Source organism: Nicotiana tabacum, chromosome 7 (genome assembly GCF_000715075.1).
Source record: "Nicotiana tabacum cultivar K326 chromosome 7, ASM71507v2, whole genome shotgun sequence".
Classification (NCBI taxonomy): domain Eukaryota; kingdom Viridiplantae; phylum Streptophyta; class Magnoliopsida; order Solanales; family Solanaceae; genus Nicotiana; species Nicotiana tabacum.
The window spans coordinates 107,383,439-107,527,617 of NC_134086.1; the positions used below are offsets into that span (position 1 = coordinate 107,383,439).

Sequence of the window (144,179 nt, forward strand, 5' to 3'; positions counted from 1 at the left end):
TTGCTCGTGCATTCAAATCACTAAAATAACATCAACAAATAGGAATTTAGCATCAAAATCTTGAAATTTTCTTAAGAACTTCAAGTTTCTAATTTTCTCAAAAATGATTCGATTCACGTTGTTTCAAGTCCGTTTTTTACCAAATTTCACACACTTATCTTAAATCACATATAAGACCTGTACCGGGCGCCAGAACCAAAATACGAGCCCGATACCATTGAGTTCTAATCACAATTCATTTCCAAATCTCATAAATAATTTCAGAAAATAATTTTCTTTAAAAATTCACTTCTCGGGCTTGGGACCTTGGAATTCGATTTCAGGCATACGCCCAAGTCCCACTTTTCCTATAGACCCTACGAGACTGTCAAATCACGGGTCCGGGTCCGTTTACCCAAAATATTGACCGAAGTCAACTTAACTCATTTTATAATCAAAAATTACCATTTTTCACAAATTTTCACATATTAGCCTTTCGGCTACGCATCCGGACTGCGCACGCAAATTGTGGTGATGCCGAAGGAGGTTTTTAAGGCCTCGGAGTACAAAATTCCCTTTTAAAACAAGTGATGACTTTTGGGGTCATCACATTGATCTTAGGATCTTATTTCCCTCGGAAGAGCTATAAATAGTAAGGTTAACAACCATTGTAGGGACTCGAAGCATTCTGCACGAAAAAGCTATACTTTACTATTTTACTCTCATACTTCACTATTTAGACCTCAAATTAACAATGTCATCATTGATTTATCTTTATTTTCACTTATGCTCTCAAAAAGGCTAAGTTCAAAACCAGGCTTGCTATCTTCTTTAATAATCGTTAAACCTTAGTTTTAGTCTTATTTCTTTATCACTGTTGGATCAAATTGATTCATTTGTCTATCAACCACGTTACAAATTTAAATATACCATTTACAGGTAAATATTGAGTAGGTGTGAGAGGTTGGCTATAGTGGGGCCAAGAAAAGATATATGTAGGCTTAAGAAGTATTAAGATTAGGTGATTAGGCATGACGTGACACATCTCCAGCTTACCGTGGACATGATCCTTGATAGGAAGGTGTAGAGATCGAGAATTCTGGTTGTACGTGAGTAAGTAGTTGAGCGTTTTTCTTTTTCATGCATGTATTGCTTTTTCATGCCTGTAGTACTTGTATTATTCTCGTATTCCCTATTCTTAGACTTTTATTACTGCCTGTTATTTCTTTTGTTTCGGTTATCTTATTTTTTCTAGTTGTTGTTATTGCTTACTTTTTATGACTTCTCAGTAATATTATTGTATTTATGCTTTTTTTGAGCCAAGAGTCTATCAAAAACAACTTTTCAGCCTCTACAAGGATGAGTAAGATTTGCATATACACTACATCCCCAGTCCCCACTTGTATAATTACGTACACAGAGTATGTTGCTATTGTTATTGTAAAGTTGTCCCTTTTGATTTTATTTATGTCTCAAAGTAGGCAAGTAGGACCCATGATCCACTTGTCAAATAATAAAGGAGTCTCGTATAAATAATACTGATTGGTTATGTTTCACATAAAATAAAAGTACAATTTTGAGATTGGCATTTTTGTAATTCCCGGTTTGACCATTCATTAAAATCCTAGTAATTTTAATATGGATAATTTTGTAATTTCCAAATTCCTTTTTTTTTAAAAAAAATATCTCTATCCCGTTTTTGGTGTTTCATATATTTAGCTGTACACAATTAGGGTAAACTTTTGAATTTTATTGAAATTCAATAAAAGTGAGCTCAATATGGAAATGAAAGAAATTTCTTTGCAAAGTTTGAACAATTTTGGAATAAAAGTTGGTACCGCAACCAATGTAATATTACTAAAAATTATTGAAACATGTGAGAAGCAGCTTCTTCTTTTTGGAAAGTGAACAGAACTTTTGGACATTCAAAATATGAAAAGCAGGAGTTCATACTCTTGGCTTGGAGTTTCGAATCTATCTATCTATATCTATATTATTATAAAGACACGAATAATTTATATTAAATATTGAACGACCAAAATATCCTCAAAATGTTGATAAACTTTTATAACCTTAACTATTTATATTACTTGAGGATACAATTGTAAATCACCTAGAAATTCTTTTCCCATTTAAACTACAATTGACAAGCTTACAAAGTAGATTTTAGGTCAAACTAACTTGAAATTTATTTGAATAAGTGCTTCAACGTGGATATTGAACATAATTATGGAAAAATAAGAAAAATTGAACATAAATTGGGAATTCATTATTGTGACCACTTGAGAATATTCTGCTCACGAATATCCAAATGTTGTTGCTACCCTTTTTTTTAAATTATTATTAAATTTTATACATAGTGAGTAACAATTTAGAATAACTATTCAACTGAAATTTATAACTTTCGGTGTGCACTTCGTAAGATTTTAAACCACTTTATCTCTTCACTTGAATTTTCTTTTATGTCAAGGGAATTTAACAACTTATACACAATTTTTTTTAAAAATAGTTTCGCTCTATTTGTAAATATAATTTTCAAGCGGAGGAGATTTACTTGAGTCTCCATTCTTTAACCTTGCTCTGTCACTAAAGATATTTGTGCGTCGCGAGAACATATTTAACAACTTATACATAATTTTAAAAAAAAATAGATTTGCTCTATTTGTAAATATAATTTTCAAAAGGAGGAGATTTACTTGAATCCCCATTCTTTAACCTTACTCCGCCACTAAAGATATTCGTGTGTCGCAAGAACATAGAGACTAATCTATATCTATATTATTATAAAAGTACGAATAATTTATGTTAAATGTTGAACGACTAAAATATCTCTGAAATATTGATCGACTTTTATGCCCTTAAATATTTGTATAATTTAAAAATCTAATGGTAAATTACCTAATGATAGAATTGTTTTTCGATTTAAACTATACATATACCTGACCTTACAATGTTGATCCTACTTGAATTAAAAGTATTGTTCCTAATTACAATTCTTTTATAACAATACACGTAATAAAATAAAGATACGTACTAAAAGAAGATTTTAGTACTATCTTATAGAAATCATCTATAACATTTTAAATAAAGTTAAAATTCTTACTATTCTTTAAAACCTTAATTTGTATTTAGTACATATAAAGCTACAACTAAATTAAGCTAGTATCTTTTTACCTAAATATTAGGAGTTACTATATAATTCAAACAAAATGAGTTAATTTTAAAATATTAAATAATAAGAAAATAATTAATTGATAATTTATTAAAATATAAAATCTAATTTTAAAGTGATAAAATAATAGGGAAAGTTTAGATGAATATTTTATTTTACATGATAATAAAGTGATGAGATTGTGCTCTTTAATTTATTTATTTTTACTTCAGTATGAGTAATTAATTCTTTTACAAATTTCTCAAAAAGAAAACGATTGATGTTAGTCTAGATTAGGTTTCCAAAAATAAGTTCGTCCAGGTCTCCTATATATCGAAGTTTAACAATTTTTTTCTTTGATTGGTTTATTTTCATTAGATGCTCATGTGCCATAACTTGGTGTAAAATATGTATATTTCTCCTAAAAATTATGTAAAATATGTATACTATATATAATACACATATATACAGAAAAAGATTATCTGCTATTATTTTTTGTAACAGTTAAAAATATATATTTCTCTAAATTCTTGACTAATCATGGAGTTGATTTATCAAAACACGTGTATGGTTAATATTTTATTGCTTTGAATGTGATAAAGTAGTAATAATTTTACTCGGGTTATATCCAACATAATTTAAATTTAACATAATTTTTTAAATAACTGAGACAATCCTCACAAATATGTCAAAGTACAATAGTGTTCAAAGATAGGACAAATATATGTTTTACTTTTGAGATGGAGAAGCCAAAGTTATAGAAGGAAACATACAGAAGGAAACATATACCAAAAATGTCCTCTATAAAGAAGTATTAGATATGATACTACTACACTGAATATTTATACACTATAAATAGAATATCATTTAACTTAACTAAATTGATCATCTTTGTAGGTTAAGGCGATATAATTTTGAATTCAAGTATTCTATTAATGTAATAACATTAATTTTTAGCATTTAAATTATCGTTGTATTTTTATCACGTTAATTACTTTACAATAATCATATCATCTTGTAAATAATTTCTTTCTAAATTTAGTTAGTTGTTCTTTCACATAAAACTTCTGACAAAATATTTACGTGCAACGCACGTACATAGCAACTAGTATACTATATTAAAAGCACGAAGGCCCTTAGCGAAATGTCGTTCGCCTTTTTTACCCTTTAAAATAGTTTTTCGCATTGGATAAAATCGTAATTAAATTATTATCCTAATTATTAGGAATTTGAAATCCACTAAAATTTTGATTATTAAATTCTTTCCTTATTTGAAGTCATAATTATTTTCAAGTCTTTGCCTTTTTTATTTTGTTAGAAATGATTTAATCATTATTAGACTTCAACTTAAATAAAATAAACTCTAGCTTTGTCCAAATCCAAATTAAACGAAAATTTTACATCTTTTTAGTCCGATTCTACCAAATTTATTGGCTATCCTGGTAAGCAAAAACGTAACACATTAGGAGTCTTAGAAAAGTTTTTATTTTCAAGTTTTTCGTTTTCTTTATTTTGTTATAAGCAATTTAATCATTATTGGACTCAAACTCAAGTAACAGGTAAACTTTGCACTCCTTTTAGTTCTTCCGAATTTTAAACAATTATATTTTCTAAATTTTTGTTTCTAATCACATTGGACAAAATTGTAATTTAATATTTTTAATATTTAAAACTTTTAAAATTAACTAAAGTTTGGTTAATAAATTTTTCGTTATTTAAATTGTGTTGAAAGTCCTAATACTATATTTAGAAATTCAAAATCGAGTATAATAAACATGGTTGTATAAATTTCGCATTCATATATGATTCAGAATGGTATATGCAAAATTTAGTCATGCAATTTTGAACTTGTATTTGATATTTAACGTTTTGATAATGAACTAAGACAAAATATCGGTAATATATCAATTTTCAATTTAAAACAAGGAGTTAACTCTTTAATTTCAATAATATTTTTTTTTGAGAACTTGTGTTTTTCCCAATATCTAGGAGATCAAAATCTAAATTTTGTAACATTAAATTCTTCCTTTTTGGACTATATATAAAAAGTTGTTATAAAATAAAAACTATAAAGTAAAGACAAGTATAGAGAGAAACTGATATATTATTCGAATTCAAACTGATGTACATAATGAACTGAAATTTCTTCTATTTATAGAAGAAAGGAAGTTGTTGTGTAAGCTGCTACTGCAAGCTGTTGTGTAAGCTGCTACTATACCAGATATGGATAATATTCTACTACAAGCTGCTGTGTAAGCTGCTGTGTAAGTTGCTACTGCAAGTTGTTGTGTAAGCTGCTGTGTAAGCTGCTACTATACCAAATATGGATAATCTTCTACTGAGAGCAATATTTATCCATAATGGAGTACTGAATGGATAAGCTTATTATACCCGGTATGGATAATCTTCTACCTAGGATAATGTTTATCCATAACCGGGTTCCGAAGTGATAAGCTTCTTCAGGAAGCTTATTTCCAATAAAGTACTTAAATAGATAAACATATTTACGGTGGAGTCCCATATGGATAAGCTTCTTCAGGAAGCTTATTTACAACGGAGTACTAAATAAACATCCATAATATAATATATTTATAACGCTCCCCCTTGGATGTTCATTAAAAGATAATGTGCCTCATTAAAACCTTACTAGGAAAAACCACGTGGGAAAAAATCCTAGTGAAGGAAAAAGAGTACACATATTTAGTAATACGCATTGCTGGCTGCCTCATTAAAAACCTTATAAGGAAAACCCTGTGGGAAAAACCTTAGTAAGGGAAAAAGAGTACAACGCGCATTTTACTCCCCCTGAAGAAAACCTTATTTCAAATATTTGAGTCTCCGCATTCCAATCTTGTATACCATATTCTCAAAAATTGATGTTGGTAAAGACAATCTGTTGGATTGTCACTTGAACTAATTTGATGCACATCAATGTCACAATTTTCCTGAAGATCATGTATGTCGAATAATTCTGGTGAAATGTTCTTCGTTCTATCTCCTTTTATAAATCCTCCTTTTAATAGTGTTATGCATGAAACATTGTCTCCGTATAATATTGTGGGTCTTTTATCACATTCCAACCCACATGTTTCTCGAATGAATCACTGATCTCAATCATATGCACTCCCTACTTGCCGGTTTGAAATCGAGCTTTATGGGTATCGGATAAATAACCTGCATCTGCATTACCAATATGATCTGCACCACTTTTGTTAGCATTAGCAACATAAATAAGTGCACCATCTATACCGAGATAGAGTATTTCAGGACCAAGGAGCTCATCATCCTCTTCTAGAGGTTGGAACGGATCCTTATTCACTTCAAGTGATTGAATATTCATTGGTGTACTTAATGGGTACACTTTGTCCATGTAAAAGTATTTTTAAGACCCTCTTGGAGCTCTTCCGGAGTTCTAATAAGATTTATGTCACCAACATAAACTGCAAGTGTAACAAATTTTGAAGATATTTTCTTTATAAAAATACATGGACAAATAACATAATTTATGTAACTTTCTTTCAGCAAATATTTACTGAGGCGATTATATCACACACGCACAGATTGCTTTAAACCGTACAAAGATCTTTATAATTTGATCGAGTACATTTCTCAAGACTTTGAATTATATGCTTCGGGCATTTTCAATCCTTCAAGGATCTTCATATAGATTTAGCCAAATAAGTCATATAGGTTAAGACTTGTATCTAAATGGTATGACATCTTCAAGTGTTTGGACTGCTGGTCCGATTCTTACAATCTTTTATAATATTGTGCACTATATTGTATCAAATATATCGTCGACGATCATTTTGTGTCAGTTCCGAAGCGACATAACTTGTGGAGATCTCATCACTTTCTTTATTTCCAGGTACCTGAACTTTTTCGGGAGTTTCATAAAATGTTATGTCGTGGGCTCTTCTAGAGCATATTTCCTCCTCATTATGATCATTTTGATCATTAGCTCCTACTATTTTTCAAGGATTGTTACCTTTGGAACCGATTGGTCTACCACGCTTCATGCGTACAGTAAACTCTATCCTTCAGGGACTTTAATTTTAATAGGAGCATTTGCAGCTGAAATATGATATTTAATTTTGGATCAGCAAATGCTTCTGGCATTCGACTTGAATTATCTTCTAAGTGAGGATCATGATAATTCGATTCATATAGCATATTTTTCAACTGTTTATTCCATCCCCCAAATGTTAGAAAAACTAACATATATCCCCAATCATCTTTGGGAAACATATCTTTGTGTATTATGGTAGAGAAATTAATCATATACCACGCAACAAAAGATAGTAAAAATATTTGATTTCTGATCCTAAACCAATTGTGAAGGGAGGACTTATCATATATTGTTGATCTGATGCATACAAGTGCTGCTATATACAATTTAGAAAATCTTAGACCAACACATGAAGCTTTGTTCTCATAAGCAATGGTTTAGCCATTAATAGGAGGTATTCAATGTTAAACTAGCTTGGATATAAACCAGCATTATCAAGATGAATTGTCTTGATTTCATAATCTGAAAATTATGCTCTTAATTGAGAAAAGCAATTCCAAATGCCAAACTGCAGGTTGACAATAATTACACATGTAACCATCTCATATATGCACCTATAAGTGGTTTACATGATAGGTGAACGTGCCCATATTCACCTTTTATATATTTCAGAATCAGAGGTCTTAGTCCCAACTTTAGCTGGTATAATCAATTCATTATGAGAGCAAGCAACACATGAGAATTCCTGAAGAATCTTCTAGTTCTTTAGTATATGCTTATCTGAATTCTCAAATAGCTCATTTAAAAATGACAAACGAAAACTTCAAGTTTATCATGTCATGTGCTATCTCTTAGTAAACTTCTGGTTTACTATGGAATAAACTTTTGTTTTAGTAAACTTCTGGTTTACTGTGATACATGATATAGTATAAATTAAAGAATAAGGCGGGTAACTTCTCACATACATATTATTTTACCCCATATGATTGTGGACACATGAAGATTATCAATCTTCCAATCATTTGTAGTCTCAATATGATAGCCATTTGTATTAGTAAACTTCAGGTTTACTACAACATATGTTTTGACCATAATCATATAATACGAATGACATATTTGTATATAAGCTCTTCGAGAGCCTTCATTTATTATCCACAATCTAATATTTATCTGGCACTACTGGTGTAACACATGCTTTTGAGTGCAACGCATGCTTTTGAAACCTAAGGCCTCCGAGTTAGAGAGTGCTTTGGCCGTTTCGGTCGGGCACCTGCATAAGGGTTAGTGTGAAATATAAAATGAAAAGGGAGATGGTTATACCTTAGTGTGGGATGTGCCAGCGATGTTTCGAGGTCCGATATGTCTCAGTAACTTGTGATGGGGATGTGGTACGGTCCTTTGTTTTGTTTAATTGGGCTTAACTGAAGATGTAATTTGATTACCCTTTGGCTCCTTTGCAGGTGGAGGTATTGGTGTCGGTGCCATATCGTGTACCGCGAACATTTCTCTCGCCGCATATTATTCCCCATAGACGGTTTAATCCTATCCTTTTGTCGGAAATTTCAATCATTTGGTGGAGGGTGGATGGTACTGCTCTCATGCAGTGTATCCACGGTCATCCGAACAAGGCATCGTACCTCATGTCTCCTTCGATGGCATGGAATTTGACTTTTGGGTTGTGCCGGCCACGTTGACTGGGAGGGTGATTTCTCCTTCCATTGTTTCACTTACCATGTTGAATCCGTTGTGGACTCGAGTGGTGGGCACGATTTGGTCAAGCAGTCTGAGCTGCTCTATTACCCTCAACCTGATAATATTGGCCGAGCTACCTGGATCCACGAGTACATGTTTTATTTGAAATGTATTTATGAGGAAAGAGATTACCAGTGTGTCATTGTGAGGTTGAGACAAGGTCTCAGTGTCATCTTTGCTGAATGTAAGAGCATCCTCGGGTATATACCCCCGGGTTTGCCTTTATCTGGTAATAGATATTTTTGTCCTTCTCATCACGGGTTCCTGTGGGGCATCGATGCCTCCCAAGATCATGTGGATGACATGTTTTGGCTCATTCGTTTCGTTTTTCTTGGCCACCTCTCTTTCCCCAAACTGATTTTTGGCTCGGTCGCTAAGGAATTCCTAGAGATGACCTTTGTTAAGTAGCCGGTCTACCTCTTCTCGGAGCTAGTGGCAATCCTCAGTCCTGTGGCCGTGCGTGTTGTGGAATTCACACACTAAATTATGATTCCTTTGTGAAGGATCTGATTGTACAGGCCTAGGCCACTTGGCATCTCTAATTTTACTGATGGCGAACACGATGTCTGATACATCGACATTAAAGTTGTATTCTGATAAGCGAGGTGCCTTCGTTGGCCCTGTGTTTCTATTGAATCCGGCTATATAGATGAGTCCTCGAGGATTCTGTCCTCGGTCTATCCTCCGATCGTTGCGATGAGGGTTGCTCTTTGGGGCGTTCCTTCTGTCTTCGATGTACGGCCGATATCTTTCTTTGTTTGGCTTTGGCTCCTTCGCCAGAAGCCTGCTTGGGTATACTGAGCCCGAGGGGCCCCCTAGCTGGTCGTCTTCGACCCTGATCTTCAACTGGTATCGGTTATGGACGTCCGACCAGGTCACAACGGGATACTCGACCAAATTCTGTTTCAATTGCTTTGAAGCCACCGAGCTTCGTTCATTCAGAACTTGAGTGAAGGCCTACACTGCCCAGTCGTCGGAGACCGGTGGTAGTTCCATTCGTTCCATTTGAAAGCGAGATACAAATTCTCGTAGCATCTCGTTCTCCCTTTGCTTAATTTTGAAGACGTCGGATTTCCTCGTTGTAACTTTGATGGCACCGGCATATGCCTTTATAAAGGAGTTTGCCAGCATTGTAAATGAGTCTATGGAGTTAGGAGCTAGGTTGTGATACCACATCATGGCCCCCTTCGAGAGTGTTTCCCCGAATTTCTTTAGTAAGACGGACTCAATTTCGTCGTCCTTTATGTCGTTGCCCTTCACTGCGCAAGTGTAAGCAGTAACATGCTCATTGGGGTCTGAGGTCCTGTTGTATTTTGGGAGGTCTGGCATTCTGAACTTCTTTGGAATGGGTTTCGGAGCCGCTTCCTATAGGAACGACCTTTGTATGAACTTCTTCGAATCCATACCTTTCAGGATTGGGGGTGCACCTAAAATTTGGTCGACCCTGGAGTTGTAGGTCTCGGCCTTCTTGTCGTTGGCTTCTATCATCTTCTCGCCCGATTCGATCCTCTTCATAAGGTCCTCGAGTATCTTTACAATGGCGGGGTCGGCTACCGACCCATTGTTGCTCGACCTCTCCGGTACCTGCTCGGCTGGGGGAGCTGTCCCCGGGGCAACCCGCGCTGGGAGTTTTTTGGTGACTTTGTAGCTGAGCAATCGCTAGATGTTGTGCCTGCAATATTTCAAAAATAACATGAAGCCTAACCTTCCGTTCTTCCCTGGTTGAGGTTTTCTTGTGGATCCCCTTGGTGCACGCTCCTGTCAGTGTGAGAGCTTATGTCGATGTGTTGGGCGTCGCGTGAGACCGCGTCCACGGGGATTGGTTCTGGTGCATTCCCAGGGTTTCGTGGTGGCACACCAACACCTGGAGCAGCCACACCATTTTCTCCGTGGTCCTCAATATTGTTGTTTTCACCTCCATTTACTGAGTTAGACATTTCGACCTGAAATCGAAGATCTTGGACAAGAGAAAGCGTGAAAGATAACTTGCGTTATGTAGTGAAACCAGCAAGCAAATAATAACTATTATTTTTAGCCCACGGTGGGCGCTAAACTATTTACCGTGAAAATGGTAATAACAATTAAATTTGATTATGGGACTCTAAAAATACGTGATCTATTTTTATGCTAGTTATTAAGAAGTTGATGCTATGTATGTGAGACTTAGAAACGAAATAAGAGTGAAGGATAAGGTGATAACCAAACCGATAGGTTAATTATCGGGACCTCGAGTTTGTCGATTCGAGGGCCTCGAGGTCGATTCTGGAGCTCGGCTGGGAGCTATCGAAGGTGGTCGAAGTATGGCTAACAGTTATAATAAAATCAACGAAGGCTTTTTATGGCCATAAGCAATAAATGAAGAACAATGATGAAGATAATAAACGGAATTAACAATATCAAGAGAATATGTTAAAGAGCAGAGAGAATGTTCTTGTTTATTTAGTATAGAGAAATTGAAGCAACAGTGGTTTACAAAATGACAAGTATCCCCCTTATATAGGAGGGGAATTCCAACATCGTACAAAATACATTAATGACAAAGAAGCGGAGATGGGACAGCTAGATGACACCCTGATTCAGGGTTAGGGCAGTCCACTAGGCTCTGTCAGTCCTAGCCGTGTACCTTGGGAACTCCCCATTTCTACCATAGCCGTGGTCAACATTGTCCCAAGGTCGAGCGTCGACGAACCTCGAAGGAGGAAACTCGACCATAGCCTTGTAGTCTCGAGGCTTCGAGATGATCTTCTGAGGTGCCTCGATGACGAGGAATTGGACCCTCCGATTTCACCGTATACATATAGTATTTGCCTAAATTATATATTTTCTAACAAATACTTTTTGCTACCTAACAAATACCAGAAAATAAGTAAGAAAACTACATATATTTTCTAAAAATATTTTTGCTACATAACCAAGAAAAATATTTTCGTTCACAGCAAACAAACCCTTAGGTAGGTATCGAATGAGAAGAACAAATATATATTAGGTTCATCCAAGTTTTACAATTTTACTAAATCAATCATATTCATAGCTACAAGAAAAGAAACGTTAAGCGTATATATGAAAACTGACATTTACTCTAGTGAACGACTGAACATACTGGCTAGTATGACACAAATTAATTACCCTTTTAATATAATAATCCAATGTTTTTCAGAAGAATAAGAAATTTAACAAGAGACTATAATTGAACCACAATGTCGCAAGACCAAAATAAAATGGTTTCCAGAAATTCTGTTATACGTTTTCAATGAAACAATCATTTTGAGATTTTATAAGTCTGACAAAATTTATGCTACGGAAGAATTTGTCTCTCATTACGATATACTTATAAAAAAACCTTATAACCATCTTACTTTTGGATTCGAATAAACCGACAGTTGGATAAAAAAAAAAGTTTAATTTCTAAAGGAAATTATTGGACATGTATAAATTCAAGCGAGGAATGTTGTTAATCAGAAATATAGGGTGTATTTGGTATGACGAAAAATGTTTTTCGTGGAAAATATTTTCTGGAATAACAAATAGTAATCTTATTTATTTTGCGATATTTTATCTTTCTACAGGTTATTTGATCTTATTGAGTTTGATTGGGAGCTAGACCAGCAATGTAACTATGGTTTCTGTCCTAATGAAATGTCAACAATGCACATGTACATGCATTTTGTAAAGTACATAAATAATAGAGAAATCTCTCATCTTTTGTATTCAAGAAGTAATAAGTATATATACAAGTATATAGAGCCCTAACTATGGAAAGAATCAAAAAGAAAATCCTATAAATTTGCTGTGAATTCCTATAATTATGCTAGCAGTATATATTATATAAGAGTATGTCAACATTCAGATTATGTCTACATTCATTATCTAACACTCCCCCTCAAGTTGGAGCATAGATATTGATCATGCGCAACTTGTTACAAAGGCAATCAACTTGAATTCCATTCAACGTCTTTGTAAACAAATCAGCTGGTTGCTCTCCTATCTTCATGCGGTCAGTGGAGATCAAGCTCTCTTGAATCTTCTCACGAATAAAATGACAATCAATCTCAATATGCTTAGTTCTTTCATGATACATCGGATTTGACGCAATATGGAGGGCACTTTGATTGTCACACTAGAGTTTTGCTGGTATCGGATGCTCAAATCCAATTTCAGTCAAAAGATGATGTATCCACATAATCTCACATGTAGACTGTGACATAACTCTATACACGGATTCTGCACTGGATTGAGATACAACATTTTGTTTCTTACTCCTTCATGATACCAGGTTTCCTCCAACAAAGACACAATAATCTGTAGTAGATCTTCTATCAATTTTTGATCCAGCTCAGTCACCATCTGCAAAACAGTCAATACGTATGATTGTGATTTCTATATAATATGCCAAGTCCAGGAGCTCCTTTCAAATAACACAAAATCTATTCCAAAGCAGCCTAATGTTTGACTGTTGTGCAGATATGAACTGGCTAACAATGCTTACTGCAAAAGCAATATTTGGACGCGTCACAGTGAGTTAGTTTAATTTCCCAACTAATATCCTGTATCTCTCTGGATCAGAAAAAGGATCACCATCATCTTTCATAAGATGCACATTAGGAACCATTAGAGTATTGCAAGGTTTAGTTGCCAACTTTCTAGATTCTACAAGCAAGTCAAGAATGTACTTTGTTTGAGACAAAAGAATTCTCTTTTTGCTTCTATTTACTTCTACTCCCAAAAAGTATTTCAACTGGCCCAAGTCCTTTCTATGAAACCTAGTATGCAAAAAAGACTTGAGGGAAGAAATCCCTACATAGTCACTTCCTGTGATAACAATACCATCAACATATACAACAAGGAGAATAGTGCTAGCTACTGATTTCCGATAGAAGACTAAGCGATTGCACTTACTCATTTTCAGCCCAAACTCCTGAACTACCTCACTAAACTTTCCAAACCAAGCTCATGGAATCTGCTTTAAGCCATACATGGACTTCTTCAAATGATAGACTTTCCCATACTCCTCCTGAGCAACAAAATCGGGTGGTTGCTCCATATACACTTCCCCTTGAAGATCACCATGAAGGAACGCATTCTTGATATCCAACTGATGTAAAGGTCAATTCTTGAACGCAGCTAGAGAAATAAATAAGCGTACAGAAGTGAGTTTGGAAACTGGGGAGAAGGTGACAGAATAATCCACCCCATAAGTCTGAACATACCCATTCGCCACAAGTCTGGCCTTAAATCCTGCCGCAGAACCATCTGGATTAACTTTTACTACAAAGACCTACTTGCATCCCACTGGTTTCTTTCCTTTAGTAAATCTACCAAATCCCATATATGGTTCTCCTCTAAAGCATGTATTTCCTCAAGAATTATATCAGACCATCCGGGATGATTCAAAGCCTCCTTCACTATATTAGGTACTGAGATGGAGTCTAGAGAAGCAATCATAGATCTAAATGAAGAGGAAAAGTGGTCATAGGAAACAAAGGTAGCAACAGAATATGTCGATTTGCAAGTACGTGTACCTTTGCGAAGAGCAATAGAAAGGTCAAGGTTATCTAGAAGATCGGGCAAAGAAGGATAAGATGATAAAAGAACTGGTGCGGGACATGTATCATTTGTCTCTCGCTTCCGCGAATAAACTTGAACAATTGGAGATCTTGCTAATACAGTTGGAGTAGGTACTGTGTCACACTCCCTTTTTTCTCCCTCCTTGCGGAGAGAGGTCCGAGTTTTGACATTCCATATGGGGTGTGATAACTCATTTCCTTTTGGGAATTGGGTATTTGAAGAGTCGCCACCTAACGAGTTATGGTGCGTTAGGGCACCTAGAGTAATTAACTCATGTAACTAGTTTGCATTATCAGAGATTAGGGTAAGGGCTCGAAATAACCTCAAGGAGAAGGTGTTAGGCACCCCTCTTGGTCCACAACTGTGGGTCCCGACCGAACTTATATTCACAAATTAGTCCATTACAAATAAGCAGTTGAATCAAATAGGTTGCAAGTAAAGCACGTTGGGTAACTCAAATAAGATAAAGACTTTGAACAAGTTGTATAATAAAATGAAGTTTAAAAGGAATTTGGAGAAGAGGGGTCTAAGGTTGGTTAGCCGATAGGATCACCCCACACAATGTCCGGTAAACACTCCTCGATGAGGGGCTACACGTGACATTAGTGCGTAGTCATCATATCCCATATCTACCCTTTCCACCCCCTTAGTGGTCATGCAAAGCGAGTGTACGGTCAATGATCTCTATTGTGTGTTGTTACCCGTCCCTTCTTAATGGTCATGGAGGGATTTAGGACCTCTACCTATAGGTAGTTCTAGACAGACCCTTATGGTTTTAAAGGTGAAAATTCTAAGGCGACAGGAAAAATAACTAGGACTTTAACACATAAGATAAAAGGGAGCAAATAGAGGCTCAAAGTTTCCTCCTCAAACAAGGCACATAAATAGCATGACTCAAACACAATTAAGGGCTTTTTATTAAACAGTATCCTAAGGCAGGATATCTAGGTGAATATACAAAAAAACAAGCAACTTATTTTTAGACTCAGGAGTAATGACCCTAGCAGTTGCCTATAGGGCTGCTTATCGGGCGAATTGGGCGGTTATTTACTCTTAACGGTTTGGCTTATCAGTTATAGGCTTTTAAATGTATTAATTCGCTAGCCACCCGATAAGATATCGGGCGGATTTATATCGGTTTAGCTCTTATCAGGCGGTTATCGGGGCGGTTTATCGGCCTAATTCAATCTATATTGCGTGTATTAATTATTTGCTGACAGCCTAGCATACAAATTCATAGTAGACCTTAGAAATATTGACTCTTGTTTATCATGGTGTTTTCTGGTTTCTTGAGTCCATCAGTATTGACTTTAATCTACGTTGGTCGATGATTTTCATTTATTATGAACATTAAATTAATCAGAGAGGAAAAGAATGATTTTTGCAGTGCAAAATTCCCAAACAAAAGGACAAGCAAGAAAATGGAGTTTTCATTTGTATTACTGTATAGTTATGCCACATCCTTGGAAGTTACGAACTAGGAAAATTCAAGAATTCAACTCTTCAGTCACACGGTATTAAAGAATGTAGTATACGTATTTAGGAATTAGGCATTAGAGATAGAGTACTGGAAGTGGAAGAGTTTTTGATATTTAATATATATGGATAAAAACAAATAATATATACATATATATATATATATATATATATATATATATATATATATATATATATATATATATATATATATATATATATATATTCTTAACGGGTTAACGGATATCCATTAACAAAATTGAATAATCTGGCCCCAAACCGATAAGTCGTTAATAAAAAAAATTCAATTTGTTCCTCGTCCGTTAAACCGTTAAACCGATACCAATAAGCCATTAAACTTCGGTTTCGGTTCGGTTTTTGGTTTCGGTTCGGTTTTGAACACCCCTAGTTGCCTATTGGTTTTTTAAAGCCTGTTAGGATCAGAAAACATTAAGTCACAGAAACAGTTTCAGAATTGCAAGTTTAAAAAAATGCCCTACAGGTTTGCCTATGTGGAACACTGATAACTGCGTCTTATAGTGAAACAAGGCGAGTTTTAAGACGGAATTTAATACCTATAGGCATGCTGTCTAGTGATAAAATGAGACAGTTTTGAAAGAACTCGTTTCAGGAAATATACCACTTAATTAAACCAGTTCAGAAGTAGACTAAACGTAGACTAAGTTGATTTATTTAGACTAGTTTAGATTAACAGGCAGAATTTCTAGTATGATTCCCTATAGGTATGATATCTAGCTTTAATATCGATTTTAAGGACTGGCAGGCATGATGACACATGGAAACATACATAAATACTAGTCATAACAGAATCTGGGTCAAATTTCATCCTATAGGAATGATATCTACTTGTTAGGTTGATTTCATCCTGGGCAGTGCTTACACCTAGACTTGGTAACCAAAATTGAATAAGTTCAGTATGGAAAGGCCAGCCTCAGTATGACACAATTCAGAGGGTTCTTAAAAGGATCCCAGGAAAGTACACATACCGGAGGGGGCAGAACTTATTGACTTAGGAGTAAAGTGAAAGTGCTTGACAAAAGTTGAGAGGTTTTAATGGAAAAAACTATATTAAAAGGAAGTTTGTTTGAAAATAATTTAGTAAAACTACAGAGACAGTTTGAAAAGAGATTGGAGTAGTGAAAAAAAGTCCAAACACAACACCTTTAAAACAGGTTCATACACAGCCAAGAACCAAAGCAAGTTCAGTAGTCACAAAGAGGGGTCAGGGGATTTGGGGATACATAGAACACTTGATTGTAAACACATAAAAGGTCTTAGGAATTGGTACAGACATGATCAGATACAACTAACCAGGCATAACCATAGAACCAGCAATCCTTAAGGGGGTTCAGTATAGACAACATGATTTAAGAATTAATCCCAGATTCATACAAGTTAGGAATGCAAACTACATAGAGGGGATTCATACCAGAAACCAGATAGTGAAAATAGACTACATAAAAGGGGGAACATGCTCATACTGATCCTAAGGAGGGGTTCATAATATGCTAATTATGCAAGTATATTAACTGCATATTTCACAACAAAATCATAAATAGAAGCAAACTAGAAACATGATGAAATGAAGCAATAAAAGAACCATATTGTTGTTAGAACTTGAATTGAAACTACAACATACCAGTAAAGAAGAAAGTAAGCAAAGTGAAAGAGCAGGAGAACACAATGGTTAGCCTTGGCTTGTAGCCGGCTAACTTAGAATAGTAGCAAGTAGCACAAAAAGGGAGCACAAAGTTTTAAGTATGTGAGAGAGAGAGTTTTGAACCAAGAGTGTTCGTGTGTTTGTGCTGATAAGAGAGTGTGTATATATAGTTTGACAGCAGGCAGCAAAATAAGGTATGAATCAAAGTCAAGTAGTAATTATCGGGACTCAGAATCAATCAGTCATGAAATCAAGGTAAGTACTCCCTTTAATTAAGGGAATTAACTCAAACGGTAACAACAAGTGATAAATAAGGAAAGAAATCAGTGTATGACTAATAAAGAAAGACTCAAATTCAGTAAGTATAGGGTAGACAATTAGGGTTAAGTTTAGAAAACTCCCATTAAGGAAATAGTTCAGTAAGAATAAAGTTCCACAACAAACAAGGTAGGTGAATCAGTTAATTTGAACAGACGAGGTAGAAATTTAGGGTTTAAAGGAAGATCTTTCAATCAAACCATAAAATAAGGAATCCAGAATCAATCAAGAGGAAGTCGTGATTCAATACTCAGCATATAAATAGAGTAAGAGCAACCAGGCATAACAAACATACATGTTAAACAGTATCGATAGAAAGAGGTAGGTCTTGAACAATCAAGATGAACATAATTACATAGAGGTGGTATAAGTTAGGCTAAAAACTCAGTAAGAACATATTCAAGGCAAGGTAACCACAGAAACTTAAATAAGAATCGAGTGGTCATGCTAACACACAGAATCAAACAAAGAAAATCTAGAAAAAATTAAGGTTGTTAACATAGGCGAGTTGAAAAAGCAATAAAATCATAGAATCAGTCGAAATATGCAAGAAATAGAAGTTTAAACATAAATAATTAGTTTAAACAAAGTTTTAGAAGAAGTTCCGAAAACCCTAACTTTAGAAGAAGGTGAAAAAAACTTACAATCGACGATTCTTGTAGAAGAGATTCAAGAACAGTGTAAAACATCAAAGGACAGACTCAAATTGTTTAAAAAAATCGTACAAATCTAGGAAATGTAAGAAAAAGTTAGGGTTTCAAAAGAAACCCAAGTAGAGATGATATAACCTGTTTGGAAACCCAAAGATCGTAACAAATATAGTGTGATTTTGCTCGAAATCACACCAGAGTAGCCAAGAACAGCCAAATAGCAAACCCTAGATACAGGTAGGCGTGACCCAGGGCCCTTGAAGGCCTCAGAGAAGGTGAGCATGGCAATAGAGGAGCCATTGAAGGCTTGGGAGTTGAAGGGAGATCACCGGAGAAGGGAATCAGCGGTTGAGGGGAGCTAGGGTTAGGTTGAGTGGTTGAGAGATGAGAGAATACAGAGGCGGCGGAATTTGGAAATGAGATAGGGTTAGGGGGTCGTTAGAATTAAAAAAGGAAAGGATTAATACGGGTCGTTGATTTGGGAGATCAACGGCCAGGATTTAATTGGTGCTGGGTCGGGTAGGCGGGTTCAGGGTTTGGGTCGGGTAGGCGGGTTCAGGGTTTGGGTCGGGTAGTTTAATATGAAGTTGGGCTAGGGTTGGGTTCTATTTAGGCTACAATTGAAATGTAAATCTGGCTATATTTTAAATAGCCAATTTTCCCTATATCATTTATAATAAATAATAAATAATTTCTGAAAAATACTTTTATGTACCAAAATGATTTAAAATAGATATTTAACATTTTAAAAATATAGGAGATCAATTTTACACATATAAATGTAATTATACACTAATGGAGCTAATATTGCAATTATATGCAATTTGGCTTTAAAAATACAAAATACAATTATAAAAATGCATAAAAAATATTTTAATCATAATTTGGCATAAATATAAAAATTAAATGACTAAATTATCACAACAATAATTTGGGGGATAATTATTGGGGATTTTATGAATAAAAGGGAAGGAAATAAATTAGTTTAAATCCTTAAAATTATGGGAAAATTATAAAAACCTTGTGAATGCTCATATGTGCATATATATGCTATTTTAAAAGTATTTATGATTATATAAAAAATATAGGGAAAAATTGGGTATCAACAGCTGCCCCTCTTTACCTGGGAAGGATGAAAGAGTTTTCGGGTAAAGAAATGATGGCCAATTTTGACTGGATGGGATGTTTTGAAAGACAAAGGCCGGACTTCAGTCTTTGAGTTGCCTATATATCCCTGATCTTACAGGAATCATGCCATGTGTAGTTCTGGATTCATCTGCGGGTTATGCCGATGAAATTACTGCAAGAATGGACACGCGATGCGAAAGCGGCTACGATGAGCGGTTAAAGCTCGGGATGGTTGGAGGGAACTAGAGCAAGATTTATCCTACTAGGATAGCGGTTGCTTGCTGGTTACCTGCAGATAAAAGATGCTACAAACATGCACTTGCGAAAAATTTAAACATGATGCAAATTTCCTTTGGACCATGAATGTTGTCCTTGGACGGTTAAAGATGACGTCCTTAGACCATGACATCCTGAGCCATGAATTATTTAGCGAGGGATTCACAAGCCATGAAATGATGTTCTCGGGCCATGACAATGGTGCCTCCGAACCATGACGCCTTTGAATAATGATATGCAAGTTTGAGGGATCCTCAAGCCATGACATAGTGTCTTCCGGCTATGAGGATGATGCCTTTAGACTATGATACCTTCGGATAGATTGGTGATACTTTAGCCCATGATGTGCAATAGTCATGATGTCATCAAGACAATGATTAGTCTTGCGAAATGGAGGGCAGAGCTTAGCCCGATTGAAAAGCAAATAGATAGTGCTAGAAATAGAGCAATCTTTGTGCAAAATGGCATAGTGCTTAGTCCCATGCAAGTGTGGAGGCAGGGATTAGACTTATACAAGTATGGAGGCAAGGATTAACCTCATGCAAGTATGGAGGCAAGGATTAGCCTCATGCAGTCATGGAGTCAAGGATTAGACTCATGCAAGTAGAGAGGCATGGATTAGCCTCATGAAAATGTGGAGGCAATGATTAGCCTCATGCAAATATGCAGTCAAGGATTAGACTCATGCAAATAGGGAGTCAAGGATTATACTCATGTAAGTGGGGAGGCAAGAATTAGCCTTATGCAAATAGGGAGTCAAGGATTAGACTCATGCAGGTATGGAGGCAAGGATTAGCCTCGTGCAGGTAGGGAGTCAAGGATTAGACTCATGCAAGTGGGGAGGAAAAGATTAGCCTCACGCAAATATGGAGTCAAGGATTAGACTCATGCAAATGGGGAGTCAAGGATCAGACTCATGCAAGTAGGGAGGAAAGGATTAGCCTCATGCAAATAGGGAGGCAGAGATTAGCCTCATGCAAGTAGGGAGGCAAGGATTAGCCCCATGCCAATGCGGGAGTCAGGGATTAGACTCATGCAAATAGGGAGGCAAGGATTGGCCTCATGCAAGTGGGGAGTCAAGGATTAGACCCATGCAAATAGGGAGGCAGGGATTAGCCTCATGTAAATGTGGGAGTCAGGGATTAGACTCATGCAAATGTAGAGTGAGGGATTAGAGTCATGTAGGTATGGAGTCAAGGATTAGACTCATGCAAATAGGGAGGCAATGATTAGCCTCATGAAAGTAGGGAGGCAAGGATTAGCCTCATGCAAATGTGGGAGTCAGGGATTAGACTCATGCAAATAGGGAGGCAAGGATTAGCCTCATGCCAATACGGGAGTCAGGGATTAGACTCATGCAAATAGGGAGACAAGGATTAGCCTCATGCAAGTGGGGAGTCAAAGATTAGACTCATGCAAATAGGGAGGCATGGATTAGGCTCATGCAAATGTGGGAGTCAGGGATTATACTCATGTAAATGTGGAGTCAGGGATTAGACTCATGCAGGTATGGAGTCAAGTATTAGACTCATGCAAATACGGAGGCAAGGATTAGCCTCATGCAAATGCGCAAGCCAGAGATTAGACTCATGCAAGGAGTGAATAGCAGGTAAGAGTGTGTACTTCTTAGTTAGAGATGTATTCAAAGTCTGATGGCCTGATAGATATTGAATTATCTTTGTGTATACATGTTTCACGAGTGTTATCGTTACGTCAAATGTGCCTGTGTTCAAAGAAAAATTGTGAGTTTTATGGGGGGGGGTTGGTTCTTGCTTTGTCTACTGGCCTTGCTCTGCTCCATTCTGAAAGCCTTTCGAGTTCCCTTGGGTGACACCTGACTGTTATAGAAGTAGAGTTTTTCGAAAATATGCAATTATAAAAAAATATATAGCTATTTTAGAAATGTATTGATGAATTAAGTAATTTTGATGAACTAGTAATTGTGACACATCTCAAAGATATTGCAGTTATCTTATGGAATTTTGAGGGTACTCCTCAAAATTCTGCCCCAATTTGGTAGACAATTCTTCGGCTGTTTGCGGATAATAGGCCTTGCTGAATCTTCTTCGGAATTTTTAGAATCCTTCTCAAAATTCTGCCCCAGTTTCTTAACTGGTTACTGACCATCTGACATATGTTGGCGTTGGCTAGACTTGCTCCGCAATTTTGAGGGTCCTCCTCCAAATTCTGCCCCAGTTTCTGCTCTTGGGGACATGAAAATTTTATTATGATATGACTGAACCCATAAGTCTGCCTACGTATCCCCTCTTAAATGGGAATCAGGTCAAGCGTAGTTCAATTATATCAAATGATGAAATGTAAAGTATCTAAGCATAGTATCCCTTGACTGCGTCTGAATTGATCGATTTTGTCCATACTTCTTCGTCCATTTCTACAAGTATGAGTGCTCCTCCTGTTAGGACTCTGTGAACCATGTATGGACCTTGTCAGTTGGGAGAGAATTTCCCTTTGGCTTCATCTTGATGTGGGAAGGTTTTCTTCAATACCAGTTGCCCTGGTGTGAACTGTCTTGGTTTGACCCTTTTGTTGAAAGCTTTGGACATTCTGTTCTGATAAAGTTAGCCGCGACACACTGCGTTCATTCTCTTTCCATCTATAAGTGCCAATTGTTCATAGCAACTCCTTATTTACTATGCATCACTGAGTTCAACTTCCTGTATGACTCTTAAAGAAGGAATTTCCACCTCGACTGGGATGACAGCCTTGGTACCATAGACCAACATGTAGGGATTTGCCCCGGTTGACGTGCGAACCGTAGTGCGGTATCCTAACAGAGCAAAGGGTAACTTCTCATGCCATTGCTTGTGGGTTTCTACCATTTTCCTTAATATCTTTTTAATATTTTTGTTGGCGGCTTCTACGGCTCATTCATCTAAGGCTTGTAGGCTGTGGAATTCTTGTGCTTGATTTTGAAAGTTTCACATATAGTTGTAATCAGATCACTATTAAGATTGGCAGTGTTGTCAGTAATAATGGACTCGGGAATTCCGAATCGGCAGACAATACGAACCTTGACAAAATCTGTGACGACTTTCTTGGTTACAGCTTTATAAGATGTAGCTTCTACCCATTTTGTGAAGTAATCAATGGCGACTAGAATAAACCTGTGTCCGTTTGAAGTAGTGGGATCAATTGGACCAATAACATCCATTCCCCAAGCGGCGAATGGCCAAGGTGAGCTTGTTGTATTGAGCTCGTTTGGCGGCACTTTTATCATATCGGCATGCACTTGACATTGAAAGCATTTGCAAACATACTGAATGCAATCCGTCTCCATGGTCATACAAAAGTAACCTGCCTTGAGTATCTTCTTAGCCAAGACGAAACCATTCATGTGTGGACCACAGGTCCCAACATGCACATCCTCAAGTAGCTTAGAAGCTTCCTCTGTGTCAACACATCTTAGTAGGCCTAAATCGGGAGTTCTTCTGTACAAGTTTCCCCCACTGTGGAAGAAGTGATTTGACAATCTCCGGAGCGTGCATTTCTGAGTGTGATTTGCATGCTCTGGGTATTGTCCTTTTGATAAGTATTTTTTGATGTCATGGAACCAAGGCTTTCCATCTTCTTCTTCCTCGACATGAGCATAATATGCCGGCTGATTGTGGATCCTTACCAGAATGGGATCAATATAGTTCTTATCTGGATGTTGTATTATGGATGACAAAGTGGCCAATGCGTTGGCAAACTCGTTCTGAATTCTGGGCACATGTCGGAATTCTATCTTTATGAACTTCTTTCTTAATTCCTGCACATGGTGCATATATTGCAATATCTTGGAATTCTTGGTGGCCCATTATCCTTGTACTTGGTGCACAAGCAAATCTGAATCACCAGCAACTCCTGAATGTTCATGTCAATTGCCATATTGAGCCCTAATATGTAGGCTTCATACTCTGCTATGTTGTTGGTGCAGGGAAATCTGAGTTTAGCAGATACCGGATAATGCTGACCTATTTCTAATACCAAAATTTCTCAAATGCCTACTCCTTTGAAATTTGCGGCTGCTTCAAAGAACATCCTTCAACCGTCATATTCTTTGGTAATGTCTCCTCATACGAATGATACTTCTTCATCAGAAAAATATGTTTTCAAGGGTTCGTATTCTCCTCCCACCGGATTTTCAGCAAGGTGATCTGCTAATGCTTGTCCCTTGACCGCCTTCTGAGTTACATAGATGATATCGAACTCACTTAGTAGTATTTGCCACTTAGCCAACTTCCTAGTAGGCATGGGTTTCTGGAATATGTACTTCAGAGGATCCAGATAGATATGAGATATGTAGTGTAGGCACAGAAGTAATGCCTCAATTTCTGGGTTGTCCAGGTCAAAGCATAATAAGTGCATTCAAGCAGAGAATAATGTGCTTCATAAGGCGTAAAATTCTTACTCAAGTAATATATGGCTTGCTCCTTCCTTCCTATCTCGTCATGTTGTCCCAAAACACATTCAAAGGCTCCATCCAATACGGATAGATAAAGTAGCAAAGGTCGTCCTGGTTCTGGCGGGACCAGGACTGGTGGTGTGGACATGTATTCTTTGATCTTGTCAAAAGCCTTTTGATAATCCTCTGTCCAGCTTGTTTCAGCATCTTTCCTCAGCATCTTGAAGATGGGTTCACATATGACTGTGGACTGTGCTATGAAGCGACTGATATAGTTGAGACGTCCTAGGAAGCTCATCACATCCTTTTTGCTCCTAGGTGGTTGTAACTCCTGAATAGCTTTGACTTTAGATGGATCGATCTCGATCCCTCGACGACTGACAATGAATCCCAATAACTTTCCTGCGGGAACCCCGAATGCACACTTTGCGAGGTTTAGTTTCAAGTTGTACCTCCTTATCCTGTCAAAGAACTTTCTTAAGTCCGCTACGTGATCTGTGGCCCTTTTGGATTTGATAATGACATCATCCACATACACATCTATTTCCTTATGTATCATATCGTGAAAGATGGTTGTCACGGCCCTTATATAAGTGGCCCCAGCATTCTTTAGACTGAATGGTATCATCTTGTACAGTACACACCCTACGGTGTGATGAAAGCTATCTTTTCTGAATCTTCTTCATCTATCCAAATCTGGTGGTAACCCGCGAAGTAATATAAAAAGGATTGGAGTTCATGCTTGGAGCAATTATCGATCAGAATGTGTATATTTGGTAGTGGGAAGTCGTCCTTGGGACTTGCTCTATTTAAATCCCGATAGTCAACACATACTCTGACCTTCCCGTCCTTCTTCGGAACTGGCACAATGTTGGCTAACCAGGTTGGATATTCAACCACCCTGAGAACTTTGGCTTTGATTTGCTTGGTAACTTCCTCCTTGATTTTCAAACTCATGTCTGGTTTGACTTTTCTGAGTTTCTGCTTGACTGGCGAACACATGGGATTGGTAGGCAACTTGTGAGCCACTATGGAAGTGCTCAAACCGGTCATGTCATCATATGACCATGCGAAGATGTCCTCATATTCTTTTAGGAAACGAATGTACTCTTCCTTTTCTGTTGGTGACAAGTGAATGCTGATGCGGGTCTCCTTGACGGTCTCGGCGTCTCCCAATTTACTGCTTCTGTTTCGTCCAGGTTGAACTTAGGCTTATTCTCAAAATTTTCAACCTCCCTAACAATTTCCTCAGGTATCTCATCTTCTTCCTCTAATTCACTATTCTCATGTTGCGTTGCCTCATTACATGTCACAGTCACTGGTTTATCAAGAAAGTAATAATAGTGATGTGGAAAGAAAAAGTGTAAAGATAGTAGTGAATAATAAAGAGCAAATGCATTTGATTAAAACTTGAGAAATTGTTCAGACAAAGCAGGGCTCGATGAATCGAGCATTTGTTTTGAAACAAGTAAAGATTAAAATGAAACTACAGGAAATTTTAAATGCCTAAACAGCTATAGAAGTAAATCCTGCCAAGCTACCTAGGGACTCGGCGGGCTCGGGATGGTGTGTCGGTCCAGTTCCTGAGAATAGCTCCCCTCTCCCTTTGTCAGGTTCATATTCGGACCATGCTAATATGCTTTCTATTTTGTTACTCCACCACTTATCCTTCTCGACAGCATTGACCCGTTCAATGTGATGATATGTTTCCGTTCCTAGCCTTTTTCTATGTCCAATGGCTGGGATGGTTTGACTAGAGTAGATGGGGTTACTCCCATCTCCGTGGATAATCACCTCCTAACGGTTCCATTCAAATTTCACCATAACTGATCCGACTAGGTTTGACCATGATATATGTACAATTTTAACCAGAGTAAGGTTTCTATGGGGTTTTATACTGGTACCCTCAAGTGGAAAACTCGAGGGGGAAGGCACAGAACCGTCGACTGCACCGCTGATCGACTGGTTTTACCGCAAATAAGACTTTCCGAATTTAAGGGTAGTAAATAGGAAGAGCGCAACCACTCATTAAAGCGTTGCTATAGGATTTGATACGCACGAGTGGAATATGATGCGGAGCATGATTTATGCAGTAATTAATAACATGTAGTCAAGTATTTTTATGTAGGAAAAATAAATACAACATTTAAATAAATGAAAGGCAGTTACAGGAAAAAGAAAAAAAAAAGACAAGTCAGTTTCAGAGATAAAAAACCATAAGTGCTTAATAAATGGACAGTTAAATTCAAATAAGGGAGAAGGGTACGGGATAAAACATGCTTGGACTATTTTGTAAAAGATAAGTTCGTTATGGTAAGAGCCTAAAAGATATCCCCAGCAGAGTCGTCATGCTGTCGCGCCCCCTTTTTTCTCCCTCCTGCGGAGAGAGGTCCGGGTTTCGACATTCCATGTAGGGTGTGATAACTTATTTCCTTTTGGGGCATGAGTATTTGAAGAGTCGTCACCTAACTAGTTAAGGTGCGTTAGGGCACCTAGAGTAATTAACTCATGCAACTAGTTTGCATTACCAGAGATTAGGGTAAGGGCTCGAAATAACCTCGAGGGGAAGGTGTTAGGCACCCCTCTTGGTCCACAACTGTGGGTCCCGACCGAACTTATATTCTCAAATTAGTCCATTACAAATAAGCAGTTGAATCAAATAGGTTGCAAGTAAAGCACGTTGGGTAACTCAAATAAGATAAAGACTTTGAACAAGTTGTATAATAAAATGAAGTTTAAAAGGAATTTGGAGAAGAGGGGTCTAAGGTTGGTTAGCCGATAGGATCACCCCACACAATGTCCGGTAAACACTCCTCGATGAGGGGCTACACGTGACATTAGCGCGTAGTCATCATATCCCATATCTACCCTTCTCATCCCCATAGTGGTCATGCAAAGCGAGTGTATGGTTAGGGATCTCTATTACGTTCTGTTACCCGTCCCTTCTTAATGGTCCTGGAGGGATTTAGGACCTCTACCTATAGGTGGTTCTAGATATACCCCTATGGTTTTAAAGGTAAAAATTCTAAGGCGACAGGCAAAACAACTAGAACTTTAACACATTTGATAAAAGGGAGCAAATAGAGGCTTAAAGTTTCCTCCTCAAACAAGGCACATAAACATTACGACTCAAGCACAATTAAGGTTTTTTTATTAAACAGTATCCTAAGGCAGGATATCTAGGTGAATATGCAGAAAACAAGCAACTTATTTTTAGACTCAGGAGTAATGACCCTAGAAATTGCCTATTGGTTTTTTAAAGCTTGTTAGGATCAGAAAACATTAAGTCACAGAAACAGTTTCAGAATTGCAATTTTTTTTTAAAAAATGCCCTACAGGTTTGCCTACGCGGAACACTGATAACTATGTCTTATAGTGAAACAAGGCGAGTTTTAAGATGGACTTTTAATACATATATGCATGTTGTCTAGTGATAAAATGAGGCAGTTTTGAAAGAACTTGTTTCAGGAAATATACCACTTAATTAAACCAGTTCAGAAATAGACTAAACGTAGACTAAGTTGATTTATTTAGTCTAGTTTAGATTAACATGCATAATTCCTAGTATGATTCCCTATAGGCATGATATCTAGCTTTAATACTGATTTTAAGGACTGGCAGGCATGATGACACATGGAAAAATACATAAATACTGGTCATAACAGAATCTGGGCCAAATTACATCCTATAGGCATGATATCTACTTGTTAGGCTGATTTTAAGACTTGTAAACATGATTTTATTACGGAATTATTTGAAACCTATAGGCATGATTTATAACGTGGTAAGATAAACATGACAAGATGTAAAGTCCTATAAGCATGATTTCTACCCGTATTACCCCATAAATATGTAGCTACACATCCCTTTCACTAATTACCCCAATATTTGTTTACAAGTTATTACAGGCCACATGAATGAATTACATAAGTAAATAAAAAGTAATAAGTTATTCTATAGGGAGCCTACAGTTAGGCCCAAATTTTCAATAGCCTCAAATGCCTCAATTCCATAGACAAAATCATAGTCTAGGGGCATCAAAGTTCCCTAAGGATCTCAAGGATCCCGGGCAGTGCTTACATCTAGACTTGGTAACCAAAATTGAATAAGTGCAGTGTGGAAAGGCCAGCCTCAGTATGCCAGAGTTCAGAAGGTTCTCAAGAGGATCCCAAGGCAGTACACATACTGGAGGGGGCAAAACTTATTGACTTAGGAGTAGAGTGAAAGTGCTTGACACAAGTTGAAAGATTTTAATGGAAAAAACTGTATTGAAAGGAAGTTTGTTTGAAAATAATTTAGTAAAACAACAAAGACAGTTTGAAAAGAGATTGGAGTAATGAACAAAAGTCCAAACACAACACCTTTAAAACAGGTTCATACACAGCCAGGAACCAAAGCAAGTTCAGTAGTCACAAACATGGGTCAGGGGATTTGGGGATACATAAAACACTTGATTGTAAACACATAAAAGGTCTTAGGAATTGGTACAAACATGCTCAGATACAACTAACTAGGCATAGCCACAGAACTAGCAATCCTTAAGGGAGTTCAGTATAGACAACATGATTTAAGAATTAATCCCAGATTCATACAGGTTAGGAGTGCAAACTACATAGAAGGGATTCATACCAGAAACCAGATAGTGCAAACAGACTAGATAAAAGGGGGAACATGCTCATACTGATCCTAAGGAGGGGGTTCATAATATGCTAATTATGTAAGTATATTAACTGCAAGTTTCACAACAAAACCATAAATAGAAGCAAACTAGAAACAGGATGAACTGAAGCAATAAAAGAACCATATTATTGTTGGAACTTGAATTGAAACTAGAACATACCAGTAAAGAAGAAAGTAAACAAAGTGAAAGAGCAGGAGAACACAATGGTTAGCCTTGGCTTGCAGCCGGCTAACTTAGAACAGTAGCAAGTAGCACAAAAAGGAAGCAGAAAGTTTTAAGTGAGAGAGAGAGCGAGTTTTGGACCAAGAGTGTTCATGTGTTTGTGTTGATAAGAGAGTGTATATAAATAGTTTGACAGCAGGCAGCAAAATAAGGTATGAATCAAAGTCAAGTAGTAATTATAGGGACTCGGAATCAATCAGTCATGAAATCAAGGTAAGTACTCCCTTTAATTAAGGGAATTAACTCAAACGGTAACAACAAGTGATAAATAAGGAAAGAAATCAGTGTATGACTAATAAAGAAAGATTCAAATTCAGTAAGTATAGGGTAGACAATTAGGGTTAAGTTTGGAAAACTCCCATTAAGGAAATAGTTCAGTAAGAATAAAGTTCCACAACAAACAAGGTAGGTGAATCAGTTAATTTGAACAGACGAGGTAGAAATTTAGGGTTTAAAGGAAGATCTTTCAATCAAACCATAAAATAAGGAATCCAGAATCAATCAAGAGGAAGTCATGATTCAGTACTCAGCATATAAATAGAGTAAGAGCAACCAGACATAGCAAACATGTAGATTAAACAATATCGATAGAAAGAGACAGGTCTTGAACAATCAAGATGAACATAATCACATAGAGGTGGTACAAGTTAGGCTAAGAACTCGGTAAAAACATATTCAAGGCAAGGTAACCACATAAACTTAAACAAACATCAAGTAGTCATGCTAACACACAAAATCAAACAAAGAAAATATGGAAAAAATGAGGGCTTTTAACATAGGCGAGTTGAAAAAGCAGTAAAATCATAGAATTAGTCGAAATATGCAAGAAATAGAAGTTTAAACATAAAGAATCAATTTAAACAAAGTTTTAGAAGAAGTTCTGAAAACCTTAACTTTAGAAGAAGGTGAAACAACTTGAAATCGACGATTCTTGTATAATAGATTCAAGAACAGTGTAAAACATCAAAGGACAGACTCAAATTGTTTAAAAAATTGTACAAATCTAGGATATGTAAGCAAAAATTAGGGTTTCAAAAGAAACCCAAGTAGAGATGAAAGAACCTGTTTGGAAACCCAAAGATCGTAACAAATATAATGTGATTTTGCTCGAAATCATACCAAAGTAGCCAAGAACATCCAAATAGCAAACCCTAGATACAAGTCGGCCTGGCCCAGGGCCCTTGAAGGCCTCAGAGAAGGTGAGCATGGCAATAGAGGAGCCATTGGAGGCTTGGGAGTTGAAGGGAGATCACCGGAGAATCACCGGAGAAGGGAATCAGCGGTTGAGGGGAGCTAGGGTTAGGTTGAGTGGTTGAGAGATGAGAGAATACAGAGGCGGCGGAATTTGGAAATGAGATAGGGTTAGGGGGTCGTTAGAATTAAAAAGGAAAGGATTAATATGGGCCGTTGATCTGGGAGATCAACGGCCAGGATTTAATCGGTGTTGGGTCGGGTAGGAGGGTTCAGGGTTTGGGTCGGGTAGTTTAATATGAAATTGGGCTGGGGTTGGGCTCAATTTAGGCTACAATTGAAATGTAAATCTGGCTATATTTTAAATAGCCAATTTTCCCTATATCATTTATAATAAATAATAAATAATTTCTGAAAATTAATTTTATGTACCAAAATGATTTAAAATAGATATTTAATATTTTAAAAATATAGGATATCAATTTTACGCATATAAATATAATTATACACTAATGGGGCTAATATTACAATTATATGCAATTTAGCTTTAAAAATACAAAATGCAATTATAAAAATGCATAAAAAATATTTTAATCATATTTTGGCATAAATATAGAAATTAAATGACTAAATTATCACAACAATAATTTTGGGGATAATTATTGGGGATTTTATGAATAAAAGGGAAGGAAATAAATCAGTTTAAATCCTTAAAATTATGGGAAAAATTATAAAAACCTTGTGAATGCTTATATGTTCATATATATGCTATTTTGAAAGTATTTATACATATATAAAAAATATAGGAAAAAATTGGGTATCAACATACTGAAGGTACAATAGTCGATTGGTGCTCAATAGAAGAACTGGTAGATCGAAGAGTATCATCTAATTGTTCTGTCAAAGTATGGGTAACCTGATATACTAGCCACTCATCTTCCTCCTCGTGGCTTGTAGAAATGAGAGGTGCATAGAAGAATGGTGTAGTTTCTGAAAATACCACATCAGTTGACACTAAATATTTATGCAACTCAGTAGAATAATATTGACACCCCTTCTAAAGGCGAGAATAGCGCAGGAAAACACACTTCACAACCTTGGGATCTGACTTGATAAGAGATGGTCGAACATCTCGAACATAACATGTACTTCCAAACACCTTAGGTTCCACATGAAATAATGACTTGTTCGGAAAAAGAACACTATAAGGCACATTACCACCGAGCACACTAGATGGTATGCGATTAATCAGAAAATAAGCCGTAGAAATCGCATCAGCCCAGAACTGTTTAAGAACCTTCATTTGGAATAAAAGTGCTCGATTTGACTCAAGTAGATGCCTATTCTTCCTCTCAGCAACTCCATATTGAGAGGGTGTATCAATATATGAAAACTGATGTAATATACCATGTTGTCTCATGTAGAACTGAAATAACTCTGACATGTATTCTTTAGCATTATCACTCCTTAGAGTACGTACTGAAGAATTGAATTGAGTTTTGACTTCAACACAAAAGGCAGAAAAGTGAATAAACACTTTAGAGTGGATCTTCATAAAGTAAATCCTAGTCATTCGAGAAAAATCATCTACAAAAGTGACAAAATACTTATGTCCAATTTTAGAAACAACCGGGCATGGTCCACATCAAAATAGACTAACTCAAAAGTTGACTCAGCTTGCTTATTAACCCTTGGACTTAACGAGATGCGATGGTGTTTTGCAAATTGACATGACTCACAATCCAATGAAGAAATATTCTGAAACTAAGGAAAGAGCTTCTTTAACAAAGGTAAAGAGGGATGTCCCAGTCGACAATGTGCTCCAAAAAGAGACACGATACTAGAGCATGCAATAGACCGTGGCTCCCATTCATCAAAAATGTAGAGACCACTAGATATATATTCTTTACCAATAATCTGCATCGTCTTAAGATCTATAAACAAATAATGATCAGGAAAGAACAAGACACAACAATTAAGGTCTCTGGTAATTTTATTAACAGAAATCAAATTAAAGGCCAAGTTTGGTAGACTTAAAATAGATGACAAGGTAATAAAGGAAGTTAGTTTAACAGTCTCAGATCCAACATTACTACAAGTTGATCTATTAGCTACAGTAACCGGAGAGGGTGCTTTATGTGATCGAAAGGTAGAAAAAATATTTGGATTACCTGTCATGTGATTAATGGCACCTGAATCAATCACCCATTTATTTGAAGAGGTGATTAGACATGTTTTATTTGACCCATCGAAAGTAGTAACTGAAGAAGATTCCTTAATTGATTTCTGATATTGAAGGAATTTAAGAAACTCGTTCGACACCAAAATTTTTGGACTAGGAGTTGTATCATTATTTCCTCCTTGCTTATTGTTTATATCCATTATTTTTCCAATTGACAAATCTCAAAATCAAAGAATCAAAAGAGTTCTGCCTCAACTTCTTAAAGTAAAGCCGACCAAAGAGAGGCCAAGTTGATGGCAACTTAATTTGTTATGAGAAAATTAATATCAGAATCAAATAGACAAATTTGAAAGGTTCCAAGAGATAAAAATCCAGCAACATTTGACCAAGCTAACCAAAGGAATAAATTAAAGGAATTCTTCACCACCAAATAAAATAATAATGAGTGCTTATGAACCCCACAAAACCACCAAACTCACGAGGGAGAGATATGACAGTATCTTCAGCAAGAAAATAGGGACAACTGTGGTTCGTTAATAATAATCACTGAAAAAGAATAAAAGGCAGATACCAACCAAAAAGACTTCAAGTCAACAGAGAAACAACAAGATAAAAAGATAAATTGCCAAAGAAAACCTCAATCAAATCAGAGAAGCAGTCACGAAGCAAAAGAGTGGTCTGACCGAGAAAACCACCAACAGTTTCGGCAGAATCGATGTTGGAGACGAAAGCTGGATCTCTAACTGTCCTTCCATGCTCCCGTACGTGCCACTGGAGTAATCCTGCCGGAAAGTTATCGCCAACGCATGAGATTCATGCACTTGGAATCTGGCCACCAGATTCTGGGTTTCTACAGATCGAAGGGAGGGAATTTTCCTAGGTAAGCCGTGATAGTTACTTTGTAACTTGGCAGAGAACCGGCGGGGCAACAACTGAATTCCGACGAGGCAACGAACAAATTCCGACCAAGCTACAAGCTTGGCTCTGATACCATGTAAAGTACAGAGACAATAGAGAAATCTCTCATCTTTTGTATTCAAGAAGTAACAAGTATATATACAAGTACATAGAACCCTAACTATGGAAAGAATCAAAAAAGAAATCTTATAAATCTGTCATGAATCCCTATAATTATGCTATCTATATATATTACATAAGATTATATCTATATTCAGATTATGTCTACATTCATTTTTTTTTTAGCAATATTTGAAAAATGTAACGAGGAGTAATACGAGAATATGTCTTATTTTGTTCTTTTTAGTTACAGTGAAAAGATCGAGAATTCTTCAGATTTGGTCATCCCATTGTTTGGCATTATTATTTAATCTTTCCCAAGTTTTCGTCTTATTCTTTGACAATGATTTCTGGTCGTTCACGAAATGATGAATGTGGTACAATACTTGGGTGTTTGTAGTGCTCTAAATTGAAAATATGTTCTCCAGGTGCACCAACTCATGGTAAAGGACGGACATCTAACTTATATTTAGAGAACTTTTCTGAGTCCCTACCTTTATAAGTTGACTCATGATTTAAAATAGGTGGGAATTAAAGTTCCTAAAACAGAAGGAAAAAAAAAAGACAGATTATTCATACGATTTCGATGTTATTTTTTGCGGTGAATTTTACAAGAATCGACTTAATTACTAATACAGTTTATATAGAACCTAATAATGACATCAACAATTACTCATTTCTAGTTAAAAATCAAGACGACAAACCCATTTCTTAGAAATTTTCATTTTTGTTCACATGAAAAATCTAAAAGAATATATATAATAACATGTTACAAGCGCGGAAAAGTTACCTTTCATGCAATTAGCACTGATGACATAGGATTAGTTCAAAAATAAAATTTAAATGGAACAAAAAATAAACATACCCGATGCCGATGTAAAAGCTTCACTTACCAAGAAATTACTCATATGCGACAATATTCCTCCATAATCCTCTCAGGGAGTTGGAGATTGATATACAACTGCTAATCAATTAAACATGGTAGTAATATAATTAGTCAAAATAAAATACAAATGCTTAGCCGTCCAAAAATTCTAGGTACTCCACTAAGCATGCTCCTGATATTAAACTGTTGTTAGATTTCAAAAAAGGAGAAAAACCAATTAGTCATTATCACAAATACATTAAATTAATCTGTTAACCACAATAATCAATCCTTCTGTCATCACTAAGTTCAGTTTAACAAGAAATAAAATATTGAAATAATTGTGGTTTAAGCAAAGCAGTAAACGGAAGCAGAAAGCAAGGCCCAGTTATTACCGACACGTGGTTCCGCATGTTATACCACCCGTAGGGCTCTACTGACACGTGTCCGTTTGTCCTTACGTGGACCAATCGGGTCGGGGAAACGGATCGTATCACGACCCTCTCTCTCAACCACGAATTCTGATACCCACTCTCTAAGCTAGGCGACCTCAAATTTGATCCGCGTTGCCACGTGGGCATTCCACGCCTGACACTTGTTTTTATCAAATACAAAAAATATTAAAATATTCCTGAAAATTTTCAAAGCAAACAAGCTGCTCTGTGTCTTTCTCTCTCTACCTCTCTATCCCCTTCTCTCTCTATCCAGAACCTCCGAGATTTGTGTTTGCGAGCATCAAATTAGGGTTCTACTGCCGTCCTTGTGCCGTTAAGTACTGATTTCCGGCGAAGTTCGTGTCTTTCCGACGACTTACCTGTTTTAAGGTGAGTTTTCCGGCAGGATCTGTGTAAAGTGGTATTTGCTCGGTTAATTTCTGCTGTTTTTTATCGGCTTCTTACTGCATGAACCTCAACAATAAGAGTTTTCAGCTTTTGAACTGATTGAAGATTTTTCTCAACAAAAAAAAAAAAAGAAAAGAAAAAAAAAAGAAAAATTAGAAACTACTAATTTACTATTCAAAAGTCGTAATTTTCAGAAAATTTTACTGCTTTTAATTACTTGATTTAGAGCCTTAAAATTTTGTAGCTTTGAGAGATATCTTGCTGTTTTAGAAGTAGGAGCAGGAAAATGATTTTGCTGAATTGTTTCTAATGTTTTTTTTTTTTTTTTCATTTTTTGATTTGGCTGATTGGTGAACGGAGATAAAAGAAGGATTTGGGATTTGAATATGACATCCGACCAGTGTGTTGCATGTGGCTTGAGTGCTGGTTGAAACAAATCAAAGGAATGTCAGATTTGCAGTTATACGAGGTAAGAATTTCTGTATTCCTCGATGGGTGTAGCTGAGTTTAAATTGCTATTATTATTATTTGATGCCGTTTTAACTTTGTTCGTTGTTCATTGTTCTTCTTACTGGCTAGCGAGTGACTACGTTGAATTTGCGTTAGTTTGGTGTGCCCCCAAGATTAGATTCATTTCAATCTGTATAGGTTTACTTTGATGACAAGTGATTGGGGAAATGGAGAAGTTGGATACTTTGAACACATTGAATGTGATTAAGATGTTAAATAGTTGCCTTTCTTTACCATTTAATTCTGTTTTACGTAATTTTATTAGAGGAAAATTGACATTAGGATCAACTGCTGTTCATGAAATTCAATTTGTCCTTGGCACCCTCAGAAAGAGGTATACTGTAAATCGTACTGAAAGTGCAGCATTATCTTGTTCATTGTCCTCCATTTGCTATTCTTTACATAAGAAGAGGATGGCAATCACTACAGTGAATAGCATCAAAGACGCCACTAGGAAACGGAAGCCTCCGAGTTCCGAAGAAATTTTGTCAAACAATGTAGTCCTCCTTTTTCCTTAGCTGATATGTTCCCTGTATCAATTTTCTTTCATGCTTCGGAAGTAGCTTAGATTCCCTTTCCTCAATGAGAAGTAATAAGTGGACAGTTAACAGAGAGTTCGGTGATCTCTTTTCATTTGCTTAAGCAATGTGGGCAAAGTCACGCCGTATCTCTTCTTTTTTTAAAAAAAAAGGAGGTTACCCCGTACTTGTACCAATAGGAGGATGCATGTACCTGGTGGAATAGTCGAGGTGCTCATAAACTGGCTTGGACACCACCATTTTATTAAAGTTTCTGTTATCTTAGTAAGCTGCCTTTGCTTCTTTTGTAACATTATTTTTTCGCTGGTGAATCTTAGCTAGTCATTTCATCCTTTGGTGATCTCAACCTATATCCTTGTAAGAGACCAAGAGCATTCTACCATTATCTGTGCTTTGTCATTTCCTCATACTACAAAATTTAAATTCTAGTTTTGATTTGCTCATTTTATGGAAGTATACTCTGCCGTTCTTACAGCTAAAATTCTGTAACTGGTGTTACAGCTTGAAGATATATCTTGGGATGAGTTCTGCCACAGCGATGATCATATAGTGCCACATCCAAGTAGTGCACACACCGATGAACCACTCTCCCAGAATGATAGCCGTAAGAAACCTCGCCATGAAGTAATTAGTTTAACAAGTAACATAGGCGATCAATCTACTGGTAAATATGCTAATCAGCAAAACGAGCAAATACTTCCTCTATTGAGTAATAAAAACACCAAAATGCTGGAAAAGGACCTCTGGGCCGATGCACCTGATGGTGCCAAAGTCGAAGATGTTTCACCAGCTGAAAATACCAGGACATCCAGTCGTTGCATCGAGAGTAATAATGTAAACTCAATTGAGAGCAAGTCCTGTCCTAATGGTCGCCCTCTGGATAACAAGAATGCTGCTGTGGGGGGAAACACATATAGCTATCCAGTTGGTCCCATTCCTCAGGCTGATGATGATCTCAGCTTTTTGGACAATAGTTGCGAGGGTAAAGACTCTAATGATCTCTTATACTATAGCTGGCCTGAGATAGAGAATTTTGATGATGTTGACAGGATGTTCAGGTAATTGCTTTCTTCATTTCAGTCAAATGGACTTTATTCATCCTTTTATCCTTTTTAGGGGGTTAGATGTGAACAAAATTAAAAAAAAAACCATTTCTACCTATGACATCTATGTCAGCTTTTGATGTGAATGTAGAAAAAATGAATAGTCTGTTTAAAAATACTAACAATGCTAATTTATTTCAGGAGTTGTGATTCAACATTTGGATTTGGACCTGGTAGTGAAGATGACCTAGGTTGGCTTTCATCATCAGATGTCATTGATGGATCTGGAGATGGATTGACGTCAGCTTTTAAGTTTCCATGTCCAGCATCCACTGCACTTGGAAGTACATTTGCAAGTCATGAAACTTCAAAGCTAAAGGAAACAAACATTTCAACTAATACTTCTGTCACTAAAAATCAATCACTTGGCTATAATGGCAGTTCATGGGCCCCCGAGAAAAATGAATTGGTAAATCTGAGTCATTTGTCTTTTGTAAATGAATCAAGTAATTCAGAGTGCGAGTTAGTACCTGACAAGAAGGTATATTACTCAGTTTCTGTGAATATCATTCTTTTTATCTTTAAAATCATATTTTGCATCAGCTTACCTATAAGGTGGTTGTTTTGAAGAAGGCTGGGGTACAGGGTGGTGGAGTACAGGTCGAGATTGCATGTAATAACCAACCAAGAATCAGCAACGATGTAGTGGTGAGTAAAGAATAGATGGTAGTTCCAATTTAGTGCATTCTTCCTCTTTGAATTTTAGTGTTGGTTGAAGGAACAGTTCCAGAGTTTCTGGATGATCATGTCTTTGATACCATCAGCTTCTTATTAAATGCATTGATCCTGATGTGAACAATTATTCCTTCTATTTTTAAATTCCTTGTGGTGTCTTCTTTCCAGAATAGCATGCAAAAGAAACACTCCAAGCATCAAAATCGATCTGAGGGTAAAAGAAAATGTGGTTATCAAGAAAACGGCGACACATTCAATTACACTGATAGCCTTCCAGAAGAGAAGAAACATCCTTCTGGGCCCCCAAGGACTCAAGTGAATTTCACATCTGCAGGTGTCCCGCAGCAAAAGCAAGCTCAAGTGCCCGATTTTGGCTATTTGGGGGGTAGCTTTTCTTACATGCATTCAGATTACGGTCATTCAGATGGGAGTACTCTCCATCCAACTCTACCAATTACAAAGTACGAAAATAACGGTCTCATGTCTCCTTCTCCCAAGGACTCCTATGCATCAAATCAGGTACAGTCCATGGAGGGTTCTCCTGATCCTTCTTTTCAGGTGGCTGCTATGACAATAAATGAAAATGTGAAGAAGTTATTCCACCAATCTGGAGTTAAGGTTGAAACTAACCATGATCTTGAAAGGGTTGGCATGGGGATTCCAGCAGAACTAGGATCCTCAGTTGTACAGGAGTGCTCTTCTATAAGTTCTGGGTTGGATGAAATTTCAGAAGAAGCAGCTAATTTTCATCAGCTTCAACGTGTCATGGAACAGGTAGTCAGTCCCACTATGAAATTTACTGTGTTATAATCTTCTTCTTCTTTGATGATGAATTTATTAAGAGTTTAAGCTGCAAAAGAGTTAAATCAACTTTGCATGTCTGACATGCTCTCATATGCTTGTTCAAAGTAGACTGGTGTTGTGCAAAACTGCAAATCAGTCTTGGTGCTAATCACAGTTATTTTCTTGATCTGGTGTCATATATATAAAAACATTTCATATTCCTATACTTCGTATATCCTAAAGTATTTCATCTTACAATAGTTGAAGAGGGATGTAGTATATCAAAGATCTCCTGCTACACTCTTGTAGCTTCACACATACATCACAGGACTGTTCCGATTTTTTAGAAAGGTGTGATATAGCAGTTGCACACTCGTTGTTTTGTGCATGATTCAGGATGGTCTTTTTAGTGCATGTCGCTGTTGCAAGAGGTAGGCAAGTGATTGGTATATTTAGGCTGTTTCATACTTCATCACCAAGCTGTAATCATATTTTGGTTCCTTTTAGGCTGATTATGCAGAAATCATCCAAATGTATGACTTATATTTCAGTATTGTGTGGTAACTATTCATATGTTAGTCCAGTGTACTTTGGCTAGGATGGGCTTGTTAGCAGATGTGTCAAAAGTGGGTCTTCAAAGTTAGACCTATAGTTGAAATTGACTTCTTAGTATTTGCATTGTAAAATTGATGACGTTCAACTTTCTTGGTTTAGTTGGACATACAGACAAAGCTATGTATAAGGGATAGCTTGTACCGGTTGGCTCGGAGTGCTGAACAAAGGCATAGACATGCTAATCTCAATAATGGCTCTGGAGATGATGGAGGTGCCAGCGGATCATTGATTAGCGAGGGAACAAACAAGTATGGATCCTTTCTCAGCATCTACATTTATATGCATTAGTTGCTGAATAGCGTGTTGTCTTGGCTCTCTCATATTACTTCTCCTGTATTGTCTTTTTTCTTTTGTGTGTTAATTAATCATCTGGTATTAGTTTATATAGTTGATTGGTTGTTTAAGTTCGACATCATTGTTGAGCTTGGTTTTTCTTAGTTCAACGATGGCATTGTTAAACTATATATGTTGCCTCTTTTTTTTTGGATTAATTAATCATCTGGTATTAGTTTATATAGTTGATTGGTTGTTTAATTTTGACATCATTGTTGAGCTTGGCTTTGCTTAGTTCAACGATGGCATGTTCGGCGAGTTGTTGAATAATAACCTAACTTTAAGTTGTAGCATCCTAATTTAAATCTAGTACTTCTGTGCAGATGTTTGTCGATTGAGTCATATTTTGCTACAAAAGAGCTTGTCTATACAAGTTTATTCGTTGAGATTAGCCATTGGCCAGGTAAAATTAATTGTATGGAGTGGAATTATACTAGTACTACCCGTCTTATAAAAAAAATTGTACTAGTTCTACACGTAGACGATCAATAATGAAAATCAAAGAAAAAGTCACTAAACAACTAAAACGGTAATTTTGGATGAATCCCTTGTGGTTTCCATACGCTGCAGCTCCTGTTGGTGATAGGCAGATAGTCTCCTCCAATATCTTCTTGCTCTCTTCCTAAAACGAGCCGAAGCAGGTTTTTCCGTGCTAGAGATAATCGCTTGAGTAGACAGACAGGGTCGATCTCAGAAGATGTGGATGAATCAATACTTCATAAACTGTACAGGAAGAAAGTGATACTGGAACAGAAAGTTGATGTTTCTGAACAGACAGACAGGGTCGATACTGGAACGGCATTCTTCTTTGAATGCTCAAATTTGGTGCTAAGAATAAGATCTTTAAACTATTAGTGTTCTTGACTTCTACCTAAAAATCCTGAAATTTGGATTTAGTTCACATATTTAACAGCAGAAGCGAGGATTTAGCTCAGTAAGAGTGGTATATTCAACATATCAACTGTACAATATAAATGTGGTAGATAAAGTTATGTATCACTTGATTGTTATCATTCCCTATATGAACTGTAGAACATAAATACATACATAAACTTACCTAAAGGATTGATCAATGGCATACAAAATACATAATAAAGTGAAGATAATATTTGATGAGTTTTATGCATGACATGTGTCTCAATTGACAGGATGGTACTGCAGGAGTGTATGTATTCTGCCAAAATACGTTGGTTGTTTTTCTTATTATAAGTCATCGATTTATTAAATGTCAAAAAGTACTGTTGGTTAAGAAAGAGGGATACTATGTCAAGTCAGAAATGATACTTTAAAAAGCAAATCGGGCAGGGGTGCTGGGTTCCTGTGTGAAGCTGGTGAACAACACATGTAACAGATTCTCTCTCTTTTTTGACATCACTTTTTGGTCAGTAACATCGAAGGGGTTGTATTTCAGGTCCACAGGATATATGGACATCGAAACAGACACGAACCCTATAGATCGATCTATTGCACATTTGCTGTTCCACAGGCCTTCAGATTCATCTGTAACCCCTGCCCGTGACTCCTTGACTTTGAAGTCGCCTTCCTTGGTAGGTTTCTCTTACTTCCAATATTCATATTTAACTGTCTGCAAGATGAAATCTTATCCTCAAAAGAATCAATGGCAGATTCATAGGTCATTGTCTAGCTCGCCAGTGATGGGTGAGAACTTGATTTCTCATGGAGAAATTGCACCTCAAACAGATAGAACTGATCATTGACCATAACTATTTAAGAAGCAAATGCTGGTGTCTGCTCTCAATCCTTTTGGGAGGTCACGTACAGTATCAAGATCTCTTACAAGGAACCTTTATGTTTTAAGTGTTTTAAGGGGGACCCCGGTTTCTGGTCCATGTTAGACCATATCGTTGTATGAGCTTTCAAAATCAGGTTATTTTTGTTTCCTTCTATCCCATCTGTAGTGACTGTAACCCTTCTACACTTGGAAGGCATACAAAAACAACCATTCTTGTGTATACGTAGAGTGGACCAACTGACTCTTTTTGTTGTCTGTATGTAAGTAGATAATACCTGGAAAGTTTCCATAAAGTCATAAACTGATATTTGCAAGTCCAGAAGGTGCTCCGACCTGTCGTTTATCTTTGGTTTTATGGTTCTTTTCCCTTCTTTTTTTTCCCCTTTAAACCTAATTCAAAATTTAATTCACCACGGTATTGCTCTCTATGCTATATAATTCTCAATACAAGATAGATCATCTTCAGATGCTTATAAAGATATAGAATTACGTTACATTTTCTCATATATTGGCACAAATGAGTAGTTGTAGAACAGTACTTCAAAAGAGAGGTGAGTGGTGACAGATACTTCATTACTTATTCTGAACAGCAGCTGCTCCTACATTTTTGTTAACAAAAGTTGATTGGTGAGATGTAGTTGTATGGGATGAGGGCTTGGCTGGAGAATGAGGCCAAACAAAAGCACCCATAGCAAATTTTCGCTTGTTAGCCAAGTCGCCATCAGCAGGTAAACCATATTCAGCAAGAAGCCTGTCTATCATCCACTCGGGCATGTGCTGATAGTCCTCTTTGGTGTACTTTGGATAGTGCAGAGGCATCTGGAAGTTGCTACTGCAATTCTTTTTCTTACTATCCATCACGTTCTATCTCGCCCGTTAATGTATATGCTACCCTTGGCTGATTTCAACTAAATGTGAAAGTAATGTTATATAAGCATGTTGAATATCACAGGAATGGAGTGATGTACCTTCTCACGCCATCCATTAATTGGAACCTCGTGTGCTTTCAATCTTGAAATATCATGTATGTGGGCATGTGTGTGTCTCTGCGGGAGAGAGAATTAAAGGTAGCTAAAAGTGTATGAAGCCATGAACTGACTTCTCAATGTTCATGTATATGGGCTTTTACAATTCTTTCTACTAGGGGTGTACATAGTTTGGGTTGGTTCGGATTTTACAATTACCAAACCAAACCAATTGTGCCGGGTTATTAAATCTAAAGATCAAACTAAACCAATAAAACTCGGATTTTTCTCGGGTTTTCTGGTTATTTGGATTTTTTCGGATTTTTTTCCGGTAAAATCTTCGTAGAACAAAACATATAACTTGTGTTCAAAATATTTCTTTAATCATAGTAAGATATAACTATATAAAGTATTTTAAAAAAAATAATACAAAATATGAGATGTGCCATAGCATTATCCTAAAATATTCAACAATAAAGACAATAAAATTATGTAATATAAATATTGCTAATTAAAAAGTTATAATAAAAATAAACATAATCTAAAAGTATTAAGTCATGCTAAAATAAGTAGACTAATAGGGGAGTATTAATTACATGACTAAACGCTAAAGAAAAAATAAAAATAGGTTATGCATTTTTATCTAAATTATTGCAAAATAAAACATAGATATTCAATACATTCCCGTTCGTAGTATTGAATTGAATGTCTTTTGTTAGCATTAGTACTGATTTGATTTTGATTTGGGCTTTTGTTAGCATTATTCAATGGATTAGTTACCTCCTATAGCAAAGGTTGATACCTTATTTATTTTAAATAAATACCAATTTAAAAAATCATATTCCATAGCTACCTTTTGATTTTTTATAGCCAAATATATATTTATGATTAGGTGTGTTCACGGTTCGGTTTGGCCGGTTTTTGATTAAAACCAAAACCAAACCAATTTAATCTGTTTTTAAAATTTTAAAACCAAAACCAAACCAAATTACATACAAACCATCGGTTTGGTTGTTGTTGGTTTGGTTCGGTTTGGTTCTATTTTTCGGTTCCTAGTAAGCTAATGATAAGTCGATAATAGTAAAACAACACTAGACAACAATCTGAAAATAATTTGCTAAATTTATGCTTTTTTATATATATTTATTTCGGAACTGAAAGTTTATTTACCTGTTTATACGAAAAAAATGAACAAAAAACAAACTAAAAGTTTACTTTCTCAAGCTTTAGCTACTATAGTCTTGCAATTTGAGTTTGCTTTCTTTACTCTTGTCGTAGATTTTTTTTTTCTAACTCTTTTATTAGGAAAAAGTATGTGTGTAGGTTAGAGAATTAGATTCTCTTAAGGAAAAGAAAATTGGCCGATTCCTATTCTTTTGGGCTTAGACATTTTTTTAAGATATAAGTAGGATAAATCAAAATTCAAAATAATAATTAAAATGCGTAAAGTATTTAAAATTATTTACGAAAAGATATTATATCATATATCAATAATTATTCATATTTTTATATAATTAATCGGTTCGGTTCGATTTTTCGGTTTTTTATAATAGAACCAAAACCAAATCAAATTTTATCGATTTTTAAAATTTAAAACCAAAACCAATCCAAATCAAGAAAAATATCGGTTTATTTAATCAGTTTGGTTCGATTTTCGGTTTGGATCGGTTCTCTGTCAAACCGTGAACAACCCTATTTATGATCACCTCCTAGCCTTAAGCCATAAAATAAACTTTGTATTACTTTTCTCTTTCATATCCCCTCAAATTTCTCCTAACCCTACCCCATATCTATTCTCCCCCCTCTCTCTACTTCCCATGTCTTTTCCTCCGCTGGACCTTTCTACTGTGAAATAATATTTTGTCAGCTTTCTGCAATTTTATTCGGCTCACCTGCATTTTTGTCTTGATTATATTCTCTGTCTCCAGCTTAATATTGTCCGTTACAACTTTGGGTTAAGATATTTGGCCAAAGGAGAATCTAGTGATTTGCACAATGTTAAGATTGTCATCTCTTTAACATACTTGAAGAATCATTTAGAATGTTGCTTTGATAAGCTTTTCAAACTTTATGTTAAAGAATGCAAAGGTTTTGGAGAAGTCTCCGTTATTTCGCCGGTAATTACGTGCTAATCGTCGGCAACCGAAGGCAACGGTGACGGCGAGCGAGGACTGGATACTGATGCTGCTTTAACGAGACGACATTAGGGTTGTTCTTGAACAAAGACGACGTTGGGGGTTGAGCAACTTGAATTTTCTGTTAATATATTTCAATGTATCTCGCTGTATTTCATTGTATTCATTGTCTTTTTTTAATTGTATTTCAATGTATCTTGCTGTATTTTATGTATTTCATTGTATTCACTGTCTTTTTTTCATTGTATTTCAATGTATCCCGTTGTATCCTATGTATTTTATTGTATTCACTATCTCGCTATATGCCATGAATGTATTCATATGTTTTTTTTTAATTAATATAATTTATGTATTCAGATGTATTATACAAGTTTTCTGAAGATTGTTATGTTTTTGGGGTATTTTTCGGTTAAGAATCTTTTTTATAACTGAAAATACAAAATTTGTGTGTTATAATTGAGTTTGTTGAGTTATATTAGGAGTTTATTATATTAGTTGATTCACTTTCCTTTTTAAAAATAGTGTAATCCCCTATTTCACGCCGTGAATACAGTCGAATACAGTAATCTGTCCAGCTGTAATCCCATGTTTGACTCCATGAATACAGTCGAATACACTCGAATATAACAACTGGTTAGTTGGACTTCCCTGATTCACACCTATTTTTGCTACTGTATTCATGAATACAATAGCTTAAATACATCAAATACATCTTATAACCACACAAAAGGTATCTATAATCCGTAATATAGCAAATGATATCTATAGATGACTAATTACTACTAAAAGATAGTGTTTTATGAAAATTTCTCTATTATTTATTAATATTAATGGTTATAAAACATATTGGAACATTCAAAAGTTCTAAGTCCAACCTTGAAATAATACCTTAAAAGATAGAATTATAAAATTTTTTAAGAAATATTTGTAAATTACATCACAATAAGTATATTTATATATTAAATATATCTAAAATTTCTATATATTTAGTGTCGTGTTGGTTTGGTTTCGGTTTGACTTTCTTTAGTTAACCAAACCAAATCAATTATGGTCGGATTTTTTTTTTCCAATACCAAACCAAATCACACCAAACCATAGTCGGGTTTTTTTCCTCGGTTTGACTCGGATTATCGGGTTGATGCGATTTGTCGGTTTCCTTTATACACCTCTGCTTTCTACAATATGTCATCACAATCAACAAATTGAAATCTTTCAAAAATTTCCATGTATAGACAGACACTTATTACAAGCATCTTATTCTAAGTAAGAGCAAGGAAATTTAAGCAAATAGTATAATATAGTGTGGTTAGACAACTGAAATTGGACTATTTATTACACTTAGAGGCTAAAGGGAAAAAGTTTCAATCTGATGAAGAGGTTATCGCTATTGTTTCACTTCTTTTAGGATTTTCTTTGTTGGAATGAGTTACGAACACAGAACAATAAGTGCACACTAGACAACGGACATTAAGTAGGACTGGAACTCTAAATTTGATATAATTTGTTTGTAATACTACACTGGTACTCAATACTCTCCTTGTTATCATTCCAAATTCTATCTAAAAGTTTATAAGTTTTCATTTCCCTTATTTTAGTTGCTAGAATTACAATCTGATTGAATTACTAAAAGGAATTATATCTCTATTTGCACCAAACTAACAAATACAATCAAGGCATGCCGACTAATAATATCAGCAGGTTACAATCTTATTTTTATAACTAAAGATCTACAAATGATATATCTTGCATTAGAAAAAATGCCAAAAGATACTCAAAAGATCTATTTATACTTTTTGAAGATATGCATATCATTCTTTTTTTATTTGAAGATGTACACATGATATATCTTATATTGGACAATTACCAATAATATATAAACGAAATTTATTCGTATTTTTTAATTGTGTGCCTTAGAGTTTATATATTTGTGCGTTTAGTTAAGAATTTTTTAATAATGTATTAGATTTCTTTAGCATTTAATTCGTGAAATATTTATATCTTTTGAGATTTTGAATTTAAATATTTTATTAATCTTTTATATATAATATTATAAAAGAAAAATAATTAATTAGCATGAAATAATTAGCTTTTGGATAATTTTTATCTATAAAAGCCAAAATATATTTAAATGCCAAATATTGTTATATGTATATAACAACCATTCACTATAAAAGTAGAAAAATTTCAGAACAAATGATGTTGTTATAGAGAGGTTTGACTATAGTAATATTTTTTACAGTTAATTTGAGTATAAAGATCGACACGCTTTAATTATGCATAATTAAGATAAACTAGTGTTGTTATTGTTAGACATAAGCATTGTGGATACGATTTTTTTTCGAGTTAGTACTATTGTTTTTTTTTCCTCCGTCAATTAGTACTATTGTATTGTATTTAGGGGTTGGCAATTTGAGCCCAAATTCATGCAATTCGCCCAGAGATTAATGATTGAGCTTGAAATATTTTAGCTCATGGGTCTATTTGGGCTGAGCCCAAGTTAATCTATTATTTTTTATAGCCATTCTGATCCATTAAGTAGTCCAAATGCAACCCATGAAGCTCACCCAAAACAAAGAGATCTCAACCCAACTGATGGCTTGTCTTAAAATTTACTTAGTTGTCCCGTCATTAGTTTCTGTAATGTAAATATGAATAATTTTGTCACTAAGTTGTGGTGAAATTTACTTATTTAAAAATAACATAGTTTTTTTTAACTTACAAATTTTAAATACTAATTTGTTATTTAAGAAAATATATTTTGATTTTTTTTTTGAAAGGATGGAGTACTTCTTAAGCGGGGAGTACGATTTTTTGTTCTACATGGTAAAGAACAAATAATAACTACATAAATAGATATAAAAATTTAAAATTAAATATTAAATATATAACAATTCATCGCCAATGCATGGAATGAATAATTATGAGGAAACTAGGAAAGTAGGGAATATACATAGGTTTATAAAAGGTTAAAGGCTTTATTTTGGTTTTAATATGTAAAAACAGTAAAAATTGCACGGGGCGCCCTATTTGGTCGCCCTCATTTAACATATACCCATTTTTTAAAATTTTTTTTAACTTATACCCACTTTTTTAAAATAACTTCAGCCATCTTTCTCATCCTCTTTCTCCTCATTCGTTTTCTTCTTCTATTTCTTCTTTCTTCTGTTGGTGCTGCTGTGAAACTTCAGTTCATGGGATGATTGCCATAAATATATTTATCAGATTATTTAAAAATAAATTATAAATAATTACGTAAGTTAGTAAACAATAATTTATGAATATTTCCACGTACGTAAGCTAGTAGACAATGATAATTCTGTTCTTTTCACGTTTATTGTTTCTAAAATTTTTGATTTAGATACTGTTGGCAATCTGATTATTTATCTCGTATGTTAGGAAGCTTTTTCAAAAACTTCAGCTTATATAATGCCGAAGTTTTTACAAATGAACTAAATAACTTCAGCATTTATGCTGAAGTTTTTGAAAAAACTAATGAATGTAGGACAAAAAAATTTCAGCTTTTAATGCTGAAGTTTTTATAAAAGAACTAAATAACTTGAGTATCTTCTACTGAAGTTTTTAAAAAAGTTTATCTAGGACAAAAAAACTTCAGCTTTTTTAGTGTTGAAGTTTTTATAAAATGAACTAAATAACTTCAGCATCTTCTGCTAAAGTTTTTGAAGAAGCTTAATGACGAAACTAATGAATCTAGGACAACAAAACTTCGGCAAATAGAGAACAAAACTTCAGCTACTATACATAAGTTCAATAACTGCAAACAAAAACTTCGACACACTTGGTTAAGCACACTTGCTACTTCAGGCCCGTATACTAGAATACAGAAATTTTGCGTGATTGTCTTTGTTACTTCAGCCTCGTATGCTGAAGTTACGCGAAAAAATGGGCACGCTTGCAATTTTTTTTGCAAAGTGGGCACAAGTTAAAACAGGACCCAAAAAACGAGTATAGATGCAAATGCCCCGTAAAAATATGTGTCAAGTTGGGTGGGTTGGGCTATGACCCATTGTTTAACTCATTTTGACCCAACCCATCTTAGCTTAACTACACTTAGTTAAACAATGATCCATTTATTGGCTCAACTCATCTTTATCCGTCCAAATTCAACCCAATCCGCCCATTTGACACCCCTAAATTTGTATTATTACGTTTTGGCCGATCCAACCGGCGCGACAAGTCAAAGAAGTAACATACCAATGTGGATGCATTGACCAGCTGACCATTGCCTCTATTATCAAATCATTTGCTGAATCCAAAGAATCTTCTCGTCTAGTACAGTATATTATAAAAATCCTCCGCCCAAGTAAAGCCCCAGGCCCAATCTTAAACCCAAGGCAACGTTTTTGCTCTCCGGCACCGGCTGCCTACAAACTGATCTGAACCGGAGATAGCTTCGGAGCTTTCAAAGTTCCGTGCTCTCAATTGTTGTAAAAGTTCGGTTATGAATTAAGGTAGGCGGTAGAAATGGAAAGAGTGTTCAGTAAGCTTCGCAATTTGGACGCTTACCCTAAAATCAATGAGGATTTCTATAACCGTACGCTTTCCGGCGGTATTATTACCCTCACCGCCTCTTTAATTATGCTTGTTCTCTTCGTCAACGAGCTCGGTACGATTCCAACATTCTCATCTCAAATGTCCTTTTTTTTAATTGATTCATTTATTAGAATGAAAATAGAACAGACTTGACGTGAAGGATTTGTTTAGTGGTACCAATTAGTTTGGGATCGAGGCGTAGTTAATTGATTGGTTCTCTATTTCCATTTTGTTTCCAATGGCTTTAGAAACTTCCAGAACTAAAATTTTGTAATGTGATTTGTACATTTATATGATTTATGCTGTGCGTCATTAGTTTCTTTAGGGAAGTGTTATGCGTTGCTTCAGAGGCGGCTCAAGATTTAAACTTGTCCTGTTTAACCCCTAAGGTTCTTAACGCTGAACCCACTGCGCTTTCAGAGTTTCATATATATTTTTTTTTTTTAAAATTCTGTGGATTTCGCATACATATCTATGCTCTATGTTAAAAATACTGGATCTAAGAACCAAGGCTACTGTGTATAAGCAAGGGAAATGATTGTCCATTATTACACCTATCCCATCTCTCCTAAACTGGTTAAAAAGGATTAGTGGAATACTGGAATGTAAATAGAGGATACTATATGAATGACTGCGGCTAGCTGTGAGATTGTAGTTTTGATAAGGAGCTGTGAGATTGTAGTCATGGAATGGTATTACATTGTTATTGAGTTTTTAGTGGGAAGTAAGAGAAAGAATCTCTTTATCGAGTAGGATTGAAGTACATGAATCACTTTTAATTTGTGGTGAGGTTTAATGGGATTGACGAATTATATTCTCTCTGAGAAATAGGTAACAAGTTTATGATGATATTGAGGATATTTTTCTCGAAAGCTCTCTCGTAAATGTGCTGCAACATCCAAGTTATTGTGTTGGCGTTGCAGTGCAAAGTGGATGGAAAAAAATATGTAAATCACTTTTTTATACGCTGCAGATTTACTAACAGCTTTAGGCAGTGGTGTGTTCTCTATAGACATTCATTGGGTACTCCCAAGATGGTGTTAGTAAATTTAACAAGCTGGAGGTAAGGAGGATTTGAGCTAGATGAAAACACCATGGAAAGCTGGCCTGTTATGCTGTTCCTGAACAATTTGGAATGAGCGAAATAGGAGGATGGTTCAATGTGAAGACTGAAGAGTTCTAGAGATGTAAAGAGTTCATTTATATTGTTGGTGTAAAGAAAGACTTCCTTTTTGTGTAGAAGGCTTGGTAAGAGGTCAAGAGTAGCCTACATAAAGGTTAGAAAGATCCAGAGTAACCTGCATGTGGGGGTGGAGTGGAAATTAGCAGTCACCTATTATTTTTGCATTGTCCACTTGCTAGGCAACTGGGAACTTCTTTTTGAGCATGTTTGGGGCCAATTGGTTGATGCCACCATCAGTGAATGATCTTTCTTTTCTTCTTCTAGATGGTTTGTAACTTCAGTAAGAAAGATCTGAGAAAGATTTGGAGAACTCTTCCAGCATGTATATGTTGGATTTACCCGAAGGAAAGGAATCAGAGATGTTTTGAAGGCAAAGTTAAAGTTGTACGTATATTGTAATATAGGTCTTTATGTTTAGTGTTATCTGGTGCTAATTAGAAGATGCTTCTGAGTGAAATAACATGATAGACTTCATTAGCTCATGACAACATTGATATTTTGTACAAGAGGACCCCATTTTTTGTAATTCTCAACGCCGGCTTAGTGCTATGTGGTCTATGTAAATAATTTTTTTGCTTGCTTGGGAAAAGAAAGAGGGGCCTACTTATGTGAGTGTACATTTATGATGACGTGCATATGTTTTGCACCATTTTGGTGATTCAGTACGACCGAATTTGACTTGTCAAACTTTGTTTTTGGTCCAAAAAAGATGCAACTATCATCTCGAAATATGTTGACAATTGGCTGAAGTACTTTCAAGTTTTAAGAGATGAAGATGCTTGGAAGTTTCCACAAAGAGAAATGTTTAATCTCAAGGATTTAGGGATTATAGTTTCAAGGTTCTGGGGATTACCATTTACCACCACTCAGCTTTAAAGCTTAATAATTTTTTGATAGTTAGCTTTAAACTTAAGATTCAATGGTCAGCTGATGTCCTAGGTACATGGATAGCAGTTTCTGACAACTCTTAAACATAGATGTTCTTTTTTTTTTTCCCTTTTTCTTGGACCTTTCACTTTTGTGGACGAACTACTACTTTTCTGCTAAACATGCTACTAGGCATGATAAGATGCTCAGAGAATCTTTTTTGATAAATACAGAGTTTTATAGAACTTGCAAAGGTTTTATTGTCCCTATTTGAAGAAGTATTTCATTTGCATCTACTATTACTTCATGTGTGTGAGTGCGTTTGATTTTATTCATAATTTTTTCTTAGTTTAATCTTGTTTGAATTTTTTTTTGGTTCTTCAAAAATGTGAGTTTCTCTTTAAAAACTTTCCATGGTTTATAGTTGTTCCAGAATTTTTTAAACTTGAAGATCTTTTTTTTAGTTATATCTTATATGACTCTGAAATGAAAAAGCATATATCACAGCGAAGCATATATCACAGCGTAGCTACTCCGTGGGTTACAACAAAGCTCGAACACTCCCCTGTTCACATAACAACCAGAATTTTTTCTTGATTAAAAAAATGGCAACCAGAATTTCTTATTCATTGATCTTTCTCCACTTCTTGATTTGCAGGATTGTATATCCACAGTTATACTGAAACACAGCTCATTGTAGATACTTCAAGGGGAGGAAAATTACATATACATGTAAAGTTCACTGCCTTCTTAAGATGCCAATTAGAACTTCATAATATATGATCTCTGAGAGCATTTTTTTCCTTTCATGTTTCAAGATTTTATGCTTTCTATGAGAATATTGATTTTATCTTCGGCAGATATAATAGCTGAAAGTGCCTTTTCAAGCCAGTATGCTTCAGAAAAATCTGCCTGCGAAACTTAAGTTTTCTGTGGCTGTAGATGTAGACTTAATATATCTTTTGTTCTTCAAGCAGTTTGATATCACTTTTCCAGCTGTTCCATGTTCGCTGCTCAGTCTTGATGCCAGGGATATTAGTGGAGAAGAACATTTTGACATAGTATGTGATCCACATAATCTTACATTCTTTTATTGTTTCTTCTTTTGCTTCTACTATAATTATTATGTCACGTTTCTTCTTCTAAAAAACTCATGTTATTTGTTTCACTTCAAAAAACTTGCAGCGACATGATATATTCAAAAAGAGGATCGACTCCCATGGAGCTGTTATTGAAGTCAGACAAGATGGAATTGGTGCTCCTAAGGTTTGTTGGTGATTGATACTATATGTTTTGCAGTATTCCGCTACTTATTTATCTACTTATTTGAACATGAAGGCCTATGCATTCATGAATGTTTTGCAATATTCCTCTGCTTATTAGTCCATATGATTCTGCTGTTGAATTCCGCATTCATGATATAGTGCTTTGCTGCATTTTATGGTGTCAGCTATCTTAGTGCTTTAGAGAATAGTGATACCTCATTATGGTTCACTTGCATGGTTATACCTAATGTCCTTCCATGGGTGTTGTAGTGAAGGGCAAGTATGCTGTGTAGCCTGGTCATTCAGATCTCACATTGTCCTGTTTGTTCTATTCTAGTTTAGATTTACTGTATGCTTATACTTCACTAACCATATTGTTTTCTCTCTCTCTCTCTCTTCTATTTGTTCCTGTGTAGATCGAGAGGCCTTTGCAGAAGCACGGTGGCAGACTTGAGCACAATGAAACATACTGTGGTTCATGCTTTGGTGCTGAAACGGTACTTTTCAACTTCAGCTAGGCTTCTCTATTTTTTCCTTCAATTAGCATAGATAGTTGCTGGTTTTTAATGGTATTATTCTAAACCCATCCAAATGTAAATTCCCAGAATGGTGAACATGAAGTTGCCATGATAACAAGGGAGGGAGTAGCCTAGTGGAAAGGGACCTCCTCCCCCAACTGTGAGGTTGGTTGTCCGAGCAACCATTGGAGCAAAGTGGGAAGCCACTATTTGGCTTTGGGGCAGGAAGGTCTGGGTGCTGCTGTTTACAGTACTAAAAAAACAAAAATTTCACTATTTGTTATGATTTATTAAAACTAAAGGACCTTGAACTAGTAATAAAGGGTATGTGTTTATCACTGTTGTCATTGCAATCGCATAGTGAACCACTTTTGTTGAGAACGAATCACCTAGTGAACCACTTTTCTGTCAAAGCTTGTTCAAAGCACAGAAATTAGTGGTACCTATTAATTAAAAAAACCCAGAAAGGACCAAAATCATGATTAGATGGTGCTAGATCAGTATAGTTACTTGGCTGACATGAGGGTGAAAGAATGGCCGCCACTATGAGAGTGAAATGGTTTTTATTCATTCCCTAAAATCGCTCTCTGGTCTCAGTTTCTGAGTCAATTGGTTTCTTGCTGGATGAAATTTTTGCTTCTTTGCTTTCTGTTCTCTGGAACGGAGGCTGCTGCAGCTGGTCTGTGTTTGAACTCTTATTTTCATTGACAGATTAGCAATTTGTCCCTTGTAAGAACATAGTGCCAAAGACTACATTCCATATATTTTACGTCTGTCTCCCATGTCTTTTGCAGGCAGATGATGAATGTTGTAATACATGTGAAGAAGTTCGTGAAGCATATCGAAAGAGAGGCTGGGCGATAACAAATACTGATTTAATCGATCAGGTTTACATTCATGTTCAAATCATACCTGCTCTTAATTAATCCACGGTGGCCACACTGAATACAGAACATTAAGTACATAAACAAAGAGTAGGCACATTCAATTGCTTGTGGACTGTTATTAGCATGTGGCCGTTGACTTCAAAGGCAGAAAAAAAATTGTTGACAAATTTGTCAATTTATTATGGTCAAGTCATTGACAAGCTTATTTCAACCAGTTTATTTTGTGTTAGCTTGTTGCTTCACTCCGTAAGTAAGGGGTTCGGGGTAAGTTGGATACAGTCTAAATAAATAGTGAAAGAGAGTACAACAACAACAACAACAACCCAGTGTAATCCCACAAGTGGGGTCTGGGGAGGGTAATATGTACGCAGACCTTACCTCTACCCCGAGGGGCAGAGAGGCTGTTTCCAGGAGACCCTCGGCTCAAAGAGGCAACAAGAGACACTATATTAGTACTATCAATAGACTCATAATAAAACAACATAAAGTACCATAAAATCCATAACATAACATAAATACCATAAAAACAAAGTAACAACAATATAAGAGATATAGGAAATACGAGAAAGATGTAAGGTATTAATACACAGGAGATAAAGCCCATCATCAGTAGTTGATCAATAGCATCCTAAGACTACTTCCTAACTGGCTAGTCTCACTCTAGTGCGCTGTAACAAAGACATCACAATTTCCCTAACCTACCACCTTAATGCTCGATCTCCACAATTCCCTGTTTAGGGCCATGTCCTCAGTAACCCTAAGTCGCGTCATATCCTGCCTGATCACCTCTCCAACACAATATAGTGGGAAGGTAGAAGTTTTTTTTCGCATAGTGGAAAGGATAAATAAAATGGAAAGCAGCAGAGGTCGTGCTAATAGTTTTATTATATTAAATTATGGCAGAAGGATATTGACTTGGAACCAATGTTATTAACCTACTTACTCATCAGTGATCATTCTTTTTATTATTCTGATGTTGCTTATTTGATATTTTGGCTTGTAGTGTAAAAGGGAAGGTTTTGTCCAAAAGATTAAAGATGAAGAAGGTGAAGGATGTAACATCCATGGATCTCTAGAGGTCAATAAAGTGGCTGGGAATTTTCACTTTGCTGCTGGCAAAAGCTTTCACCAGTCAAGCTTTCAACTCTTCGAACTGATTGCCTTACAATCAGATACTTATAATGTACGATGCTTTCTGAAATAAATTACTTATAAAAATAAATTGTTGTCTTATAATTTTGATCTATTTAGGAATGTTGACCAACATTCAATTAACATCTTTTTTTATGTCATACAGATCAGTCATAGGGTAAATAAGATAGCTTTTGGCGACTCTATTCCTGGAGTTGTAAATCCACTTGATGGGTAATTTCCTTACTCTCTGCACTCTCCTAACTATAGTTCAAGGTTAACTTGCATCTTCCTGGGTATCTTGAAGTTTAACATGCATTTCCCAACTTATATGTCAAGCTTATTTAACAAGTTGCAATTAGTACTTAGAAGAAGGAAGACCTTTCAGCTTAGAACATTGGTTGTCCATGTAAGTACAATTTGACACATTCGCCTTTCTATTCTTGCTGAACAGCGATGTTTATATATATTTTCTTGACGTCTATCACACACCCTCGATCTCCTTTTCCACCCTCGCCCTGGGGAAAATAAAAAATGGAGAACATATCACTTCCTTTCTTATTTTATCTTTTGCACTTGTATATTGCCTGAGAAATTTTGGTTCTTTTACCTTTTAGGGTTCACTGGACGCAGGAAGCACAGCATGGAGTGTATCAATACTTTCTTAAAGTCAGTGTTTGTGTGATATAGCATTCTTCCTTTCTGCTTCTTTCTCCTCCTGATTTGCATGCATATGTGTATTCTTGATAAATGTGCATCTGATGTTGGAAATTGGCTCGAGGCAGAGAAGGAAATAAAGTAACATAATTGAAGTGAAAAAAAGGACCATATACAGGAGAAGCATGGCAACTCAAGATTGTAAATATCAAGTTTCTATGAACCCAAGATTCTTCCTTTAAGTGTACATAAAGCTGTGGTAGGATTTAAAATTATGTAAATAATTGTAAATCTGGCTACCAGCACAGCTTTTTGTGCCTATGAACATGCTGTTACCATTCTCAACAAAAAAAAAGAAGACTAAATAATTCAGTAGTTTTAAAAAAAAATAATCCACATGGCTGAACTTGTTGCATAAGTGAAGCCTTATTTTAAGACCAAAAAGTGCACTGTAAATCTATGCTAATTGCGTGTCATTACAGTGTTTAATTTCCATAAATCATTAATTAACACCTTGGAAGTAAATCTTAGTTGCTATTGTAAAAACTAAAGAAAAATATAGAAAAATAGAGGAAGCAAAATTTAAAGGAGTTCATTTTCATGCTTCGTGGTCTGCGAATGTTTTCTTGCCGGCAGTTGGCAAGAGTTACGTCGAAGACAAACACCAACTGTTGCATCGTGCCACAGAAGTACAGAGAAAAGCACAACTGCTGACACAGCAGATGAATATCTTCTACCTATACTGTGATTTAGATGGAAGAGCCCGTTTGGATTGGCTTATTTTAAGTATTTTTAAGCCAAAATAGCTTTTAACCTATTTTGTAGTGTTTGGATAAAGTAAAAAAGTGCTTTTAAGCACTTGTTTTTAAGCTAAAATGACAAAAACCAGCCAAAAACCAAAAGCTAGAATTCCTAACTTATGGCTTATGCTTAAAAGTCACTTAAAATAAGCCCATCCAAACGGGCTCTTAATTGGCAAAAATCAAACTTTCTGTTTTCAAAGCTGAGAAATAAGAGTTTGCTCAGCATGTCCGCTGGTGTTTCAGGTGGTCCCTACAATATATAAAGGTTTTAGAGGCCATACTATTGATTCAAATCAGGTATTTTGTAGATCTTTTTGAGGTGAACATTCTTTCTTGGATTTTTGTCAGTCTTTGTAATATGAAGGACATTGGTTATGTATAGTTCTCAGCGACCGAGCATTTCAAGAGTTCAGAGATGGGTCTTTTCCAATCACCTCCTGGAGTTTACTTCTTTTATGACCTCTCTCCAATCAAGGTAAAATCTTCTGCATTTCCCCCCCTTTTATTCCTCTTTCTAAGTTATTTTTTAAATTTATATAAGTAGGGCTCGGAAGTGATGGATTTGAATATAGTTGGGAGGAGTTTCCCTTCTTTATTATATCATTAAAATATCCCAATTTGAATAATCACAATCATAAACATGCAAGCATGAAAGTGAAAGCTTCCCATGAGAGACTACAAGATATATGAAATATGGTTAAATGGTAAAAGTAGCACAACACAGGATGTGTGATAGCCTGGTAAGGCACATTACGAGTTTGAAACTTGCTGTGAACCAAAAATGATTAAGGGAAGAGGGGTGCACCTATTATCCACCGAGTTTTGAGGCCGATAATAGTGCAGTTATCGGTTATTAAAAAAAGAAAACGAAGTTTTTTTTTTTCTTCATAAAATGGTTAGATTTTCTATGGGACAAGGTGGATTATTCTTCCAATTTGGTATTTGTTGCAGGTGACTTTCACGGAGCAGCATGTGTCATTCTTTCATTTCCTCACCAGCGTTTGTGCAATTATTGGAGGTAACTCATTGTCCGATATAGTATTCAAATGACCTTTCTTGTATTAATGTTACTCGTGATTGTTGGAGGGTTATGTCATTCTTTGACTTCCGAAGGGAGGTAGAATATGAAGTTCTTAATTTTATGCCCCCGTGAAGAATCAGGGGAAACTGGACAATTGGAAGATCTCTTTTGAGCTGCTCTAGAGAGGTTTTGCCCTCTCTTCCAAAATGTAAACATGAATTGGTTCAAGCACCAGATATCAGTTTTCCCATCATTGGGAATTATGCTTGATTTGCTTAAAGCTTGACTAGTTACATTGCTTTTTCAGTTCTCTTCATAAATTGTGAAAATGGTAAATCTGAAAAGGGGCATATATAAAAATGGGAGAATGTCTATATTGTTTCAAGCCATCTTTCTTTGTGCTATTTTCTCTTCTAGAAATCAGATTTTGCTTTTTATAAGATCTGGCAACACTTCATTGTGAGTAAGGTGCTAAACAGAATTCTGTCCCCAACTTTGTTTATTGAAATTTTGCTTCCTGTTTCGTTTCAATCAATAGGGTCTTAAGTTGTTGCTTTGGTCAACCAAGTGATGAATGTTCATTTCTTTAAATCACTTTGTTCTTTGCTTGCTTCTCAGTGTTAATTTCGTACAACCTACAGGATACTTACATCGTTCTTATCATTTAATTCAGGTGTCTTCACAGTTGCTGGAATAGTAGATGCATTTATTTACCATGGTCAAAAGGCGATAAAGAAGAAAGTGGAACTCGGGAAGTTTGGGTAATGACACTACTGCAAGCTAGCGCTTTATCATTCTTGACTTCGACTTCAGGTCTTCAGCAGTAGCTAGTGCATTCTACTGGATGTTTGTTCATTTCTTTCCGTCCTTGGCCCTTCTGATGGTTTTGTTTGGTTATTTATTATGTATAAGCCTTCCAACAAAAAGGAAGACATATGCATCACGTTCATAGGGTAAAATACGTTTAGGGCAAAATTCCACAATTGCAGAATATGACTAACTTCTGTATTTCCTGCTGCAACTCATTCTCATTATACTTCGTATTTCACCTGAGAGTTAGATGATCTTAGGTTGTACTTCTGTTCAAATGGTAGAGATGATCTTTTTTGTAGCTTGGACTGAATTTTGCATGCCGAATTTTCTCCCAGAAACAAGGAGTAAATTGTAATTGTTGAGTGGTATAAGTTGACTTTTGTCTCCTGAATTGTATACTTTTAGGATGTCCACACATGATCCTGAATGTTAGCAGCGTACAATCGGCCCATTGATTCATAAATGCAAGATTTTTCGAGAATGCGATTTTCAGTTTTGTACTTGGTACATTCAGTCATGCAACTAAGCAGCAAATCTAAAACGACGACGCTTTAGAAATTAATAAATCAAAAAGAAAGGGAAAAAGCTTCTTTTCGTGATAGAACGTCTTAAGATATTGTAGATTTTGGTCCGACGTCGTCAATTTCGCAATAACTATTTCTTCGTAATTTGGCTCACTTGTGAAAAAGCGGCAGCCAAAAAGCAGAAAGACTGAAATAAAAAGAGCAATCGAGGAAAAAAAATGTTGCTGCCCAGGATCGAACTGGGGACCTTCAGTGTGTAAGACTGACGTGATAACCACTACACCACAGCAACCTCAGCTTATTAATGGAAGTTTCTGTAACGTACATATCTGAGAATGCGGAACCCATCAAAACGTAACATCACTAGGAAGAGGTACAAAATCTCAGCTTAAGTTTCCACTTCGAACTTGAAAAAGAAGAAAAGGAAAAAGGAACCAGAATCCATAGCTTTTCAGTTATACCCATATTGGGTACTAATATATGGAATCGAGGGGATGTGCGCTAAATCCCGATCTCTGATTCTCAATGTTTGTTTGTTTTCATTTTCATTTTGTTTTTCATCTTTTGTTTTTTTTCTTTCTTTTTGCGGACATGTACGATGGTTCTAAGACTCGAGTGAAGATTGTGGGAGGAGAGTCAGATTATTTCCCTATGGTGATGGGGTTGTATCAGAGATCAACTCTTGGCCCATTTTTATTTGTCCCGGCGATGGATGTGCTGACGCGACACATCCAAGGGGAGGTGTCATGATGTATGTTATTTGCAGATGATATAATGTTGATTGACGAGACGCGATGCGGGGTTAATACTAGGCTGGAGGAGTGGCGCCAGATTCTGGAGTCTAAAGGTTTCAAGTTGAGTAGGACAAAAACAAAATACTTGGAGTGTAAGTTCAGTGTTTGGACGCATGAAGCAGAGGTGGACGTGAAACTTGATACACAAGTCATCCCCAAGAGAGGTAGTTTCAAATATCTTGGGTCTGTAATACAGAGTAACGGGAGACTAACGAGGATGTCGCACATCGTATAGGAACGGGGTGGTTGAAATGGCGGCTCGCTTCTGGTATTTTGTGTGACAGGAATGTGCCATCTAGACTTAAGGGCAAGTTATACAAAGCGGTAGTTAGACTGGCCATGTTGTATGGAGCAGAGTGTTGGCAAGTCAAGAAATCTCATGCCAAGAAGATGAAAGTAACAGAAATAAGGATGTTGAGATAGATGTGTGGGCATACCAAAAAAGACAAGATTATGAATAAATATATTAGGGACAAGGTGGGTGTGGCCCTGGTGGAGTATAAGCTGCGGGAATTGAAGCTGAGATGGTTCGGATATGTGAAGAAGGGAAACTCTAATGTCCCAGTTAGGAGGTGCGAGAGGCTGCCCATGGCGAGTCAGAGGAAGGGTAGAGGGAGGCCCAAGAAGAACTGGGGACATGGATATTCTCCAGCTTACCGAGGACATGACCCTCAATAGAAAGGTGTGAATGTCGAGATTTAGAGTGGTGGGTTGATAGACACTCTAGAGTTTCGCCTTGTCTTACCGGTACTTGTAGTACTAGTCGTATATCTTCCTATTCCTAGTCCCTTGTTTTTATGCGGTGTGACATTATTATCAGTAGGATCTTGGTAATTTCGTATCCCTAGATCTCTGTTATTACTCACTGTATTACTTACTTCATTGTCTCATTTCCTTGTTGCTATTGTTTCTCTATTGCTTCATTTTTACTGTTCTTGAGCCGAGGGTCTTTCAGAAACAACCTTTCCACCTTCATAAAGTAGGGGTAAGGTCTGCATACATCATATCCTCCCCAAACCCTACTTGTGAGATTCCACTGAGTTTGTTGTTGTTGTTGTTGTTTTTTCTTTTTTCCTTTTTGCCTATCAGTAGTAAATAACTCAACGTTTATATTTGGAGAACAATAAGAAAAGAGAAGCAAGAATGATTCAGTAGTTTTATATGATATAAGAAGATACTGATTCTCGGAATACTTAATGATTTTGTTGGCTTCCACTCGATCAGAAATAGTTCAGGCCAGTCTCGGTTCTGTTATTTTTGGACATAAAATTGAAGTTGTTGTGCAAATAATCGATGAAAAAACGACTCCATCCTCAGATGATTATATATGTCGTCTGAATCCATTACACTCGCCAATTTATAACTCCGTCAGATGAATAAAGGCCAACACACTATGTACAGATCAGCTGTGGAAGTAACATTAGTCTATAAATCTGCAAGACCTGCCCTTATGAAGGGGTAAGTTGTATCTATTCTATAATTTCCAATAAATATCAACCAGTAGAAACACATAGACGAAGTTACAAGGACAGTAAGCACTGTCCCGACATACTTAAACAGCAAACAATAAGTGTGAAAGAAAGCTTCAATGGATTTGATAGCTCTTCAGGGGAGCTATTAGCTGAATCTTCCATTAAAAAATTATCTGAATACAAGCAAGAATACTCAATCCGAAAACTGAGTTAAAAGGAGAAGGCTGCGCTGACCATCAGAGAAGTTAAATGCACAAGCATTTGAACTGATTGCAACACATTTTACAGTGTCTTTGCTTTTCGATTGCTTGTTAAAATGAACCCTTTGCAACGTAACACCAGGAAATAGGTTGAATGGTAAAGACTATATCAGCCAATCAGAGAATTCACAGATGAAGTTCACTCATATTGCGACATGAGAACATGAAGTTTTACCTTTAATTTTCACTGACAAGCCTTGTTACCATTAAATTTCCCCAGCTTAACTCCTTCAATCAATATAGAAAATTTGTCGACCAATTCTGCTGACATATTTCCAGACAAACACTCTTTTACTTGACATAACATCCACAAATCTATCCATGATTCAAGCTGGTTATCAGCACTCAGCAGTAAGCACGAAGAAGTAAGTATGTACCATTGTACCATGCTTGGCTAAAGGATTTCAATGGGGCTGGTGTATCGAGGCTTTCCAATTTTTTCCGCACATGAACAGATGACTGATGAGAGTTACAGAGAGATCCTACTCCTTTCATTCAACTTCTGAGGGGTTGAAAAGTTAACTCGGTCTCTTTTTATTTGCTACCAACAACAACAACAACAACAACCCAGTATAATCTCACTAGTGGGGTCTGGGGAGGGTAGTGTGTACGCAGACCTTACCCCTACCCTGGGGTAGAGAGGCTGTTTCCAAATAGACCCTCGACATCCTTCACTCCAAGAACTCCCCACCTAGCTCTTGGGGTACAAGGTAAATGATTCCTTCCTTCCTCTTTCAGTTCCCTCCTATTGGTCATTCGCACTTTTCATCTCAACTACGGAAAGTGCTAGGATAATCAAAAGACACAACCGGCAATAAGCTTTGGTAACAACTTTAAGTAATTAACAATTTAACAATTTGTATTACTTGCCTGGAGAGGTAGAAACATTTACCTGTTAGGATCAAACTGGGTTTGTTGTTGTTGTTGTTGTTATTTGTAATCTATACTTCAAAAGTTAACTTCAAACCGTCAGCTTCAACTCTTTTCTTCTTTTCTCTTCCGGGCAAGATATTCATGATACTCTTCCAGCTCTTTCTCCATTTTCTCAATGAATTGACTTGTATGCTCCAATGACTGCTCATATCGATACTTTTCCAAGGCCTGCAGTTTTATAAAGCCAATAATAAATCCTCTATTGAATAAAAAATTCTTTTAATTTTCACATACAGGCTGAATCAAGCACGACATCACAAGAAAAATGCATATATCACCTTGTCTTTAGATAGAGTATTTGGAGGAGACATAACTTCTGGTTGAACATAGTTCTTTCCACGATAGAATATTATGGTGTTGTCTGGTTTAATGTCAATAACAATGCCTCTGCTCAACCGAGTCAGCTCTGCAGCATATTCATGAACCTGCCCAGGCTTGCAAGGCTTGCATACAACCTTAACAGTCTCATGTTTCTTCCAGTGAAGATGCATATTCAAAACAACCCCTCCAAATACTCCTCGCCTTCCAACCGGTACATAATTTTTCTTTTTCTCACCAGTGCGCTTTAAGTAAAACTTCTCTTCTTCAGTTAAAATTTCAGGATCATGCGGTTCATCCGGAGCTTTGGGTACCTCAAATTTTCTCAGTTTCTCAATTAACCAAGCTTCCTTTCGTTTTGCCTACAATATATATATATGCAATAACCAACATGCGGTTCATCAGTTTGGACCATTGCAAAAGAAAGTGATACAGTTTTGGCAAACATGCCAAAGCTACTTTTTCTCAGAGATATCAGAATCAGAAATTAGAGCAAGCAAGATAATTGTCAAAAAATAATGACATACAAAGTTTCATTTTCTCAAATGTTTTTTCAGAAATATACGCGTATGTCATGACAACAGAAGACCATTCAAATGCTTGGTAAAATTATCCTGGAAAAAATATTATGAGTAGAGGCAAAACATTCTGCTCAGCATATATTAAACGTGGATACCATCACCCTTAATAGCTCTGACCTTCTCAAGTTTGTATCTGATCCTAATTTCAGGATTTGGAGATCTCATTTTCTTCTTTGCCTTCAGTCTGTAAAGTCTGAGTTCATTCAGTTTTGCTTTTTTAGACATTTTAAACTTCTTCACCACATGCTTTGCCTTTGTCTGACCACCACTTTTTCCAATTTCTTGACCAAATCTAAATCTGACGACTCCTTTCTCTGTATTCAGCTCTATGGATGGACTAGAGAACCGTCTAGCATGAAACCATTTCAAAACAGTCTCACGAGACCAAAAATTTAATGAACCTGGCAATATCAAAGCATTCATTGCAGGATCTTGATATGATAATCTCATTTGATGATAGTTTCTGGACATTAAGGAGTTGACATGACTAAAAAAACGCATGAAGGAAGTTGCTTTAGGCAAATATGCACAATTTGGAACAGTTTCCCTGCATTAAAAAAAAAATCAATCAGCGGATAAATTACAAATGCCTAGAAAAAACTTACAGAAAATGTAAAGAAAAGGGTTTTCACCAATTTATAACAACCCATAGCATTGGCCAAAGCTGAAAATGTTGAATAGCCTCAATTCAAACTGTGTTTTTAATTTTATTTGGGTATTGATCATTCATCCTTATCAAGAGTAAGATAATTCCAATTGAAAATGAAGAATTCCTGTTCTTATTAGGAAGCTATATAAGTTCTGTATACAACTAACTAAAAACCCTAAGTAGGAAGTTGGCTATAAATGTGTACCTTGAGACGACATTGATATTGGAAAGGATGAAATTGAAGCTCCAAAACTTGAGGGAAGAGTCTCGAATGCGTTTCTTTATTGCAAACATGATCTTCACGGCGGCGAATTCTGGTTGTTCAGCCGCTCTCAGTTTACTCTCTCCGCTGCTGAATTTTGACCCGCCAAACGCAGTAAGCCCAACCCAAGAAATATGGGTCCCCGTTTCATACAGTGATTTGCAGTCGTACCCTTTTAATTTGTACCTTATTTTTTAAAATTATTGATTTGGTAGCCAACTGATAAAAAAATTGTAATAATATGATAGTTATACCCCTGATAAGATATAAAATCTGCATCACGTATTAATCGCGTGATATGCAACCTCATTCATAAAAAAAGATCTCCTCCTCTCATCTCAGCAGCTTTATCAAAAAATTAGAAACTTATCCAGATTCATCTTCAGAATCGCACTTGCATGAAGTTGTTTCATGTTGAAGCTAAAATTTCATGCTAATATAACGTGAACCTGTTTCACATTGAAGCTAAAACTTCATGCTAATGCATGCTGAAGTTATATATCCTACAGTCTACAGTTTTGTCATGAGTTTAATCCGAAACTTCAGTCTAAACATGCTGAAGTAGTTCATTTGCTAAAACTTCAGACTAAACATGCTTAAGTTTTTTAGTTCATTTGCTAAAACTCCAGACTAAATATGCTTAAGTTTTTTTAGTTCATTTGCTAAAACTTCAAACTAAACATGCTTAATTTTTTGTCTTGCAGTATGTAATTTTCTAATGAGTTTTTGCTAATGCATGTTGAAGTTATTTAGTTCATTTGCTAAAACTTAAGACAAAATATACTTAAGTTTTTTAGTTCATTTGCTAAAGCTTCAGACTAAACATGCTAAATTTTTGTCTTTTGCAGTATGTAATTTTCTAAAGAGTTTTTGCTAATGCATGCTGAAGTTATTTAGTTCATTTGCTAAAATTTCATACCAAAATATGCTGAAGTTTTGTATTGCAGTCTACAGTCTTGTCCTGAGTTTTATCCGAAACTTCAGTCTATATAAGCTAAAGTTTTTTAGTTCATTTGTTAAAACTTCAGCCGAGACATGCTTAAGTTTTTGTCCTGCAAATTATCAATAGTCTTTTATTAAAGAAGGGTATAATCGTCTTTTTAAAATAATTTTAACAAAAATATGGATAAAGATGCAAACGAAAAAATAAAACGGGTATGAGTTAAAAGGGAACGACCAAATAAGTTGCTCCATGCAATTTTTACATTTCATATTGAACATTTATGTTGGGCTATTGAGGTGGCCCAATGGTAAAGCCCAACAAGAATTAATGCTTAGGTGTGCTTTCGTGCTTTTAAATCTTAGCATATCTCTTATTCAACGCTTTCATGCTTTTAAATCGTAGTATATCTCTTATTCAATACTCCATCTAATTTTCTTTTATAGGATCGCATTATTATTATTATATTTGAAAAGCAAAAGGAATAGTATTTGAGCCGAAGGTATATTACAAACATTTTTTTTATCTTTATCAGTGTTTTAAAAGATGAGCGTAAAGCAGAGATGTTTTATATATGTCTCAATGAGGCGTAAGTTCCGAGGCACGAGGCGTAAGCTCCATAGGTATTTAATTTTTAATATTTTATAAAATAATATAATTATAGTAAATATTTATAAACAGGTAAAATTGCATAAAAAATGAAGAAAACTATAAATATGTGAAAAATATATATATAGATGTGCTTCATCCCCACAAAGATGTGCTCCATCCCCACAGAAAATTAGTCAAAACAATCTATTATACGTTGCCTACAAGTACAATTAACTTGAGTTGAAAAGAATAAAGTTTTCTACTTGTAAGAACAAAAAGGATGACTAACCTGCAACTTGAACTTTGAACTTGTTGCTATGAAGGAGAATGAAGTTCTCTTTATATTTGTAAAAAAAATTGAATATTCGTTGCTTAGGGAGATATTAACAGATTAGCATGCAAGATAAAGAATTGGGAAAGACCATAGATTAGGGCTTCAATCAATAAAAAAAGGTCTTGACTTTTAAATTTAATACATTTCAGTTCCTTTTTAAAACTTTTGACTAATTACAAGCTGACTTTTGAGAATTTGGGTATTATATGAAGGACATATTCAATAAATTTTATTTTAATTTGAAAAAGTCTCTGGGACTTGCGCCTTAATACAAAAACGCGCCCAAACGCTCGGACGTACGCCCCGAACGCCTGGGCATACATACGCCTCTTGAGACTTTCACCCCACACCCTCGCCTCGAGGCATTTTTGGTGCGCCTCGCCCTATGGATCGTCCCGAAAATGCCTTTTAAAATATTGACCTTTATAAGATAGAAATAAGGTATGCATATACATTACTTTCCTTAGATCCCATTTGTAAAATTACACCGTATATGTTGTTGTAATTTGAAATGTTTGCTTGTACTGGAGAAAAGAATTAAGAGTAGTACTTTTCTTTCACACGATCTTTTCTCCAAACTACAAGTTCAATTACTCAAATGATACAGGATTCTTACCCACTACAAAAAGGTCGATTTTGGCGAGGATAATTGAAGGACAAAATCATGTCTCCGTGCTAGTAATACGTGGGATCATTCTACGTGTTGCGCATGTTAATGTCGTTGCCTCATTAACTCCATTAAAAAGAAATAAGTAAAATTACAAAAAATATAGCAAAGAAAACATGATAAGGGTAGCTTATAACTTCAAGATACGGTCGAAACCGGATTGTCCATTGTTTGATTAATCGAGGCTGAAACATGGCAGGTCAAAGTTCGAGGTCGGGTTATATCGAACCAAGGCGTAAAATTAGATCGTCGAGCTCGTGACCCAGAAACCGAACAAGATCGAGAGAAACTTATCGAGCCAAATAATAAAAAGCCAAAATATCCGCAATCGGTCGAGGATCACGACAGAAATCTCGGCACGTATCAAGAAGAGGCCGTTTAATTAGCAAATCATGAGATTTTTTACCTTGTATAGAATTATACCAAGAGTAGAACACCCCTACTATATAAAGGGGGTTCTGATCATTTGTAGGAAATTTGTAGGACACATTGTAACATGCACAAAGAAAGCAATATACTGATCATTTCTAGTTCTTATCATCTTGTTGTTCAGTTCTAGCACTAGCTGACATTTCTTGGCCCGAGGGTGATCAAACTTGGAGGCTAAGGCTGTTCAATTTTGTGGTTTGCATTTATTTTCTTATCGTTAATTTCAATATTAATCTGTCTTCTTAATTTGTATCAAGTTATATCACGTATCCTTAAAATCGTGTACAAATTTAATTGTTATCCAATTTTAAGGATAAACAGTTTGGCGCCCACCGTGAGGCTAAGGATAATAGTGATTACCTGATACAAACTTTCATAACACACACTATTTTTACACTTGTTCTTTGAAGTATCTTTGATTTCAGGACCAAAATGTCGAACTCTCAGTCAGCACTCCTACACGTTGACAATGATTTCAGTCACTACGGCGAAAATGATAACATAGCACCAGGGAACGATGTACTCCCGGTAGGCCTCGATGGAGTTCCGGTTGTAGATCCAATTGAAGTCAACTCACATGTAGCTGGCTATTTATCAGGCGGATTGGGCCTGTTAATTACTCTTAACGATTTGGCTTAATAGTTATCGGCTTTTAAATGTATTAATCCGCTAGCCACCCGATAAGATATCGAGCAGATTGGTATCGGTTTAGCTCTTATCGGGCGGTTATCAGGTGATTTATCGGCCTAATTCAATCTATATTGCATGCATTAATTGTTTGCTGACCGCCTAGCATACAAATTCAGAATAGAAAATTACACGTTGAGTGCAGACCTACATGTCTGTTAAATCCTACGTAAGAATGATTTGGTGTGTCATATGTTGTAGAGTGAAAAGATGAAGCAATGGCTACCAACTTCATCACATAGAAAAGCAAGAATATGGATGAGAATCACCGTACTAGTCATTATTTATATGCATTGAAGAGCAATCATAATCATCAAACATGAGAAAACAACATTTCCTTATTCATTACATACAACAACATTATACAAGTAGCCTAGTAATGTTTCAATGGAGGAAAAGACTATTGTTTCCTTATTGATTTAAGATCATATGCTACTGAATATCCATTCAACTAAACCATTCAAATTGCAGAGAGAGATCATACAGTAAGGTACACATACCTGATGGTTGAAATTTAGGTGTTAGGGTTTCTGATTATTTAGGAATTAGGTGTTAGAGATAGAGTACTGGAAGTGGAAGGGTTTTTGATATTTAATATATATATTAATAAAAATAAATTATATATATATTCTTAACGGGTTAACGGATTATCCGTTAAGAAAATTGAATAATCCGCCACCAAACCGATAAGCCATTAACAAAAAATATTCAATCCGTTCCCCGTCCGTTAAGCTGTTAACCTGATACTAATAAGCCATTAAGTTTCGGTTTCGGTTCGGTTTTGAATACCCCTACATGTAGCCATTAACGTAAATTTGGCTGTCAATCCCGAGGGAAGCATCCGTGGGGATGTTCGATCAGTCGCTCAAAGCACTCATGGCGGCGAAGATGGCGGGATCAACCTACGGGTGATTTTTGAAATGTTGTAGGCTCAACAGGCAGCAATACCCCAACTCCAAAACCAAAATCACCCACCGAGTAGGATCAAGCCCAAGCAATCCTAGGAGGTTGTTCATGGGGTCGAATCGGTTTGAAGGAAATTGAATGAGAAAGAATCATAGACCAATCCCGCAATCATGAAGATGCTCGAAGAACTGACAAATTGAATTGAGTCGGGGGAAAAGAAGATCGAAGAACAATAAAAAGGTGGAAACTTACAACTCCAGGGTCAATCAAATCCCGAGAGCACCGCCAATATTGATGGGACTGGACTCCAAAAAGTTCGTACAAAAACCTTTCTCCCCCAGCGTGGCTCCGAAGTCAATCCCCAAGAAGTTTCGCATGCCCGAGATTCCTAAGTACAATGGAATGACCGGTCCTAATGAGCACGTCATCTCTTACACATGTGCTATCAAAGGGAATGATCTAGAAGCTGATGAGATCGAATCTATCTTGCTAAACAAATTGGAGAGACCCTGTCAAAGGGAGCTATGATATGGTACCATAATTTATCACCTAATTCTATTGACTTATTTGCTATGCTTGTAGATTCTTTTGTAAAGGCACATGCCGGGGCCATCAAGGTCGAAACCAAGAAGTCAAATCTTTTCAAGGTAAGGCAGAAGGACAACGAAATGCTCAGAGAATTCGTGTTTCGATTCCAAATGGAATGGATGGACTTGCCACCGGTCGCTGATGATTGGACTGTTCAAGCTTTCACTCAAGTACTCAATGATCGAAGCTTAGTGGCTTCACAACAATTGAAGTATAATTTATAGAATACTCGGCTGTTACTTGGGCCAATATGCATAATTGGTATCAATCAAAGATCAGGGTCGAAGACGATCAACTTGGGCTCCTTCCGGGTCCATTTAACCTATCAGACCCGTCGATAGAATCAAGAGGGATGTTGACCAAGAACCGAGGTTGAATAGAGACTGATATCAGTCGTATAATAGAGATTGTAGGAGCATCAGATCTGGGTAAAATTTTGTACAAAATGAAAGGAGAAGTGATCGAGGCCAAAGCTCTCGAGGGCTCATGAGCAAGAACGAATTCGACAGACCTATCGGACCTAAAGAGGCACCACGATTATCAGAGTAAACCTTAAATATTGATGCGACTGCCATCGTATTGTCTATCAGACACATGAAATATATCAAATGGTCTCGGCCTTTACAAACTGATCTAGCCCAAAAAGATCCCAACAAAATATGCAAATATCATGGCACTCATGGCCACAGAATGGAGGATTGTTGACAATTGAGAGAAGAGGTAGCCCAGTTATTCAACAATGGGAACCTTCGAGAATTTTTGAGCGACGGGCCAAGAATCATTTCAGAACAGGGATTCCAATAAACAAAGTAAGCAAGACGAACCTCAACACGTCATTCACAGATCATCGGAGGGGTCGGTGTTCCTCAAGGTCCAATGTTAAAGCGCACCAAAGTATCAATCATAAGGGAAAAACTAACCCGGGATTACATACCAGAAGGAACTTTATCTTTCAACGACGAGGAAGCAGAAGGAATCATGCAGCCGTATAATGATGCACTGGTAATATCTGTACTCATGAATAAAACTCGAGTTAAACGTGTGTTAATTCATCCAGGTAGCTCGGCCAACATCATTTGATCGAGGATCGTAGAGCAACTCTGCCTACAAGACCAAATCGTGCCTGTGGCCCGAGTGCTAAACGGATTCAACATGGCTTGAGAAACTACTAAGGGATAAATAACATTACCGGTAAACGTAGTCGGAACCACCCAGGAGACCAAGCTTTATGTAATCGAAGGGGACATGAGGTACAACGCCTTATTCAAGAGATCATGGATCCACAACATGAGGGCTGTGCCCTCGATCCTTCACCAGGTATTAAAATTTCCAACACCAGAAGGCATATACGGTCTATGGGGAGCAACCCACCGCAAATGAGATGTTTGCCGTCGATGAAGTAATTCCGATATCAACACTCTCGTCGATAAAATAGTCAAGTTCGAAAGAAAAATAGGAAGCTAAATAGTAATCACTGATGCCAGCCTCGACCTAACTGGACAAGCAGGGGACTGATGAAGACGATGATTACGGGGTTCCTCGATCCTTTATTGTTCCCGATGATTCTGACGCTACCAAATCAACGGTCGAAGAGTTGGAGCAGTCCGTACTGATCGAATATTTGCCCGATCAAAATGTATTCCTAGGCACGGGGTTAACTCTAGAGCTCAGGAAAAAACTCATTCAATTTCTTATAGCTAACATGGATTGTTTTGCTTGGTCCCATCTCGATATAAGAGGGATCTCGCCGGAAATCACTACTTACAAGTTGAGCCTGGACCCGAAATTTGATTCGGTCAAGCAGAAAAGGAGACCCCAGTTCGAGATCAAGCATGCTTTCATCAATGACGAGGTAACTAAACTCTTTAAAATAAGGTACATCCAGGAGGTCAAATACCCAGAATAGTTAGCAAACGTAGTAGTAGTCCCTAAAAAAGGGAACAAACTAAGAATGTGTGTGGATTACAAAGATTTAAATAAGGCATGCCCCAAAGACTCTTTCCCTTTGCCTAAAATAGATCGCATGATCGTTGCCATGGCTGGCCATGAGATCCTCAATTTTCTCGATGCTTACTCCGAGAACAACCAAATACAGATGAACCCGAATGATCAAGCAAAGACCTCCTTCATCACTAAGCATGGCACATACTGCTATAACGTAGTGCCATTTGGATTAGCAAATGACGATGCCACTTACCAACGCCCAATAAACCGAATATTCAAAGAACAAATAGGAAAATCCATGGAAGTTTACATTGGCGATATGTTAGTTAAGTTCCTGCGAGTAGAGGACCATTAAAATCATTTGCATGAAACCTTCAGTATATTGAAAAAGTATAACATAAAGCTGAATCCAGAAAAGTGCGTCGGAGTCGGATCTGTTAAATTTCTCGGGTTCATGGTGTCCAATCGAGGAATTGAGATCAACCCCGACAAGATCAAAGCTATCAAGGATATCACAGTAGTGGATAATGTGAAGGCTATACAAAGGCTAATCGGGCGCATTGCCGTCCTGGGGCGATTAATCTCGAGTTCTTCCGATAAGAGCCATCGGTTTTTCTCATTACTGAAGAAGAAAAACAACTTCACATGGACCACAGAATGCTAACGGGCCTTAGAAGAACTTAAGCAATATCCATCGAGCCCGCCATTTCTTCACACACCGAGGGCAGGCGAATCACTATACTTGTATTTGGCAGTATTGGAAATAGCGGTAAGTGGAGTCCTAGTTAGGGAAGAACAAGGTAAGTAATTTCTAATTTATGATGTTGGCAGGACCTTAGGTGAGGCCGAAACTAGATATTCCCTCACCTAGAAAATTGGCACTTGCTTTGCTAAGTGCCTCTAGGAAACTGAGATCATATTTTCAGTGCCATCCTATATGTGTTGTGACAACGTAGCCATTGCAAAATATAATGCATAAACCCAAAATCTCGGGATGATTAGCCAAATGGCCCATGGAAATCAGCGGTTACGATATTGAATATCAACCCCGGTCAGCCATTAAATCTCAAATTTTGGCAGATTTCATGGACAACTTTACATCGGCCCCAATACCCGAAGTCGAAAGAGAGTTGTTGGTAAACTCGGGGACGTCTTTGGGAATCTAGACCCTCTTTACGGACGGTGCCTTGAAAGCAAAGGGGTCCGGACTTGGCATCGTACTGAAGCCACCCACACGCAATATAGTTAGACAATCCATTAGAACTGTGAAATTGACTAACAACGAGGCCGAATATGAAGCCATAATTGTAGGTTTCGAACTGGATAAAAACTTGGGGGTGGAGGTGATCAAAGCTAAGTGTGTCTCCCTCCTTGTGGTGAACCAAGTTAACAGAATGGTCGAAGTCAGAGAAGAATGAATGCAAAGGTACCTAGATAAGTTACGGGTAACATTACATCGGTTCAAAGATTAGACTTTGCAGCTCGAGATCAAAATAGTGACGCCAATGCCCTTGCAAACTTAGGGTCGTCAGTCGAAGATGACGAGCTCAACACATGGGCTGTCATACAACTTATGAGGTTGGTAGTAGAAGAAGGTCACGCTGAAATAAACTCTACAAGCTTAACCTGAGATTGTAGAAATAAATACGTAGAGTATTTGAATACCGAGAAACTTCCATCAGATCCAAAAGAATCGAGGGCCCCACGCACAAAGCAGCCAGGTTCAGCTTGTCCGAGGATGGAACCTTGTTCAGAAGAATGTTCAATGGCCCACTAGCGATTTGTCTAGGACAGGGAGATACCGAGTATATTCTGAGGGAAGTTCACGAGGGCACCTGCAGAAATCATTCAGGCGCCGAATCATTGGTTCAAATGGTGATCAGAGCCGACTATTACTAAATCGACATGGAAAAGGATGCAAAAGAGTTCGTACGAAAATGCAATAAGTGCCAAAGATATGCTCTGATGATTCACCAACCCGGGAAACTGTTGCATTCGGTCTAGTCGCCATGGCCATTCATGAAATGGGGAATGGACATGATCGGCCCTCTTTCATGGGCACCAGGTAAGGCTCAATTTATCTCATTTATGACTGAATATTTTTCTAAGTGGTTTGAAGCGCATGCATACAAGAAGGTTAGGGAGAAAGTAGTCATATACTTTATTTGGGACTGTGAGCACGTGATTTTTGCCCTATGAGAATTACTCCCAGAGATTCAAAATAAGACAATTTTCCTTTGTGTGCAATTTTGAGATTTTTCGTGGCGTTTTTGGTTAATTGTTTGTATTTGGCTGGGCATGTTTATTTTGTTTTGATTAATGAAAAATACAAAAATTACATGTTGCATGTGCATTTAGGATTTAATTTTTACAAATAGGATTAATTAAGTAACTTGTTTTACGAAAATGGAAAAATCATAAAAAAATATGTACTTTGCATTTAATGTTGAATTGTGTGATTTTATTGTTAATTGGCATTTAATTATATGTGATAAATGTTATTAGAAGATAATTAGTATTTTTAATAAGTTAACTTGGTTTATAATTTTAGAAAATAATATAGGAAGAAAATAAAAAGAAAAGAGGAAGGAAATAAATCTGGGCCAATTTAATTAATTTCCCAAGCCCAAACACCCAACCCACCAAAAAACCAGCCCAAATCACCCCTATCTGGCCCAATCGACCGAGCCAACCAAACGACGTCGTATGGCCATGTTCAATCTGAACCGTCGATCTCCTAAGATCGAATGGTCCAGTCCACCCCCAACATCGAAGAAACGATGCCGTTTCAAGCCTGTCGATCCAGGCCGTTCATTTCATTTAATCCAACGGCCACAAATCGCCCCCATGCCCCGACCCATTCCCATCCAAAGACCGATCCGGTCTCGAGGTAAACGAAATGACACCGTCTCTTTAAGTGAGTTGATCCAAGCCGTCAATCTCAATTGATCTAACGGCTAGGATCAAATCACTTCCCCACATATATAAGTCCAAACCATACCCCGCCCCCAAGCCAAACCCCCCCTCACCTCTTCGTCTCTAAGCCTTAGAGACCAAACGAACCCTCCGCCCCCGGTGGTCCAAACAGCCCCAAAATTACACCACAGCCTCCCCACGACGTCCTCTTTCCAAATCCCGAATTAATTTTCTTCGAATCAGTACCATACGCTTCGAATCTTCAATCGAAGATCAGTCCCAAAACCCTAGTTCATCCGTTTGACCCCAAAGTTGCACCACTGAACCACCTAGCTACCCTCGTCCCAAATCCCACTCCAGTTCTGTACGAATCTTGTTAGAGCCTTTCGAATTTCAAATCGAAGGCAAACCCTAAAAGAACCAAACTTGAGACTATGTACGGAGTTAAAAATTTGAGGTTTTAACCGACTTTAGTCGAGTGTTCTCAGTCGAGAACACTCGATTAAGGTCCGTTTTGGCTTCAAAATTTCAAGAGAAGTGTTGACTGAAACGGATTGGGTTTGGTCTGAAATTTCGAGGTATTTCTTTTGTTTTCCTTTTTCTTTTGTTGTTGTTTATCTGCTTAAGCTTCATTGTGTTTCATCATCTTTTCGATTCATTTCTCTCTTCTCTTTTAGACCCTTTTTCTGGTCCAGTTTTTTTTCTCATGTGGTTGATCAGCATATGTTGAATCGATTGAGTGTCTTTGTCCTTTAGTTTGGTTGTAAAAGTCAGTGTCCATAATGTTCTTGTACAAAAACTATGTCTAGTCCTGTAATTGGTTACTAGTATTACTGGTTCAAATGGTCTCATTTTCTGAGATGTTTGGCTCCCTGTTCTTGTTGTTCATCATTTTACATATAAATTTAGTTTATTTTCGTCCAGTATGTTACAGTATTTCATTCATTTTTATTTAGTTTAGAGTTGTGAATATAGTTAGTCTATTCCCTGAATCATTAAACCCTTCATCTTGGTTGCAATACTGTTCGTTCTGATCTGAGTTCAATTATTGTGTGAGTTTAGTGGTTTGAATCTGACTGTGGTTCTGTTTGAGTTTGGGGTCCGAGGGAATTGAACTTGTCTTTAAATTCAGCTTTAGTTAATCAGTGATTAGGTTTCTTTCTTAAGAATTGGTTATAGCTGAAAGACGTAATCACAGGGGTTCCATGGGGGAAATTTGGGAATTGAAAACTTGAAGAAATGGGTAGTTTGAGTGTTCTGTCCACTAAGTACTAGTGTACCATTAAATAAACATTTATCTAATGTGTTAGTGGGGAACAAAATATAATGGTATGTGGAGGCTTAAAAGGAATTGATTAAAATATAGCATTGCCCATACACCTTTGAATTAAATAATGAAATTAGACACTTAGTAGTGGTTGTCAGGGAATATGATGGAAGAAATACATTTCTTAATGATTTAAGTGTTAAAACAGGATGGAAAAGGGGTCTATCTTAGGGTATAAAATACAGGGCAGACCTTAGAATGGAAGGAGACCTTAAGGAAGAGAGTTGAGAGAGCTTTTACTGTCTCATTACCTTAATTAACTTGTCAAAATCTCAGCCAGTAGTCCAGCTCCCTGAGAATCATAAACAGTTTTAAAATTCTCTGCTTCAAGTTGGAGAGATCACTTTTGAGAGTCTTTAATCAGTTAGAGAGGGTCTTGAAAATCAGTTTCTAAAGCTTAATGACTGGAGAGTTTGGTCAGTCTTTGAACAATATTCTGAGGAGTTCAGAGAGTTTTTGAGAGTTCTTTTGAAAGGCAGTCAGTTTTTGGAACTAATTTTGAAAGCTTAAAGTCAGTTTCTGAGAGTTTAAAAGATCAGTTTTGTAGTAGAATCTTGGCTTGACTCAAGCTCGGTTGAGTCTGTTTGTGGCTGTTTGGAACTTCAAATTGCTGTTGTGAACTGCTGTTGTATTGCTGCTCGTATTACTGCTGCTACTGATCTTTCTTCTGCTTTATTTCTATTCCAATTCCAGGTACACAGCTTGACTTCAATAATTGTGAATCTGAAATGTAAAGGATGAACTTAAAATTGAAGCCTGAAGATTTTAATTTAATTCAGTTTCTGATTTGTATATTTGAACATTTTGTTCGTTAAGGATGTTTAGACTCTTGTTTATAGTTGCGTTGGCTGGATTGAACTGGTCTATGCAATAACTGGATTATAGACTATTATAGCTTAGTTTTCTTGGATTGGTTTTCCCAGTAAATCGCCAGTTGTAGTTAATTCCTTGTTAGCTGATTCTTGCACCTGTTGAGTACTGGTTGTAGCCAAATTCATGGTACAGAGTAGTTCATGACTAGTCATAGTTAATCTCGTGTTAAAGACCTTTGTGAATCCATTTAGCGTAGTATAAGATAAAACCTGGAGTGACTGTTTTGTTTCATTCTCAACAGGTAATTTAAATATGACCAGGCTGTATAGTGTGACTTGATTTCAGTAGTTCTTTTAGAACCTTAGTTAAAAGGCCTACCTTGAATGTTTAATTTCAGTAGTTATAAAATAGGCTTGAATGATTTTTAGTCTCAATGTGTCCTTCAACAGTTCTATTAGGAAATCGTGGATCATTAAAGTGGCTAGTGTTAGTTTATTTCTTTCATGACAGCTCTTAAGCATTGATTCGTTTCAATAATTGTAAAAACAAGTTCAAACAAATTCGGATTTCATATAATTCACTTCCGTATCCCAATAGTTTAAAATACCAAGTTATTTGAGTACTAGTTCAGTACTGATAACGTAAATAAAGTACTGTTTGGGTCTGGGTCATCAGATGATTTGTTTGGAGCTGATTGGGCTGCCCAGATTCGTGTTGCGATGTTCCCGTCCAGGCTCGAACCCCGGGCTCGTTGGGCTGCAAACGTCCTTGTAGGCCCAATGTTGGAGGCAACCTTTCTCATAGTAAGGTTGTTGACATATTAATTAATTAGGGCCTTTTCTTATTTTTTTAGAGACAAAATAAAAATAGCAAATCATAGTCACTTTTAGGTTTGCCTTTTAAATAATAAATGAGACGAGCCTCGCCAAACAAAAATACATAAATTGCGGGGCCCTTAATAAATGGTTAAAATGAAACATTTAGAATTCGGGATGAGCCGTTTAGTGAATTTCACGGCCCTCCCCAAAAATAATAACGCGCTATTCATTTTAGACGCGCTTTTAATAATTTACTTTCTTAAACTCGGGTGCACATTTATGTGACCCAAATCCAAATCTCAACAGAGTCAAAATGTGTCAATAAGCACGGGTGCATTGATGTGACGTGGTTCGAGATGTGTTTTCACGACGTTGCAATTCTCATTAAAATAATAATAATAAAAGCGGTAAAAAGTTAAAATTTGCACATAGGTTCAACATGTATTAAAATTAGATAAATAAGCCAAATATGACATTTGAACGACCGTGCTAGAACCACAAAACTCGGGAATGCCTAACACCTTCTCCCGGGTTAATAGAATTCCTTATCCGGATTTTTTGTTCGCGGACTATAATACAGAGTCAATCTTTTCCTCGATTCGGGATTCAACCGATGACTTGGGACACCATAAATCTCCCAAGTGGAGACTCTGAATTAAATAATAAATCATGTTTCGATTGTCCTTTAATTGGAAAAACTCCCCTACGCCCCTGCGGGCGCAGGTATAAAGGAGGTGTGACAGCTTTGGCAACTCTGCTGGGGACAACACCCAGAATCTGTAGTTCAGGGTTCAGAATTCGAGCTTTAAATAATTGTTATAATTGGCTTGTTTTATCTGATTTTTTACATGTTTGGGCCTAATGTGCTAAGTGATGCTTTTACCGCTTTGATATTATCTGAACTGTATATAAACTGTTATGAAACCTTTCTCTTCTCATCTTCGGAGATGTGCTCGCTGGTCGAGACTCCCTATTCTGTTATTGTCATACCTTGAAATAAGAAAGAGGCTCGGACAAGTTACTAAGCCGGATGGCCTTTTGGTTCCCGGTACGTAGCCCCATCCTCGACTCGAGTTGTCCGCTCGGGTACACAGTCTAGAACAAATACCCCAGGTTACGAACCTAGAATAACTCAGCTTCATGCCGGATCCCTAGTAGGAACGTTTGTTTGCATCACGTGCATTTGACTTTGGAGGCTTAACACAGGGGTTGTGTCTGTCTAGGACAGGTGTACCAAAAATGACAAAAGACCATCCTGATGCATCTTACTTGCTACTTGTGCATTTGTTTGCTTCGGACTTGCATGCTGACCGACTTTTATTTTGAGAAAAGAGAGATAGAGGTACAAGGGTTAAAGAGAGTTAATCGCCTGTTTTGAAAAAAATCAATGTCCAATTAGTGTCGAAACTCTGTCGAATTTTTGAGAGAAAAAGAGAACAAGAAAAAAAAGGTTTTGTTTATGAAAAAATAGTTTTATTTGCCAATAAAAAAGAGTCTTGTTTTTAAAAGAAGTTTGTTTTATCGGCCCGAACTACGCCAGTTTGATTCTCATAGGGTGTGAGATACGTAGACAACCCCCATCGGGTCCAACTTCACTTTTTGCAAAAATAGCCAAAAGAACAAAGTTTTTATTTAAAAATAATTAGGGTGATGCCATTCTTGTTAGGATTAGCCGAATGTCCCTAAAAGGGCACCGAAAGGCTATTTTTGCAAGAACAGCCGCCTGTGGTCATCTTTTTTTCAAGGCTTTCACCGGTTAGCTGACATAGCCTTAAAATCTTCGACCCCAAGGTGCTGAAAGGCCGTATTGGCAGAACCGGGTTTTATTTTAAATGAAAAAAAAGAAGAGAAAAGTGTCCATGTTGTCTTTGAGTTAATTGAATCATGATTTTTGCTTAACCACCCTAATAAATGTGCAGAATGAGCACAAGTTAGAATTTACACGTAACAATTATGAACAAGATCCCTTTGGAGTTGCACATGTGGTGAGATGACTTGCGCGAATCAGGGCGCGACACGGTCAAGCTATACCTGGGAGGCCTCACTGGGTTGTTGAAGATTAATCCTAGGGGGGATATCATAAAGGCCTTTGTCGCATTCTGGGACCCGGCTCACAATGTATTTCATTTCTCAGATTTTGAACTTACCCCAACATTGGAAGAAATAGCCGGATACATCGGGGGTCCCAAGGTTCCTCTGAGACACCAGTACCTGATTGCTCCAAGGGCCGTAGCCGTGCACAGGTTCCTAGACTCTTTGAAAATAAGCAGGGGGTCCATAACCCAGACTTGGCAGCTGGGTTTTGTACTTTGCGATTTATATACAACAGATATGGCCACATAGGGGGGTTCAACAAGCCGAAAACAAAATCTGTAGCAAAGGAAACCGCCCTAAGTGGGAAGAACATAGGTGTTTTGCATTCATGGTAGCCTTTTTGGGACTCCTGGTATTTCCTAGAAAAGACGGGAACATTGACATACGAGTTTCTGGGGTTGTCAGCACTTTACTTACTCAGGCCAACAACACCCTCGCACCCATGATAGTAGCTGAAATCTTCCGCGCTCTCACAGCATGCAAAGCCGGGGAAAACTTTTTTGAGGGGTGCAATGTGTTGCTGCAGATGTGGATGATCGAACACCTATGTCGCCGTCCTCAATTTATGAGTTATGAGTCGACAGAGAAAACAAGCATAAAGGAATTTTCTACGAGGGTTGACGGAATTAGCTTACCAGAAGGGGTCACGGAATGGATGGCACGTCTCCGTTCCGTCACTGCAAGCCAAATAGAATGGACATTTGGATGGTTGCCTGTGGATGAAATCATATATATGCCAGCCACTGGACCCCATTTCCTTTTGATGGGACTCAGGAGTATTCAGCCCTATGCCCCGTATCGAGTATTGAGGCAGTTGGGAGATGCCAAATAGTTCCGAAAGATGAAGATCTTAGCGGCCAAGTGGTCGAGATCAGGCCTAACGGACAATTTCATGAAGCAGCAGTCCGACAAATTTGGAGCGAGTGTCAATACTTAACATCAAATACACGTGTACGTGATCGGTCCAAAGGTGAAGTTTCGCCAAGATACTTCGCTTGGTATAGGAGAGAAATCGAGTTTGGGAGACTAGCCAAAAGACCCCATCTCCAGGAGTTCGTCAAGGCATCACAAGAACTGTGGGCTTGGTTGGCTGAAGAAAACGAGTACAGGGCCACAATAGGAAAGCTGGAAAAGCAAGTTAAAGACCTTCAATTCGAGAATGGCTTACAAGTAGTGGCGGATGAGGGTGAAAAGAAAAGGCTAGCCAAAGAAAATGAGGCCCTCCGAGCTCAAATTTAGAAACTGAAAGTAGCGACAGAAATTCCCGTTCGAAGTAACAGAGATGAAAAGCTCGTAGCTAACCTAAGGCAGAAAGTGAGTAACTATAGTTTCTATTTGAACAAAGCAGAAAGTGAACTGGCCGGGGCTAAAAAACAATTAGCCAAAAATGCAGATGAACGGGTATGCCTGGTTAAGCAGTTGAGAGAAAGGTACGACGATGAGGTCACGGGGTTGAAGAAAAGGGTCATAGCCACGAGAAACAAAATGATCAAACAAGCAAAAGACTTCAAGGTTGAAAGGGAACACTGTCACACGACATTGGCGCAGTTAGAAATAGACTTGCAACAACTTCAGGAACAAAACCATGCGGCCGAGCAAACTTTGGAAGCCAGGGCCCAGCAGATTGGGCATTTGTTACGAGAGAAAGGCGTCATAAGAGAGAGAATTAGAAACATCCCTGATTACATCATTATGAAGTGCCACATTTGTGAGGGTATGACCCGCACTATATTCTTTGCGGCAGTGATGACCTTTGTTAAACAAATAATGAACAACTTGGACTGACTTCAAAGGGATCTCGCACATAGGCCCGTGGAGAGACCGAATGATGTCCCACGGACACCAGGAGCATTGATGTACTCATAATTTTCCGTTTGAATCTGTATTTACTTTTCTGTCAGAGTCTGAGTCATGTTGGGTTTGCATTTTTCCTGCTGTTCTGAGTCTGCACGTCTTTAGAGTATGATAGCTTGATTTCGGAGTCTGTTTGTCGTCTTTGCGTTAGAGTCTGTTGGTATTTTGAAGTTTGTTGATATTGAGTCTGTGTAATCGAAGCATCTGTTTTATAAAAGCTAAAAATCCCAAAAAATGTTTTATTTACTTGCGCACTTATCTGACAGAACTACGCACGATCTGATTCATGCAGGGACATGATACGTAGGTAATCTCTATAGGATTCGACCACCACTAAAAAAGAAAAAGGGGAAAACTGAAAAATAAATAAAGAAGGATAGAATAAAAGAAGCTTAAAAGAAGGGGCACAATTATGAGAGGCCGGAATGACGCACGCAACCGAAGCAAATGCATGATAGAAATGGTTAATTGCCTAGGTGCATTGCATCCCAACGTGTAATTACATATGTGTTAAACTCTAAAAACTAACAAGTTTGTTGTAATCTAGAAAATTCAAGAAGATAGTTTATTTAGAGGATACTGGCACATTATCATTACCAAACCAGATCAAAGGGACCAATACCAGAAATCATGTCTATCCCAGATGTCGACACTAGTGTTGAGGTAGAGGAGTTGGACGTCAATAAAATGAAAGAGGAGATGCTCAAGCTGAAGCAACAGATAGCCGAAATGTACCAGGCCTGGTCCAAAGGGCAATCACTGCCAGCTTACCCTGCTAACCCTGCTTTTACCCCACTATTAGCTCAGTCTCAGGATCATCCCGCCACCGATCCAGGTTTTCCCATTTATCAACACTACCATGGCACTACTTCTCATACGCCACAAGCTCCACCACCAAAATCAATTCCATACCCTCATCCACCAATCACCCATGTCTTTGTGGCATCTCCACCAGCTGCACTCTATAAATCCCCGAGTGAACCTGTGTTCCAAGCTCAGGACCACCAGTATTACCCCCCGAGCTCACCTTCAAAGCGCCCGAAACCTATCCATATGATCCACATTCTGACCTACCGGGGAAAGCAGAAAAACCGGCCAGAAATCCTGAATAGGAAGAGATGTTCAGAAAAATGAAAAGCATAGAACAATCCTTCAGGGATATGAGAGGGCTAGGAGGTCAGGTAAGTGTAGCTTACAAAGACCTGTGTTTGTTACCAAATGTACAACTACCGGCGGGGTTCAAAATGCCCAAATTCGACTTGTACAATGGACACGGTGATCCAGTAGCTCATCTGAGAGGTTCTTGTGGCAAGATGAGGGGAGCAGACGGAAGAGATGAATTACTGATGGCATATTTCTGCCAAAGTTTGAGTGGATCAGCGTTAGAATGGTACACTAGACAAGATCATAGCAGGTGGTACACATGGGACGATTTGGCCCAAGCATTCGCTTGTCACTTTCAATATAATCTTGAGATCATTCCGGACCGACTGTCCCTGGCCAAACTGGAAAAAAAGCACAGTGAAAGCTTTAGAGAATATAGTTTCCGGTGGAGGGAGCAAGCAGCAAGGGTAGATCCCCTAATGAAAGAGAGCGAGATGGTTGATTACTTTTGCAGGATTTGGAGCCGACCTACTTTGGTCATCTGGTGTCCGCAATTGGCAAATCTTTTAATGAGGTGGTAAAAATGGGAGGCATGGTCGAGGAGGGGCTCAAGTCCAATAAGATCATGAGTTATTCAATGATCAAGGCAACCACCCAGGCCATTCAAAGCGGCATCGGGGGTGTACTTGGGAAAAAAAAGAAAGAAGATGTCACGACTGTTGAGTCCAGAGCCTGGTTCGGATCTAGAGGCCCGTCACCCTACTATAGCCAATCACGACCCTACCACCAAAATTACCCCCACACTTCATATAGCCCTCCACAACACTACTACTCACCGCCAGATCCCCATTTTTCTGTCCATCATGCACAAGCCTATACCCAAACCCCGAAACACACACAATGGCGTACGCCGACTCCACAAAATCCATACCTAGCTCCACAAAACACATATCCACCCCCAAGGGCCTACAGAAATCCCCCCGAAATATGTTTCCGACCAAACCAAGACCTCAATAATGAGAGGTCACAGAAGCAAAAGACTTTCACTCCACTGGGGGAATCATATACCAGTCTTTTCCACAGGTTGAGGCAGTGGGGCATGTTGAATCCAATTGAGCCTAAAATGCCAAATCATCCCCCTAGAAATCTTGACCACTCGATGAGTTGTGAGTACTGTTCAGGGGCCCCTGGGCATGATACAGAGAAGTGTTGGAAACTAAAAACAGCTGTACAAGAGCTTATTGATACTCATCGGATCGAGGTTCAAGCCCCAGAAGCACCAAATATCAATCGGAATCCACTGCCATCTCACCATGAAACACACATGATTGAGTTGATACACAAAGAGGGGGAGCCCAGGAAGCCCTCACAGACGGTAATGATGATCCGTTCTAGCGAAGCCAGCTCAAAGGAAAAAGTAACCAGTGGGAAATTAGTGGTCCAGTTGAGAGGGGTAGATGATAAGCCATCTGTGGTAGCCGAGAGAGGGTCGTCAAGCATTGTTGTAGTGAAACCAGAGAAAGTTAAAGTGGCAGTGCCAGGGGTCGCAAGTAAACCTGTTGTGGTCGTGAAGGGTGCTCGCACAGAGCATGTTATTATAAAACCAGTAACTCAGCTTCCAGTAATCAACAGCAAGGCTGCTCCTTGGAATTATGAACGGGTGACGGTGATTTACAAGGGGAAAGAAGTCAAAGAAGAAGTTTGTGAAGCGCAAGGTTTGACTCGCTCCGGAAGGTGTTTTACTCCCGAGGAGTTAAGAAGAGCTAAAGATAATTCAACGCCAGTAAAGAAAGCTATAACTAAAGAAGAGGCAGAGGAATTTTTGAGGAAAATGAAAGTGCATGACTATTCTGTTGTAGAGCAGTTGAGGAAAACGCCCGCTCAGATCTCATTACTCTCGTTGCTAATCCATTCAGATGAGCACCGCCAATCCCTGATGAAAATCTTGAATGAGGCCCATGTTCCCGACAAGATCTCGGTAAACCATCTGGAAAAGATAGCCAACAAGATTTTTGAAGTAAACAGAGTCACTTTTTCCGATGATAAATTACCAGTAGAGGGTACTGAGTACAACAAAGCCCTTTACTTGATAGTGAAATGCGAGGATAACGCGATTACCCAGGTATTGGTTGACAATGGTTCAAGTGCGAACATCTGTCCTATCTCCACTCTAATAAAGCTGCAAGTAGAAGATGAGAGGATCCGTAAGAACAGTATCTGTGTGCGGGGATTTGATGGCGGAGGCAAAGACTCAGTCGGGGACATAATGTTGGAACTGACCATAGGTCCAGTAGAATTCACAATGGAATTCCAAGTGCTGGATATAGCTGTTTCCTACAATTTGCTATTAGGGCGACCGTGGATTCACGCCGCTAAAGCAGTACCATCAACACTCCATCAGATGGTCAAGTTTGAATGGGACAGACAGGAAATAGTTGTGCACGGCGAAGATAATTTGTGCGCTCACAACAACACCATTGTGCCGTTCATTGAAATGGAAGATGACAAGGGACCATGGGTCTACCAAGTTTCTAACGCAATGTCAGTCGAGAAAGTTCCAGAAGGGAAGTGTATCCCAAGTCCGAAGATAAACGCTGCATCAGTCATGGTAGCATATGAAATGCTGAAGAATGGTTTTGTACCAGGAAAGGGTTTAGGGTCAGATCTGCAAGGCATCATACAGCCCGTGTCTCCTCCTGAAAACTTGGGAACATTTGGTCTAGGATTCAAGCCCACATCCGCAGACATAAAAAGAGCCAGGAAATTGAAACAGAGGACATGGGTCCTTCCAAAGCTGGTCCTACGTCTTTCCAGATCATTTGTCAAGTCCGGTACAAGGAGTCGCCCAGTGACAACAATTCCCAGTTCTGCGATTAATCCTGACAAGGAGTTGATTGAAAGATTTGAGAAGTTGTTCGACAGTGTGAACATGGTGGAAATTGGAGAGGGTTCTAGTAACGCGGAAGTGCAATTTGTCGGGCCAGAAACAAAGCTTAATAATTGGAAGGCTACTCCTCTCCCTACTCGGAAAGAGTCTTGGTAGTTTGCTTTGATTTTCCTTTAAGTTTGTACGGATTATTCCAGGGTTGTAATCCAGATTTTATTTTTTCAGTCTGTTTGAGTGTGCAAACCTTGTTATCTTTTATCAATCAATGAAATACAATTTTCCTTTCTTCATCATTCCTGATGGGTTTCCTTTTGTTTTTGTTTTCTTTTCTATACAGTTCTTTTTACGCTGGTTCTAATGACATGACATGCATAAGGAATCCTCAGCCCAGTCTTAAAAATCAATCTGATTCCGAAATGTTAGTTCAAGAAGTAGATTGTGATTACGAATCAGAATATGATGATGAGGATAAATCCTTCGAAGAGATTAGTAAGGAGTTAATTCACTTCGAAGAAAAACCCAAACCCAATTTGAATGACACAGAAGTCGTCAATTTAGGGGACACAGACAATTTCTGAGAGACTAAAATAAGTGTCCACCTCGAGCCAAAAATCCGGGAGGAGTTAATCGAAGCACTCATCCAGTACAAAGATGTTTTTGTGTGGTCATATGACGACATGCCGGGTTTAAGCACTGATTTAGTGGTCCACAAATTGCCCACTGATCCAGCGTTCCCTCCCGTCAAGCAAAAGTTGAGGAAATTCAAAACTGATATGAGCGTGAAGATTAAAGAAGAAGTACCAAACAGTTGGATGCAAAGGTTATTCGGGTCACCCGATATCCTGTTTGGTTGGCTAATGTCGTGCCTGTACCGAAAAAGGACGGTAAGATCAGAGTATGCGTCGATTACCGCAATCTCAACAAAGCAAGTCCGAAGGATAACTTCCCACTACCCAATATCCACCTTTTGATTGATAATTGTGCCAAGCGCGAGATTGGATCCTTTGTGGATTGCTATGCTGGGTATCATCAGATTCTAATAGATGAAGAAGATCAGAAAAAACGGCGTTCATCATGCCATGGGGAACTTATTGCTACCGGGTAATGCCATTTGGTTTGAAGAATGCCGGGGCAACTTATATGAGGGCAATGACTACTATATTTCATGATATGATACACAAGGAGATTGAGGTATACGTAGATGATGTGATCATAAAATCAAAGCATCAGGCCGACCACGTCGGGGATTTGAGGAAATTCTTCCAGAGGCTTCGCAGGTACAACCTCAAGCTTAACCCCGCCAAGTGTGAATTTGGTGTTCCATCCGGAAAACTGTTGGGATTCATATTCAGCCGGCGAGGCATCGAGTTGGACCCATCAAAGATCAAAGCCATACAAGAATTTCCACCTTTGAGGAACAAGATTGAAGTGATGAGTCTGTTAGGAAGGTTGAACTATATCAGCAGGTTTATCGCTCAGCTCACGACGACTTGCGAGCCTATTTTCAAGTTGCTGAAGAAGGACGCTGCGGTCAAGTGGACTGATGAGTGTCAAGAAGCATTCGACGAGATAAAGGGATACTTGTCTAACCCGCCTGTGCTGGTACCTCCAGAACCAGGGAGACCTTTGATTCTTTACTTGACTGTCCTGGAAAATTTATTTGGCTGTGTACTGGGGCAGCATGATGTCACCGGTAGGAAAGAACAGGCCATCTACTATCTTAGCAAGAAGTTCACAGCTTATGAGGTTAAGTACACTCACTTGGAAAGGACATGTTGCGCCCTAACTTGGGTGACACATAAATTGAAACATTATTTGTCATCCTACACTACTTACCTCATTTCACGCTTGGATCCATTGAAGTATATCTTTCAAAAGCCTATGCCGACATGAAGGCTCGCAAAATGGCAGATTTTGCTCACAGAGTTTGACATAATCTATGTGACTCGGACTGCGATGAAAGCCCAAGCATTGGCCGATCATTTGGCCGAGAACCCAGTTGATGAAGAGTATGAGCCACTGAGGACTTATTTTCCTGATGAAGAGGTGATGCATATTCATGAACTAGAACAGGCCGAAAAACCAGGTTGGAAACTTTTCTTTGATGGGGCTGCTAACATGAAAGGAGTCGAAATATGAGCTGTGCTTATTTCTGAAACAGAGCATCACTATCCTGTTATGGCCCAACTTCGTTTTTATTGTACCAACAATATGGCTGAGTACGAAGCATGCATTTTGGGTTTAAGGCTAGCTGCAGACATGGATGTCCAGGAAGTCTTAGTATTGGGAGACTCGGACCTTCTGGTACATCAAATTCAAGGAGAATGGGAAACTCGAGATCTGAAGCTCATACCATACCTACAATGCTTGCATGATCTTTGTCAACGGTTTAGATCAGTGGAGTTCAGGCATATTCCAAGGGTCCATAATGAGGTCGCCGATGCTTTGGCTACCCTAGCGTCAATGCTGCACCGTCCGGACAAAGCCTATGTCGATCCTTTGCATATTCAAGTACGAGATCAGCATGCTTACTGCAACATGATTGAAGAAGAATCTAATGGCTAACCATGGTTCCATGATATCAAGGAATACATCAGAATGGGGATATACCCAGTGCAAGCCACAGGGGATCAAAAGAGAACAATTCGATGGTTGGCAAGCGGATTTTTCTTGAGTGGAGGAGTTTTGTATAAAAGAACACCAAACCTGGGATTGTTAAGATGCATAGATGCTAAACAAGCTACGTTTGTCATGTCCGAAGTACATTCAGGAGTCTGCGGACCACATATGAACGGATATGTTTTGACAAAGAAAATTCTCCAAGCAGGTTATTATTGGCTCACCATGGAGTGAGATTGTATCGGTTTTGTGTGCAAATGTCATCATTACCAGATACACGGAGATTTGATTCATTCTCCGCCATCGGAATTGCACACGATGTCAGCGCCATGGCCCTTCGTCGCTTGGGGCATGGATATCATTGGACCAATTGAGCCAGTAGCATCCAACGGGCATAGGTTCATTCTGGTAGCCATTGATTATTTCACCAAATGGGTTGAGGCCAAAACTTTCAAGTCTGTGACCAAGAAAGCAGTGGTCGATTTTGTTCACTCAAATATCATCTATCGATTTGGAATCCCAAAGGTGATCATCACGGATAATGGTGCTAATCTTAACAGCAATTTGATGAAAGAGGTATGCCAACAGTTTAAGATTACACACCGCAATTCTACCCCATATCGTCCTAAGGCGAATGGAGCAGTTGAGGCAGCCAACAAAAACATAAAGAAGATACTTCGGAAAATGGTAGAAGGTTCTAGGAAATGGCATGAAAAATTAGTATTTGCATTGCTGGGTTATCGCACTACTATCCGTACTTCAGTAGGGGCAACTCCTTATTTGTTGGTATATGAAACTGAAGCCGTAATACCTGCAGAAGTTGAAATCCGGTCCCTTCGGATTGTCGCTGAGGCTGATATTGATGATGATGAGTGGGTCAAAACCCGTCTGGAGCAGTTGAACTTGATTGATGAAAAAAGATTGGCAGCTGTGTGTCATGGCCAGTTATATCAAAAGAGAATGGCAAGAGCATACAACAAAAAGGTGCGTCCCTGGAAGTTTGAAGTGGGCCAGCAAGTGCTGAAATGCATCCTTCCACATCAGGCTGAGGCAAAAGGCAAGTTCGCCCCGAATTGGCAAGGGCCATTCATTGTAACCAGAGTATTGTCCAATGGTGCTTTATGTTTAACAAATATCGAAGGAAAATGCATAGACATGGCTATCAATTCTGATGCAGTAAAAAGATATTATGTATGATTTCTTTGGTATAATTGATTGATTGTTTGTATTTGGCATTATTTCGAAGATTGAAATAACGAAGGCAATTTGTTCTACTATCTAAACACTTTACCCTTTGTTCCCCTTTTTGAGCCTTATTTATTTCTTTCATACCCCTCTTTTGGAATCAATAACGAAAAAGAGAGAAAAAGAAAGAAAAGAAAAAGAGAAAAGAAAAGAAGTGAAAAAATATAACAACAAGGAAATTCAGGTGTGAACTACGTTTGACCTGATCCCTGTTAAAGGTACGTAGACAGATTTACGGCTCGGTCAAAGTGATATAAAATATCCAAAGATCCCCAAACAAGAAACTGGGGCAGAGGTTGTATTTGTAATAAGAAATGTGATTCCAAAAGTTGTAATTTTAAACCCATGTCAAATTATTTTGAGCCTTTGATACCCTTTCTTTCTAAATCCCGTCCAAAAGCCCACGTTACGGTCCAAAGAAAGACCTTCTGATCAGTTTTCGAGAGATGACAAATCGAGAAAATAGAGTGATTCATATCAGGGTAATACTCCGGTCCAAGCAGGGAAATTAGTGAAAATGAGAGAGTCTTATTGGTGAAAACTTTCACAGGCACCATAAGGCAACGAAAGTTGAGAGAAATAAAATGAGAGAGTCTTATTGGTGAAAACCTTCACAGGAACCATAAGACGACGGAAGTTGAGAGAAATAAAATGAGAGTCTTATCGGTGAAAACCTTCACAGGCACCATAAGGCGACGGGAGTTGAGAAAAACGAGAGAGTCTTATTAGTGAAAACCCCTCGAAGGGCACTATAAGGTGACAAGGAATTAAAGGGGGCAAACAATATAAGCTTGATAGAAAGGATCCGTCGAGACATCAAGCAGAATAAAGATGTTGTTTCGGCAAAAGAAGATGGGTTGCGGGACCTTTGAAATGCGAAGTAGGGATATCAGAAAGATTGATTGATGTAAATAGACTGGGTTGATTAATCCAAAAATGCACTACATGACCATTGGGATCGGTTATACCATTCAAATAAGTTATTTTCTCTTCAAACAATTGTCCAGAAAGATTTTTCGTGTTCTATCTTTCAAAGTCATCATTTTCCATTTCTTTTTGGTCAATAGTAGTTTGTTTTAAGAAGGATTTTCAGAGCTAACTACCAGTTGCCGACATAGTGCAAGGTAAATGGGGATAAGACATGCGAGGATAATGTGATGGGATGGGAAAGACGTCGTTGTAAGACCAAATGATGGATTGGTCTAAGATTTTGGGACAGTATGGAGCATAGATGGAAAACAACGGTTGAGAGGTTAGTGAATACAGAATCATCAAGAAGGTCGGAAGTTATCAGCCAAGTTTCAAGATGGTCAAACAACGCAGAGCATGGAAAAGAGCGAAAGGGAAAATCGTCCCAGCAGGAGCATCCCTATGTTTTAAACTAACAAATTCTCTTTGATTTTAAGTAGGGACAGGAAATGTTATTGATGACAGAAAGACATGCCACAAGAAGGATTGTCAAACTGGGGCAGAAAATTTTCTGGAAGTCATGTACCCACAGGAACCATAAGACGACGGAAGTTGAGAGAAATAAAATGAGAGTCTTATCGGTGAAAACCTTCACAGGCACCATAAGGCGACGGGAGTTGAGAAAAACGAGAGAGTCTTATTAGTGAAAACCCCTCGAAGGGCACTATAAGGTGACAAGGAATTAAAGGGGGCAAACAATATAAGCTTGATAGAAAGGATCCGTCGAGACATCAAGCAGAATAAAGATGTTGTTTCGGCAAAAGAAGATGGGTTGCGGGACCTTTGAAATGCGAAGTAGGGATATCAGAAAGATTGATTGATGTAAATAGACTGGGTTGATTAATCCAAAAATGCACTACATGACCATTGGGATCGGTTATACCATTCAAATAAGTTATTTTCTCTTCAAACAATTGTCCAGAAAGATTTTTCGTGTTCTATCTTTCAAAGTCATCATTTTCCATTTCTTTTTGGTCAATAGTAGTTTGTTTTAAGAAGGATTTTCAGAGCTAACTACCAGTTGCCGACATAGTGCAAGGTAAATGGGGATAAGACATGCGAGGATAATGTGATGGGATGGGAAAGACGTCGTTGTAAGACCAAATGATGGATTGGTCTAAGATTTTGGGACAGTATGGAGCATAGATGGAAAACAACGGTTGAGAGGTTAGTGAATACAGAATCATCAAGAAGGTCGGAAGTTATCAGCCAAGTTTCAAGATGGTCAAACAACGCAGAGCATGGAAAAGAGCGAAAGGGAAAATCGTCCCAGCAGGAGCATCCCTATGTTTTAAACTAACAAATTCTCTTTGATTTTAAGTAGGGACAGGAAATGTTATTGATGACAGAAAGACATGCCACAAGAAGGATTGTCAAACTGGGGCAGAAAATTTTCTGGAAGTCATGTACCCACTCGGGGAAGAAGGAAGATAACACAAGTTTGGAGAAAAGTGGTATCCCCAGCAGTCAGAAGAAGACAAAACAAGTTTTAAAGAAAGCAATTTCGGGAGGAAGATAACACAAGTCTTAAGAAAAGTAGTTCCAGAGGAAGGAAAACACCAGCTTTAAGGGAAATAGTCTTTAAAGGAGGAAAATAACATATTTTTTAATGAAACATCGGTGTTATCCTCAGCAGTTTTCAGAGGAATGAAACACCAATTTTGAGGGAAGCAGTTCTGAAAGAAGATAATTCAAGAAGGAAAATGGTTCAAAAGGCAGGAAGGAACAACGACAATAGAACGCAATCTTAAGAAGTAGTTGAAGTCAGGAGCCCTCCTGGAGAATGGAGGTTGTTATATTTTCAAGTTGTAGTTGAAGTCAGGAGCCCGCCTGGAGAACGGAGGTGTTATTTTTTTTTTAAGAAATTGTTGAAATCAGAAGCCCGCCTGGAGAATGGAGGTTGTTATATTTTAAGAAGTAGTTGAAGCCAGGAGCCTGCCTGGAGAATGGAGTTGTTATATTTTAAGAAGTAGTTGAAGTCAGGAGCCCGCCTGGAGAATGGAGGTTGTTATATTTTCAAGTTGTAGTTGAAGTCAGGAGCCCGCCTGGAGAATGGAGGTGTTATATTTTTTTTAAGAAATTGTTGAAATCAGAAGCCCGCCTGAAGAATGTTGGTTGTTATATTTTAAGAAGTAGTTGAAGCCAGGAGCCTGCCTGGAGAATGGAGGTGTTATATTTTAAGAAGTAGTTGAAGTCAGGAGCCCGCCTGTAGAATGGAGGTTGTTATATTTTCAAGTTGTAGTTGAAGTCAGGAGCCCGCCTGGAGAATGGAGGTGTTATATTTTAAGAAGTAGTTGAAGTCAGGAGCCCGCCTGGAGAATGGAGGTTGTTATATTTTCAAGAAGTTGTTGAAATCAGGAGCCCGCCTGGAGAATGGAGGTTGTTATATTTTAAGAAGTAGTTGAAGTCAGGAGCCCGCCTGGAGAATGGAGGTTGTTATATTTTTAAGGAGTAGTTGAAGTCAGGAACCCGCCTGGAGAATGGAGGTGTTATATTTTTAAGTCGTAGTAGAAGTCAGGAGCCCGCCTGGAGAATGGAGGTATTATATTGTAAGTCATAATTGAAGTCAGGAGCCCGCCTGGAGAATGGAGGTTGTTATCATTTCAAGTTGTAGTCAAAGTCAGGAGCCCGCCTGGAGAATGGAGGTATTATATTTTAAGTCATAATTGAAGTCAGGAGCCCGCCTGGAGAATGGAGGTTTTTATCCTTTAAGTTGTAGTTGAAGACAGGAGCCCGCCTGGAGAATGGAGGGGGGGGTATTATCCTTAAGTTGTTTATTGAAGTCAGGAGCCCGCCCCGAGAGCGGAGGGTTACAACAAAGATCCCCAGCATAAACTCAAGTGTAGAAGTCAGAAGAGAGGCAACGATGGTCAAAGGAATATAATTCTCATGTCAGAGGAGAAACAATTCGAATTTCACAAGAAAGAAAGAAACATCAGAGGAAACACAAATCAACAAGAAAGAAAGACAACAAGAGCAAGTTTGAAGATCTAGATAAGATTTTGTAATTCCTAGATTAGTCTAGCTTCTTGTTTTCTTTTACCATGGTGTAATAAAGAGGTCAGTAAGCGGTAGCAGCAACAGCAATAGCAGTAACAGCAAAATTACAGCTCCATGGTAGTCCCAACTACCAAAACTTCCCAAACTACATTGACCTGATTCTCTTTTAGCCAGGGATATGTAGGAAACCTGCGAAGCATAGGTTCGGTCAACTCTCTTTCAAAAATATGCTTCGCACGGAGTATTCCAACGGGCAAAAATCGCTCGTACCCGCTCACTTTATCTTTGCACAAAAACACCTTGTGTTTTCGCACAAAGAGAGGCAGCTGTGAGCACGTGATTTTTGCCCTATGAGAATTACTCCAGAGATTCAAAATAAGACAATTTTCCTTTGTGTGCAATTTTGAGAATTTTCGTGGCGTTTTTGGTTAATTGTTTGTATTTGGCTGGGCATGTTTATTTTGGTTTTATTAATGAAAAATACAAAAAATACATGTTGCATGTGCATTTAGGATTTAATTTTTACAAATAGGATTAATTAAGTAACTTGTTTTACGAAAATGGAAAAATCATAAAAAAATATGTACTTTGCATTTAATATTGAATTGTGTGATTCTATTGTTAATTGACATTTAATTCTATGTGATAAATGTTATTAGAAGATAATTAGTATTTTTAATAAGTTAACTTGGTTTATAATTTTAGAAAATAATTTAGGAAGAAAATAAAAAGAAAAGGAAAAGAAAAGAGGAAGGAAATAAATCTGGACCAATTTAATTAATTTCCCAAGCCCAAACACCCAACCCACCAAAACACCAGCCCAAATCACCCCTATCTGGCCCAATCGACCAAGCCAACCAAACGACGTCGTATGGCCACGTTCAATCTGAACCGTCGATCTTCTCAGATCGAATGGTCCCGTCCACCCCCAGCATCGAAGAAACGATGCCGTTTCAAGCCTGTCAATCCAGGCCGTTCATTTCATTTAATCCAACGGCCGCAAATCGCCCCCATGCCCCGACCCATTCCCATCCAAAGACCGATCCGGTATCGAGGTAAACGAAACGACACCGTCTCTTTAAGTGAGTTGATCCAAGCCGTCGATCTCAATTGATTTAATGGCTAGGATCAAATCACTTCCCCACATATATAAGTCCAAACCATACCCCGCCTCCAAGCCAAACCCCCCCTCACCTCTTCGCCTCTAAGCCTTAGAGACCAAACGAACCCTCTGCCCCTTACAACCGTGCTCCACCCACCGAAAATCGCCTCACGGCGGTTCCGGTGGTCCAAACAGCCCCAAAATTACACCACAGCCTCCCCACGATGTCCTCTTTCCAAATCCCGAATTAGTTTTCTTCGAATCAGTACCATACGTTTTGAATCTTCAATCGAAAATCAGTCCCAAAACCCTAGTTCGTCCGTTTGACCCAAAGTTGCACCACTGAACCACCTAGCTACCCTCGTCCCAAATCCCACCCCAGTTCTGTCCGAATTTTGTTAGAGCCTTTCAAATTTCAAATCGAAGGCAAACCCTAAAAAAACCAAACTTCAGACTGTGTACGGAGTTAAAAATTTGAGGTTTTAACCGATTTTAGTCGAGTGTTCTCAGTCGAGAACACTCGATTAAGGTTCGTTTTGGTTTCAAAATTTCAAGACAAAGTGTCGACTGAAACGAATTGGGTTTGGTCTGAAATTTCGAGGTATTTCTTTTGTTTCCCTTTTTCTTTTGTTGTTGTTTATCTGCTTAAGCTTCATTGTGTTTCATCATCTTTTCGATTCATTTCTCTCTTCTCTTTCGGACCCTTTTTCTGGTCCAGTTTTTTTTCTCATGTGGTTGATTGGCATATGTTGAATCGATTGAGTGTGTTTGTCCTTTAGTTTGGTTGTAAAAGTCAGTGTCCGTAATGTTCTTGTACAAAAACTGTGTCTAGTCCTGTAATTGGTTACTAGTATAACTGGTTCAAATGGTCTCATTTTCTGAGATGTTTGGCTCCCTGTTTTTGTTGTTCATCATTTTACATATAAATTCAGTTTATTTTCATCTAGTATGTTACAGTATTTCATTCATTTTTGTTTAGTTTAGAGTTGTGAATATAGTTAGTCTATTCCCTGAATCCTTAAACCCTTCATCTTGGTTGTAATACTGTTCGTTCTGATCTGAGTTCAATTGTTGTGTGAGTTTAGTGGTTTGAATCTGACTGTGGTTCTGTTTGAGTTTGGGGTCTGAGGGAATTAAACTTGTGTTTAAATTCAGCTTTAGTTAATCAGTGATTAGGTTTCTTTCTTAAGAATTGGTTATAGTTGAAAGAAGTAATCACAGGGGTTCCATGGGGGTAATTTGGGAATTGAAAACTTGAAGAAATGGGTAGTTTGAGTGTTCTGTCCACTAAGTACTAGTGTACCATTAAATAAATATTTGTTTAATAGTTAGTGGGGAACAAAACATAATGATATGTGGAAGCTTAAAAGGAATTGATTAAAATATAGCATTGCCCATACACCTTTGAATTAAATAATGAAATTAGACACTTAGTAGTGGCTGTCAGGGAATATGATGGAAGAAATACATTTCTTAATGATTTAAGTGTTAAAACAGGCTGGAAAAGGGGTCTGTCTTAGGGTATAAAATACAGGGCAGACCTTAGAATGGAAGGAGACCTTAAGGAAGAGAGTTGAGAGAGCTTTTATTGTCTCATTACCTTAATTAACTTGTCAAAAATCTCAGCCAGTAGTCCAGCTCCCTGAGAATCATAAACAGTTTTAAAATTCTCTGCTTCAAGTTGGAGAGATCACTTTTGAGAGTCTTTAATCAGTTAGAGAGGGTCTTGAAAATCAGTTTCTAAAGCTTAAAGACTGGAGAGTTTGGTCAGTCTTTGAACAATATTCTGAGGAGTTCAGAGAGTTTTTGAGAGTTCTTTTGAAAGGCAGTCAGTTTTTGGAACTATTTTGAAAGCTTAAAGTCAGTTTCTGAGAGTTTAAAAGATCAGTTTTGTAGTAGAATCTTGGCTTGACTCAAGCTCGGTTGAGTCTGTTTGTGGCTGTTTGGAACTTCAAATTGCTGCTGTGAACTGCTGTTGTATTGCTGCTCGTATTACTGCTGCTGCTGATCTTTCTTCTGCTTTATTTCTATTCTAATTATAGGTACACAACTTGACTTCAATAATTGTGAAGCTGAAATGTAAAGGATGAACTTGAAATTGAAGCCTGAAGATTTTAATTTAATTCAGTTTCTGATTTGTATATTTGAACGTTTTGTTCGTTAAGGATGTTTAGACTCTTGTTTATAGTTGCGTTGGATGGACTGAACTAGGCTATGCAATAACTGGATTATAGACTATTATAGCTTAGTTTTCTTGGATTGGTTTTCCCAGTAAATCGCCAATTGTAGTTAATTCCTTGTTAGCAGATTCTTGCACCTGTTGAGTACTGATTGTAGCCAAATTCATGGTACAGAGTAGTTCATGACTAGTCATAGTTAATCTCGTGTTAAAGACCTTTGTGAATCCGTTTAGCGTAGTATAAGATAAAACCTGGAGTGGCTGTTTTGTTTCATTCTCAACAGGTAATTTAAATATGACCAGGCTGTATAGTGATAACGTAAATAAAGTACTGTTTGGGTCTGGGTCATCAGATGATTCGTTTGGAGCTGATTGGGCTGCCTAGATTCGTGTTGCGATGTTCCCGTCCAGGCTCGAACCCCGGGTTCGTTGGGCTGCAAACGTCCTTGTAGGCCCAATGTTGGAGGCAACCTTTCTCATAGTAAGGTTGTTGACATATTAATTAATTAGGGTCTTTTCTTATTTTTTTAGAGATAAAATAAAAATAGCAAATCATAGTCGCTTTTAGGTTTGCCTTTTAAATAATAAATGAGACGAGCCTCGCCAAACAAAAATACATAAATTGCGGGGCCCTTAATAAATGGTTAAAATAAAACATTTAGAATTCGGGATGGGCTGTTTAGTGAATTTCACGGCCCTCCCCAAAGATAATAACGCGCTAGTCATTTTAGACGCGCTTTTAATAATTTACTTTCTTAAACTCGGGTGCACATTTATGTGACCCAAATCCAAATCTCAACGGAGTCGAAATGTGTCAAAAACCACGGGTGCATTGATGTGATGTGGTTCGAGATATGTTTTCACGACGTTGCAATTCTCGTTAAAATAATAATAATAAAAGCGGTGAAAAGTTAAAATTTGCACATAGGTTCAACATGTATTAAAATCAGATAAATAAGCCAAATATGACATTTGAGCGACCGTGCTATAACCACGGAACTCGGGAATGCCTAACACCTTCTCCCGAGTTAACAGAATTCCTTATCCGGATTTCTGGTTCATGGACTGTAATACAGAGTCAATCTTTTCCTCGATTCAGGATTCAACCGGTGACTTGGGATACCATAAATCTCTCAAATGGCGACTCTGAATTAAATAATAAATCCCGTTTCGATTGTTCTTTAATTGAAAAAACTCCCCTACGCCCCTGCGGGCGCAGGTAAAAAGGAGGTGTGACAGGGACCACATCATATGTCGGTTCGGGATGCCATTTGACATTCTATGTGACAACAAAAAATAGTTTATCGGCAGCAAATTGGCCAAGTTTCTCGAAGATCATAAAATCAAAAGGTTCTTATCGACACATTATCACTCTAGTGGGAACGGGCAAGCCGAATCGACAAACAAAACCATAATCCAAAACCTTAAGAAAAGGTTGACCGATGCCAAGGGAAAATGGAAGGAGATCCTGCCCGAAGTTCTTTGGGCATATCACATAACTTTGAAGTCCAGTACTGGGGCTACCCAGTTCTCATTGATTTATGGCACCGAAGCTCTAATACCGATCAAAGTCGGGGAGCCAAATATCAGATTCCGATATGCAACAAAGGACTCAAATGACGAGGCCATGAATACAAGCTTGGAGCTATTGGATGAAAGGCGTGAAGCTGCCCTTGTTCGATTGGCCGCCCAAAAGCGACAGATCGAGAGGTATTACAATCGAAGGTACAACCTTCGATACTTCAATGTCAGGGACTTAGTACCAAGGAAGGTCATATTAAACACACGAAATCCGAACGAAGGGAAATTGGGTCCAAACTGGGAAGGACTGTACCAAATTCTCGAAGTCACAGGGAAAGGATCGTATAAGCTCGGAATAATAAATGGAGAACAACTATCGAACAATTGGAACGTAACTCAGATAAAACGATATTAATGCTAAGGTACGACCCCATTTCATTTCCTTTCATTTTCGGACTAACACTTATAGGTGGTCGACAAGGAGCGACATAAAGTCTTTAGGTCTAAAAGCACGTGTTGCACTCTTTTTCTCTTGAACCGATTTTGTCCCAAATGATTTTTTGGCAAGGTTTTTAATGAGCCAATAATGGATCTTCCTAACTTAGAATCGAAGACCGATCACGAATCAGTGTCGAAGATTGCATTAACAGTATCTGAGGTTCCTCTACAATCAACCTCGAATACTAGGGGGCGTTACCCTCGGATATGCATTACCTTCGGATATCAACTTTAGCGAGGAAATTACTTCGTAAAGGAAGGGTCTTGATAGGTAGAATTTATTGTAAGGGCCAAACGATCACACGAACCGTGCCCACATAGATTGCTCAAGCCCTGGCATAAAACATGTACTCATGTATAACTATTTTGCACGAGAATAAAGAGAAGTACTTTCCTTGCAATCATCTTATGTTTTAAATTTTTTTTCTCTTTAAAACCCTTAAAGAATTTCGTACTTCCGATCTCCCAAAGGTAACAAGCTCATGGGCCGCTTATAACCTAAGTTCGAATGATCACTCCCTCAGTTGGGGACTGTCGTCCGAAAATAAACTCGAACGGCCCATGTCACTGGGCCTCGGGGCCACAAGACCTGTTAGGCAATCCCCCGGATTTTAAAGGCCACGACCACTCCGCTCGGGGACTGTTATCTTGTGTCAAGACCCATTTTCTGAACAAGTCATGACTGGCACCCGATCACTAAACTTGACCGAGCAAACCATCTGTGCTTATCAAATCTATTATAACTTCAAACTTTATATGCAACAAGACAATACTTTAACCAAATACTTTCAATTAATTTAAATATCTAAAATAAACCAACTCCAAAACTTTATCGTAGTAACCACTGAAATACTGCTAAGTTATTATAAAAAATATCTGAATCTTAACCCATCGATTGTGTCTATGAAGCCTCTATTGATAAATTGACACACTGATCAAGACACGAGATTGCCTGGCTAGTTCTCCAAGTAAACAAAGAAATAACAAAATAAAGATGACTCAAAGGAATACTTCATGAACAAAAGCGGAGCTCATCAATAGTACTGGAAAAGAGGGAAGTCCTAACCAGTAGCCTGCTCGCCCGAAAAATCGGTTCTTACCTTGTACCGCAGACCAATGTAGGTTCCTAAAAGAGAACGTCAGTACCATCATTGTACTCAGTGAGTCTCAACGACAGGGGACAAAAATTTAATAAAATATACATTACGAGCAAAGATTCTAAATGCATGGAAAACATAAAGATTTTAAGAACAATTCTAAAATAATTGCATAATAGTAGTTTATGAATATTCTAAAAGAAATTCTTTTCTTTTTCTTTCTTAAAGAAAAAAAAATACTTCACTTTATACTTCGGGAGTTCCAACTATCCTGACCTATTTTTGTCTGAGTCACCGTGTGATTTGCACGGGTTCGATCCCAACCTTATTGAATAGGCCCAATCCACGAGGTGCCACTCGCTTCATGGTTCTCAGCGCTCATGTATCATTCCCTAGCCTGGCTGAGTAAATTCTCAGCAACGAGACCCTCGGCTCGTGTGCTCCCTACTTTGGCACAAGTACTTTCAGGAAATCAACGCCTTGGTTAGGACCCTCGGCCTGGACGATGACCCCTTCTCAGAATAGAAGATACTCCCCAAAAATATTTCTTTCTAAAACTACTTGTTATGACTTTTCAAGTCTAAATCTCTTTTGGAACATCCTATACATACTCATGTTAGTATCTTAAATGTTAAGCATGACATAAGAATGAAATAAACATTCAAAAGTATTTCTAAAGATTCTTGATTCTTCATGAATTTTCAACATGAAAATGGCATATAAGAATAACACAAAATTCTAAAAGTTTATGCACATATATCATAATAAATCATCTAAACTTTAGCTAGAATAATTCTAAGTTAATAAGTACTCACACGGTCCAATTAAGTACATATTAACTCTTTTAAGCAATTCATCAAACACCTTATATGCGTGCTTTTGTGAGTTGAACCACTTTAGTAAAGGGTTATATCAACTCACCTCAAAACTCCTCGAGCCAATACGTAGGCCACAGTCTAATTTATACCCGTCAAACAATCAATTCTACAACAACTAGTGTATTTTAATCAATTTTAAAGTTTCACACCTAACCATAAAATTTACTATTGATAAAGAGAAAGAAGGGAATTAACCATCCAATTCTTAAACTGTAGGATAATTTAGAATAAGAAATTTTATATACCTGAGTTCAAGAATTAGTGATTTATAAAGAAACCTAGAACTTCCCGTTGCCTATGTGAGTAAGCCGCCTCTGTTTCGTGGTTCTTTGTTCGTGAGAATGAACATAATGCTTTTCTGTTTTTCGTATAAGGATTTTCAATCCTTTTTGGTTCCAACAACCCTTTATGGGCTTTTAGGCTTGTCCCCCTATTTTGTTTTATTGCTTTTATTTTTTTATTTTGTTTTGTTTTCACTTAATTAATAATTAATGATACCACTTTTAATAATTAATAATATTAAAATTATTAATATTTTCCTAATTGTATATCCACTTATTTAAGTATAATTTTTTTTTGCATTCTAGGCAAGATTAAAAAAAAGTTAATTCTATATTTAGCGTGTCTTGAAACTTTTATAGATTTGAGGAGTGTTACATCTTGGATAAGTTCGAGATAGCTCGGGAAAACATTTCCAATGGGAAGCTCCCGAACTAAAAAACTATAGCCATATTACACGGTTCAGAGACGTCCGAAACCCGTAACAAAAACTAGGCCTTCAAAAAAGAAATTTATTTTTCATAATCGGTTCTAAAGGCTTACCTCGGTGAACTATAATCTTGGCTACCTACTTTGGGAAAAAAGTTCCCGGTAACACCGAACCCCCAAGACGCCGTAAAATAGAGTAATGTAAAGGCAAGGTTTGTTTGAACTTTTGAATATAAACTAAGTTAGTTTATGCTAAGGCATCCCAGCCTTCATGTAAACAAGTAATAAGGAAAAGGGAAAATATAAAAGCCGAAAGGGAAATAATGCCTCATACATATTTATCCAATAATCTTTTTACAAAGGACAGAGTGGCCCAATACAAAATCTATAACGGCCGAAACGGCCTAAAAAAGATGCAAAAAAACAAAAAATAAAAACATATAAAGGCCTAAGTGGTCTGGTTCCCATTGGAGACAATATCTTCATCCTCGGGATCTTCCCCATCTTCAGACTCGCTTAAGCTCTCGGAATCTTCCTCAGGAAAGGCCAGCTTCTCGGCTCTGGCTTCTTCTGCTTTGTCACTCTCGCGTTTAGTAGTACGTCAAAATTATGAGTATGAACTCCTTCGATGGCTTCCCTTAGAGCTTGCTACTTTGCATGCTCCACTATACTTTTAGCTTGCGCCTGAATTACCTCAACGTCAATCTTGAACTGGGCCACTTTAGTGTCAGCCTCGATCTTGGCCTTAACCACCTCAAATTTGGCCGCCTCGAGTTCCTTGGACAAATTCTCTTTATCGGAAATAGCCGAGTTCAATTGAGATTGAAGCTCCTTTATTTTCTTGGCTTGTACTGAGTTTTTCTCTTATGCAGCCCGGAGCTGGGCCTCGACCGACTCCAATTATTCTTGGACAACTTCCTTTTTCGAGGCTAAGAGGTCCATATTTTTCTTGAACTCCTCAACTTCAGCTTGTATCGTATCTACCTGTGCCTGGAGTTACCCGATCTGTTCAAGCCTCTATCGGACCTGTAGGATCAGATCGTTAGCCACTATGTCCAATTCGTCTTCTCTATCGTGAAGTACTCGACTTGCCTGCTCGGCCATCTCGACATGTTCCCTCCGAGCCACTTCAAACTCGACCTGAAGCTTCTCACTAAGAAGCTTGTATGTGTCCCTCTTCTTAGTAAGCACTAGAACCTTGGCCTCGTCGTGTTGGGTTAACTCCTCCCGGTATCAGAGGAAAGTCTCATGGTGCAGTACCAAGGCCTGCAAGCATAAAGGAAGATGTTATAATTGTTTACAACTTTAAGTTTAAAATACATAATAAAAGAGACACTCGAAGTTACCTGATTCAATGCCTGTTGAGCTTTATTGAAAAGGCAGGGCATTTCCACATTGCCCATCACGACCTGGTCCTCTTCGATCACCAAACACCAAAGATAGCTAGCGACCCCCACGGGGGCAAGGAAAACTCGGGCATCCTCCGGGATAGAGAAAACTATTGACCGCTTTTGGTCAGGGTCAACACTCGGAGCCGGGAATCGGTCCACTAACTTTGGGCTCGAGGAAGACCCACTAGCTCCCAACAATGATACCTTCTTTGGCACCGGCAAGTCTCCGAGCCTAGTGACGTCCTCTAAGGCAGTAGACTCTAACCCATATAAGAAATTATGGATATCTACAGCCCCCTGAGGCCCCTCATAAGAACGACTTTCTAGCATGCCGGCCTCATAGATCATGGCGTCTGAGAACTGAGGAGACCTCCCAGTAAGGTCGATCGCCCCAAGCGCGTCTTTCGGGGTACTTTCCTGTGCTCGAGGAGTATCAGCCCCGGTATCCCTCTCGAACCCCCTAGATTGGGGCAGAGTGGTCTCACCCCCTTTTGTTTCGGGAGCTTCAGCTAAAACTCCCTTATCGACCTCCTCATCCCGAGATTGTTCAATTTTAGCACTCGCCGGTTTGGAGGGCCCTTGTATCACGACACCTGCCCGCACGCGAGCCACCAACTTAGATTTCTCTTCTTTTTCTTCTTCTTCTTCTTCTTCAGATTGTCCCTTATCTGGTGGATTGAGTCCGTGGATAGAGCGCCAATGCTTCCCTTGGGCTTGTGCGACCACTTCTTTGGTTTTTTCTTTTCCGAGTTCGGGGAACTCGGGCCCCTTTTTCTCTTCTTTTCATCACCCTGCTTCGGAGTAGGGGACTCGAGAGTTAAATCCTCATCACTGGATGGAGGCCTCATAGAAACATCTTTGGGGAGACCTACAAAATAAAACAGAACCGATAAGAATTCGACAACGCAAGGAGGAGATCAAACATTATTACATCAGAAAAGAAAACTTACCATGATTACGGGCCTCCCACCGACCCTTCAACAATTCGCGCCATGCGCGCTCGGAATATGGTCTCTATGACAATAGGCCCTTGACCCATCTTTGAGTTGAGGAACTGCATCCGGTATTCGAGACACAACTACACCATAAAAGCACCGATAAGAAGGAAGGAAAGGGAAGAAACAATAAATAAAGTCTTTAAGGAGAAGTTATACTTACGCTTCATGTTCCATTTCTCGGGAAATGTCATATCCTCGGTAGAGATCAAGTCCGAGGTCCTCACTCGAACAAATCGGCTCATCCAGCCTCGGTCCCGATCCTCATCTATACTCGAGAACGGGGCCCTGGTGGCCCAACGATCAAGTTTGATTAATCCCCCTCGATATAGTTGAGGACTGTTTAGGCGCATAAGATGATCAAGGGTAAAGGCACATCTCTTGATTTTGTTTAGGAAAAAATGAAGAAGAATCACTATCCTCCAGAAAGAGGGGTAAATTTGACCGAGCTTGTACCTTTTGCAGAAGACAATAATGATGGGGTCTAAGGGACCCAATCTGAAGGAGTAAGTGTAAACACTTAAAAAACCTTCCACGTGGGTAGAAATTGATTCCTCAGGCGAAGGCGCGACTATATGTTTATCAGCCCAGTTACAATCCTCTTTGACCTTGGGGAGAAGATCATCGGTGAACGTACATATATATCTCGAGACTGGCTCGCATCGACCCGGTACCAAGGAAACTTTTTTGATCTTGAAATCAGCACCGATTGGGCACCCTCTTGGAATAAACTCTTCAGGGTGTGGCTCCGCTGCAGTCCCATCGCCGACAAACCATGATGAAAAGGCTTTTTCTTTATGTGGAACAGTCTTAGAAATTTTCACCATTTTAAAGTAGAGGTGAAGAAAAATAAATTAAGAAGGTACGCTTAGTGGTTGCAAAAGGTTCAAGAAATTTGGATACAAAGGTTGGAGAGTGACGAGATTCTTAAAGAACAAGAGTAGAAGAAGCTTTTGAATATAAAGTTTGAATGAATGAAATATAGTTTGCTAATGACGGTTCAAAACCAGTAGTGGCCGACCAACACTGACACACATTTAATGCCTTGGAGACTGGACCGACGAGACGTTTCAGTTACCTTTTGTCGCTTACGTCATGATCTATCAGAGCGAGGTTCGAAAGTTCATATCATTTCTCGTCATCTTCTCTCTGAAAAATGAGGCGACTATTTGTATACGGTCAAAATCGGGTTCGTCCATTGTTTGACCAATCGAGGCTGAAACATGGCAGGTCAAAGCTCGAGGTCGGGTTATATTGAACCAAGGCGCAAAATTAGATCGTCGAGCTCGTGACCCAAAGACCGAGCAAGATTGAGGAAAACTTGCCGAGCCAAATAACGGAAAGCCGAAATATCCGCAATCGGTCGAGGATCACGGCGGAAATCTCAGCACGTATCAAGAAAAGCCCGATTAATTAGCATATCATGAGATTTTTTTTATACTTTGTATAGAATTATACCAAGAATAGAACACCCTTACTATATAAAGGGGGTTCTGGTAATTTGTAGGACACATTGTAACACGAAAAAGAAAGCAATATACTGATCATTTCTAGTTTTTATCATCTTGTTGTTCAGTTCTAGCACTAATTGAGACATTTCTTGGCTCGAGGGTGATCAAACTCAGAGGCTATGGCCATTCAATTTTGTGGTTTGCATTTATTTTCTTATCGTTAATTTCAATATTAATCTGTCTTCTTAATTTGTATCAAGTTATATCAGGTATCCTTAAAATCGCGTACAAATTCAATTGTTATCCAATTTTAAGAGTAAACAAAGGTAAACTTCACTTTTTTTTTCTTAGTTCATACTTTTGACAACAGATGGAACCAATTCCCTACGGATCGAAGATGATAGCCCAGTGCATAAAGTATTCAATTTTCTATGCAAGATTCGGGAAGGTTTGGACTCTTAAGGGTGCGATGTAGACAACTTACTATAATGCAATTAACTATAAATCATATGGAAATAACTTTATGAAGTAACACAACAATGCTGTCCGTGCAGGCGTGCACGCTTCATGGCAGATTACTCCTAAGAAACAATTCCACAATGTGTTAATTAATTGATTATTGTCCTAAATTATAGGCAGCGATGCTGTCGAAGTAAATATAGTTGTCATAGATAAAAATTGCTATAATTCATATAAAATGCACACGTTACATCGTACATTCCAAATTCTATGAAAGATCATGCAGTATTTGTAACATGTCCTCTTATCGGGACGGAGTTGCAGAAGCTATGGAATCTTCCGTTATATCCATTGATAATGACAGATCCTCTTCATCTTGAGAGTCAACCGTACCCTTAATGCTTTCCACTTCCCTCACCAGCTCACTCATCTCCGATCGTTTTTTCGGCGATTTATCACAAGCTTTAGGAACCTTTCTTTCTCTTAGGCCAAATTCATTGCATTTTTTAATAAATTCTTTAAGTCTACTTCTACGGTTTGAATAAAAAAGTCAGTTAAGATCCATTTTAACCTTTTTAACTTCAATATTCAAAATTCTCATACCATCACCCACAATTAAATAGTAAATACGCCAAATACATCTAACATGAAAAATATTACTAAATGCAGGACTTAGTATAGTGGTAAGCAAGGCTACAACATTTATGTTACTGCTAGCAATATCCATTGAAATTGACATTATTTTATCAATAATGCAAAAATATCTACAAACATCCATAACTGTGCTAGCAATAAACTGCCATGTGTGATGTGAATTAATTATTTTATAAGCAATAATACGCTTTTGCATTATTCAATCCTCATCAATCCAATGATTGGTAATAGTAAGGTAATCACAGTCGTTACCACTTCTACCAATATCAGTTGTAATAGCAACACGACAATTTATATGAGTAAATAAATAGCACAAATATTGTTCATATTCATGTTTATATTTATAAATATCGCTCTTTATGGTTGTGCGAGGAAAACCTTTATAAGTAGGATTAAAATTTTTTCTAATATAATGCACAAAGTGAGGGTTAGAAGGAAAACTATAGGGCAAACACATAAAAATAACCATTTTTGCCAATTCTTCCCGATTTTTTTGGATCATAATATAAAATACCACCGGTAACAGTGTTAATTCCCGGTTGAAATTGATTTGACCCGGTACTAGGGTCAGCCTGACTAGGAATATGTACACTTGTCCCCTCGGCCAAGGCTTTCATATGATGATATTTGGTTTTATCTTGAGGGTGTACCAATATGTATCTTTTCAAAGTTCCCGCCCCCCTGACCTCCAACATATTTAAAAGCCAACTTCTTGCCACAAGTTTTACATTTATCCTTATTTTGTGGAATTAGTTGAGTAAAAAAGGCTAAACAACAGATGTTTCTATCTGTTTGGTACATTGTTTTGAAAAAGTAGGGGTAGTAACAAGAGTGTCGGACGGGGCATCATTTAGATTATCATTAGTTGGGTTAACTTCAGTAGCAGGACTAGTGGGAGTATCATCATCCAGTTGCGTTTCATCAAAATCTATTTCCTCCTCATCATTTTCATCAATAGTTGGATTAGAATAAAGAGCATTCACTAATTCATAGTTTAATTATTCACCAGCTCCAATATTAAGGAAAAATTGACTCTCAGTAAATTGTAATAAACTATTATCACTATCAAGAATAGCAGGTGTAGGACGAGGATGAGGTTTGGGTCGGGGAGCCGGGGGGAATGGAGGAGGAACAGATTGGCCACTAGATTCGCCACTCTTGAATTTTTCCTTATTTTTACCAAAAAGTTTTTTTAAGGAAGCAATCGTAATTAATCAAATAATAGAAAATAAATAAAACAAACAAACTATAATATTAAAAATTATGAGTTGGATCGAGTTTACCGAATCGATGAACAACTTATTGAAAATTGATTATCGTTGAAGACTTCAATTCACCAACTTCACAATTTTTTCACAAATTGTAACAATTAAGTAAGCAATAGCAGCAATTATAGAAGAAAATTAGAGAGGGATTGATGATTTTGTGAGAAAAATGAAAGAATGAGGGAGTATTTATAAAAAAGTTTAGGATAAAACAAAGTTTGGGGGGGGGGGGAGAAGGTTAAATGGCAGACCAAATGACTATACTTTTTAAATGCCCAAACGAGCAATTTTTTTAATTTTAAAAATCTGACCGGTGGAACCATTTGGGACCGTTTGGGCCGGCCAAAGACCGGTCCGGTCCTGGTCTTGCGGTCTCTTTGTAAAGGATCGGTCCACCTCCACGGTCCCGGGTTTATCCGATTAAGGACTTTTTAGGTTCAAAAGCCCAGATGGGCCGCGATCCCGGGCCTGGACCGGCCCACATGCCAACCTTGGTGTTGTGCATGTTAATGTCGTTGCCTCATTGACTCCATTAAAAAGAAATAAGTAAAATTACCAATAATCTAGCAAAGCAAACATGATAAGGATAGCTTATACCTTTAATATTAAGGCAAACTTCACTTTTGTTTTTTTTCCTTTAGTTCATACTTTTGACAACAGATGGAACCAATTCCCTATAGATCGAAAATGATAGCCCATTCAATTTTCTATGAAAGGTTCGGGGAAGGGTTGAACCCTTAGGGATGTGATGTAGATCGACAACCTACTTTAATGTTAGCGCAGTGACTATTTTCACAGCTTGAAATCCGGCCATGAACTATATAAGTCACACGGAAATTATAACTTTATCAAGTAACACAACAATGAGAACAATGCTGTCCGTGCTCGCTGCATAGCAGATTACTCCTAAATTATAGGCAGCGATGCTATAATTATAGTTATCATAGATAAAGATTGCTATAACTCATATAAAATGCACACGTTGCATCGTACATTCCAAATTCTATGAAAGATCATGCAGTATTTGTAACATGTCCTCTTATCGGGATGTAGTTGCAGAAGCTATGGAATCCTCCGTTATATCCATTGACAATGACAGATCCTCTTCATCTTCAGAGTCAACCGCACCCTTAATGCTTTCCACTTCCCTCACCAGCTCGCTCGTTTCCGGTCGTTTGTCCGGCGATTTATCACAACACCTTATCGCAATTTGTAGCAATCGTAGCATCCCTGAGTTGGCACTTCTCTGAACAGCTATTTCAGTGTCAAAGATCTCAGCCGTCCATTCTTCTCTGACCGCCCGATGAACCCAACTGCAGAGATCCGCACCGGTGACTCCCGGCGGAGCAGAATGTGAAGATATTCTACCTGTTATAGTAGCGTATACAAGTTTTTTTGTGTAGTAGTGTCAGTCTATTGGATTTGTGTATGAAAGTGCACTAGTAATACGTGTAAAAGAATTTCTACAACGCGGTATGGAATAACACATTTGTTAAAGGGTGTCTCTATCTGTCACTAACCTGTTAACAATTCGAGAAGAAGGCAGCCAAAGCTCCAAATGTCAGATTTCTTGGACACTTTCTTGAAGCCTAGATATTCCGGCGATCGGTAGGAAACCATTCGTTGAGTAGCAATGGGAAGTGCAATAAGGGAAGTGAGGCCATAGTCAGCGACACGAACATCATCATTTTCGTCTAGTAAAACGTTTGAGGATTTTAGGTTGCCGTGGGGAACGACGGCAGCGGTGGCGGCGGCTTGGGAGGAGCTGCAGTTGAGGTGTAGATGCTCTAGTGCTCGAGCGATACCACGAGCAACTGATAATCTTGAGCTCCATCGAAATGGAATCCTATCTCTCGTCCCTTTTCCTCCTATATATTATACATAGAGCAAAATAAATAAATTCTACTCCGTATCATGTATGCGACACAATTTGAAGTAGTATTAACTTTTTTTTAAAAAAATTGCTAAAGCTAGTTTATTGGATTATAATTGTCTTTAATACTAATTTGTCTGTAAATGTGACTTTTAATTAAGTGAATTAATTGCAATGAGTTTAACCATAAAGATTTACGTTAGGAGGTCACTCTTGTCATTTACTTGGAATCAACCTAACAACTGCCCAATTACCATTACTAAACAATAATAAAAGGGAATAATAATCCATACTCTGAATTGAAATATCGAACACAATTTGGGACATCAAAGATTAAATATAATAATTTTACTGCAAAATATAAATTGACTCTCGGTCGAAACTAGCTAATTACATTTGCTAGCAAAAAAAAGTGTATAAAATCTGTAGGTATAATAATACACATATATTAAAAATATACTATTCCCTTCTTTTTAATTTATGTGAATCTGTTTGACTGAGCACGAAGTTTAAGATAAATCGAAGACTTTTGGAATTTGTGGTCCTAAACAAGTCAAAAAGGGGTTTAGAATATTTGTGTGGTTATAAAAGCTTCTCACTAAAGGTGGAATTGGAAGTTTAAGCTAAATTATTTTCAAATTTAGAAAGGAGTCATTCTTTTTGGAACAGACCAAAAAAGAAATAGGTTCACATAAACTGGAACGGAGGGAGTATATTTTATCAGCTACGTATTATTTTTGGATGCGACTAACAATCTACATTTTTACTCACATGTAATATTTTCATCAAATCAATCACTTAAATATTAAATACACTTGAATAGGTTGAGTATGTAAAAGTTTGCCCGTGGTGGACGAATATGTCAAAAGAATTTGAACTCAAGGCCACGGGAAAATTTTATTTTGTATCTCATACAACTGATACTAGTTGTATGAGGCAATTTTTTGTCTCACAGTTCTGTGGACCCAAAAGTGTAAGATTTAGGTCCACAAATTTGTAAGACAAAAAGGAGCCTCATACAACTAGTGTAAGTTGTATAAGACACAAAATAAAACTTCTCTAAGGCCATGGATAAACTATGTATTCAGCCTGATAAAAGTTTATGTCTGTACTATATGTCTTATGTCAATAGGTTTAGTACAAATACCAATCTAAAGATCAATGATGTCAAATTGTAGATTTAATAAGAATAGAAGCAGCAAATATAACATACCATGAATGCGGTTGTATAAACTTCCATTAGGTGCAAATTTCAAGAGGAGCAGCTTCTCATCCTTCGTATTATAATATCCAAGAAGGGGCAACAAATTTGGATGGTTCTGATCAGCAATAGCTCTCACTTGTCTCACAAATTCTTCATTCGTCAAAGGTTTCAAATCCCTTAAACGTTTCACCACAACAGTAGGTCCATCTACTAACATTGCCTTATAACAATTCCCAAAATTTCCTTTTCCCAAACCTTCTGCTGATGCTCTCAGTAAATGTTCAAGTTCAAACTTTATTTCACTGCCTAAGAATATCAGTTTTCCTTTCTCTAATTCCACTTCTGATCCCACACTTCTTGATTCCACACTTCTGGTTTCCATACTTCTGGTTTCTGTTGGCGTCGTCGTCTCCATTTTACTAGTCTCAATTTTTTCCATCTCCATTGATTTCATATTCGTCAGCATTTTCTTAAGCTTCTTGGATTTTTTGAAGTAGTAAATGAAAAGAAATAAAAGTACAACCATGCCCACAACATTAATTACTATCAAGATAGGTGTCCACATGGATGATTTTGAATTATTTGACGAATCATTATGTGAATCATCACTTGGACCTGGAGCTGATGTATCATTATTCTTGATAGTGCACGTCGTGTTAGAAAAGGGAGGACCACATAATTCTTGGTTACCTAAGTACGAGGAAGTACCAAATTTCAGAAGTGCTGTTGTGTTTGTGATTTCACCAGAAAGATTGTTGTAAGAAACATTGAAAACTATCAAAGTTGACTGATTAAAACGAGGGATCGGACCGTTCAAGTTGTTGTTTTGTACCTGCAATGACTCTAACAAATTAAGTGTTAAAAGAGAATGTGAAATTTCTCCATCAAATCTGTTAGCAGATAAATTAATATCTTTCAAATTTTTGTTTTTGGAGAAGTCCATCAAGTTTCCTGATATGGAGTTGTTCTTGAAACTAAGTGTTCGTAATTGAGTGAGATTGAAAAGTGCATCTAGCTTGAGTTTTCCAATAAGGCCAAGATTTTCTAGCCTAAGTCCAGTGACTCGACCATTGATACAACTGATACCATACCAACTCGGCGTGTTGTTTAAGTAACACATGAGACCTGTCCAACTTTTGAGTACTTTAGCATTGTTGAAATCAGCTTTGATTGCTATAAGGGCTTCTCTTTCTGCGCCGTCGAAACCGTTAGCAGAACCATCTTGGGCTATGGCCATTGTACATAATTTCACTAAGAAAAGCAAGATAACATAGTACTTGAAGAAATTGGAACAAGAACCCATTTTTTGATTGTCAAAAGCAAAGAGTTACACACAAATAAATGTTTTGCTTTGGAAAGGAAATAAGGTTCTAAAACAGAGGATAGAGTTGACAGCTGTGGGAGTTTCATTGTTGAGAGAAGAAAACAAAGACGATTATAACAAGATATTGGTTTGTATTTAATTCTCATCTGAGAATCCTACGGCAGCCACAAAACAATATCTTTTTATCTTATTAGACAAATGTGTTAGCTAGCTGCAATTGCAAGGAGATACAAGGATGGGAAAAGTATATACTGAGATGTACCATGTTTAAAATTCACGAAATCATTATCGAGTTAAATTTAATTACGAACATTGCACTTGTTTAGGATTTGAATTAAGCACCAGTTGTCCCAAACACAGGTCAATGAATTGTCTTTAGATCATCTAGTTTACTAAGCCCTTAACATGGTGTCTCTTCCCGTTTGAAGCCTTAGAGACAATGCCTAGAGTATGCAACATAACTCAATTCAGGGGAATAAAAGTATGTTCGAACAAAACATTTTGTTGGGTGTGAGAATTAAGTCTAATATTAATAGCTAAAAAGATTAGGATTCTACATATAAAGTATCATACCGTATTAAGAGTATATTTGGGCTAATTTACCCCTTACGAGCAGGCAGACGCACATGCAACAAAAGCTAGTTGAACAAAATTCAACCCAAACATTAGCTAATGAGGTGAGAAATCGTTCAAAACCATATAAAAGGACTACAACTCATACCCTCAATTAATTTGGGACTCTTAACACCTTCTTGCAAACTCAAGGATAGATCCCGGAGATCCAGTATTGGATAAACCAATAATAGGGACGTGTCTACTGTGATAACCGTTTTAAGAATGTGGAGTCTTGCCGAACTTAAGTACTTTAGCCCAAAAGTTGGAGAAGTTCCTAAGGTAAATATTTACCCAATAACTAGTTCATAAGGTTGTTGGAATTAAAAGATTAGTGAATGGGAAATGGAGGGAAGAAAGTGAAAGAAAAGTGAGTTTCTTTTTACTTTGGAAAGAGCAAGTGTCCCGTATTGGTGGTGGAAAGAAAAGTAAATATGCTTATATTGAGAAAACACTTTCCTTGATGTTAAATGAGTTGGAAAGAAAGTAAGCTCGCGTCGTCGTTGTCATCATTCGCTTGGCTCGGCTTCGGCAAATGGCTATAAATATGCCTTGATCCTAGAATCTTTCCTTACAAAATTTTCTGATCTTCTTCTTCTTCTGCACGGAATTTTCCAGTGTGTCTTACAACCATTAAGTGGTTCGAAGTTCATCAGAGTTTTTGGTACCAATACACTGGTGAATTAAGTCGTTCTATCCTGGGAGGATAATATTCCAAAACCTCGGGTACTTGAGGGGAATAATTTCCTTAAGGACATAATGTGCATTCAGTGGGCTCAATTTCATTCCGAAATATATTTTCGGATTCTGTTTCCGATTATTTAAAATTTCTGCTATACTACTATTTTTCTGTTTCTATTTTTTTTTTGTTTCAGAAAACTTGTTGTTTCATATATTTTATAGTATTACAGTTTGACTAACAATCTTAAGGAAAATATTAATATACTGTAATCTATATTCTGCTATGGAGATTAAAACCTTTGTGATTTTGTACTCTGTCTGAATTTTTCTCTTTCTGATTTGAAGATATAAAAACTTCATCGAAGTATTAAAATTCAGAAACGGTTTGAAGAACATAAAAATTTCATTATTTTTTTGTGAAACAGTATATATAAAACTTCGGTTTTTATTTATTAAACGTACTATTTATCATTAATTACAGTACTGTTTACTGTTCTATTTTCTACCATTAATTGAACTCTTCTGTTATGGACAATGAGAAATGGCAATTGATAATGGAAATTCTTCTACGATTGTTGCGGCAACGGCGATAGCCTCGTCGATCTGAGCTGCTGTACCATCGGCCAAAAAATCGGGGAAATTACTTGGAGCCAACTTCAAAGGATGGTAGCAAAAAGTGTTCTTTTGGCTTACTAGACTTGGTATGCAGAAGTTCACCAGTGAAGACCCTCCAGTGCCTGCCGCCGACATACCATACAACGAGAAGTTTATGATTGTTGAGGCGTGGAAACATACAGATTTTCTTTGCAAAGGCTACATCCTAAGTGCTTTGGAGGATGACTTATACAATGTCTACAGTACTATGAATACTTCGAAAGAATTATGGGACACACTTGAGAAGAAGTACAAGACTGAAGATGCATGCTTGAAAAGGTTTGTGGTTGCCAAGTTTCTAGACTATAAAATGATAGACAACAAAACCATTGGAACCCAAGTTCAAGAGCTTCAACTTATTTTTCACGACCTTATTGCAGAAGGTATGGTAGTGAATGAAGTATTTCAAGTGACTGCAATGATTGAAAAGTTGCATCTTTCGTGGAGAGATTTGAAAAACTATCTAAAGCACAAGAGAAATGAAGTTGGAAGATCTTGTGATTCGTCTCAAGATTGAGAAAGATAACAAAACAACCGAGAAGAAGTCTTGTGGAAATTCAACGATTATGGGAGCTAATATCGTTGAGGAGACTGCTCTAAAAAGTAAGAAGAGGAAGCAGTCTTTTGGACAGACTAATGAGCATAACAAGAAAAAATTCAAAGGCAACTTCTACAATTGTGGAAAAACTGGTCACAAAGCCCCGGATTGTCGTCTCCCGAAAATGGAGAAGAAAAGGGGATAGGCCAACATAGTGGAGAAAAAAACTGACATTAATGATCTGTGTGCAATGCTTTAGGAATGCAACTTAGTTGAAAATCCGAAGGAGTGGTGGATTGACTCTGGAGCCACTCGACATGTTTGTGCTGTCAAAAAAACATTTGCGACTTACTCTACTGTTGGTCCCGAAGAAGAGCTTTCCATGAGAAATACTGCAACAACCAAGATTGAGGGTTATGGGAAGATATTCCTGAAGATGACTTTCGACATGGTGTTAACGCTCAACAACGTTCTTCATGTTCCTACTATTAGGAAAAAATTAGTTTCAACTTATTTACTTGTTAAGAATAAATTCAAATGTGTATTTATATCTGACAAAGTTGTTGTAAGCAAGAATGATATGTATGTTGAAAAGGGTTACCTCACAGAGGGCTTTTTCAAACTCAATGTAATGATTGTTGACAGTATTAATAACATTTCAGCTTCTTCTTATTTATTGGAGCCAAATGATTTATGGCATATTCGTTTAGGACATGTCAATTACAAAATCTTGAGGAAGTTAATTTATTTAGAAGTATTGACTAAATTTGAGTGTAATAAATCAAAATGTCAAATATGTGTTGAATCTAAGTTTGTAAAACATCCTTATAAGTCTGTTGAAAGGAATTTAAGTCCTTTAGACTTAATTCATACTGACATTTGTGATATGAAGTCTATACCATCTCGTGACATTTGTGAATGAAGTCTATACCATCTCGTGGTGGGAAAAAATATTTTATAACTTTTATTGATGATTGTACTCGATATTGTTATATTTATTTACTTAATAGTAAGGATGAAGCAATTGAAACATTTAAGTAATACAAGAATGAAGTGGAGAATTGATTGAATAAAATGATTAGAAGTGATAGGGGTGGAGAATACGAATCTCTGTTTGCAGAAATATGTTCAGAATATGGAATTATTCATCAAACTACTGCCCGCTACCCACCTCAATCCAATGGAATTGCAGAAAGGAAAAATCGGACATTAAAGGAAATGATGAATGCCTTATTAATAAGTTCTGGCTTACCGCAGAATTTGTGTGTGTGTGGGGAGGAGGGGGATAAGCTATCCTTATAGCTAACCGAATACTCAACAGAGTACCCCACAACAAAACGCAATCTATTTCATATGAAATGTGGAAAGGAAAAAAAACCCGACTTGAAATATTTTAAAGTATGGTGTCAAGTCCCAAAAACTGACCCGGTCGTGATGGCGCCTATCGTGAAACTAGGTCAGCCGACACAATTTACGAATCAACCATTATTCAATAAAAGTCATTTTTATACCAATTATTAATCAATAATCTCAGGATGTAAGTCTAAATGAACAATGCGGAATAAATACACAAGTCCGACATCAGGGTGTCACTACTCATGAGAATTTACTACAACTGTCTAACAACATCAAGACCAATATGGCCGGAAAAATCATAAGAATACATTAAGGAAGAATAAGGAGGGAGAAAAGCAGGGGTGCGATCGCCAGACAGCTACCTTGTTAACTCCAATGAACCTGCCACTGAGCTCAGAAATACCTGAAAATGCACACAAGGTGCAGAGAGTATTGTGAGTACGCCAACTCAGTAAGTAATAAAAGTGAATAAAGTCTGATCAGCAAGAAATCACGTAATCCATGTCATAGCACCACAACGGGTACAATAATTTTTCCAAAAAACAGGATACAAATCAAATCATCTCGTTAAACCCCAGTTTCAGTAAAATCCTTTGAAAAATAACTTTCTAACAGTTTCAATAACGGTTCAATGTAGTATATAGTAAAAGTGATAAAAAATCGTAATCGGCCCCTCGGGCAAAATAATTCATAATCAGCCCTTCTAGCAAACCCATATACATCACATAACATGAAAATCTCAGTGGAAATAGCAAAACCAAATCAGTAATTTAATTTCCAAACATCTCATAAAAATTCCAGTTTCAATGAAAGTTGTTCAAAATATTTGTTTAACATTTTCGATAAAGGTTCAGTATAAAGATGAGTGAAAACAGTAATTTCATAAAACAAGCCCCTCAAGCAAAGCATCACTCGTATACATGTATATATAGTCTCTCGGACAAGCTTCTCAGTCACTCATGACTCAATTCTTATCAATCAACGCTCACACTCAGCACTCACGCTCAATAGGTACCATATAATAATCGCTGCGGCGTGTAGCCCGATCTATATATCACTATAGCATGTAGCCCGATCCATATATATATAGTCGACTACGCTTGCTGGGGGTGTGCAGACTCTGGTGGGGCTCCTACACAGAGGCGGACCCAGGATTTGAGCGCGACATATATATATATATATATATATATATATATATATATATATATATATATATATATATATATATATATATATATATATATATATATATATATATATATATATATATATATATATATATATATATATATATATATATATATATATATATATATATATATATATATATATATATATATATATATATATATATATATATATATATCTCTCAATCATTAACCTCACAATCAGACCCTCGGTCTATCTCAGTCGTCAACCTCTCAATCATGCCTTCGGCCACTCTCAGCCATCAACCTCACAAGCCACTCGGACTATCAGTAAAACAGTTCAACTCAAAATATCATTTATAGTATCAAAATTGAGTAAATAAGGCTGAGTTAGGGAATCAGTAAAATACAGCATGACTGGGCACAATTATTAAGTCAAAACAGGGAGGAATAGTAGTTAAAAAGCCCCACAAGGGTCCAAAACAGTTGGCATGAGGTCCAAATATAGCATTCCGACCAAAACATAGAAATACTTTCCAAAACACAATGATATCAAACAATTTTCAATCAAATACGCGGCTTAACAATCATACAAGACAGACTAAGTCACAATCCCCAAAGGTGCACGACCCCACGCTCGTCATCTAGCGTGTGTGTCACCTCCAAGTAGTAAAACGATGTGAAATCCGAGGTTTCATACCCTCAGGACAATATTTACAATAATTACTTACCTCAATTCGGTCCAAACTCTAGCCCGCGATGCCTTTTCCTCTCGACTCGGCCTCCGAATGCTTCAAATCTAACCAAAATAGATTCATACCATCAAAATATGCTAAGGGAACAAAGCCCCCTCGAAAATAATCAATTTACACCAAGAATACCAAAATTGGCCAAACCCGACCCCCGGGTTCACGTCTCAGAATCCAATAAAAATTACATCAATAGGATCTTTATCCTCCCACGAGTCCATACATACCAAGAACATCAAAATCGGACCTCAAATCACCCCTCAAATCCCCAATTTACACTCTCCAATTTCAAGCCCTAATTCCCCAATTTTAGATTTTAAATCCCATTAATTTCATATTTAAACAAGTAAGAATCAACATAGGATCGAGTATTGAGTTCAAAAATCTTACCTCCAAGTGTTTCCCTTCGATTCCCTCTTCAATCCTTCTCAAAAAGCTCCAAAATTGGTCAATAATGGAGGAAATAGACCAAAAATCGCGAAAACCTCTTTTAAAACATTCTGCCCAGGGATTATTTTCCTTAATCACGATCGCGGAAACATCCTTGTGATCACGATGAACAATTTTTGCTGCCTCAATAATTTACTCTACGCGACCGTGTTAATCCATATGCGAATGCGATGCAGTGGTTCCCCTAAGCTACACGATCGCGATTGACCCTACGCGAACGCGAAGGGTAACACCTGATTCCTCTGCCACCTTATTTCTTCTACGCGAACGCGGCCTGGCCCACGCGTTCGCGTTGCTCAACCTGACTGACCTACGTGATCACGTCCTTTTTTCTGCGATCGCGAAGAGTTAACCCAGCTGGCCTCCCATTTGCCTTACGCGATCGCGTACCTCCTCCCGCGATCGCGATGAAGAACATACCAGTTGCAGAACACCAGCAAACCATCAACTCCTTAAGTCCAAAAAATGACCTATTGAGCATCCGAAACTCACCCGAGGCCCCCAATACCTCAACTGAACATGCCAACATATGCCATAACATCATACAAACTTGTTACAACCTTTGGAATGCCCAAAACAACATCAAAACATCAAATCATCACTGGATTCAAGCCTAAGAACTTCAAAAACTTCCAAATTTTGATTTCGATCAAAAAGTTTATCAAACCTCATCTGAATGACCTAAAATTTTACACACACGTCACGAATAACACAAAGGACCTACCCCAATTTCCAGAATTGCATTCTGACCCCGATATCAAAATTTTCACTACCAACCGGAAAACGCCAAAATTTCAATTTCGCCAATTCAAGTCTAAATCTACCCAGGACTTTCGAAAATACATTTCGATTACGCTCCTAAGTCCAAAATCACCTAACAGAGCTAACCAAATCATAAAAATCCAAATATGAGATCAAATACTAAAAAGTCAACACTTGGTCAAACCTTTCAATTTTTAAGCTTCAAACTGAGAACTGTTCTTCCAAATCCATTTCGATTACCCTGAAAACTAAAACCGACGATTTACATCAGTCGTAATACATCACACGGGTCTAGTCATGGCCGAGAACTGGCGAGCTAAGTGCAAAAGTTCAAAACGATCGGTCGGGTCGTTACATGGGGTGTTTAGCAAAGGTACAAGTTCCTTTACCCAAAAGGGTAAAGATCAGACCAAAAACTGTGGATTGTGTTTTTATGGATATGCTACAAACAGTAAAACATGTCGGTTTTTGGTTCATAAATCTGATAATCTCAAAATTCATGTTAATACGGTAATTGAATCAGATAATGTTAAATTATTTGAAAGCATCTACCCGTATAAAACTGAATGCGAGTCGTTAACTGAAAGACATAAACGACCACGGGAAGAACCAAAGGAAAATACTCCAAGTGAAGAGGATCCAAGGCGTAGCAAACGTCAAAGAACATCTACTTCCTTTAGACCAGATTTTGTGACATTCTTGCTTGAAAATGAGACTCAAACTTTCAAAGTAGCTTTTTCATATTCTGATTCAGCATTTTGGAAAGAGGCAGTCAATAGTGAGATTCAATCAATTTTGGATATCCATACATGGAAATTGGTTGATCTCCCTCCAAGAAATAAGCCTTTATGTTCGAAATGGATTTTTAAACAGAAAATGAAAGCTGATGGCACTATTGACAAATATAAGGCAATATTTGTTATCAAAGGTTATAGATAAAAGAAAGGCCTTGATTACTTTGACACTTACTTGTCAGTAATGATGATAACATCTATTAGGGTGTTAGTGGCACTGGCGACCGTGTATGGTCTAGAAATCCATCAAATAGATGTTAAAATAACTTTCTTAAATGGAGAATTGGAGGAAGAGATTTACATAGAACAATATGAGGTTTTTGTGGTTCCGGGTAGAAAAAAGAAAGTGTGCAAACTTGTTAAGTCATTTTATGGACTTAAACAAGTACCCAAATAATGGCATGCCAGATTTGACCAAACAATGTTGGCAAGTGAGTTTAAAATTAATGAGTGTGACAAATGTGTTTACATTAGAAACATTCCAGGTCATGAAGTCATTGTTTGTTTATAAATTGATGACATATTGATAATAAGCAAAGATATGGCAGATATAAATGCTACTAAGCACTTGCTGGCTAGCAAATTAGACATGAAGGACTTAGGAGTTGCTAATGTGATCTTAGGAATCAAAATTCACAAGACTCCACAAGGTCTAGCATTATCACAGTCTCACTACGTTGAAAAAAATACTTGACAAGTTCAAGTATTTGGATTTCAAGATTGTCATGACTCCAATTGAGGTGAGTTATGCAATTAAAAAGAATGAAGGTAAAAGTGACTCACAACCGGACTATGCAAGAGTATTGGGAAGTTTGATATATGTCATGAATTGTACGAGACCAGATATAGCATATGCTATTAGCAAACTAAGTCGATTTACAGGTAGTCCCAATCAAATACATTGGATGGCAATGAAATAAGTTTTGGGGTATTTGAAATATACCCAAGACTATGCTCTACATTATAACAAATATCTGTTACGACCCAAAAACTCACATGTAGTGATGACGCCTATATCAATACTAGGCAAGCCGACAACTAAAATAAATCACGAAATTCTTTAAGTTTGAAAACATAATAAATAAATTTAAGAGTATTATCCCATAAATACTGATACAAATATCGTGTGTCAATACCATACACTCCCAAAATTCGAGGTCATTGAATACATGAGCATATATATGACAACATAGTTTGACTAATGATAACACCGTCTAGAAATAAAGAATAGTACAAATAACTGAAAGGAAAGAGAGTCAAGGTCTACGGACGCCATGATAGCTACCTCGATAGTCTCCAACAGATAAATCTACAAAATCTAGTAGTCGATGTTTCTGGAAGTACCTGGATCTGCATATGAAGTGCAGGGTGTAGTATGAGTACAACCAACCCAATGTACACAATAAGTAACAAGACTAACCTTTGGGCTGAAAGTAGTGACAAGCTCAATAGGTATAGTTCAATTATAAAAATAACAACACAGCAATGTAGGCATGCTTTCAAGTTCAACAACTAAACTAAATACAAGTAAAAATAGACCAAATCTGAATGATATGAGGAATATAAAATATCTATATCTACATGCCAATGTACATGCCATATGTGATGCAACACAATGAAAGCTTCACGTACTCATACTCTCAGAGTACTCAATCAATCAGTACTGTGTGGGGCAGATCCAACCCTCAATATAAGCAAATAACCGTCAGTCACTCACTACTATATAGGGCAAATCCAGCCCAAATATTAATGTTAGGGCAGATCTAGCCCAGGGCTAATCCAGCCCAAATATAAATAGCAACTGCGCTCACTGTGGGTGTGCAGACTCCGGAGGAGCAAATCCAGCCCAAGCGCTATAATAAGCCATATCCAGGCAAAAATTAAGAAAACATGTTGCAGCGTGGAGCCCGATCCCATAAATATCACTCACAATCAGGCCTTTGGCCTTACTCAATCATTAATCTTTCCAGTCTCTCGAGCTCACAATAACATGAAAATTAGCCCGACATGATGATATGATGTATCAATGAATGGCAACAGAGAGTGAGACATAACATGCAAATGATAGATGTCACTGGGCACATAATTGTAAATTTAAACAAGTAATTCAACAGCAACATGACCTCTGTGGATCCCGAAAAGAATATCAGCATATATCCTAAGCATGATTTTAACATGAGTCTCAGCTCAATGTTTCTAACACGTGGGGATATGTGGATAAATGACACGATTATTTGACTACGCAACTCCACATAATCAATTAAGTCGCAATTCTATGGTGCACGCCCACACGCCCATCACCTAGCATGTGCGTCACCTCCAAACCAATTACATAACACGTAATTCAGGGATTTATACCCTCAGAACCAAGTTTAGAAGTATTACTTGCCTCAAGTCGTGCAAATCCCTACTCCAATATGCTATTGCCTCGTGAATTGGCCTCCGAACGCATCGAATCTAGTCACGATTAATTCGATACAATCAACACGAAGTATAGGAATCAATTCCATATGAAAATGTTAAGTTTCCAAATAAAATCAGAAAAGTCACTCAAAAGTCAATAGTGAGGCCCACATTTCGGAACCTGACAAAAGCTATAAAATACAAATGCTCATTTAACCACGAGTCCAACCATACCAAATTTACCAAATTCCGAGATCAACTCGACCTCCAAATCCTAAATTCTTATTTGCAAATCCCTAGGCCCAAATTCTATATTTACACCTCAAATTTCACGTAAACTAGTTGGAAAATTCAGTGATAATTCAATATTATTGAAAACGATCACAAGTGACTTACCTCAAGAAATACCATGAAATATTGCTCAGACATCGCCCCAAATCGTGTTTGAAAGGTCCAAGAAATGAGAAAAATCCTGAACCCTTCGGAATGTATACTGTCCAAGCCTTTCGCACTTTCTACTTACTTAGCCGCATTTGTGGTCTCGTAGGTGCGACAAAATTCTCTGCTTCCGTGGTGGTCCATAAGGCTGCCTTCGCTTCTGCGGTGAACCAAGCGTAAATGCGACTCCGCATCTGCGGAAATTACTTCTGCACCTGCGCTACCCAGCTCCTTCACCATTTCCACTTCTACGGTCGCTCCATCGCAAGTGCGACTTCGCTTCTATGAACCACCTACCCGCACCTGCGACCATTTACTCACTCTTCCCATCCCGCACGTGCGACTAATTTTCCGCTTTTGTGGTCATGCACCTACGACCAATTCCATCACAGGTTCGATCGCACCAGAACTGGAAAATTTCCCGAATTGCTTCAAGTCCAAATTTTGATCCGTTAACCATCTGGAATCCACCCGAGGCCCTCGAGACCTTAGCCAATATGCTAACACATCTTAAAACATGATATGAACTTAGTCGAGGCTTGAAATCACATTGAACAACACTAAAACACGAATCACACCCCAATTCAAGCCTAATCAAAACTAACGAATTCCAACTTCTACGATCGATGTCGTAACTTATCAAATCAATTTCGATTGACTTCAAAATTTGCACACTAGTCATAAATGACATAAAGAACCTATTAAAATTCCTAGAACCAAAATTCAAGCTCGATAGCCACAAAGTCAACTCTCGGTCAAACTTCTCAATCTCTAAAACTTCTAATTTCCAACTTTTGTCGTTTCAAGCCAAATTTGACTACGGACTTCCAAAAAAATATCCAGATGCACTCCTAAGTCCAAAATCACCATACGAAGATATTGGAACCATCAAAATTCCATTCCAGAGTCATTTACATATAAGTCAATATCCTATCAACTATTTCAACTTAAGCTTCCAATGTTAGAACTAAGTGTCCCAATTCATTCTGGAATATTCTGACAACTCACATAACAACAATTGAGCATAAAATAAGTAGTAAATGGGGGAATGGGGCTGTAATACTCAAAACTATCGGTCGGGTCATTATATTTTCCCTATTAAACAAACGTTCATCCTCGAACGAGTTTAGAATCATATTTGGAGTCTCAAATAGGCATGGATATTTGCTCTACATCTCTCGCTTAGTCTCCCAGGTAGCCACTGGCTATGCTATTCGACCTCAACTTTCAAACCTGCAGGTCCAAAATGGCCACCAACTCCACATCATAAGTCAAATCATCATCCAACAAAACCGTACTGAAATCCAAAACATGATACGGATCTCCAACATATTTTCGGAGCATAGATACATGAAACACTGGATGAGCACCCGATAGACTAGGCGATAATGCAAGTTTGTTAGCCACCTCTCCAATTCTCTCAAGTACCTCAAAAGGTCCAATATACCAAGGGCTTAACTTTTCCTTCTTCCCGAACTTCATAACACCCTTCATAGGTGAAACTCGGAGTAGTTCCTTCTCTCCCACCATATAAGAAACATCACAAACATTCTGGTCGGCATAACTCTTTTATCTAGATTGCACCGTGAGAAGTCGATCTTGAATCAATTTAACCTTTTCCAAAGCATCCTAAACCAAATCAGTACCCAATAGCCTAGACTCACCCGGCTCAAACTAACCCACCAGAGACAAATACCATCTCCCATACAAAGCCTCATACGGAGCCATCTGAATGCTTGATTGGTAGCTGTTGTTTCAAGCAAACTCTGCAAGTGGCAGAAACTGATCCCAAGAGCCCCGAAATTGATAGCACAAGCACGTATCATATATTCCAATATCTAAATAGTGCATTTGGACTATCCGTCCATCTAAAGGTGAAATATTGTACTCAACTGAACCTATGTGCCTAACTCTCGCTACACTACTCTCCAAAACTGCAATGTAAACTGCGTGCCCCGATCTGAAATGATGGACATCAGCACACCGTGAAGGCGAATAATATTGTGGATATAGATCTACGCCAACCTCTCCAAAGAATAAGTAGTCCCAACTGGAATGAAATGCGCTGACTTGGTCAACCTATCCATAATCACCCAAATGGCATCAAACTTCCTCGAAGTCCGTGAGAGCTCAAGCCTCTGAAGTAACTTGCCCGGTCTCTGATGCTCGTACTTCACCTGCTAACAATTTAAACACCGAGCTATAAACCCTAGTGAAAATCTAGCTGACAATTTAGGCATCGAGCTACAAACCCTAGTGAAAATCTAGCTGCTCATGCTTAAGATAGAAGAAATAGAAGAAGAAATGATAATTAAACCCATATTGATAATTAAAATGATTAAATCGATAATAAAAAGGCTCAAAATAGCAAAAACTACTAAAGAGAGTAAAGAAAATCAGCTACTGGAGCTACTGATGTCAAAACTTGGCCTAAAAAAGTGAAACTCTTCTATTTATATATGGCTAGAATTTTCAGACAAAAATGCCCTTTCGGAGGTTCTGCAGTCACATAATTCCATATGCAGTCCACACTTTGCTTCAGCCTGACAGGATTGAAAACATGCAACCGCATAATTCTAAACTGTGGTCGCATTTCTCTCTTTCTGCGGTGTGCACATTTCTGAGTGAGACCGCACGTGGCTCTTCTACGAACCACACAAATAGGACTGCAGCCGCATAGCTAATCTTCTGTAGCATAATAATTGTGCAGTCCACAGTTCTATTGAACTTGAGATGCAGGTTCTCTGAACTTTTGCCCTTGCCCAGCTTCTGCGATCGCACATTTCAAGTGCGGACCGCATTTACACAGATCTCTGATATGATTTTCTTCACATCTGCTGTTTGCACTTTAAGCTTCTCTGTCTGTTTTATTCCTTGAGTTCAAATCACTCATTCTTGAGTTGGATTTCATCTTGGAGGCTCATTTTCCAATACTCCTGCAATTAAGCATATTTTATCAGTTTTCGGAAACACAATTAAGTGCTTTTGGACTAAAACGAAAGCTAAAAAGTGCTAATAAGTAGTCAAAATCTCCACTTATCAACTCCCCCAAACTTAAGCTTTTGCTTGTCCTCAAGCAAATAAGGTAATTCCAACCTCCACAAGTTAAGAGCTATTCCAGCTAATCGAATATGCATCAATCATACATCAATTGGGACTAACAATTACCCACAACATTTATGAATTATCAACAAGACAACGAGTTGAACTTTTAAGCACAAATAGTTCTAATATGACACTTGAGCATCAAAAGTTGACTTTATTCATCAAGGAAGCTCGTTCTTTCATGTAGGTCATTATGGATCCCAAAATCCTCCTCCTCTACTCTCCGTTAGCGTATCTCACTTAAGAAATTAGCACTCAATTCAAAGATTTGTGAAAGGTTCGCTCATCTCTCTCAAAAGAATGTGGCAAGTACGACTCTAAGTATGCTTGCCCCTCATGTAGATCACTGCTAATGTAAGCTCACTCGGCTTGAAATCACGTAGGACTTTTTCGGAATGCAATGAAGGCTTTTGGACTAAGGTTGGATATGTGATGATAGAATGAGTTCATATTTCCTTAAGCACTCCATTTTCTCGTATCAGCTCATGTTTTTGCCAACTCTTTGAGGCATTTTCTTTTCCTTAGGGGAACTAGAGAAACTTAACATCACTTTTTCTTGGTCATGATATTCATTTTCTCCTTCTTTCCTTTCTCCATGCTTTGCATCATTACTTTTCTTTGAATCCCTTTAGCTCTTCAAACTTATTCACTTTCTTTTTACATTTTTCTTTTTGTTCTTTCATTCTTTTTCTTGCCTTTCCCTCTCTTCATTTCTTTTCTCTTTTTTTGTGCCTTGATACCTTTTTCAAACTCCTCGTCTCTCCCCCAAACTTATATTTTAGCCAATTGTTTCTCAAGAGTATTAAGGAAAGCTCGGGTGCCAAGAGAGGGTCACAATTAAACGGGTAGAGGCTTGTAACATGGTTATCAAATGAGAAAGGTTTTAGGCCCAATTGGGTTGACTAGGGATAATAACATTGGTGGGCCATGGATAATTTCAAGCGAGTTAAGGAGAGCCTACAATCACTTCTCAAGCCAAGCAAAACTTAAAATTTTGCCTCGAAATACATTCGAGGCAAGTTCTAGACCATTCACAGGAGTACTTGGACTTGCAACAAAAACATCTCACCTCTCACACAACTGGATTATTAAAGAGGATAGAGTCGATAGCCCACAACGACCATATTCAAGATTGAAAATCACTATGATTTGACTAAACTACTCGATGATTACTTAAGTAAAAAAAAGAGTTAGAAGGCCACTAACTAGAGCTATTTATTTCCAAAAAACTTGTTTTTAATCATAAGCACGTAGTTAAGTGTATTAGTACCAAGTGAAGCATGTTTGACTCTTCGAATCTGACTCAATTAGGTCTTTTTATTAATTATTACTACTACTCTTACCTAAACGCCAAAAATGGACTCAATCCCTTAAAAAGGTTGTTACGCCATCCACCATTGGAAAGAGTCATCCGAAACTACCTTTTTGGAAAGAACCATGGCATTAAAAAAGCCAAAGGCTTATTGTCCACTCAAACATAAAAGAAGCCACTAGATTAAAAAGAAGCTATTAGATTAAATAAGAAACTACTAAATTAAACATTGACTAAGTAGAAAACAGAATAAAGAAGCTATGAAGCAAACTACTAAAAGCATAATGAATATACATTATAAGAGAGGAAAAGAAAATGTATATACATCAATAGAGAGAGAGAGAGAGAGAGAGAGAAAGAAGAGAATATATACATGATAAAGAGAAAGAAAAAAAATATTTTCAGTTATTACAAACCAAATGTCAAATCATCCAAATATCAAATAAACTCCACCCCTCCCCCGAATAAAAGTAAGCATTGTCCCCAATGCTTACCAAAATAAGAATAAAGAAGGGTAAGAGTGAAAAGGACTCCCTATGTGGCTGTGTCCATTGCAGCGTCACCACCCTCAGTCTCCTCTAACTGGATCTCATCATCCTCGGCTTTGGGAGTAACTGGGTGGGTAAACATCAGGCACATCGCCTCAGCAGTGTCGACAGCTAGGTCTGGCTCCTCAGACTGGCCAACTGGTGACACTGGTGTTGATGGTGCTACTGGATCTACTGGTGTTGTTGGATCTGTCTCCATCAGCATATCAAATGGAAGGTCCCCAGTGGCTGCTATCTTAGTCACCTCTCTCCTCAGTTTGTCTACTGATTTCTTGGATGCTTGGGATTTTTTCATCTTCTTTACTTGCTTCCCAAGCTCCTCAATCACTGCTCTATGTGCTACCAAGGTGTTCATGCTGATCTGTTGGTTCTCCAAAATCTTCTTCTATGTATCCTCCACTGTAGGAGGAATCTGGGATGCCGGGATAGATGACTGTATTGCAACAGCACTGGATATGTCTGACAGCTTTGCAATAGCTATCTGCATTCAGTTGTTGAGGCTCGCCAGTGTCTGGGAGACTCACAACACAGATAGTGGATGAGTGGGCATTGGCACCAACCTCACAACCGAGGTGGAAGGTACTGATGCTGAAGGATCAGAAGAAGGAGGTGGAGGCATAGCTGTTGCACTAGTAGAAGGCACTACTGAGGTGGAATGCATATCTGCTGGCTCTGTAGATAACCCCGAAGGCTCATTAGACCAGCCTACGGTAGTAGTTGGCTGACCCTTTTTCTCTGGGTTCCTCGGGTCCATCAGAGAATACCAAGAGAAAGACTTCTTTGCCCGAACCTTTGTGTCAAAATCCCTCGGCTCTACCCCTGCATATGTAAGGTACTCATTGATAATATTGGGCATATGGGCAGGAGGTGTCAGCTTGCCTGGAAACCACAGAAATGTTGGCCGACATCACGACACCCACATTGATTGGGTACCTTACCATGATAGAGGCGACTAGCACTGCCCGCAGAATATGAAGATTTGTTTCATTCTGGCACGGGTATATTCTGTTGCATACAAGGTTTTGCCATCCCTTTTCCTCAAGGTTCAGGGTGTTTCTATAAATAGGAACCCTTGTTGTGATCCATGGTGGTGGTGGCCCCGGGGCAGCAAGAATCTTAGCTAGCCATGGGCGAGCTGTATCTCCCATAGACAGTTTTTCCAAATATTGCATTGGCTCAACATCCTCAAACCCCGAGTAGGTATTTAAGGTGTTCTCGTCAAAACCTCACCTTCAAGTTCCTCACTTTTGTCACTTTGGTCTCTTTCTTTATGTGGACACATTGGCGTAGAATTCATGGACCAGATATTCCTTGGCGTCCACTACACTCTAGGTGAACCACGTCTACCCCGTATGTTCCTAGAACTATCTCAACACCGCCAGGTTATATCTATCAAGGTCTTGCAATACGAACCAATGCTCAAGAGTGAGTGTTCTCACCAGCCACCACTCTCGGAAGCAAGTGAAGGCAGCTAGACTGGTGAATCTATCTTCCCAAATTTCTTTCTTCTTCGACCTCTCAAGGCCGGCAACTATGGTATCACCCCCTCGGACATCATTCGAGATATCATCCACATCCACTATAATAGCTGATGCATTGGGGCATGTGTAGATGAGGGCTCTGAAGCCTGGCTATTACCTTCCGAACCCTCGAAAGTGCTCTCAGAGGTGGAAGGTTTATCTCGAGTTGAAATCTTCCCTGAAGCTGTTGTGGCTGTGATTAAACAGTAGGCTGCTCTTGCACTGAGTCACCCTCTGATGCTTCCCTAGACAGGATATAAGAACTTGATTCAGCGGGCTCTGTAACTCTACCTCGGCCAGCTGTTACCTTTTTGGATATAGCTCTTCGAAGGCCGAGGGTAAAGTACTCTTGCCTCGGCCTCAGGAAGGTTCACACGTGCCCTTTGATGTATCACCTAGACCACGTGATCTAACCATTTTCTGCAACAAACAGTAGCAGGAGTCAGTTCTAGTTCTAGTGCAGATAATCAGAAAGTCACAGAACCAAACATGTTGCAAGCTGGGAAAGTGCGGCCGCAGGTTGGGTTGTGCGGACCATACAATTTGAAAGTGCGGCCGTAGAGATGAAACTGTGGTCTACACAATTTGAGTGTGACTGCACACTTGAAGTGCGGCAGCACAATTGGTACCTTAAAATGGCAACTCTCTGAAGATAGAGATTACCCTGATCTGCGGTAGTACAAACTTTTCTGCGGCCGTGATTGAATTTCTGCAGACCGCACAATTTTAAGTGCAGTCCGCACAATCTTGCCAAACCAAATGCCCTAATCTATACTTCTACAGACCACATAATTCCTTGTGCGGCCACACATTTCAAAATTTAATCGGGCATAGTCCTTTAGGGTTTCGATTTTATGCACAAATTGGACATGGTAGTAGCAATTAAACATGATAAACAAAATACCCATTCCCCAAATAGTAACTAGGAGTTTACCCAACATAATTTACACCTCACGTAGATATGGAATTGAAAAATGGTCTAAAATAACTAACAAATTGTAAACTAAATTAAGAAAATTGAAGAATCCTAGAAGTGATTTGAACATACCAGTGATGAAGCAGTGCTAAAGAATGATCACATATGCATAATTAGGTGGTAGATGATTGAATCAGATGTGTGCAAAATTTTAACCCTTTTGATTGCTCCGAGAATGTAAAGTTTGAACATGATCCTTAATGTTAATATTTATACTAAGCAGGTCTGGTAAGGAATCAAGAGGCGAGTGCAGCCGCAGAATTCCTTCTGCAGTTTGCACTCTATTGCCTAGTTACCAATCCCTTTTGTTGATTTGCGGTTGCAGATTTTGCTGTGCGGCCACAAAATTTGGTATGGATCACAGAATTCAGTGTGCAGCCACTGGCAATTTCTTTGACAAACAAACTTCAGAGAGTTTGCATTTTCCCATCTCAAGTCGTGCGGTCCGCACAAGAATTGTGCGTTCGCAGTTGCCTTCTGTTGTGCATTCAAAATTGTGTGATCCGCACAATACATGTGCGGTCCGCACTTTTTCCATACTTAGCCAATTTTTCTGAGCACAATTCTTATAAAGCACACTCATTCCTGCAACACACTTCAAATCTAGTTAGCACAAAATAATACCTATCTAAAGAAGAAGAAAAGAAAAAGAAAAAAAAAGAAACATGGGTTGCCTCCCAAGAAGCGCTTGATTTAATGTCGCGGCACGATGCATATTATCATCACTTGAAATGAATTACCGCCACGACGTGGCCATCACCAACTTTTCCCAGATAATACTTCACCCGGTGACCATGGACTTTAAACACCACATTATTTTTATTCTTCAAGTCCAATGCACCAAAGGGTGTCACACCCACAACCTCAAACAGGCCACTCCATTTTGACTTTCACTTTTTGGGAAACATCCGTAAACCAAGACTTGAACAATAACACAAGATCACCTTCTTTAAACTCTTTGTTCCGAATGTACTTGTCATGAACGTATTTCATCTTCTCTTTGTATAAGGATGAACTTGTTTATGCATGGTATTGGAACTCATCTAAGTCATTCAAATGTGCCACCCTTAAGTTGGCGGCGACATCCCACTCAAGATTCAACTTCTTTAAAGCCCACATAGCTTTGTGCTCAAAATCCATCGGAAGATGACAAGCTTTTCCGAACACCAACCGGTATGGAGACATTCCGATATGCATTTTGTAAGCTGTCCTATAAGACCATAAAGCATCATCAAGTTTTTTGGACCAATCCATCCGGTTAGCATTCACTATTTTGGACAAAATACTCTTTATCTCCCATTTGGAGACTTCCACTTGACCGCTTGCTTGTGGGAGTCGTGACTTTTTGAGTGACACCATACTTGATGAGTAAGGTATCGAAATTTGTGTTGCAAAAATGCGACCCCCCATCGTTTACGACAACCCTTGGAGTACCAATCCTTGTGAAAATATTCTTCTTCAAAAATGCCACCACACTTCTCGCTTCATTGTTGGTTAAAGCAATAGTCTCAACCCATTTGGATACATAATCAACCGGACCAAGATGTAAGTATTTTCACAAGAACTCACAAAAAGACCCATAAAGTCATTACCCCACACATCGAAAATATCAATCTCCAAAATGGTGGTGAGGGGCATTTAATTTTTCTTTGAGTTTCCACCGGCTCTTTGACATTCATCACAACGCTTGATGAGATAACTTGCATCCTTGTTAAGAGTGGGCCAATAGAAGCCACAATGTAGCATTTTGGCCGTCATTCTTGCTCCACCATGGTGACTAACATACGACAAAGAATGACAAGCCCCAAGAATTTCACATTGTTCCTCCTCCGATACGCATCTTCTAATCACTCCATCTGCACAAATCCAGAAAAGGTACGGTTCATCTCAATAATAGTCTTGATAATCCCGTTTGAGCTTCTTCCTTTGGTTTGAAAAGAACTCATCCGGGATGATACCACCTACAAGAAAATTTGCTAGATTCGCGAACCATGGCACCTCTTTCATTGAAATAGCCAAGAGTTGCTCATCGGGGAAGGAGTCATAGATTTCAAGGCCATCATGCTGCCTCCCCTCCTCCTCCAAATGAGACAAGTGGTCCGCTACTTAGTTTTCACTTTCTTTTAGATCTTGGATGTCTATATCAAACTCTTGCAACAATAGCACCCATCTCATTAACTGGGCTTCCGAATATTTCTTGCTCATAAGATAACGAAGTGCCGCATGATCCGTATGGACAATAACTTTTGTACCCATCAAGTACGGGCGGAATTTCTCAATAGCAAACACAATGGCAAGAAGCTCTTTCTCCATAACGATGTAGTTGACTTGGGCATTATTCATGGTCTTACTTGCATGATAGACCAGGTGTAAAATCTTGTTGTTGCGTTGCCCCAAAATAGCCCCTACCGCTACATCACTTGCATAGCACATGAGCTCAAAAGGAACACTCCAATTTGGAGCGGTGATAATGGGAGTAGTAGTTAACTTGAACTTTAGAAATTTAAAGGCCCTCATTCAATCATCATTGAAGTGGAACTTAGCATCTTTCTCCAAAAGCTTGCACAACGGGTTTGATCTCATCCAAGTCACTCCTCTATTTGAGGTTATGAAACGGTCGATGCAATAGTAATACCCAACATGAAGTCGGGGTCGATTTTCCACAGGGAGCTATGAATGGGACTTAGGAGTATATACTTTAGTGAATGAGTTTGAATCTATCTCAAATTGTACCTCCGCAAAATTGGGTTGTTTCTAAGTCTAAGTTAAACTAAGATTACCAACTAAGAATTTAAACTAGGAAACTATTTTTGTTGTTATTCAAATGATGTAAAATACCTAGAGCTATGACCTTCACCTAGGTGTCTGCCTAATGAGTTTTAAACTTTAAATCTTGTTTTATTAGTCGGGGGTGTATTATAGCTATCAACACTCAAGTACCCACTCAATACCTCTCGATAAGAGAGTGGTTTTGCCCAATTTGGCTTTCTTAAGTCTAAATGGGTATTGAGCAAAATGGTTGATATAAAGCTCAAGTCGGGTTTTACTATCTCTAGATTCAACCCTTTAATTGGAACTATCAATCTCTTGATTTACTCCAATTTCTTGTTAGCCAAGTTTCCCTAGACTAAGTCTCTCTTTCTCAAGTAGAGACCAAGTCAAATAGGCATGAACTAATGTTTGCAACCATTAATTCTACAATTATTTAAAATCAAGAACAAGGCTAAATAATAAATACCCAATCATAAACAAGCAATAAATCAAACACCCATTAAATTTACACTCTAGGGTTGGGTTACAACCCTAGTGAAAATCTTGCTACTCATGCTTAAAATAGAAGAAATAGAAGAAGAAATGATAATTAAACCCATGTTGATAATTAAAATAATGAAATCTATGTTTACAAAGCTCAAAATGGCAAAAACTACTAAAGAGGGTAAAGAAAAATGTCTACTGGGGCTTATAATATTCAAAATTTGACCTAAAAAAGTGAAACTCTTCTATTTATACAAAGCTGGAATTTTTGGACAAAAATTCCCTTTCGGAGGTTCTGCAACCGCATAATTCCATGTGCGGTCCGCACTTTGCTTCATCTTAACATGATTTGAATATTGCGATCGTACAATTCTGAACCGCGACCACATCTCTTTTTTGCGGTTTGCACATTTTTGAGTGCGGTCGCACATGGCTCTTCTGTGGACCGCACAAATGCAACTGCGGTTGCGTAGCAGATCTTCTGCGGCCGGCACAATAATTGTGCGGTCCGCACTTCCTTTAAACTTGATATGCAAACTATTTGAACTTTTTCTCTTGCTTAGCTTCTGCGGCTACACATTTCATGTGCGGACCACACTTCTCACAATCCTCTAATAAGTTTGTCTTCACAATCTGCGGCCGTAGATGATATTTTGCAGTCCGCACTTTGAGCTTCTGTGCCTGTATTTTTGTCCTTGAGTTCAGATCACTCCTTCTTGAGTTGGATTTCATCTTAGTGGCTCATTTTCCAATATTCCTACAATTAAGCATATTTCATCAGTTTTTGGGAACACAATTAAAAGCTTTTGGACTAAAACGAAAGCTAAAAGGTGCTAATAAGTAGTTAAAATCCCCACTTATCAGGTTCAGCACTTTAGAGAAATCCTAGATGAAATGCAGGTAAAATCTCGCGTGGCCTAAGAAACTCCGCACGCCTTTCACCGAAGTTGGAGGTGGAAGTTTAGAAATTACCTCAATCTTTGCCTTGTCGACTTCAATGCCATTCTTTGAGATCTTGTGGCCAAGTACAATGCCTTCCTCGACCATGAAAATACATTTCTCCCAATTGAGCACCAAGTTTGTTTCTTCATATTTTGCCAACATTTTATCCAAATTTGCGAGACAATCATCAAAAGAATTCCCGACCACCGAGAAGTCATCCTTGAAAACTTCAAGGTAATACTCCACCATGTCCGTGAAGATCGCCATCATACAACTTTGAAAAGTCGCCAGTGCATTGCACAACCCAAATGGCATCCGCGAGAAGGCAAAAGTACCATAAGGACATGTAAAAGTAGTTTTTTGTTGATCCTTTGAAGCAATAAGAATTTGGTTATAGCCGGAATACCCATCAAGGAAACAATAGAATGCACGGCCGGCCAATCTGTCAAGCATTTGATCTAGGAAGGGAAGTGAAAAATGGTCATTCCTTGTGACTTTGTTGAGCTTATGATAGTCCATACACACTCTCTACCCAGTCATCGTTCTTGTCGGAATCAATTCATTCTTATCATTGGTAACCACTGTCATGCCCCCTTTCTTTGAGACACATTGAACCAGAGAAGTCCACGAACTATCGAAAATGGGGTAGACAACCCCGACATCTAACCACTTGATGATCTCCTTTTGACCTCTTACATGACTTCATTGAGTCTTCTTTGATGTTCTATGCATGATTTGGCACCTTCTTCCAAGTTAATCTTGTGCATGCAAAAAGAGGGGTTTATCCCCTGAATATCCTCTAATGTCCATTCAATAGCCTTCTTTCTATATAGAGTCTACCTGAACGTTAGTCAAACAAGAGGAAAGAATAACCGATAAAATAGAAGAAGGGCCAAGAAATTCATACCGAAGATGTGGAGGCAATGGCTTCAACTCCAAGATTGGGGGAGGGGGGTTCCTCAATTGAAGGCTTTGTTGGAGGAGTTGTTTTATTTTCAATATCCAAGGACAATTTGTGGGGTTCATAAGTATACGACCATATTCCTTGCAAAGAGTTAATGTATTCCACGAAGCCCTCCATCTCTTCATCATCAAAGTTAAGCAAGACGGCCTCCAATGTATCATCAATATTCATCACATCACTTGTTTCATCCACAATCACATCGGCCACCAAGTTCATGAAAGAGCAAACCGCATTGCTATTGGGTTGCCTCATAGACTTACACACATGGAAAACCACTTTTTTATCACCAACCCAGAAGGTAAGTTCTCCGGCTTCAACATCAACTAGATCATTCCTCGTAGCAAGGAAAGGTCTCCCAAGATAATCAGTACCTCATAGTCAACCTCACAATCAATAATGACAAAATCCGCCGTAAGAATGAATTTATCAACACGAACCAATATATCCTCAATCACTCCCAATGGTTTCTTCATGGTATGATCGGCCATTTGTAATCTTATAGATGTGGATCTTGGTTTCCCAATTCCCAAAGTCTTGGAAACTGAATGGGGCATCAAATTGATACTTGCCCCAAGATCAGAAAGAGCTTTAGAAAACTCGTCACTTTCAATTATAAAAGGGATTGTGAAAGCACTGGTATCTTCCAATTTGGGAGCCATTGAATGCATAATTGCACTCACTTGATGAGTCATTTTTATAGTTTTACAACTCATCAACCGCTTCTTTATCACCAAATCCTTCATAAACTTTGCATAACCGGGCATTTTCTCCAAGGCTTCAACCAATGGCATGTTGATTGATATACTCTTCATCATGTCAATGAACTTTTTGAATTGATTCTCGCCATTTTGCTTGGCAAGCCTTTGAGGATATGGAGGAGGAGGCCTAGGCATTGCTGCCTTAGCCTTTTGCACTACCGGTTCCGGTATGTCAACAATGTTCCCTAGACGGGTTCACTTCCTCTTGAGTCTCTTCCACATTGTCATCAATATAAATCCGCACTTCATCATTTGCTTGCACCACATTATTCGGGGTCTCATCTTCTTGTACCACTTGCTCATCTTCCACAAGTTTCCTTTGACCTGAGATGGGTGCATCCCACATTTTCCACTCTTTATAGTAACGGCCATGGCATATCCCGTGTGGTTCCCACCCATTGGATTTACTACCGTGTCACTTGGTAGTGTACCCTTAGGACGAGCATTTATAGCTTGAGATATTTGCCCCAGTTGAACTTCCAAGTTACGAATTAATGTGTTGTGTGAGGCTAGTCGGGCATCAGAGTCGGCATTCTTCTCCATTATTTGTTTGAACATACTCTCAAGTCGTCCCATCTCATTGTTGGAAGAACTTGGACCATAGGAAAGATAAATAGGTGGGTTGCTTGGTTGTTAATACATCGGGGCTTTTGAAAACCCGACCTCTGATTTCCTTGACTATTGTTCCATCCCCCTTGGTTATTTCCTCCCCACTATCCTTGGTTGATGCCGCTCCAATTGCCTTGTTTATTTCCACCACTCCAATTTCCTTGGTTGTTGTTATTATTCCAATATTGTTGCCACCACTCCAATTACCTTGGTTGTTGTTATTATTCCAATATTGTTGCCACCACTCCAATTACCTTGGTTAATAGAATTCCAATTACTTTGATTACCTTGAGGTCTCCATTGGTGTTGATTCGGGCCGTGAGATTGTTTCTTTTCCCTTAAAGGTTGTTCATGTATTTCACTTCCTCGTCTTGTTCATTGTAAGATTCATCGTGGTCAAACCCACTATACTCTTGCACATAATTCTCCACACTATTTTGCACTTGTGGACCCTTGGTACTTCTTTTGTTCACCATCATGCTAACTCCCTCCATGGCATTGACTTGCTTAGGACTTTGAACGTGTTGAAGTTGAGCCTTACTAATTGATTCATTGTGGTGGTTAACTCGGCAATGGCTTGCCCATGACCATGCAATTCTTTATGTAGGTGAATCATATTCGGATCACCTTGAGGAACATTTGCTCTACTTTGCCATGCCGATGAAGTATCCGCCATTTTATCTGAGATCTCAAAAGATTCCTCATATGGCGTTGTCATGAAATTTCCACCGGCAAGTTGATTTACCACGTATTGATTAGTTGTATTGATCCCCCGATAGAAAGTTTGTTGAATCATACCCTTCGTCATGTCATTATTGGGACACGTTTTGACCATTATTTGGTACCTCTACCATATTTCATGCCACGGCTCATTGGGCTCTTGTTTGAATTTTGGAAACTCATCTCTAAGAGTAGCCATATGCCTGGGAGAAAAGAACTTGGAAATAAATTTCTCCGCCAATTCATCTCATTTATGGATGGAATGGTTTAGCAATCTATCTAACCAATCCAAGTCTTTCCCCCATAGAGAAAAAGGAAATAGCCTCAACCTTAAAGTATCCTCGGAGACAATTGTCTGTTTACTCCCCCAACAACTGTCCACAAACCCTTTCAAGTGTTTGTATGCGTTTTGACTCGGAGCCCCGGTGAAGAATCTCTGTTGCTCTAGCAATGTAAGTATTACATTCGTGATATGAAATTTTCCCACCCTACACTATGGCACTTGCATACCCTTCATTCGGCAACACCCAGTGTGCATCCGCTCTTGGTGGAGGTTGGGGTGGAACTGGGACGTTGTCTTGAGGTGGTCGGCGTCTTCTATTTGCTTGAGGTTCAAGAGGAACCTTTTCAACTTGGTCATCATCAATGTCCACATACCCCAAAGGCATGTTTCCGAGTTGATCATTGTTGAGGGCCATTGTTGCACCTACAATTGATTCACAAAAATCAGCAACACGGAAGGAAAAAAGAGAATTTACACACAAAACCAAATATATAGCTAAATCTATTTTTAGCTCACCGGCAATGGCGCCAAAAATTGATCTCGTCCAAGTTCACATCTCTATTTGAGGTTATGAAATGGTCTATTATAATAGTAATACCCAACAAGGAGTCGGGGTCGAATTCCACATGGAGCTATACATAGGATTAGGAGTATAGATTGTAGTGTATGAGTATGAACAATATCTATTTGCACTTCGACAAATTGGTGTTTGTTCTATGTCTATTCTAATCTAAGATTGCAAGATTAAGAAATGAAACTAAGAAATTGTTTTTGTTGTTATTTTCAAGTGATATAAAAGGCCTAGGGCTATGACCTTCACCTAGGTTTTTGCCTAACGGATTGTAAACTTTAAAGTTTGTTTTATTGGTCAAGGTGTATTATAGCCATCAACACTTGAATACCCACTCAATACCTCTCGATCAGAGAGTGATTTTGCCCAATTTGGCTTTCTCAAGTTTAAATGGGTATTGAACAAAGTGGTTGATACAGAGTTCAAGTCGGGTTTTACTATATCTAGGTTCAACCATTTAATTGGACTATCAATCTCTTGATTTACCCAATTTCCTGTTAGCCATGTTTTCCTAGACTAAGTCTCTCTTTCTCAAGTAGAGACCAAGTCAAATAGACATGCACTAATGTTTGCAACTATTAATTCTACAAGAAAAAGTAAGAACAAGGCTAAATAATCAATAAGCAATAAATCAAACACCCATTAAGATTACACTTTAGGGTTGGGTCACAACCCTAGTGAAAATCTAGCTACTCTTACTTAAGATAGAAGACATATAAGAAGAAATGATAATTAAATCAATATTGTTAATTAAAATGATCAAATCTATATTTAAAAAGCTCAAAATAGCAAAAACTACTAAAGAGAGTAAAGAAAAACGGCTACTGTAGCTGTTGATGTAAAAACTTGACCCAAAAAAGTGAAACTCTTCTATTTACACAGGGCTGAAATTTTCGGACAAAAATGTCCTTTCGGAGGTTTTGTGGCCGCACAATTCCATGTTCGGTCGGCACTATGCTTCAGCCTGACAGGATTGGAAACTTGTGGCCGCATAATTCTGAACTGCATCCGCACTTCTCTCTTTCTGTTGTCCGCACATTTCTGAGTGCGGCCGCACATGGCTCTTCTACTAACCGCACAAATGTGACTGCGGCCGCACAATAATTGTGCGGTCCGCACTTCTATTGAACTTGAGATGCAGGTTCTCTGAACTTTTGCTCTTGCCCAGCTTTTGCGGCCGCACATTTCATGTGCGGATCACACTTTGCACAGATCTCTAATATGATTTTCTTCACAATCTGTGGCCATAGAGGATAATCTACGGTCTGAACATTAAGCTTCTGTATCTGTTTTTGTCCTTGAGTTCAGATCACTCCTTTTTGAGTTGGATTTCATCTTGGAGGCTCATATTCCAATATTCCTGCAATTAAGCATATTTCATCAGTTTTCGTGAACACAATTAAACACTTTTGGACTAAAACGAAAGCTAAAAGGCGCTAATAAGTAGTCAAAATCCCCACTTATCACAAACTCCACTGTATTTTTTTTCATCCTCCTCCACCAATAGTGCTGCCTCAAGTCCTGATACATCTTTGCGGCACCCAGATGAATGGAATACCGCGAACTATAGGCCTCCTCAAGAATCAATTCATGCAACCCATCTACATTTGGCACACAAATCCGACCCTGCATCCTCAACACCCCATCATCTCCAATATTAACACCTTTGGCATCGCCATGCTGAACTGTGTCCTTAAGTACAAACAAATAGGGATCATTATACTGGCGCTCTCTGATGCGGTCATATAAAGAAGACTGAGAAACCACCGAAGCTAGAACCTGACTGGACTCTTAAACATCTAACTTCACGAACTAATTGGCTAAGGCCTAAACATCTGATACAAGTGGACTCTCACCAGCAGGAATAAAAGCAAGGCTACCCATACTCATCGCCTTTCTACTTAAGGCATCGGCCACCACATTGGCCTTCCCGGGATGATACAATATAGTAATATTTGTTGTTCTTTAGCATCTCCAACCATCTGCGTTGTCTCACCTTTAGATTCTTTTGTTTGAGTAAGTGTTGTAGACTCCGATGATCCATAAACACCTCACAAGACACACCGTAGATATAGTGCTTCCAAATCTTCTATGTATGAACAATGGTCGCCAACTCTAGATCATGAATAGGGTAGTTCTTCTCATGTGGCTTCAACTGGCGCGAAGTATAAGCAATCACTCTACCCTCATGCATTAAGACACACCCAATACCAATCCGAGAAGCATCACAATACACTGTATAAGAGCCTGACGCTGAAGGCAAGACTAAAACTGGAGTTGTGGTCTAGGCAGTCTTGAGTTTTTGAAAGCCCTCTTCATACTCATCTTACCACCTAAATTGAGCACCCTTTTGGGTCAATTTGGTCATACGCGCTGCAATGGACGAGAAACCCTCCACAAAGCAATGAGTATATCCGGCCAAGCCGAGAAAACTCCGAATCTCAGTATCTGAAGACGGTCTGGGCCAACTCTGAAGTGCCTCTATCTTCCTTGGGTCTACCTCGATCCCCTTACTGGACACCACGTGCCCCAAGAGCACTACTGAGCTAATCCAAAACTCATACTTAGAGAACTTGGCATAAAGCTTTTCCTCCCTCAACCTCTGTAATACAATCCTCAAATGTTGAGCATGCTCCTCCTGGCTACGGGAGTATACCATGATATCATCAATAAATACTATGACAAACAAGTCAAGATAAGGCTAAAATACACTGTTCATCAGAAGCATAAATGTTGCTAGAGCGTTGGTCAACCCAAAAGACATCACAAGGAACTCATAATGATCATAGCCTATCCTGAATGCTGTCTTCAGAATATCCGAGTCCTGAATCTTCAATTGGTGATACCTAAACCTCAAATCAATCTTAGAGAACACCCTCACTCCTTGAAGTTGGTCAAATAAATCACCAACATGCTGCAAAAGATACTTGTTCTTGATTGTAACTTTGTTCAATTGCCGATAGTCGATGCACATATACATAGTACCATCCTTCTTTTTCACAAACAGAACTGATGCACCCTAAGGCGACACACTAAGCCTAATAAACCCCTTATTAGGAAGTTCTTGAAGCTGCTCTTTTAACTTTTTCAACTCATCTGGTGCCATACAGTACTGAGGAATAGAAATGGGCTGAATGCCGGGCACCAAGTCAATATTCCTGTCGGGTGGCATACCCGGTAGGTCTGCATAAAATATATTTGGAAAGTCTCGCACTACCGGAACAGAATTAATAGTAGGAGTGTCGGCAGCAACATCTCGTACAAAGGACAAATATGACAAACATCCCTTCCCAACTATCCATTGGGCCTTTAAATAAGAAATCACCCTGCTGGGAACATAATCTAGAGAACCTCTCCACTCGATCCTCGGCAGCCCCGGTTTTAGTGTGACAATCCAGAATAGCATGACATGAAGACAACCAATCCATAACCAAAATCACGTCAAAATCAACAATACTAAGCAATAAGAGATCAACTCTCATCTCCAATCCCCCAATAGTCACCACATACGACCGATGCACGCAGTCCACGATAGTAGTATCGCCCACCGGCGTAGATACATGAATAGGTGAAACTAAGGGCTCACGAGGCATATACAAATAACGAGCAAAATAGGATGACACATATGAATAAGTAGAAACAACGTCAAATAATGTGGAAGCATCTCTATGGCACAATGAAATAATACTTGTAACCATTGCATCTGAAGTAATGGTCTCTGGCCTGGCAGGAATAACATAGAATCGAGCCTGGTCGCCACCTGGTCGGCCTCCCGCTCTGGGGAGACCTCTAGCTGCCTATGCCACACCCTGTGCTGGATGGGAGAGTGGTGAAATAACTAGTGCGAGAGTCGCAGTCTGACTCCTCTGCTGAAATAGACCTCCCGAATGGTAGGGAAAATATCTCTTCACATGAACCAGCTGTCCACACTAAAAAAACCCCTCTCTGAAAAATGTTGGGAAGTACTAAGGCGGTCCTGAGAACCAAAATAACTACCAGAAGGACCTGGTGCATATGAACCCTGAATTGATGGTGCACGAGATGAACTCTGAGCTGGAAGTGCACTGAGAGATGACTGACCTAGTCGAGCACTGTATGAACCATGGATAGCTGATGCACCATAATAAACTGGATGAGCCATCTGAGCGGGACTATAAGGTTGACCCTTGCTGGAACCACCCAAACCACGAGGCCTTTTGGTCTCCCTCTCCTCACGCTCCTAAATACGGACCACGCCAATGTCACCTGAGTCCAATATTCGAATTTCAAGACTAGCTAGCTGATGAACCTCATGGGCTATTCCCCTCTTTTTGGCTATAAATATGACAGGCTACCAATAGATCCTTGACTGAGGGTGTTGGCTATTACATTCGCCTTCCCCGAATGGTATAAAATATCAACATCATAGTCTTTAAGTAGCTCCAACCATCTCCTTTGATGAAGATTCAAATCCTTTTGCTTGAATATATATTGGAGGCTCTTATGATCCATATAGATAACAACATGAATGCCATACAAGTAGTGCATCAACATCTTTAGTGCATGAATCACCGCGACTAACTCTAAATCGTGAGTCGGGTAGTTCTTCTCATGCTTTCTTAGTTGTCTAGAAGCATACGACACAACTTTACTATGCTGCATCAATACATAACCCAACCCAACTCCTGAAGCGTCACAATAGATAACGTAACCATCGGTCCCTTCTGGAAGCATTAGAACCGGTGCTGACGTTAATCTGTCCTTTAATGCCTGAGAAAACTCCGTTCACAAGTGTCAGTCCATTGAAACCTAGTTCCCTTCTGAGTTAACTTACATGGTTATCCTAATCTTGTATAATTCAGGAAATTCCTCTCTTCGGAGGCCCAAACTTCATCTTTTATCCCTCACAATTGCGCCCTTATCCCACTATTAGGGCAACATTTCATCTATTCTAAACGTTACTAGTCTTTGACTCATTTGAGTTCATTCGGGATATACTGAGCCTTCTATAACTTAGGGAAACCATCAATTCTATTATGAACTTATTCCCAAGGACTCATCCATTCTTGTTACCTTTTTACTCATCTTTCCTTATCCTTCCTCCTGTCTTCCTAGAACCTTGTCGCTCTACCATACTTTAACTTGCGACCTATATATATATGTATATATATCTATTTATACTTATTCGCAACCTTTCTTCAACCTTCTTGCACCATAGATTTCCTTATGTTATTCCGGAACATCAAGCAAGACACCACATACCACTTTGGTCAAAGGTGCTTAGAAGCGAAGAAAATTTTGTTACAAGTTTCTTGTAATAACCTGCCAAACAGAGAAGCTACGAACCTTCATCGGTGTTGTGGGTCTAGGAAAAGTATTCACTGCCTTAGTCTCTTGTGTATCCACTCGGATGTCTTTACCCAAAATAATATGCCCAAAGAAAGCTACAAAGTTCAACAAGAATTCATATTTAGAAAATTTTGCATACAACTTCCTTCTTGTAGAACTCTGAGCAATGTACGCAGATGGTATGCATGCTCATCCTCTGAATGAGGATACACCAATATCATCGATAGATACAATTATGAACAGATCTAAAAAAGTCCTGAACACACGGTTCATCAAATCCATAAATACTGTTGGGGCATTGGTCAGACCGAATGACATAACTCGAAACTCAAAGTGCCCATATCTAGTCTTGAATGCTGTATTTGGAATATCTTCATCCTTAACCCTTGCCTGATGGTACCCAGACCTCAAGTCTATCTTTGAGAAATACTTGGCACCTTGAAACTGATCAAATAAATCATCCCTCGGGAGTGGTTACTTATTCTTGATCATCACCTTATTCAGCTGCCTATAATCAATACACATTCGTAAGGAACCATCTTTCTTTCTCACAAACAAAACAGGTGCTCCCCACGGTGACGTACTAGGTCTGATAAAGCCTTTTTCAAGTAAGTCCTTTAATTGTTCTTTCAATTCTTTCAGCTCTGTGAGGAACATTCTATAAGGAGGAATAGATATTGGGTGAGTATCTGGTAGTAGGTCAATAGAAAACTCAATTTCTCGCTCTGGCAGCAGACCCGAAAGTTCATCAGGAAACTCATTAACCACTAGGATGGACTGAATGGTTGGTGACTCTACTTCCATATCCTGAACCCGAACTAAGTGATAAATACAACCCATTGATTATCTTCTTTGCCTTGAGATAGGAGATAAATTTACCTCTTGGTGATGTCGTATTACCTTCCCATTCTAAAACAGGCTCTCCTGGGGACTGAAATTAAACCATCCTTGTCCTACACTTGATGTTAGCATAACAAAAGGCCAACCAATCCATACCCATTATAATATCAAGTTCTACCCAACCGAACACCACGTACCTTATCTTTGTTTATTATTAAATCTATCATGGGCCATTACGACGA

At 38.0% G+C, this 144,179-nt stretch overlaps 4 protein-coding genes and 1 non-coding gene across 20 annotated transcripts; 2 read left to right on the plus strand and 3 right to left on the minus strand.

Annotated features, from left to right (window-relative positions):
• The first annotated feature begins 35,136 nt into the window (after positions 1-35,136).
• LOC107815790 (protein LNK1-like) lies at positions 35,137-42,020 on the plus strand. 16 transcript variants are annotated; one of them, XR_012693470.1, is made up of 10 exons: positions 35,137-35,372; positions 35,751-35,859; positions 36,941-37,497; positions 37,684-38,023; positions 38,113-38,190; positions 38,386-38,991; positions 39,715-39,863; positions 40,272-40,351; positions 41,360-41,495; positions 41,574-42,020. XR_012693470.1 is itself a non-coding variant. In XM_075217465.1 (9 exons), the coding sequence occupies exons 2-9, from the start codon at positions 35,800-35,802 to the stop codon at positions 41,664-41,666; spliced, it is 2,019 nt and encodes a 672-aa protein (XP_075073566.1). In that variant the 5' UTR covers positions 35,137-35,372; positions 35,751-35,799; the 3' UTR covers positions 41,667-42,020. The 16 variants fall into 16 exon arrangements, 12 of the variants coding, with proteins under 12 accessions (XP_075073566.1, XP_075073568.1, XP_075073576.1 ...); XR_012693471.1 differs by having other exon boundaries at positions 38,116-38,190; XR_012693472.1 differs by having other exon boundaries at positions 35,182-35,372; positions 35,758-35,859; positions 38,116-38,190.
• Positions 42,021-48,985: 6,965 nt separating this feature from the next.
• LOC107782524 (uncharacterized) lies at positions 48,986-58,888 on the plus strand. Its single transcript, XM_016603407.2, has 13 exons — positions 48,986-49,425; positions 52,061-52,134; positions 52,380-52,463; positions 52,588-52,668; positions 53,084-53,164; positions 53,980-54,072; positions 55,076-55,255; positions 55,370-55,437; positions 55,821-55,872; positions 56,907-56,960; positions 57,046-57,138; positions 57,615-57,681; positions 58,358-58,888. The coding sequence occupies exons 1-13, from the start codon at positions 49,284-49,286 to the stop codon at positions 58,447-58,449; spliced, it is 1,161 nt and encodes a 386-aa protein (XP_016458893.1). The 5' UTR covers positions 48,986-49,283; the 3' UTR covers positions 58,450-58,888.
• Positions 58,889-59,240: 352 nt separating this feature from the next.
• On the minus strand, positions 59,241-59,313 carry TRNAV-UAC (transfer RNA valine (anticodon UAC)). The gene has a single exon. It is a non-coding gene; the product is annotated as a tRNA-Val (tRNA).
• Positions 59,314-61,423: 2,110 nt separating this feature from the next.
• LOC107782523 (uncharacterized) lies at positions 61,424-104,218 on the minus strand. Its single transcript, XM_075218540.1, has 6 exons — positions 104,098-104,218; positions 103,013-103,264; positions 64,234-64,462; positions 63,497-63,926; positions 62,759-63,160; positions 61,424-62,648 (listed from the first exon to the last, which is right to left on the minus strand). Exons 1-6 carry the CDS (start codon positions 104,216-104,218, stop codon positions 62,523-62,525), a joined length of 1,560 nt encoding a protein of 519 aa, XP_075074641.1. The 3' UTR covers positions 61,424-62,522.
• Positions 104,219-107,897: 3,679 nt separating this feature from the next.
• Positions 107,898-111,651, minus strand: LOC107782521 (pollen receptor-like kinase 4). Its single transcript, XM_016603405.2, has 3 exons — positions 110,307-111,651; positions 108,741-109,088; positions 107,898-108,588 (listed from the first exon to the last, which is right to left on the minus strand). Exons 1-3 carry the CDS (start codon positions 111,598-111,600, stop codon positions 108,260-108,262), a joined length of 1,971 nt encoding a protein of 656 aa, XP_016458891.2. The 5' UTR covers positions 111,601-111,651; the 3' UTR covers positions 107,898-108,259.
• Positions 111,652-144,179: the final 32,528 nt, after the last annotated feature.

Bases quoted from the DNA above. Each gene is read 5' to 3' on its own strand.
- LOC107782523 (XM_075218540.1), bottom strand. From the start codon at position 104,218: ATGGTGAAAATTTCTAAGACTGTTCCACATAAAGAAAAAGCCTTTTCA. The intron at 103,265-104,097 runs GTGCTGATTTCA...TTTATTTTGTAG, and splicing joins TCCAAGAGGGTGCCCAATCG to GTCTCCCCAAAGATGTTTCT. The intron at 63,927-64,233 runs GTACACATTTAT...TTTTTAATGCAG, and splicing joins AATATCAATGTCGTCTCAAG to GGAAACTGTTCCAAATTGTG.
- LOC107815790 (XM_075217465.1), top strand. From the start codon at position 35,800: ATGTGGCTTGAGTGCTGGTTGAAACAAATCAAAGGAATGTCAGATTTG. The intron at 38,024-38,112 runs GTATATTACTCA...GTTGTTTTGAAG, and splicing joins AGTTAGTACCTGACAAGAAG to AAGGCTGGGGTACAGGGTGG. The intron at 41,496-41,573 runs GTAGGTTTCTCT...AATCAATGGCAG, and splicing joins CTTTGAAGTCGCCTTCCTTG to ATTCATAGGTCATTGTCTAG.
- LOC107782521 (XM_016603405.2), bottom strand. From the start codon at position 111,600: ATGGGTTCTTGTTCCAATTTCTTCAAGTACTATGTTATCTTGCTTTTC. The intron at 109,089-110,306 runs GTATGTTATATT...TATAATATATAG, and splicing joins TTTATACAACCGCATTCATG to GAGGAAAAGGGACGAGAGAT. The intron at 108,589-108,740 runs GTTAGTGACAGA...CTACTATAACAG, and splicing joins TCTTCTCGAATTGTTAACAG to GTAGAATATCTTCACATTCT.
- LOC107782524 (XM_016603407.2), top strand. From the start codon at position 49,284: ATGGAAAGAGTGTTCAGTAAGCTTCGCAATTTGGACGCTTACCCTAAA. The intron at 52,669-53,083 runs GTTTGTTGGTGA...GTTCCTGTGTAG, and splicing joins ATGGAATTGGTGCTCCTAAG to ATCGAGAGGCCTTTGCAGAA. The intron at 55,256-55,369 runs GTACGATGCTTT...TATGTCATACAG, and splicing joins TACAATCAGATACTTATAAT to ATCAGTCATAGGGTAAATAA.